Genomic DNA, 101,146 nt, shown 5'->3' with positions numbered 1-101,146 from the left:
TATTTCCTAGGACATCAACAGATCCTGTCTATGTAAGTACACAGGTGTCACACCCCAGAAAAATGAAAGGATGACTTTGTACTTCGAAAAATTATGTCATGTTATTTCAGCATTAAAGCCCTATTCCTCTACACACAACAAATTTAGGAAGCATTTGTTTTATCTTCATTGACTTAAAACTCATCTTAAATCCTATTTTACTGTCATTTCCTACAACATTCTATTGTACAATATTTTCTGTCTTTCTTGTAGCAGTGAGATAATCTACATATTTAAGTTGTTTGTGCTGGACATGTAGTTTAATCTAATACTGAGAATTTCACCACAGTTTCTACAAAGACATTATTAAAAGGCATAAGAGATGATAAATCTTTCTAATCTCTCCTGCAATGCTATTAAGTAGACAGAAATTCTACTTGGCAGTCACACTCTGCTTTTCAACCCCCAAAAGCAAAATTCATTAATGATAGTGAAGATTTTAAATTCTTTCATTGTATCCAATGCAATCTCATATTTCTGTAAAATCTATCCCAACATTCCAATCATAAAACCATGGGGATTTTGTTTGCTTTGGTTTTTTGTGGGGTTTTTTTGCTTGCTTTGGTTTGGGACCTTCTGTTTGTTTCTTTTGATTAATTGAGAATTTTTGGATCTGCTGTGGATTTTGTCTTTCTAAGATCCTTCTTCCTAGGAGGTAAATCCATAGAAGTATCAAAATTAGAAACCCTCAGACTGTCCAAAATAAGCCTTGATAAATATTACTTTATTAGTGGATTTAAAATTAGGATGCAGAACCACTTGCTTTCAGTTTTTCAAATTTCTTTGCAACACCCAAATGAACCCCATTCAGTTACACCATCGCTGACTTCAGTCACACTTTGTTCTCTCCTCAGTCACCCCAGTCAAGGACCTAATAGACTCTGCTGCTTTCTCCTGGTCCTGGTGTTCAATTGCTCTTAAGTAAAGCTTAAAGTAAATCAACATTATCTCCTGAAACAAATAGATATTTTCACAGACTCCAGGAAACAAATCTTTAACAAGAACATGCATAAAGCTGAGCAACAACAACCTTTTCTCAATGTATGAACATTTATGCCCTGGCAACAGCACTATCAATTTTTCTAAAGCTTAGCCCAGAGTTCATATAACTTAAAAGCTATATACTTTCACTGTTTAAAAGTGTTTAGAAAGCATTAACTCCTTTCTTTTACAATTTCAAATAGTTCCATATCTGTTTTTCACAGCAGCAATGTATTTACTGCTCCTAACATGCTTTGGGACCTTGATAAATTTACTTCAGTTTCTCAATTACCACATTCCTAAAGGAGAAAACAAAATTCTCACTGATCTTTTAGTCCCTTTGAAATACATCATAGTTCAACTTTGTTATTAGTCTGCCAAACATATCCACGGTTAAGGTAATTAACATTACTGCATGTGATGAAGACACTTTTTGAAATATCTCAAATCTGATTCTTTTGAAGTCATATGTGGAAAAGCTCTTATTCTCTGATCCCATGATACAAGTTCCAACAAGTAACCCCCAATCTACCCCAGGTTCTTAATATTTCCCCTCTACTGTACTTTTCATAAACTCTCCCTGACACAGCCATCTCCTTCAACCTGTATGGCTCCTTCATTTGTCTCCTATGACCCTGAGTAACTTCTTTTGGCCTATCCATAAGGGAAAAAACAGAACTTGCTGTGGCTCTTTTCATAATTAAGTGTCTGCTGATTAATCGGACATACTCTACCTCAGAAAGTATCAGAGCTGAAAAGTCTTACATGCTGGAAGAGTGTCTAGGAGAAGCATCTTTGCTGTTTCTTTTATTGCTTCTCTCTGTCCCTAGTTTTGGCTCCTGAATAAAGGCAGTGAACTAGGTGGACCTTTGGTCTACTCAAAGATGGTCATTCTCAAGTTGCTAAAGAGAAATACTTGATTTTCCCCACCTCTCCTTCACTAATTTGAATCTTTCTCTGCCATCTACCCAGAAATGATATTTATGAAACTCTTGGAGGGTGAGCTATCTTTGTGACTGCTGCCTTCTTGTCAGACATGGGTGGGATGAGATAGTGAGTTGAAGTTTCCACATGACAGGGACAGACTGACATTCTGAGTCAGCAGAATCACCAGCATGTCAGGTAGGTTTCTTTGCTAATGTAGTGAACTTTTAATATAAGTTGCTCCATAGAGGAGTTTCCAAATCAAATAGTATTTCAGACCCATCAGAAGCTACTCCCACAGCAGCTGTCTGCAAAGATATTCCTTCTGCAATTTCTGGACTTCCCAGCTGTTACTGGGCAGCAATGTTTAACCCAAACCTGTAGTGTAGGGCTCATTCAGACAAGGATGTGTGTGATGCCTGTGGTAGCAAAGAACTGCTCTGAGCTGCAGCACTGTTAGAGCTCAAAAGACCCATCTAGGCTTTCCTACTCAGCAGGAAGCAGTCACACAGCCATGCAAGTAAATTACAGGCTTATCATTCCTCATTCAAACATCAGCACACTCATTCGGCAGAATCCTCATGGCCCTTCAGCAAGACCACAGAAATATAGTGGTTAAAACTGCACTATGCATTTGTGCTTCACCTTTTTTATTGCCCCTGCTCTGTCACTTTGCTTCATGGTTATTCAACAGGTGCCCTTTGAATAAGGAGCATGTGGCACAGAGATGACAGGCAGACAAGGCAGTAGAAAAGAGCAGTTTAGGAAGCAGTTGTGCTTATTATAAAGGGCAGCTAACTGATTCATCAGTGCCCTCCCTGGAAGACCATGACATATAAATGTTATTTTGAAATTAGCCTTGTGCTATAGGGAGGATTAGTTGGCACACTTGAAGTCTGAATACCTCATGTCCTCTCCCTAAAGGAAGATAGGTTGTGGGTATTTTTGCCCTCCAACTTCATGGTGCATGGCTTCAACTCAGTTTATAATGTGTGCCCCAAGGCCATTTTTTTCAGTCAATTCTAGTTTAAAAGAATTAGCAGGATCTTCATTCTCCAGTGTTAGACTGGTAGTCTGACTCTCACCCAATGCTGGAGGAAGAAGGTAAAAAAAAAAATAGGATTGCAATCCAGCACCAGATACTGCAAAAGGAAGATATAGGAACCAGGGTTGCTTCCTTTTGTAGGTCTTGCAAGGAAAAACAGCAGATCTGCCAGGCTACAGATTGCTGTGAGCATGCAGTGAGGTTGGAAGAGCATATGGCAGGAGTGGCTGCCTGGCTGAAGTGTACCTATTGCCAGCCTTGTCATTCAGGGCTGTGGAGTCAAGATAAAGCTTTATTTTAGTGCCCTAAAGCTGACAGGAACTTGTCACATTGCAGAAGCTGCTGAATCTCAAGTCAGGGGAAGAAGGGGAAGAGAAGAGAAGAGAAATCAAAAGCCATCTCATACTTGGTGCATACTTATCTAATCTTTGGGGGACAAGAGATAGGGTGAGGTCTCATGTATTCTGTGCACACAGTACCTAGCACTAAAGGGTGGTAACAATTGAAGAAGGACACAGCAGAAAGGTGCTAGAAGAATCTGGACTGTACTTTATTTAATGTTATACCCTCTTTTCAAAAGACATTGGGAATCTCTTGTTGTTTGGTATGGGAAAAAGTACTCTGAGATTTCCCTGTAACTACTCAAAATTGAGAAGAATCTGAGCTGGCAGGATCTTCTTTGCAGTGTTCATGGTAAGTGTAGAGTTAATTTCCACAAATCCAGAAATGGGAGATGGGGAGGAAAACAGGGTTTTGGGGAAAAACCTGCAAAATCAGTAACAGTTATTGGGCTGGAAACATAAGCACTGCAGTGTTTTATTTAAAATTTTCTGCAGATTGCAGATAGTTTCTGCTAGTGCATTTAGGAAAAAAAGGGACTAAATAAAAAGAAAGTCCCATAGGATAGTTCTGCCTAGCTTTTTGAGCTCATCTTTCTCTCTATTTAGTTCTAGTCACATGATTTAGACACAGACCCTCTACAGAGTATTCCAACAACAGCTTCCACTACCTTTACTGTTTATTCCAGATAATTCATCACATAATTGGTTTTAGGCTGTGGGCACTGCTGTATCACTTTCATTCTCAGCAAACATGCAGCCAAACATGCAGCCAAACTTGTAGCCTTTTTCCTCACCAAACTTAGTGGAAATGCCTCCATTACAGTGTTCTGCATCTTATCAGATCACACCTAAGGGCTATTGGTTCTTTGAGGCAGTCCTCCTTTAGACAACACTAGATACAATGCTGGTGTGAGACAGATGTGTCAGCTCCTCTCATCTGTTAACACAATTGCAAATAAAAAGACAAATCTGACCTGGATTTCAGTGGCAGTCAGGACTAAATGCTAGATTCAGATCCAATGAGCAAGGCATTTTTGTCAGATTTATGTACCTTTCTTGGAATATAATGTCCTTAAAAACAGAATCTGGATTGACTTCTCATTGACATGCTGTGTCAATGACACATCTTAATGTGCTGTTGGTGCCTGGTTGTTCCTCATGTTTCCTCTGGCTCCACACAATAAAACACCTTTTGAAAAAGAACATGTCTCGGAAGCTGAATAAACTCAGTCTGTGCTCGAAACGTTTAAGAAGTGTAGGAAAGAAGGCAAAAGAAATCTGCCAGCATGGCTGGAAGAGAAGCTTATCTTGCCTTGGCTGGATTCACTTTGGTTTTTCTCTCCAGCTTCTTTTCATCATTTGCTGCACCAATGTATCCCTGAGGATGGTGACCCCAGAACAATATGCTGCAAAGATGATTACATCCTAAAAAGGATAAGAAAACCCTGTCACTATGGTTGTTATGGGTTTTAGCTTTTCACACTTAATCCTTTAATTGGTCTTTCTGGCAAGAAGAATTCGATACGTGGCTTTATTGCTGCATGGATGAGCCCTACTGCAAATCCCATTGGGGTAAAGTTACAGTCATTTGGCAGTAAGAAGATCCATAGCAACCTCTCAAAAGCCTACCCAGAGGATTCCTTGTTGACATCACAGTCTCTGTGTGATGTCATAAAGCCTCCTAGAAAATGAAACAAGACAAAAATGAAGCAGAACCTCTGGATATTTGATGAGATGGAGGCTAGCCCTTACTCTACTATTGTACATCTCAAGAGTTATGTCAAAGGAGAGTTTGGGTCTTGGCTTTCTGCCAGAACATTGATGAAGACAAAATGCAGAATAAGAAGGTTGAACAGGCTATATTAATAGTAAAAAACATGTTGTAAAAGGTGTTGAGTGTGCTGGACCACAGGGGCAAAGAACATTATAGTGAGCCATTTGGGCAGATCCAGATGAGGGCTAAGCCATTTGACCAACAGACTCTTTGGATGAGACAGTTTTGTCTTATGGAAATATACAAGTTACCTTGGAACCTTCCTGCTAAACATCTCAGTGAAATTTAATCTCCCGTGTCCCAGGCCAAGAGTCACAGCAGCTTCATTGCATTCCAAATGAGCAGCCCTTGAGGTATGAAAAAGTGAAACAACATCATTTACACTAAAGTAAAACATGTGAGCTATGATTCACAGTCCTATTCATTAATGACTGGTAACTTTCTTCCCCAAGAGAATGAGAAGGATTCAAATAATTGCAATTACAATCCATGACAGGAGTGTAATTTCTTCTGAGTTAAATTCCTGAGTAGAAACCTAAAGGCTTGGCCCTAACAGCCCTTTTCAAGTCAGTCAATTTCTGCTGATGCAACTAATGAGACGTCTGGACCCATCGTCATGAAAAGAGAGTAGATTAACACCTATGAATCTAAAAATAAAAGTGTCACCTCTGAGGTTGGGCCCATGGTGCTTATTACAAGGAGTGGGGTAGGACTGGCAGAGCTGTGCGTCCATCGTGGATGTCACCATGGCACACCCACGCCAACATCTCCACGGAGACACAGCACATTTCTAGCTCCTGCATCACCAACTTGTTGCCAAGGAAACAAGAGGATGCAAAAAAAAAATAAAAAATAAAAAGAAGAAAAAAAATCTCAATGACATTCAATTTTGAGACAGTCAAGAAACCCCTGAAAGGGATTCTAATGTGCCTGAGAAGGAAATGGAAATTTGGCTTCTAATTACAGATTCTCAACCAACTCCTTTTTATTCCCTGGTTATTCTGTCTGCTCACGTCACTGTCTTCTTGCCATTCTCTGTCTACAGAGGTAGGAATGCCAGACACCAGTGAAAAGAGAATCAGAAAGAGCTTTCCTGGAGTGAATGAGGGGAGGGAGGGAGAGCAGGGGAGAAGGCTACTTAGTACAAGCAATAGTAGAGATTCCACAACTCAGAGGAAGGTAGTAGACAGAATCTGCAGAAAGGAAAATGTATGGAAGAAAGAGTAGGAGAGAAGGTTTCTGTGAGAAGGGAATATGTGCAGTTGGCAGGTGTGGGTGTACACATGTATATCTACACCAAACACATGTGTATTTTTATACAGCTGAGAAGGTACATGTGTATACAAAGGTGTACCAAAATCTATACTGCATAAATAAAAACCTGAGCTGTGTACCCCCCATTAAGTTGACATATGAATCAAGTAACTAAACAAGAGTATGTCTTTTCATTTTGTTTCTTTTAATCCATTGTAGCACTACATTTACAAGCTTTTCCCGCAACCAAAAAAGCTACAAATCTGCATATCTTTTTAAATGACAGCCATAACTTTCATGCAACCACCTGACTCTAGGAGCTGTGGCTTTGCAAAAAAAGAGAAAATGTAAGAATCAGAAGAAGGTGCTGACAGGTGGCAAACCTGGCAGTGCACATAAACACAAGAGCACATAAGAGAACCAGCAAAGTGTATGAAGGGGAGGATGTGTTGGGTGTTACTGTGCAAAGACACAGCCACCAAGATAAGATGTGCAGGAGTTGTCTAAGCATAGCAGAGCCACACTCATTGACCACCGAAACCCGCATGGTCTCTAGTTAGACAGCCTTGTTCTCTTGGGGAATGATCACAGAGAGGGTTAACTGTTTGAGTAGTGTCTGCATATCATCTTACTTGAGCATGAGAGATAGGGAAAGTTTCATCATGCGATAGCACAAAGTGGCCAGATGTTCAATGGCTACCCTGCATGGCTGCAGGATGATTTCCATTTGGGTTAGTGCTGAAAACAGATGAAAGAGCTCTGTCTTCACATACTTCTCTTCAATATTCATCTCACCCTTCCTCATGCCTTGAGTCTGTCATCAAACTTGCAGCCAAAAGTGAGATTGCTATGGAGCAAGAAGGAAAACTTACAGACAGAAGTTAACCATTGCTGAATTCCAACCAGGAATTCCAACAAGAAATGTTAACAATGGTTAATATTCCCTACAGAATGACACAGAGGGATCTCATTGAATAACAAGGAGTTCATGGATTTATGGCTGTTGATAGTAAAAAGCTGCCAGCAGTAAAGTTTGGATTCCATCCCAGGGAGAAAGGAACCATTGCTGACTGAACACAAATATCCCTTTGTGGCCCCTACCACCTTCTTCCTCTCTCTTGTACAGGTCTTTGCAGGATTGAAAGGTCTCTACACACTTCAAGGCAGACTTTCTTCCCCTTGTTAGGAGAAGATGTGGAAGATGCCAAGCGCTTCTCTAAAAACCTGTGTGGTGACTGTCCTGGCAGACCAACAGCTTTTTCTAAGGTTGCCATGACATAGAAGTGATGGGCACATGAATCACAACTGTGGAGAACACCAGCCTACATGCAGATGCTGCATTCAGATTAGCAGAAGCAAGTCCTGACCACTCAGCTCTTCCCTACCTACTATGTGAGGTAGTTTGGAGATTCCAGTCCCCTTAGGGATTGTAATCAGAAGATACAGAGACCTACTATTACATGTATGCATGCAGTACAAAACCACAGCAACACAAACAGCCTAAATCACTAAAATGATGAAACCAAGGTCTGATTAAAACATTTTAAGCATTTATCAGTGGTCCACTTCAATTTTATTCCTGAGTAAGGTGAAACTAGAAAAAGTGCCTAAACTGCAGGCCACAGGAAGTGCGCTCAGCTTTGTGTGTTCCAATGCCAGAGTGCCTCACAGACTCAGCCCATGTCCATGGAAGCAGAACACAGTGTGACCACATCTACAGGAACCACGTGCCCAAGCAGAGCTGTACAGACAGAGGATGTCTGGTGCTGAGAGCTGGCCATAAGTCAGATAGAAGGAAGCAGAGGCATTGCTGTCAAGATGCAGGGAAAATGAAGTAGAAGACAGTAGAATTCCATTTCCTCTTTTCAGCACATCTTAATTCCCCATCATGTGTCTCAGCCATACTTTTTTTTCTAGCATATGCAAAATGTTACCTCTTCTCAACCAAGATAAATACACCATTCACATGACTATTTCCTGTATTTAAAAAATAATTAAAAAAAAAAAAAAAGAAAGAATACTTTTATCAGGGAGTTTAGAGTCACGAATTACTTGTAAAAAAGGATATAATGCATTCTGTTTAAAAATGCAGGTATATATCACAGCTCCCAGCTTGTGAATCACCACTACATGTTCATGTTTTCTGGAAAGAAAGATGTGTTTTTATAACTTACTCTTTTGAATGAATTTCTCATGAAATACCCAACTAGTGACATTAAAATTTGCTTTGGGCAAAATGCAAGTTTTGATAATTTTGGCTTTTACTCTTTACTCCAAATGCTGTTGATCAATGAAATGAACATTTATTCCAACTGACTTTTTTTTTCAGGCATAATTTTATAATTCATATTTCCCTAGATACAGCTTTGCCTCTTCAACAAATACTTTAATAGGCACTACCAAATTTGCTTTGAGTTAAAAAGTGTAAGATGCCCTAGGAAATTCAGAATTTGGGAAAAAATGTTTCTAAAACTCTGACAGTGGTTTCCTTTGTAAACAAAATTACAACTGAGTTACGCAGTATGACTTTCCTAAATGTTTAATGCACAGTGCAGGCTCTCTTACCCACATGCATACACACACATGCATACATTCGCTAACACACTTCATGCCTACAATGCAAATACACCATCATCTCTCCCTCTAAACACACACAGGCCTTCTCTTTAGCATGAGGACAGCTACACACACACCTGCACAATGACATCTTTCCTACACAGAGGCCCTGAAACACAATTTTATCTCTCTCTTATACACCCTGTCATTCATTTTTTTCAACACAATACAATCTCACTCTTGCTCTTTCTTTCATACACACAGACACAAAAACAGACACATACAGGGTAATCTTATCTCTCTGAGATTCAACTACAGTATCTACACTATTTTCAAAATTGCATAAACACTTTCTGCCTGACATTTCCATTTGTAGACTCCATCATTCACAACTACACAATTGATTGCAGAGATGGGAGGATGTGGAGGGAAATCCTTGATCACGTAAACGCCTGTCTCTTAGGTAAAGAGGCCTTTTCTGGCAAGATTTTATTTTACAAGCCAGGAGACATTATAAGCAATGTTTTCAATTTGGATGCAGCATTAATTACACAGTGCTCCTTGTTATATTACACCACCAACAAATAGTAAGAGACTTAAATGGCTTGATAAAAAAAAAATTGCTAGATCATAAAAAAAGATTTTTCCTGTATTGCTATCATTGTCAAACACTTCATTGATACGTTCCACAATACGTGCTGCAAGCAAATTATAATATGCAGTTACACCAATATTTCCTGTGACATATAATATGCTGTAGGCCCTGAGATTTCAAAAGAAAAAAGGAAAGATGTATAGAGGCGGTTCCACCTCCACTTAAGCTATTATTTCTACAACAAAAGTCTGTTCTTAAATCACTTGTATTAGCAGGATTGTTCTAATGGGAATATTAAAATGAATGTCTGCCTCTGCAAGCTTCTCTACACAATGGAGATTGCCAACAGTGAGAATTAGAGGATGCAACACAGAGCACTTCTCTTGCATGCCATTGATTTAGACCCAGACTAATTGGCTGGCAATTTTGGGGGGGACCTCTGCAAAATTAAATTTCATACCTTCATTTGATTTCTCCAGATTATGTCGCAAGAGAACTAAATATTAAAATGAAAATATAATGAAGGTTCTGGAGTTGATCAGTGATATTATAGAGCAGGTAAACAGGAATTTTTTCATAGGGTCTTGTTGGACTGCAAGGGTTTTAATTACCTCCATAGAGCAGGCTTGAAATAAAAACTGCAGAGGAAAGAGTTATTAAAAAAAATACCAGAAAACAAGCTTCAGAGTATTGTCACAGCTCTAAATAAGCACCTTAACTAAACACAACTAGGGTCCCTAACAGAGAGTAACTTGCTATAATTCCTGAAAAAATGTTATTTCTTCATCATGAGGGGAATTTTGCCTAAGAATTTGGACCAAAGAATCAACATGGCTTTAAGAAAATTTCCTCAGAGACAGGAGAAAGAGAATGTTTTTGTGGAGCCCAAACTCACAAAAAAACCTGATCCATTGAAGGACTGGAAAAGCAAAAGCAGCTGTCCTACCAGAGGGAACAAAAAGAAAGATTTTCCTTTAATGGCCTGTGATACTGCTTTGATTAACCATACCTTGCTTTGAGAACATTGTTTGACTGCCTGCATCAGCACAAGGTTCACACAGCTCCAAACAAAAGGACTGCTGAGCCAAGACCAACTGGGATCACAGGCAACTGGACTGGCGGGATGCAGGCAAAGAACAGGATAGACACAGGATCCCATTTGAGGAGTGTCTCAGGGGGAAGTGTGGTACCCCTGGCTATGACAGCTATAGATAGAACAGGTGTATTGTAAGCAGCACTGGCGAAGTTATAGGAAACTCCCATGCCCTGCAGTGTTTTGTCGCTTTTTAAGTTATAATCCCATTGGAAGTCTGAAGCAGTGGTAGCCTTTAGCTACCACAAAACTACCTAAACCAAAGCACATGACCACTTCTGACAATACAGAAACTGACCATAATCTACTGCAGGAGGCTCATATCACTACAGACCTTGCAAAAACCATGCAGTGAGAGTCAGTGTCCCATTCTTTCTCTCTACAGAATTGAGAGAAGGATCAGATACACTACAAACTTCTCCCACACATACCCCCATGTGCCTTTTCCCCTCTTGCCCCCTGGAACAGACACCAAATATCCACAACTCCATTTGTAACTCCATTCACATCACTGGCACGCTGTGTTGCATTAGACGCTGGAAGAACATTTCACAAGCAGGACTCAATGTCACTCTACCCCTGAGGTAGGAAAGCATCACCCAGCCCCTTTCTACAGTGAGAAATCCAGGGCAATTGCACGTAGCAACTGCAGACTGAATACAGCACATGAATTTCTTGACTCCTTTCCTGACATCTGTGATAGCTACTTGGTAATCTTCTGCATGGAAAATACTCTCTAGAAAACAGATTGGGTTACTAGTCCAGTTGCCCTCAGGAACTCCAGACTTTTTCCTCCTTCCTTACAATTTATTTTTGATATCAAATACCACGACATTAAGGATCCTGATGATTTTGAATGCTATTTAGATGTCTTTCCTTGAAAAAATTTTGTAGGCCTCACGCTGCCCCATGAGGGATGCTGACCTTAAAACCTTACTTGTTGATTGTGAAATAGATTCATTTCTTAGAATCACCTTTGATGCACTCTCCAAGAACTGTAGGAAAATGTCACCTGTGGGTTAGTCAGCTCATTTGGAAAATTGTCTTCTCAGCATCTACTTGCCATGGTGTCTTGCCATTGATTTTTTTGTTAGAAACAGACCTGGGTTTTGGTGCCTTCCTGAACAAATAGACTTCCATAGGTCACCTAGTCAGTGGTGGTTGCTGTCACAGACATCTCCACCTCAGTCACCTCCTCATCTTGTTTGTTCCTCCGAGCCTGAGCAGTGGCCCTGCTGTCAGACTTTCTAGATAAAGCTCAATGTGGACTCCTGCAGTTCTTCCATTTTTATCTCTAATGAGATTGACCATGGAGGCCACTCCATTGAGGATTCAGGAGAAAGCCACTAATCAAGCTGACTGAGATAGAACAGAAAGCTTCTTTCTCTCTATCTCTGTCTTCCACAGTTTCCTCTTCCTTTCTTACTATATAATCAACCTAGTTATCTACCCTTCTGTCACAATAGTAGCCAAGTAGCTCTTCAATATTTCAGAAATAGAAAAAAACAGCACAGTCTTTTCTTCTTTTCTTTCCCAGGCTGTAGGAGGAATTGTTCAATTTGTTTTGTAGGTGACGTGATTTGTTTGCTTGTTTATAGGCATGCATGCAAGTGGGTGTTTTGTTGATGTATGTGCAGAGCTTACTGGGGGAGGGCAAGGCTGAAGAGCCAAGCTGTGTATTTATTACTGAGAGTGGCAAGATGCACAACCTTCCACAGCTGATGTGTTATGGACCTCCACAGCACAGCCCCTGTAAGCACTCTGTCCCCTGCTTTTAGCTCAGCCACACCAGCAAACTGGGAAATGGCCTGGAAGGGAAATATTTAGTGGGGGAAGAAAGAGGGAAGAGCAGCATTATTATTTCAGTCTCAGCTACTTCAAGATTGACTCTGTCCTAGATAAACAAGATATCTCCTGCTATTGACTGAACATCTACACATGAGGCAAATGCTGTGGAGAGGGTCTTTTCTTAGGCCAGCTATTATGGACAGGTAGGAAATGATACACAAGTTTCTCTTTGGGATTGAAGTGGCAGTGGAGTGAAACACTGTGCAGATCTTTGCAGAAACTTTGACATTTCTAGTGCTACAAGACATGACAGCAGAAATTTCCTGGACAGGCTACTTCTCAAAAAAAATATTTTCACCAAATTTCTCTAAAAAATATTTGTGCCATAAAGTACAAATGCCCTAAAATATTTTGCTTTCATCGATGACAGATATTGCACTGGCTCCTAACAACCACATTTACTGGAACAGCTTTCATCCTTTTAACAGCTCTTCCTTTCTTCATGTACCATATGTTTTGTGTGGATCCTACAAACAGAGAGTTGGAGGCAATAGCAAGGGTCTCCTGCCATTTTTAAAGCTAAGTATTACTCAAGGGATAAAATAGCATCGAACATCATGTCAAGAGTTTCACAGTGAAAGGACATAACAGAAGAATGTTTTTAAGTGGAACAGTATATTTCCAGCATTGGATTCATTGGAACAGTGTTACCTCTATCCAGATTGCATGGCCATTTGGGGACTTCATGTAATGCTGGGATGACTGTTTGCAGATTTTAAAGTAAACAGTATGAAAGAAAAAAAAAAGTATCTTTGTTGAATCCAAGGCAGTCTCTGTCTAAGTTTGTCCCACTGAATATCAGTCTTTTAGAGATTTGCAAAAAATTTATCTGTTGCGTTGGTAGCAGTAGAGTAGTAGAGTCCTTGTGTGTGAGTAAAGCCCTTCCTCACACATAAGTGTACATGGAGCTGGGAGTGAGATGCTGGGTACTGGAAGAATGTTTAATTCCTGCAGTGCTTATTTTACAAAAGTCTAGAAAAAATAAGAAAGGCACTAGAATTGCTGACCTGGCTGGATTTGCATTGTAGGTGACTGTGAGACAAAAAGACTTTCTTTGAAAAACAACAGCTGATGAGGAACTGGTTGGATAATCCCACCCAGAGGATAGTAGTAAACTACTAAAACAAGCACAATGTCCAGATGGAGACCAGTGACAAGTGGTGTCTCTCAGGGGTCTGTACTGGGACCAGTACTGTATAACGTCTTCATCAATACAATCAGGGGCTCAAGCACATCCTTGGCAAGTTTGCAGATGACAGCAAGCTCAGTGGTGTGGTTGACATGCCTGAAAAATGAGATACTATCCAGAGGACCTGGACTAGCTTGAGAAGTGGGCCCAAGTGAACCTCAGGAGGTTCAACAAAGACACATACATCATCCAGCACCTGGGTCGGGGCAACCCAGTTTCAATACAGATAGGAATGAAGGGGTTAAGAACAACTCTGCCGAGAAGGAGGTAGTGATGAATCAGAGGCTGGACCTGAGCCAGCACTGTGCGCTTTCAGCCCAGACAGCCAAGAACATCCTGGGCTGCTTCAAATGTAACATGACCAGCAAATCAAGAGAGGGGATTCTACTCCCCTGGTCTGCTCTCATGAGACCCCACCTGAAGCACTGTATCCAGCTATGGGGTCCACAGCATAGGAAAAACATGGGCCTGATGGAGCAGATCCAGGGGATGATAACAAAAGCAATCCAAGGACTGAAACACTTCTCCTTTTAGGAAAGACTGAGAGAGATGGGGCTGCTCAGTCTGGAGAAGAGATGACTGAAGGAAGACTTTAATGAGGCTTTTCAGTACCTGAAGAGGACTTACAAGAAAATGGGGACAGACTTTTTAGCAGGTCCTGTTGTGACAAGACAAGATGGTAGACTAGATACAAGGAAGAAATTTTGTGGTGAAATAGTGGAACAGGTTGCCCAGAAAGGTGGTAGATGCCTTATCCCTGGAAATATCCAAGGTTCAGGGTAAGTTCAGGGTGAACTCATATTCAAGTTCAGGGTGAACTGGGTTCTGAATAGACTGACCTAGTTGAAGATTTTCCTACTCATTGGACTAGATGACCTTTAAAGGTTCCTTTCAACATAAACTATTCTATCATTCTATGATTTTATAATTGAGAGAGTCCTGAATTCAAAAAGAAGAAGGGAAGAAAACAGGCACTTCATCTGCAGTACAGTTACAATGAACCATCCTGAACAGTCATTATAGTAGCTCAGACTTGGGATGTCAATAGAATGTCATTGTACCTCTGTGTCAGATTGGTTTAAAACACATGCCATTCAAAAAAACCACAAAAAAACACACACACACACACACACAAAACAATAATGAAACAAAAACCCAAAAAACCCCACATATAGAAGAATCCATATAGATTCTTTTTATTTTCTCTCTAGGTTTTGAATCCTCAGATTTCTTCTGATCCAATTTTTCAGTATTGTTTGCAACTGCGAAGATAAAAAACACACATTTACAAAAATAAGATCTTTTACTATCATGCATTTACATGAATCCAGTGTCTGGGGATTTTAAGAAACACCTGAATACAGAGTGGTGACCCTGCTGTTACCAGCACAGGTATGTTATGGGCTTTGTGTTAACATGTCAGTACACTTCCCTTTCTATATGCCATGACCTTTCCTTAAAGTTATGGATTTGTGGAACTGCTGAGCTACTGCTCTGCAATGTGTATGCAATACTTGATCTGAAATCATGAAAAGTTTTCTTCTACAAAGTAGACTAGAAGTGACACAATACTTATTTCAAATACAGACATTTATGCCAGCATTGAAGGAATATATCCTAAATTTTGCATGCCAGAGGGTCTCTACTAGCCTTTTCCAAGGAAAGTAGCACTCCCTTGGGGAGCAGCCTCTCTCCCTCACTTTCTCTTTCTCCCTTTGTTCTGCTTCACCAAGAAAACAGGCTGCATCTTTCACCAGACAGACTCAAGCCTGCAAATCCCTTGGCAGACAGCAGACAAATTTCTGTTAGCTGATTCTTATGTGACCAATTCACGTAGTACAAACAAATGATGATGCAAACGCTAAAGATGGCAAGATATTACAGTGTAAACAAAGGCTCTTACAGGATCCTGACAGCTTCACTACTTAGATCACTGCACACTGAAAGGAGTGAGATCAGAGTGACTCTGCCCCATCATACTTGGACTCATAGTTAAGGTGGTTCATGCATACATGAAAGCATCTCTTCCCAGTACCCAGTGCTTGCACAGAGACCAAAATGCTAAGAAAACTTAAGGCTCTGCAGTTCTGACAGCATTACCAATAGTCACATGGAAATTCGAGAATCATGCAGCAGAAGCACACATTACACCATGAGGCAGTGGGTGTCTTGAAGAGCATGTCTGACCAGCCCCCTGCACATTCTCTAGGGCAGGCAGAAAATCAGAAGCCAGACTATCACCGGCTCGCTGGAGTAGTGCACACACCCCCCCACTCCCCTTCTCCTCCCCAGGCAGCAAGCAAAGGAGGGTGTGTGCTAGGAAGAAGGCAGGCTGGCTCCCCGATGTGAGAAGCCTGCTCATAAAACTCAATTAAGTGGATTACAGATGAGCTCATTCCCAGCGGTGGGTCACATTCCATTAGAGGCAGGCTCGATGCCAGGCGGACTCAGCGCTGCTCGGATGGCAGCAAGATTCACCCCACCACTTACCATCTCTACCTCTGACCTCACCATACCTTGCAGGATTTCTTGCCCTGTGCCCCATGCTGCATGGCAGGCTCATTGCTCATCCCTGCTCATCCTCTCAGTGAGGTAATCAGGGCCAGTGTTAGGTCATGGAGAGGTAAGAGGATGGCCAAGCTCTCTGAAACACCGTGGTCTACAGTAGCAACGTGGAAAAGGAAAAGCATAGGGAGAAAGAGGAAAAGTGGAGTAGGAGGAAGACTAGCAGAAAACAATGGCAGAGTTCAGGAAAGGATGGAAACATTCAGCCCCATAAACTGGATTAGGGGTATTTGACATGAAAGTGAGAACAATCAGAGCTCTCAGCTCGCTAATCCCAAAGGTTTTTTCACAGCATAGGTATAAGATTACAGCATCGTCTGCTACACACCACCTACAGTTACACACCACCTACAGTCACTGCATTCAGCACTCAAAAATGTATGTGTGCTTGTATGTGGGGAACAAAGAGTGTGTCTAGGGTATATTTGTGTGGGGGAATGACTGTGTTTGGAAGAGAAAATAGGGGGAGGAAGAGAAGGTGAATGAATCTGTAAAGGGTGAGTGTGTGTGGGCGTGAGGTCAGGAAAAAGCTGGATGAATGACTGTGTGGGTGGGTAATACATGGGCTAGAGTAAGTCAAATGTTATAAGCACCTGCAGGCATTTTGCCAGATCTGAGACATATTTTGACTTGCTTTGTACATCCCACTTTGCTTTTCACTGTTTGCAAACGTTCTTGGCAGCTCAGCTTAATTTGTACAAATAGCAACCGACCAAGAGTGAGCCAAATCTGTTGTGAAATAGGTTGAAGAAGACACAGGGTTTTGTGCAGATTCAAGCAGCAGGGGCTTTTTACCATCTGGAACCTGTGTACTGAGTCCCAGGGAAAGGCCTACAAGGGAGATCAATCTAGTTACCTCCCCACCATTTGCCATTCCACGTGAGGAAGGAATACCTCAGCCCAGTTGCAAAGTGAGACACGCTGTCTGGACAATGATCCTCACAGGGCATGGGAGCCACACAGCGCAGGCATCTGCCATGCTGGCATAGGACACCTCAGTATCTACAGCCTCGGAGAGAGCTTTCTCCTTTAGCTCAGACGGACTGAGAGGAAGACAGCAGCCTTGTGTTTTGTTCCCTTGTGTGTGACAAGTGAACTCAGTTTGGCAGTATGAGGCAGTAGGTTTCCTATTTGTTTTACCACCAGTTTACCAGGCAATTTTGGACAACTTCACTTGCCTTCTCCACCTATCTGCTTCCTAAGACAAAAATCTATCAGTAATGATAAAGGTATGAGATCTCTTGTTGGAAAGCACTATCTAAGACTCACATGATATTATTCTCCTGTACTAGCTGAGGGTAGTTGTCAAATTTCCTTTGCATTCATTGGCAGCAGTACTCAAACCATAAGCCCTGAAGAAATCCAAGCCTTCACTGCAGGAGCTCCTACTCCAGTCTCTCCAGTTCTGCTGCTCCTTTCAGCAAATCATGACCCAGGTTCTGGCTGTCTGTCTCAGGACCTCCAGCATAAAATACAGAGAGCCCATCCTGAGTGGCAAGGGATCTCACAGTCCCTTTGGCCCAACCCAGATTGTTCTTGCTGATCTGTCCTGGGTAATTGCACTACCTGCTGGTATATTCAGTGTGTTAAGAGTCCAGAATAGCTAGGATGCAAAAGTACTGTGGCCACAACATTTCTTTCTCCATAATGGTGTTAAAAGAATTTAGGATCATGAATAACAACCAACCAACCTGATCCCCTGTCTTTTATGATGCTTTTCCTTTCTCCTCTGATTGGCTTTTCTTTATCAGCATTTCTCTTTCTGCTACCCTGCCCCAGAGCTTTGCCCTGGCAAGTGCTGCATGCACTGTGCCAAGCTGTTTCACCCTGCTTTACTGATGGTCCCTGGAATGGCTCACAGTACACTGCTATATCCTCCTGTCTGTGTGTGAATTAGCAAGCCTTTTGCCTTTCACCTTCAGCAGAAACAGAGTGACCTGTCTATGCAATTAGCCCCTACTCTTTTTAACTAGAGGGAAGACAGTATATTGCCTCTCCCAGGAACCCAAGAGAGAATGAGAGAAAAAAACAGATGATATCAGGGTGCCAAAGCACCAGGTATAAAAAACCTTTTTCACCCTAACAGTATATCAGATGCTGCCTTAAGAACTGTTATTGAACTACAGCCAGAAATAGTGTGGTCCTACCCTGTGCATTTTCCCCCGCTTCTGATACTCTGCTTCTTGAGAGTATTTCATTCAATGAAATGGTTTAAGGCCCTGCCTACAAGAAGGATCTTTTGTGAAATACCACATCTCTGCCTTCTAAACCCTCCAGCTGAATGGGAATAACTGCTGCGGTTGCCACGGCACAGGCTACACAAAAATGATGCTTGAGTTTAATTATACTGAGTGGTTGAGGCCGCTGCCTCACTGCTCTGGGATACATTCCTCTGAAAAGCAGCCAGGTAATTCTGCTGCAGCTGCCTTTCCCTCAGTGTCCCGGGAAGGGGAAGGGAGGAAGGGTGACAGGGAGCAGAGTTTTCAACCAGGTTTAGCTACAGCAAACATACCTGAGCTGAGTGGTCTCAAAGGATGTGGCTACACCAAGCACAGATCCCCCAAGGCAGTGCCAGAGGTGGCTGGTGGATTCTGAGGAGTGCAGGCAAAATTAGATTTTGATGTAGAGATTTCTGCCGCATATTTCCTGTGTAAGAGGAGGAGAAAAAATAAAAGGGATTGGGAAAGGAAATGAGGCAGAAAGGATGTGGAATTGTATCTCTCAAGACTCCAAAGGTAAGAAAATAGAAGCAATAAGGATGTTTCTGAGAGGCCATTAGCCTCCCTCTCTAAGGGGTGTTGCCAACCCAGCTTTGGTAGAGCTGACAGCAGGGTTGGTGGTGCTTCAGTACCTCATGCAGCTACTGCCTACTTTTCCTGGAGTTGGTCATGGGCTGTTGCTTCCCAAATAACTAGAGCTGGAAACAATATAGCCACATGTGCTTGGAGACCCAGCGAATTCTGCTCAGAAATGGGGGAGATTAACCTCAGTGCCACCCTATGCTAATATGGCTAATTTCCTTCTGGGGATCATGCCTCTGCCTGGATATGCACATATAGCCCAGCTCATTTGGGGCACACTCAAGTGCTTACAGCACTGCCTTACCCAGCTGGACACTCCGTGAGGAGCTCACACAGGAGTGGTGTTTTTGGTGTCTTTCACCTCCCTAATGGGCATTTTCTTCTGAAGTGCAAGCAGTTCTTGGACTCAAAAGTCCCTCTCTTCTGCAACAAAATTCTCCCCAAATGCTTCAGGAATCTGCCAATACTTCTATCACCCAAACTTTATTCTCATGATCCTAAGAAGAAGGATGAATACACTTCTTTCCTTCTTTCCTTCTTTCCTTCTTTCCTTCTTTCCTTCTTTCCTTCTTTCCTTCTTTCCTTCTTTCCTTCCTTCCTTCCTTCCTTCCTTCCTTCCTTCCTTCCTTCCTTCCTTCCTTCCTTCCTTCCTTCCTTCCTTCCTTCCTTCCTTCCTTCCTTCCTCCCCCTCTTTCCCCCTCCCTCCCTCCTTCCCTCCCTTCTTCCCTCCCTCCCTAATCTCTTAGTTCATGTTTAGGAGCTACCCTCTTCTTAGAGAGACATGCAGTAACGGAGAATTTTAGCAGAGCGTCAGGGGAGTTTGCTGTTAACCTTCTTGAGAGACACCAATGATGATGGCTTTTAGAGAATTTTCTTTTTGGAATGAATATTTAGGACTTCCTGAAAAGGATCAAAGTTTGCATGGAGCAGTAACAACTTTTTATCAAATCAGCTGGGTGCAAAACATAAAAGAAAAGCAAAAAAAATAAACCAAAAACCACAAACAAAGAAATTAAAAAAAACCCCACCCCAAATCCCCAACCAACCAGTCAGTAAAAACCCCACCAAAAAAAAAAAACTAACCAAACAACCCCAAACAAACAAAAACCCAACACCAAAACAAACAAACTAAACCAACCAAACCCCCAAACAAACCAAAAAACAATCCGCAAGTTCCATTACACCAGGAAAGCTCTTGGTATGCCTGAAGATGGACAGCTAGAAGTGTTATTTGAATGTATCACAAACAAATGAAAAAAATACTAACCTCCAATCAGTAAAGTTTCATCAGATTCTTTGGCTTAAAATTCAACAGATTTATGTTAAACTGATACCTAAATATACACTGATGCACTTTTAACTACCTAAAACATAAATTTGAATATTTTGTAGTCCTGAAGGCCCTTAGCTAAAATTTGGTGAGTCCCAGCCCCAATGACACCAACACATCTTAATCTTCAGATAAAACTGAGTTTACATTCAAAGTACCAGACAGACAATAGCTTTGCCACCTCCACCCTAGTGCCCTGGTGCACTCGGGGCTACTGCTAACACTTCTTTAGGAAGACACCAGCACACATTCCTGGTGTCCTCCTTGTATGCATATAGTCACTGCGTTGGTGCCAGGCTGAGTCCAACCAATTTGCATCGTAGACATAAATACAAATTGAACAGAGATTGTGATCCCTGGCTTCAAAAGGTGAAGCCAGCTGCATTTAACCCATTGGTCTCACACAGCAAAGCCCTGGGACTGTTGCTTTCCCCGCCCAGATGCGGCATTGCTCGGTCACCATGGTGACGAGCACTTTTCAGCAGGTAACCACCACCCTGAACTGTGCAACTCTGCCGTGCGAAGCCCAGGCTGTGTACTCGCACACGGGCAGCTTCCTTTGCCTTGCAGCCCTGCTGGGCTCTGCCCACCGCTCCGATCTCCGCCACCTGCCCGCACCCTGTATTCCAACACTGGAACGTGACCACAGGCACCATCGGCGCTCGCACCAGAGCATGCGGCTGGGTTAAACTGCTACATATTTAACAGGGAGAATGGCTGGTGCCTGCCCTAAGCCTGCTGCGGGAGATCTCCGCGGAGGATGGCTGCGTGGAGCAGTCACCGGGCCAGGCGTCCATGGACGGGGCAGCCGGGCTCAGCAGTCCCCCGGCGCGCTCTTCATCCTCCCCTTCCTCCCCTGCCCACGCTGTCACTGCCCTGCATTACTGCGTCCCGCCGAGCGGGGCCAGCCGGAGCCGCCCTGCCCTGCCCGGGAAAGCCTCTGGCCCCGCAGCGAAGGGTTAAGGCCGCCGGCCCCGGCCGCCACGGCTGCCCCGCAGACTGTCCGCTCCGCCGTCTCCATGGAAACCGGCCCCGAGCAGCTGCCGGCGGCGCCCCGGCCGCCGCGGCCTCGGCGGGGAAGGCGATGGCAGCCCTTTTACTGCCTCGGTCCTGCAGCGGGGAGCAGCGGCGGGGACAAGCCCTGAAAATGCCCCGGTGGCCACCACGGCAGCGGCATCCGGGCCTGGCTCAGCAGAGCGCGGCCGGGCAGTGACTGTCCCCCCGCACTGGTGATGCCGCACCTCGGGGCCTGTGCCCGCTTCTGGCCCCTCGCCGCGGGAAGGACATTGAGGTGCTGGAGCCCCTCCAGAGAAGGGCAACGGAGCTGGGGAAGGTCTGGAGCACCAGTCCTGTGAGGAGCGGCTGAGGGAGTTTAGCCTGGAGGAAAGGAAAAGGAAAGGGGAAGGGGAAGGGGAAGGGGAAGGGGAAGGGGAAGGGGAAGGGGAAGGGGAAGGGGAAGGGGAAGGGGAAGGGGAAGGGGAAGGGGAAGGGGGAGGGGAAGGGAGGAAAAGGGAAAAGGGGAAGGAAAGGGAAAAGGGGAAGGAAAGGGAAGGAAAAGGAAAAGAGGAAAGGTGACCTTATCACTCTCCACAGCTTCTTGAAAGGAGGCTCTATCCACGTGGGGGTTGACTTTTTCTCCCAGGCAACCAGTGATAGATAAGGAAATGGCCTCAAGTCACACTAGAGGCGGTCTAGATTGGATATTAGGAAAAAAATTGACTGAAAAGATGGACAAACACTGGAAGAGTGAACTGTGAACAGTGGAACGCTGAGGGAAGTGGCTGAGTGACCATTCCTGGAAGTGTTCAAAAAATGTTTGGATGTGTTTCTTGGGAATACGGATTAGTGTGAACCATGGTGGTGCTGAGTTAATGGTCAAACTTGAAGGTCTTTTCCAGCCCATGATTTTAATAATTCTAAGATTTTAAAATAGAGGTGTAGGTGAGTCATCTGCTCACTCTGAAGTGGGCTATGGAGCTCCTCTCTGTTCTCCTCCAAGAAGATTTTCAGACTAAAAACTCACCAGAAATGTTACACATTACTACCATAGCCTCTGAAACAAACACTTGGCAATATCTGCCAACCTTTGTGGCTCCCTGGCTCTCCTTCCCAGGTTTATGTTCTGGTGAGGACTTCCCTTCTCTGGAAAGATGAACCAGACTTGTCCTCAGGTGATAAAATTGTCCTTCATCCACTAAAAAAAAGGAAAATGTCTTACACATACTTGTTGTTTAGGTTTTCTTTTTTTTTTTTTTTAAATGAGATGTCATTGACCTACCCTGAGATACAGACCTAAATATGGAAGTTGCTTCACTTGAGGTTGTAACACATCCTCTCTGTGGCAAAAGTTGTCACTAGCCCACCAAGCCTCTTTGCACTGAAGATCCTTTTGCACTGTTCCCATGTGTGCCCACACAGACAAATTTGTTCACAGCTCCCTGGGGAAGAGTTGCACTGTGCAGCATGAGTAGGGAAAGGTTCCAGAAGCCCTTGTAAAATGCACAGGTGACAGCAGATCCTGTGGGAACAGTTCAGGCTTTGCTTTTGTCTGTGTGCCAGCCTGGAGAGTTGGCCTGGTGCTGGAAACATATGCCAAAGGATGTCCTAAAAGTAGGTTGAAAACAGGAAATTCAGCTGTGTTCACTAATTGTCCATAGTGAAACATGTTCTTTTTTTTACTGTCCTTATCTCAACTGCACTGTCTTGGCTAGCAGAAAATTATCTCCAGTTTCAGCTCTGAAAGACTACACCTATTCTGCCTATAAGGTCAAAGTAGGGCCCCAGTTTTGAATTTGACTCTCTTTTCTAACTCTCTTTTCTTCTAGCTCCAAAACTATCTTCTGCCTTCATCTTCAACCTTCCCAAATCTAATCCTGATCTGATGTCCCCTTATTATATGGCTGCTGAAATCCTTCTGCCCAAGTATTTCTATGTAATAGTTCAGTGTGTCCTTAACCAGCAATTATATATCAGAGATCAAAAGGAGCCTTTCTCCATACCAATAAGATGCTTCTGAGACTAAAATTTTACCTGTGTACATAAAGGCTACTTTATTGTCTGTGCTCTTCTAAATCAAACTGATGCCCATTGCCCTCCAGCTTTCCTTCCTCATGTTTTTCCTCTAATGATCTCTGCCTCTTACCCCTTCTCCTTCATAGTCTGAACAATTTGCAGTGTAGGATCTCCTTCTTTGATATTGTCCTCCTAAACCCTCACACTGATGGGTCATTCCCTGATACGCAACAGCACAGACACTGTAGCTGCTGTTTGGCTTCACCCAGGGAACGTCTCTCCCCAACTGCTGCTGGCTAATTAGAAGATCTCATGTGGTCTAATAGCTTGGCTGTTAAATGCAAATCCCCTCAGCTGCAAAATGCTGTGTTGATTTGCTGGCAGCTCTCAATTTTCTGCTCTTCTTCTATTTTCCTATTACACTAAGTAAATATGACCCTTTCTTCTTTCCTAGAACAACCTCTTTATCAGACATTCAAATATGTAAGTAGTGAAGGTGATAGAAATATACACTAATGGAGAACTGAGGCTATAATTTGAGTACACACAGAGCCTAAGCTATTCAATCTTTGTTATGGAAGGGTAGGTGAGTTCTCCAGCTCTATAGTGCAGAGAAAAGGTATGGATCAAGGGGAGATGAGTGCTAAGAGTTACATCATATTCTTAAGTCTGCCAGGCATAAAGATTGCAACTGAGGTATAGGTAGCTATCATTTGATTTTGTGTTATCACATGACTGCAACTTTTTCTTTAGAATGAGCTCTTGGACAAGACATCCATGTTTTTATGATTCTTGCACCTGACCACAGTTTTGAAATTGCTGTGGCCAGAAGGAGCTCCAGCTGACTGATAGTGGAGCAGGCACTGAGAAGCCACCAGGCTGTGTAGCAGTGAGGTATGGAACTAGCTATGCCAATGTCTGCCTCAAGACATGAGAGCTCAGGTCTCAAAATCGCCAGAACCTGTGATGGAACTTCATTACTCAGCTGATCAACAGGTGGAAGAGAGAAAAATAGCATGAAAAGGAGGGTGAAGAATTGGTTTTCTAGAAGGTATATGTGTGATAAAGCCTGATCCTGTCTGAAGTTCAAAAACCATACTGGAAGAGAAAAAAGCCATCCAATTTCACATTTGGAATAAGAAAATGTGAATGTAAGTAGGTCTTTTCTCCAGCATGTGCAAGACCATCCAGACCATCTTAGTTCCTGACACACCTAAATTCTTAAATTTATACTTCTCAATTCTTAAATTTAATTCTTAAATTTATACTTCTCAGTGCCTCTAACTGGCTCTGTTAATTCCAAATTCAGAGAAAACAGGGCTCAAATGGCTACTAGTACACAGACACAGCTGTCATCTCCCTTCCCTGCCACAAGATTGGATCAGACACCAAGAAATGACCACTATTATTTCCTTCATTGCAAATTTAGTGAAGGAGTGGGATACTAATCAAGCCATATTATAGTCAGGACGATAGGACCAACAGCTAAGAGAAGTTTTGAACATGCAATGATCTTCAAGGGCTTGTAGCACTGCCTATTTTCAGTCTTAGTTTACCTTCAACATAATGTGGGAAAATAAGCAAAAGGGAAGGTTTTAGCTCTCGGTTTCCTCTTCAAAGAGCTTAGCTGTGTTAGCCTGTCACTTGTGGCTCTTTCTTCTTTGTACACAAAGATTGGATTTGCCATAAAACAAAAGTCAATTTTTGCTTTGTACAGACTTCACCTGAAGAAATAAGGTCAGAAAAAGCAACACATAAATGAAGCCACTTGCAATAATGTTTGCCTACATATATCTATCCTAAATGGGAGGAAAATATGACAGCCTCCTTCTATTGCTACTCTTGGTGGGGTAACCAGGGAGGACAGGCGTGGGACCTTTCAGAGGCATGAAGATGACTTCTTGGCATGGTTCAGAAGCAGCAGGAACAAAAGTCAGCTTAACCATCTTTAATAAAAGCTGTGCATAGCAAGCACAGTCTCAACCATAAGCAGCTTTACTCTGCAATCATAACACAGAGAGACCAGAAACAGCACATACTACAGAGACCAAGTCTCACTTTCAGTACTGATTCACAGGGGCAAATGAGGACAAAATTAATGTAAGTAGGGGAGAAAAACTGACATTGCTGTGGAAACCATTTAACTTCATGGCATTTTAAGTCTAAACTAAATTCCCAGCAATGAATCAATGCAGTTTTGTGTTATTCTACTATTGCAGCCAGCCCAGAGTGGGCCATGGTGACAAATACATTCCAGGCTATCTCCATGAAGCAGAAGCCCCTACTGTTTCAGCCAAAATGCCTGTAGTGACAGTATATGCTTTATGTGGTTCAGCTAGCACTGGGAAACCTGATCTCATAAACTTTGTCAGCATGAATTATGTCTTTATTATATTAAATGGCATCTTGGCGTTTGCCCATCTACCACATCACAGCTCAGCAAACACATATACAGGCCCCTCTGCCAGAGCATGCAGGCATGGGGGCAAAGCTGTGGCTGTTGTGAGGCCTCCCATCTCTGTGCCTGTCCAATTTGGTCATGATTGACATCTCAGCTGAGATGTTTCATCAGTGTAACTTCTCCCTTCCTGCCTCATTCTTAAGCTTTCAGAAGGTAGGCACTTGGTCCTGTGTCTGTTCAGAGGAAGCACCGTGACCTACACATCCGCCCCTGACCTTTAGCCTGATCAATAAAATTACAAATTGGTCTTTTCTTATCCTCGACACTTTAGTCATAAAATCCCTATTGAGATGGAATGAAACACTGAACTTTATGTCTAGGCATCATGAACATGTTTCGTAGCAGGGGAGAGACTGGCAGTATTTCAGCCATCATATACAACCCTCTTTCACTCTCTGTGCAGCAATCCCGTGTGTGATATTTGAAACCTGTAGAATGTAATTTTTGGTTCTATATTCACACAATTTCCCAACTATTCCATAACAGCTAGAACCCTAGTTTGCTTTAACAACACTTTTTTACTACCATGCGGGCTTTCCCCCTTTGGTGATGTTCAGGAGGAAGAAGGGAAGAGGCCTCATTTCTCTCAGACAGGAACAGAGATGGTTTTGGGAGAGAGTCAACAAAGCCAAGTAAGAGTGTAATGCTAGATGGGTGCACAGTTTTGGCTGGTATTTCTGTTGCCTGATGTTTTGTCCCTGCAGGGGACTGCCTGTAGTGGCAAGGAGCATGAGAGGACATGGGAGGGCACACACCAAGACTCTCATCTTCTTAAGACTGGCATGGTGTTGGCAGACCTAAGCTTGCATTTGCCCTTTGCAATATGCAATACTTGGGTCTGAAAAAGCATGTAATGGGTGGGGGTTTTATACCAACAGCCTTTATCATGAAATCAGAACATAGCTCTAAATGTGCTTGTTGTGTTACTTTACACCTCTTGCAGAGCAATTCGGAGGGAAGAAGGAGGTTGTACTGCACAGTTTTGTGCACAGCTTGAAAAATCTATTCCATCGTTACCATGAAATAGCTGTTGGAGCCACATGCTTTCTTCATGCTGGCAAGAGTGTTGTGTATTTAGCATGCTCAGCTGCTAGTGGGGTTGTAAACCATACTTTTTACTCAGCTGCAGTCCTGTGGGATGGCCTTGAATAACCTCCTGTGTCACATCAGGGCTTTTCACTGGTGAAATGAAACATGACTGTGAATCAGAGGAAAGAAGAAAATCCTAACAGACTCTTCTAATTCCTTTTGGATAGCCAGGCAATTTCTTTTGCCAGGAAGGCTTGCCATCATGCACATCCATCCACAAAACCCAGAAAGCCAGATCCAGTCAATAAGGTGGACCAGAAGATCAGGAGTCTTTGGGTTCTTGAAAGCCCAAAAGGAGTGGTATGAAAATAACAGCATCTCCTATGTGGCTCTTTGATGCTGCTGTGTGCTACCTAACACTGCTGAGTCTGCAAACAATTTTCTCTGCCTCAGCTTGCAGGAGAGCCCAGAAACACTGTGTTGGAATCACACAGCACATGTTCAAAGCAGGCAGGTGGCAGGTTCAAAGTGGAGCGAAGAAACAGCTCCTTTATGTAATGCACAGTTAAGCTCTGGAGTACCTTTTCTCAGGATTTAATGGGTGCTGGAACTTCATGTGAGTTTCAGAATTAATCCAGTACAATCCTGGAAGAAGCAAACATCAGAAGCTACATGATGCAGCTCTGCTGCTTGTATTGTACAGGAAGTTCTTAAGCCAAAACTCTCTGGAGACTGGAAGAATATACAGGGCAGAAGTTGCTATATGATAGTCCTGTTCTCTGCTCTTACCAAGGTACCACTGCTGGCCACTGTCAGTGAGGACTTGACTACACAGAATGGATGCCTCTGCTGTTGCTGGTTTTACATAATCTTACATAATGCAGGATGTAACTACATGTCTTCTAGGTTTACGTGCTTCCACACAGACAAACCCCACCTTCAGGAAATAGAGGCTTTTCCTAAAGAGACTTTTAGTGAAATCAGCTTTTAATGACACTGGATCCCTATATCTCATTCCAGAGATGGGACTTCCATCTTGACCCATTTATCCTTTATACAATTTGCTGGATGATCTTTGTGTCATACCAGAGATCAGGTCTTTATTATAATGCATGCTGCAGTACCTTATTTAAAAAGAAAAAGAGGAGTTGTTCTTCAGAAGAACTAGTTGCTGAAAAAAGAAGATAAACAGGACAAGAGACACAGCAGAACAGAGAGGGAGCACAAGTTGAGGAAAAGTTGGTCCCATTGGAATTGCTAAAAAACCAGTTCACATCTCTCAGCTCCCAAATAATGCCACACAAACCTCACATATGCCAACTGGTACAGACCCAGGCTCATTTTAAGCCCTACCTCAGAACACAATTTTTTTCTATTTTATTTTAAAATGCTTACTGATTTTATAGCTGAGTGCTCTTTCCTCTGGTGAAAAGCAGTGCTGTCTGACACAGGACAACAGCTCAGCTTTTGGTGGTGGTTATTGCTCTGCATTACTGAGACCATTTTCTTCCCTTTTGCTATGCCATTAAGGACTGAAAGGGGTGAACAGTTAGAGGATAATACACCATTAGGGACCAGCCCTAGCTGCACAATACGCTTCAAGTACACGGATATTCACCTTCCAATTTCATCTGTAGTCCATGCTCTGTAAAAGAATACCAGCACTGATACAACTGAGGCTTGCCCAGACATAAATTCTATTGGAAGGAGTGACATGAGTAGACCACCATGATTTTAGCAGAACCAGGATTTTTTTTTTTCATAGTCCAACTTCCCAATATGTTGTCTCATGTCATATTTGAGCATGGAACTTGAATAACGCCGTATGACATAAAATACTCTGCATACCAACAGATTTGTGCTGGACTTGATCTAGTCATTCTGACTTCTTTATTCATATGGTTGAGCTGTGCAAGAAATAAATATCTCTGGTACCAGATTTAGAAGGAGTGTATTTTATTGCAGACAAGAAGATATTATCTGCTCTGGTGGCAGTATGGGGGATTGATGGCAGTTTACAAAATGAAGAAACTCGGTATGTATGTGTTAATCTCTGATAGGCTTATCGCTGTACTAAACTGCTTCCATAAATCGTAGGCTTAATGCTGCTTTCAGGTACACCAACACACACCCAGTAACTCCTGGAGAATTTTAAGATAGATAAATTACAGCAAAATTTGATCCCTTGTAGTGTCAGTATTTTTTTAACGCTCATCTTTTCAATAGGTGGAACACATAAACACTCGAGATTGTCACCCAAAGTCAGCCTTGCTGGAAGGCAGCTGAAGATATCCACTGAATATAGCTAGGAGGGGCAGATTCCATAAACCCATTATATGGGTTGATTTATGTGTCATTCATTGTGCCTGGGCTTGAGGTGTATATTTGCCTTGTTTTTACAGTATATGGCTGGTCAACTCATAATGCATGTTGTACTCAAATCTGTGGATAAAATATTAAGTTCACAGAGGAAAAATAAGAACAGAATTTATACTTCATTCATTTTTTCGTGTCTGCTGTTTCTGCACTCTCAAAAATCAAAAAGCATTTATTGTATCCTAATCTACATCAAGCTGTCCTGAAGGAACATTCATTATTCTTTTATTGTCAGCAAAACACATTGAAACAAGGATATTAAACATCTGGCCAACATACATTTATGTGGCCCAAATGGCATATTCAAGTTCTAAAAATGTAAGAATTTCTTTGGAAACAAAAGTAGTTTTACCTCTGACTTGGGAGAGAAGCTAAAAAATATGAGCTGTATAAATAAAACAGTGTTCTCTACCTGAGACAATGTGTAGCATAAAATATTACCTGGGAAGTGCAAATTCCTGTCCTCTACCACTAATCTAATTTCAAGTCTAATGAGGGCACTTAGACTTAACTAATTTGCTGCTAAGCCGGGGTGATTGACAAAGAGACAAGCTTAAGACTACAGAGAAGACAAAAAATTATTATTGCCAAAAAAAACCCAAAAAAACTTAAAGAACAAAAAGAATAGAGATTTACAGAAGAAAAAAAATTTAAAAGGGCAAAAATGTGTGGCCATAAGACATGGGCTTGCTTTTACCCCAACAGAGAGGTCTCACCTATGGCTAGTAGTAGGACCAGAGAGGGAGATGTTGTTTGCAGAGGTGTCAGAGCAGACACAGCCCAGCTCCTGTGAGGCTGGTGTAAAAAAATAATGAAAATCTGGAAGGTAAGTTCCCAAACATCAGGTCACAACCCTAGTATCTCAAGGTTTTTCAGCCTCAGAGAATTTTCCTGCTGCCAGCACATTTTGGGAAAGAAAAGTGATTTTCTGCAGCAGCGGAAAAAGGCAAGAAAGGCTGAAAAGTGGGGGAGGGTGAGAAGGATCAGTGGCACTTTGGTTGTCATCAGTCTGATGCAAAGGATAGTAGATTTCAGGAGATGTGTGAACAAGAGAGGTTGGCAGTGAGATTTCAGATTTATAGGAGAAGACAGGTAATAGGCTCTGTCACCTCTCCTCCACATTTCTTACCATTTCTCCCTAATGCCCTTTACTCCTTTCTTACTCCTTGGAGTACATGGGCTCCATTGCTAATTTGCTATCTTCCCTAAACCCCACAATCCCTTCTCTCTACCTGAGCAGCCTTCTGCCTACACATAAGTCCTCCATCCCATCTATTACCCATCTGTATCCTATTCCACTCTTCAAAACAGCTCCTCCAGGTGGCAGAGATTGCTGTCATAGAAATGGAGGTACAGGGGCAGGGCTAGGAAGGTGGAAATGGTAGAGGAAGGAGAAGGGGGTACAAGTTCAGATGATGATTGCTGTTGATGTAAAGGGCAAAAAAGGCAGTGTGCAGATTGGGCCTCTCCAGCTAGGAGAGAAAAGGCACCTGGTTATCCTTCACGAAGGTTTGTCTTGTTACTGCTGCATGCCTCAGGGCAGTCTAAATCACTGTAGTATGCCAAGTCAATTGGGGATGGGCAGGGGCAGGTCTGCTCCTATCCAAAACACATGTGGGCATTGGAAGTCACATACCCTGTAGCAGCTGTGGGGGCTGCACCCTCCCTCCTGCCACAGGACCCCAAACCCTGGACAGAGCTGGCTGGCAGACATGCAGGGTGCCAGAGAGGGACACTGTGAGGAGTGCTGAACAGGGAAAGTAAGAGATGTGGATGCTGTGCCAGGTGGGGTAACTGGTTTGTCTCATGCATAACGTGCACCGGCTGGCAGGGCTGCCAAGCCCCTGCCCATCCAGGGATCAAAAAGGCACAGACAAAACACCACTCTGGAAGAAGACAAGGCTGAGAATGAGGTTAGAGTCACAACAGCCAGACATATAATTTCCATCATTCAAAACAGTTCTGCACCTTTATTCAACATGATAGTTAAGAAGCTTGGAAATAATCAGGAGGAAAAAAAATCTGTGACATTATGACAGAATTCAAACATCGATGGCTGCCTGCTAAAAAACATTGCCACTTGTTTTGTTGGGCAATGGAGGAAACCTTGTCTCTTTTCTTCTTCTGTTTTAAACTAAGATAACTACTTAATGTAATCTTTCAGATGCCTTGATAATTTGGCATTATAAGTTGATGTAAGTATGTGCCCATCTTACAAATTCAGCTGGTGTACTTTTCCATTCCAGAGTAACTAAATTATTGTAGTGTAATTATTGGAGTCCAGTTTTCAAAAGCCCTTATCAAATGGTTTAAAAACTTGCATCATACTTTCCAGAATACCTCCAGCACTTCTGACAGGAGATGTTCGTGAGTAGTGAGGGAATGGCTACTATATAAAGTAACACAAGTTTGATTTCTGTGGGACAAATTAAAAGAGGATTACAACAACAATAGCTATAATTATAGTAACAACATCATCAATAACAATGATAGGGTAGCACTCTTTTAGCTGAGCTCCCGTAACTACTGCAGTGATGCTGCTGCCCTCAGCTGCCCATCCTCCCCTGTGACAGAGCCTTGCTGTCACAGAAGCTGAGCCAGTGGAAGGGGATACGTGTCTGGGTGCTTGGCTGTCCCTACACACAAGGGACATGCAGGGCTGAGCTTTAGTACACATCTTCCAGTGCTGCTCCAGAGGTAACAGCCTCCAGCAGCGAGGTGGGCTGGACTGCAGGGCTGTCAGGGCAGTGCCCAGCACATGAAAATCGGAGCTGTTGTGAGAGGAATGAAGATGCCTGTGCCATGTTTGAATATATGTGTCCCTACCATGGGATTGCCACCCTGATGATGTCTGACAGGCTTTTCCATTGGGCAAGGCACATTTTTTGGCAAGGGGAAATAAGTATTTCCAGTGAAGCAAAATGAGTAACCTTTTGTTAACCAGTAAGAAGAACAATAGAAGCTTAAGAATTAAGTGATGCCTCCCCTGTTTCAGATCATAACCAGGTATCGGTGCAGAAATTGTTGCCCTGGGGCTGCTGTGTGTCCCCTGCTCCTGGGGTCAGCCATCACCCATGAGCTGAGGCCAAGCCCTGCCCATCCCTTTGCCTGCAAAATGTCCACAGCTCTTCCTGTCAGCTGCAAACAGCTGTTGCTAGGGAACTGCGAAAAGTCAAAAAGACAGCAAAGGATGAGGGGAGAGCAGCAGCAGAGGGATGGGCAGGCCGCAGCTGGTGAAGGGGGAGGTGAAGGGGGAAGGGAGGCAAGAGGGTCAAGAAAAAGGAAGAACTGAAGAGCCTGGGCTGGGAATTGATCCTCATCTTGCCACAGAGAAACAATTCCCTGTCCCTTAAGGACTGTGTTTTCTCATAATCACTAAATGGCTTCCCTTGATTTTGTTTGTGTTTGTGTGTGTGTGTTTGTTTTTAACCTCTCTAGGACAGAGGTAGAATATCTTTTTATTTAGTGTGCTTTTGCATTATACTGTTTTGTAATTAATTATCACCTCACCCTTCATCCCTTTTCTCTTTTAATTAAAAAATTGCCACTCTTCCTTCAATTTTCTTCACTTTTAAGGACTGTTGTTCTTTTCCACTGAAGCATTGCAATTGTAGATATACCTCATCTGGTAAAAGCAGCTGGAACTAAAACAACAGTTTTCGTATTTTGTCTTGAAATTTTCCTTCTTCCTGGAATTAATGGGGTGCTGACAGATGTTTTTTCTCTGGGAAACATCACGGTTATAAAGTTATTCACCACACAGTTACCTATGCTCCAGTCAAGATCTAAGGGCCTGTTTCAAAGCCAGCTGAACCCAGCAGCAGGTTGTCCCCGTGCAAAACTAACTTTGGATTAGGCCATATCACTACAAATCCCTGATGACTCATAGGTCATATGTAAGAAATCTTCATCTGGTGGAATTTGACTGCCCACTGAAGTGACTGAACAGGCTTAAAGCTGGTACAGGTCTCTTCATGGGACCAAACCACAGCTCAGACTCTGGCATTAAGTCCTCTCAACAGATGCCTCGACATCTCTGCCACTGCACTGTACTGAGTGGGTTGGAATGTGATTAAGTGATGGTGTTTGAATTAGGGTGGATTCTAATTGTGGGCAGTATGAAAGCTGTCTGAGCAAATACATCTAAATAAGGAACAAAATTATATAGTTCATTGCCAAACTGAAACAAGGAAACAAAATATTATTTGCAATTAAAAAAAAAATATTAGCAACATCATGTGGACAAAAAGGTTGGTAACAAGATATATATGGATAGAGTCATTAAAGAAAATAAAATAAGTTATGTGTGGAATTTCCAAACTCAACTGTGGTTGCAATACCTTCCAAAGAAAGCCATGACATATAGTAAAAAGCTGTTTTATTGGTTTCAAATACTGCAATGTATAATTGACTTATGGCAGGGGTGGGTTATGAGATAGGCAGTATTTCAGTTCCAAACATTTGGTCCAAAATCAGCCTTGGTTAGCAGTGATTGAATGTTATTAGTGTTTGATGGGTCTCTGGTGGAACCTGTGAAATGCGTCGGAGGTTTCAGCGCACTTCCTAGTGGACAGGTGCCCATACCACTAAAACCACAGCTCTTTGGAGCTCGTTACACTCACTCTCATTGGCAATCTCAGTGGAGAGGCTCACGGCTGAATGGAGCATGGAGCAGTCTCCATGCTGATATTTCTTCTCTGCCAGTCCTGTGCTGAGGCACTGTAAGGAAAATACAGGTCTCAATGGCTTGCTGTTCCTATCTATTTGTCAGAGCAAGGGAATATCTTTCTGCTTTTGGAGCAAATGTGATAAAGGAAGATTACTGAGCTTGCGAAAACCCATTCTTCCAGGAGAGGAACCAGGAAGGATTTAAACCCTACATTAGTGCTTGGTATCTTGTTCCAAATTTTTCATGCTTCAGGAAGAATAATTCTGTTTGTTGTGATCCTTATCAATCTTTTCTGAAGGACCAAAGGACCTTGACTGGGCTCTTCTGTAGCAGTTCTTTGTGACCAGTGGTACACTCATTGAGAGGCACGATTTACCTTAAGGAGGCACAGAATTAAATGGTTTGATAGGAACCATGTCATTTTCTACACTTGGAAAGCTCAGTCCATCCTCCTTATTCAGTGACTGGTGAGAGCACTGATTTCTGCAAATCAAGGCCTTGGCATATCAAGCTTGGTCTTTAGAGGCTATTCACACAGCTCCATAGCTCATGTTGCTTACTGACATTTACATTTTACATATTGCTTCCACCAAGCTGCTTCTTGGCAGGCTAATAAATCCACCTGGTTTTTGATGGCTGTTGGTCAGGCTGCTTCCCCCAGCCATTTCCAGGCCTTGTTCATTTCCCTCAGTGACCAGGCACTTTTTCTGCTTTGCTCCTGTATTCTCTGGCACTTGGCCTTGCAGTACCTGCCAGGGAGTTCAGCACCTGAATCTGTTTTTGTCCTAAGCAGACTATGGTGGGTGGCTTGTTCATTAACCTCTTAGCTGCCATAGGAGATATGAACTGCAGAAAGGCCTTGACAAAGACAGGGGATGAGACATGTTGAGAAGGTTGAGAAGGTAGAATTGCTGAGCAGCTACTGTGTAAGAAGCTTAGGAATTCCCTAATTGCTCTGAAATTCCTCAATAATTTATTCACCAGGGGCTGGATGCAACCAAAAGACACCTTCTGACTCTCAGTGGTACCTTTTAGAAAGAGAAGCATTTGCATGGAGAGGTACTGCATGCCAGACAAACTGGCCTTCTCTGTGCATTCTCCAGCCTCTTCCTGCATCATAAAGCAGCAAAATTTGTCTTTGAATCACCCCTCTGAAGGAATCTTCTCATTTTATTAATAATACAGGCCACATGGACAAATGGGTTTCCTAACCTAGGAAGCATTCATCTCATCCTAAGAGATGTCTCTAGTAGATGGAAGCAACATCATGTGTAGCCACTTGTGTCTCCCCACTGATTATGGAGAGACTCTGGACTTCACACTTACATGTCTGGATTTTAGGTTCAACAAACTTTGTGCTTGATGGTTTCAAGATGACAACAGGGGGGTTAAATGGTGGAATTTTAAGCCATTTGAAGTTACAGTTCTCTTCTTACAGTTTCAATATTTCCTGAATATAATTAATAGATCCCAGTATTATCCAGCAGGTAAATTTTGTCAGATATGATAAATGATGAACTAAAACAGAATACTACTTTTTGTGTTCAGAAGTGGTTCTCTGCAACCACAGAGACTGAGTAAGGTTTGAACTGGAAAGGAATAGAGTTAATGCTAATTGACTAGTGGTCTTTGTCCTGAGCAGGTGGAAAAGTGCAGCTGTGTTTGCTGCCAGTATGAGACAACAGCATGGTCAGTAGGGTATAAAGCAGTAAATGGCAAAAGATTTATTTGTGCTACCTAACAGACTGAATAACAGAAGGACAATGGTTTGATCAGATGTTGTAGAGGTGAGGGCTCCTGCATCAAGAACAGCAAAGCCTTAACCAAAGAAATGGCAACTGGAGAGGAATTGGACAGGCCCTCCAGAATGCCAGTGCTGACAACGCAATATTTTGTAACAGGGAGGATCGGTGAGGCAGAGCCTCAGCCAAACAATTGAGCATAATTCACTGAAAGTAACATTTTCTCAGTGGCCTTTCATGTGCAGAGACCAATATCAGAGAATATATGAAGAAATTGTAAGAAGAGCTTTGCAAATTTCAAACAGAAATGCCACTTCTTGACACCCTGAAGGAAGAATTCTGTATATCTACACAGTACTCTTCACCCCACATCAGTTTGCTTGGATTGGGTTTTTTTTAGTAAGAGAAGCATTTGCTTTTAAAGAATTCCCCTTTCACTGCATACAGATATTTTCAGCTGTAATTTCTTTTTTCTCCTGTGTTGAACGTTTCTCCCATTATCTGTACCTCCTCACCTATCCATTCAAGATGGGTTCTTCTAGCAAGCAGATTCACATCATCTAAATTTCAGTTTCCCTCCTGTGATGAGGAGATGGAAAGCTCAACATAAGCAGCATCAAAAGCAGTAGTTTTATTTCCTTTATTTCCCTGGAGAAAATTCGACTTCAGTTTTGAGGACTTCTGGCTTTTGTGGTCTCCTTTTAACTGTTCTTCATATTGCAGTATCAATTGAATGTTTTGGGAAGGAAAACCCTGGAAGTGAAGTCTGTGGGTATTTAAAATATAAATGTATTTATTTCAGACACAGTCATGAAAGGCATCTTGTTTGGTTGGTTTTTAATGCAGAACCAGAACAGGAAAATGCAGTTAGGATGCAGTGGTGTCAAATTCTGTGGTAGTGATGTGGCTTGACACATTAGCTAGTGCTGCAGTGTAATAGGAATGGAACTCTTAAGCAAAACAGCTGGCACTGACAATCTGATGTCCACATTTACATGTTTTGGGGAGTTTAAGTTGGTTTAGCTATAGTCTGGCCCCATGGGTTGAATGCCTGTTAGCAGATATATTTCCAGAACAAGAGTTTCCATTTAAATGGGAAAATAAACTAAATGGGGACAATGGGGATGTTTACTTCAGAAGTGCACCTTTGCACCAAAATAAAATGCTAATTCAGACTCACAATACCTGGCCAGAAGTGTTCCTCTACTTTTATAACACAGAAGGAGTGATGTTCATTTCCTCCAAGAAAAAGAGTGTTATTAGCCACAGTCCATTTATCTGCTCAAGTGCAATGTGCTGGCAATTGAGGATGAATGCTGCATGCTTAGAACCATTAACACTTGGAAAGCATATAGAAATGCCCTAAAAAGAAACATACCCTATGTTAACTATACTCTGTGCTTTAATGATCCACCCACGTCCAAATGTTGCCTCCCTCTTTTTTAATCCTTCTTTGGCCGTGTGCCACGTTCACTTGAAAAAAGTAGCTTTTTCCTTTGAATTATGTGTGGTTGAGAGCCCCTCACTAAATGCTGAGAACCCTCTATGCCTGCTGACTCTGGTGAAAACTGATGGCACTCAATACTCTGTAAAGAGCACAGTCTCCTGCCTGTTAGCAAAGGATGTGGAGGGCAAATGGCTGTGTGGGTGTGAGCACGTCTACAGGGAAAAGAGGAAGCAGCTGTGTGTGAGAAAAAAAGAATGACCAAGGGAAAGAGTTGTGTGTATGTGATAGGAGGAGACTAATACAGTTAAAATTGAAGTGATAAATCATACCTGAGATCTCTCTTGAGACCTGTAAATAGGAAACTGAAAAGCATTTCCTTCTATTTATTTTATAAGTGCTATAAACTTTATCAGCTTTTAGTATTGGAGACTCGTGCAATATTTATGGGTGGTTTACTTTAGAAGTTATTCAGCGGTTAGCGTCAGGAGGCTAATGAAAAAGAAAATTGGGATGGGTAAAGGAAAAAGGGCTTTTCCTACAGCCCCATAATAACAAATGCATCACATCTGAGTTGCTTTAGCCCTCTTCCCAATATCTTTTGCTCCTGTATTTCTCTAGCAAATACCTACCCTGAGCTTCACAGCTCCACAGGGGATCACAAAGAGCATCACTTATTGGTAAAACTGAGGACAAAACTTATTCAGGAATTCCTATGAGGTGAATCACAGAAGAAGGAGATTGCACAGTACGACTTGCAAAAAGGAGAGGGTTTAAGAGGTCTCAATAGATTAAAACATGTGAAAGTCCTTCAAATGGAACGGAATCCATGATCAGCCTCAAGTAGTCTTCAGTTGCAATATGGAGGAAGGCTACTGTGGGAACATCCTCTTACACTGGATAAGCTGATGGCAGTATTTTTGAACTGATTTTGCTCTAAACAAAATAAACAAGCTTCTCATCCCTCAAAGAACTTCACACCAATCCATTCCAAATGTCTGTTTCTCAATGTCTGGAAACATTATTCAATTTCCCACACTTATGCAGTTTCATAAGTGGCTTATTTATGTTGTGTTCTTTCAAATGGAGACAACAGCTGTGTTCAAAGTTTGGGGTTTCAAAAAAAGAAAAGAAATCTCTTCAAATTTATATCTGAATGAAACAGCTTTCCAGAACTTACTGCTGTGTAGAATCTCCTTTAAGAAAAAGTTGCAGATTGTTCACATAAGGAAATGGGAACATAAGAGATTGCTGGGCTTAGTTATATGACGGAATTCCCCCAAAAAAGCTGTGAACACAAGACTATATTAAACAGAGAGCATATCTTGTGGGTAAGAGAGGAGGCTCTGTCCCAGCTGGAAAAAGCACTGGCACCAAAAATGGCATGAGCAAAGCACAGGGGCTCTTTGTTGCTCAATTGTTTCTGTACACAGCCATGGGGTGAAAACTGGACTCAGAAGAGAACATGACAGAGGGCAGTTCACACATCTCAAACATGAGATGTTTGCTCAGTCTCCTCACCTTATCAAGGAGGGGACCAAGAGATGACTAACTTATTTGTAAACACATCAAGAGAATTGTCCATTGCTTATGAGGCATTAGTATGGCAGAGAAAAACAAACCAACAAATCCTAACATTAAGCTAGACACAGACAAATTCACACAAGAAATAGGACCTGGTTCTTTTTCTTTTTTTAACAAATCTAAGAATGGAGTACAAAAGTAGGCTGACCTTGGCACATTTTTGAAATCCTCAAATCAAGATCAGATGCCTTACTGGACGATGCATTATTTTAAGCACACACAAGTTATTGGACTCATTACTGAAACAGCTGGATAAATGTCTCTGACATGCGTCACATTAGATGATAGTATGTTATTCCCTTCTGTCCCTTAAATTGTAAGTTTGTGAGTGAAGAAATTACTTAATCCTGCAAATGTAAAACATTGCCTTTATTGTTTGACTGCAAAGACATGTTAAAAAATGAAACAAACAAAAACAAACAAACAAAACAAAAACCCCCAACCAAACACAAAACCAAGTGATCCTTGTATAAAGTGATGTTATAGGGAATATGGTATTTTACCTATGGCTTGACTGTATAGTACAAGTAAAATTTTGGCCAATGGGAAATATGCCTTGAACTTCAAAAGGATGAGGTTTAAAATGCCTCTGCCAGCAAATGTCCATTGTTGTCCCAGATCTGAGAAATTTCCAACTATTCTTCAAGTAAATTCAGGCATGCACTGCCTGCTTGTCTCCTAGAGTCAGATGGACTAAGAGCAAGTTTTGTGGAAATCCTTCAGAGAGCCCAGGAACAAATATTCAAGGATGGTCTTTCAGTAACCTTTTTTTACTATCTCACAGGTTTCTGCTGTTATTGACCCTAGAGAAGACTTTGACTGCATTATTTTTAAACAACCATTTTACAGATTAATTTTTATTTACTTGGATAGGATTTATCAAAAGAGCTGAGAGAAAAAATTCTGTAGAGTAAATAAACAATATGTCTCTCCTAGGATTTTATGTCTAGACCAGACAGTAGGTTATGAAATAATAAAAGAGAGAAAGAGGAGGAAAAGAAGGAGTTGTCAAAGGGGATAGAGGCAGTGTTATACCTAGAAAAGGCTAAAAGAAAAATAATGATGACCTATGGTTCACCTGTTATAAGACAAAGGTTCAGAGAGGGGAAAATGCCTGAGTTACTGGGAAAAAATTATTAAATTATTCTCCTTTTTACTGGCCTAAGGTAAACGTGAGTGAATATGCTACTCTTCAAGCCAGATTCAGGACAGTGATGAGGAACAGTCCTTTCCAGAAAACAGTTTTAGCCACAACATAAAAAATTATCTGCTAGAAGATTAAATCAATAAAGGGCAGTTTTCATAAGTGTAGTATATTCATGTCATTTAATGAAATAAGATGAAGCAAATCTCTTGCATATTATGCCTTTTAATTGACAGGAAAGTTCTCACCTTCGATGCAGGGAGTGATATTGTTTAACTTAAGAGTTGTGTTTTACTTTTCATCAATGACTTGGTTGAAGGAGCAGATGCCTCCTCAGCAAATGCAGTGGCGACACAAAGCTGGGAGCAATGGCTGATATCTGTAAGGGCTTCAGAGCCCTTCAGAAGGACCTTGACATGGTGGAGAGATGAGCAGAGAGGAACCTCCTGAAATTCAGCAAATGCATGGTCCTGCACATGTGGAAGAAAAACCCCCTGCACCAGCACAGGCTGAGGGCTGAGCTGCTGGAAAGAGCTCTGTGGAGAAGGACCTGGGAGTCCTCATGGACAACAAGCTGTCTGTGAGCCAGCAGTGCCCTGGGGGACAGGAAGGCCAATGGGATCCTGGGCTGCATCAGGAAGAGAGTTGCCAGCAGGTCCAGGGAGGTGATCCTGCCCCTCTGCCCAGCCCTGGTGAGGCACATCTGCAGTGCTGTGTCCAGTTCTGGGCTCCTCAGGACAGGAGGGATATGGAGCTCCTGGAGCCGGTGCAGCACAGAGTGCACAGATGATTAAGGGACTGGAGCAGCCCTCTTAGGAAAGGCTGAGGGAGATGGGCCTGTTCAGCCTCTGTTGCAGATGATAGATAAATATGATTGTTCATAAATGATACATCGAGATGAGAACAGTTCTCCCAGCTAGCCGGATGACACCCCTGCCTTTGGATGGGTCCTGGGGTGAAATGGACTGTTCCATTCCACCCCCCAAAATATGTATGGTTCACCCCACACCTCTGTACCCTTCCCTAAAACATCAGTGTCTGTAACCCCATTGGATATGCCTTATCCCAACCCACCTAGGAGCCCCTGATAAGGGGGCTCCGAGGGGCCATGCGGCCTCTTGGAACCTCTTCCCCTCTCTTGGAACCTCTTTCCCCCTCTTGGAACCTCCTCCCCTCCTGGGGTTTCCCCTCTCCTAAACCCTTCTTTTGTCTCTCGCCTCCCCCAACCTCTGAGGCCTGGCCACGTGCTGCGTCTGGGAGCACGAGGCAGGACCTTCTGCACCCCCAATAAACCTCTTTCCCCAAGAGCAAACTTCAGAGATCTCTGCCTCCATTCATCCACACTGTGCTGGAGCGTGGTATTTTTCTTCAAGCCTCCAGAAGAGATGACAGAGGGGACCTCGCCAATGTCTGTCAGTATCTGAAGGGAGGCTGTCAGGGGGATGGAGCCAGGCTCTGCTCAGTGGTGCTGAGCTGTGGGAATCCAGGGCTTCCCTTTGGCTGCCCTGGAAGGCCTGGGACCCTGGCAGGGGGTCAGGAACCCCCCTGGACAGAGCCCCCAGAGACACTGTCTCTGATCTCTGTCCATGGAAAAGTGTTTTCAATCTTACAGGATGAATTACAAGCTCTGAATGTTTGATATAAGTAATAATTAAGCGTGGCACAGGTGCAAAAGTAAAATTTTAGGATTCTAGATTAGGGGTTCAGAGGGCACAAGATGGAGGAAATTGGGTGTGTCTTGTCCTTTTTCTCCTTCTTCATGCCCTCCATGTTTCACTGTAGTGTTGGCATTTTTCTATTGGTTTAGGCTGGGGACACACTGTTCAACGTAGGTGACAGATATTGGCACATTATTGTAAATACAGCACAGGTAGTTTCTGGTATTTAATGTTTGTAACATCCCACTGAGGGCAGAGCCCCACACGCTGCCCTGCAGGACAGAGCTGCGGCAGGGCAGCAGAACATGTTAGAGATAAGCAAGAATAAACAACCTTTAAAACAGCACAGACCAATTATGACTTCTTCTTTGGCAATGGGGCAGAAAGACAGAGACTTTTTACAATCTCAGAATCATCAGTACCTCAGACTCCGACACTGAACAATGGGACAAGAGACAATGTGCAGACACTGATGCTCAGAAATTCCACCTGAACATGAGGAACAACTTTACTGTGCAGGTGACAGAGCACTGGAACAGATTGCCCAGAGATGTTGTGGTGTCTCCCTCACTGGAGCTATTCCAGACCATCTGGACACACTCCTGTGCCATGTGCTCTGGGATGACCCTGATTAAGTTGTGAGGTTGGAGCAGATGACCCACTGTGGTTCCCTGCAACCCACCCAGTCTGTGATTTTGTGATGTTAAGGAGTAAAGATTTTTTTATTTCAGTTCCCATATGATGTAGTAAGACCTGTGCACATCCAGACTCAGGAGCTGTTCTTCCTGTTTGTTTTCATACTGAAAAATAAACAATCAGAAGAAAACATACAGGAGTTGTACTTTGTTTAGATGCCAACACCATACCAGAGAAGTCCAGCTGGCAGTCTGAAGACCAGAAACAGCTTTCCTTCAAGCCCACTGTGTATCCTCCGAGGAGGTAGGAAACAGCTGCCTGGGAAGCACAGTTGAACCTAAAAATCAAACATCTCCCCCCATGACTGTGAAAAATTTGATGGTTAGAGCTGAACATGCAAGAGGGGATGGTACTGGCATCAAGCCTTCTTCTTTGTTCATAGACTTCTACCAGCAACCTAGGAGTTTCTCTGAGAGACCGTGGAAGATTTCTGTGATCTCACCCTACCAGCTGTGGAAGTAGGTGGTCCGTTCTGCTAAGGGGTTTTATAATATTGAGGAAAACCTTGAAGTACAAGCCAAGATCCTTCCTCCCCAACAAAAAAAAAAAAAAATCTAACTACAAGAAAACAAACAAATAAAAACAAGTTAACAAACAAAAAATAGCATGAACTACACCAAAGACAACTGAGTAAAGACTAATTATTTGCCTTTTCACTGACAGGTAGTGTGGTAGATTTTATCTTAAAAAAACCCTTGTGAGTGTGTGCCTGACCATGACATTTTACAAAGGAATGTGTAGCTGTTTGTCAATGCAGCCATGTACCTTCAGAGAAAAATAACTATTGCTTTGTAGTAAAGCAAATAGCACCATAAACTCTTCTACTACTGAGGCACAGGTTCCTAGCCATCTTAATCCTGTATCTCATGGAAACTAAGAAGTATTTTTCACACCTTGGATACCTTTAGGGGGTCTCTCTAGTGTAGAGTTTCTGATGGCTAATAAGGGTTGAGCTCCCATTGTTGTCCTTTCCTTTTTGAGACACTGAGATGATCTTTGAGTGAACAAAGTGAACAAAGCTTGTCTTTGAGACCTGCCATCCTCATAAAAGAGCCAGTGGGACCAAGAGCTATCTGAAAAAAAAAAAAAAGGCAAAGACAGGAGCAAGAAAAACTAAGAGTAAGTCACTGGAGACCAGGGTGTGTTTGGATGCTTTACAACAGGCTGCAGGGTGTAAACTGCAGACTGCCCATGACACAGGTTCTTCAAGTGTCCCTAGAAGAGTGCGGGTGCAGTTCACAGACAGCAAAGCTGTAGAGGTCCACTCTGCTGCTGTCTTGAAGTAATCTTTGCCAGTTCAATGGGCAGGTAAATCCATCCAGGAAAGGCTTATCCATGAAAAAGAAGATGAAAATTACTTTGAAGAGCTAGAATGGGACCTGCTGTGATGGGAGAAGTGTCAGTAGAGGTGACAATGGCTTTCTCACCAGGTGACAAGACCATAAATGTCAATGGACATTTCATTAGAGTGAAGGAAGAAAAGTACAGACACATAATAAAAGGCACAATGCTGACAACAGCTTCTCCTTAGCAAACATTTCTGGCCCACTCCTCTGTCATACACACAAAATTTATTGCCACTCTGCAATGCATTAACCCTTACTATATTAGCTAGGGCCCAGGGAATAGCCATTTCCATGCAAGCTATGTCCAGCCATAGGAAGAAGACTTGGCTGCAGAGAGAAGGCTAATCATATCCTGCCCATTCTGCCTGAAATCCCTCTTTGTCTGCTTACCCAGCATGATCCAATTGCTCCTCCCCACACCTGCTGTTATATTCTACAAGCCTAGAACACACTCTGTACACAGAAAATGTGTTTCTGGTCCTCACAGCCAGTCTCTCATTGCATGTGTTGATAACATGCTGGCTTCCTCAACTTCCAGCTCTACTTTTCACCTCTGCCTGATACTAGATCAGGGTGGGCCTTGAGCAATTTCTCAGGAACTGTACTGCAAAGAAGGATACCAAGTGAGGGAATTTGCTTGTAGCCCACAGCAGACCTCATAGCCTAAAGGCAACCATGCTGTAAGCAGGCAAAGATCCACAGACTTGGGGACTCTTGATATTTGGAACAAAGAAAATCTTTCCCCACCAGCTTTTCTTTGGATTAATTGCAACCACTCCTATTTTTTTCTTGATGCCCTCCTGGAAGATCTTCAGGTGTGCAGTACCTTCTTTAGAAAGTCTATTCCAGTTTGTGTTCATTGCTTCTTTTTTTCAGCTTCCCCCTCCTCTCCGGGGACTTCTCATCTCCCCCTCTCCTGCTGCTCTGGGGAAATGCTAAAGCTAGCTGCTAATTAAAGTGGTTGCAATTCCCCACTGGCACAGTGGCACCAGGGTCTGAAACCATCCTGTGTCTGTGTCCCCTAGACACAGCCTGGCCATGCTCACTCCTCCTGTCACAGACTTTCCCATACTGGCTCCAGCAGGTTTCTTCTGTGTTTTCTCATTGGTGCTAATCTCTTTCCAGTGCTGCAGGCAGGGGGTTGGAAGGTCACTCCACAGATAAAGTGAAGATCTCCCCGCCCTGGAAACAATGAAAGGAAAAAAGCTGTGGGAGACAAGATGAAGGACTAAAGCAAAGATACAACTCTGTCTTGTGCTGTGTCCACAACAACAGCATTTTCATTTGATTTTTTCTGTTGTCCTTTGTGGAGGTCCAACACACAGAATAGTGCCTGCCACCCAAACAACACAAACATGTAACCCTCTTACTGCCCAGATCAGCGAATTGCAGGAGCCATGTCAGCATGCACACAATGTATGGCTGGCCCCACAAAGCAACAAAAGTTAAAAACTGGCCCATGTTTCTCCCCACACATGTTCTGCCCGCCACATCCACATCCACAGCTGTGGCCCTCACTAGTGCAGCATAGAAGCATGAGAGCATCTTTTGTGCAGCACTGAAATGCTGTCACTGAGCTGCAGCATCACTTGTCATTCACAGCCACCAAACAGAGCTCACGTTGTGTGACTGCACACACCACTTCTGCAGCCACTGCTCACCATGATAGTGTTGTCTTAAGTTTTAGCTTTCATATTTTTCAGATTCTGTGCTGCCTAGGTGTGTAGTTCTGAGCTTCATATTAAGTATTGGTAAGCTCTTTTCACAGAGGAGGTAGACAAAACAATTCCTTGTCTAACTTGGGACCAAGGACAATTGTTACAAATTTCAGGCCCAAGAGCATAAACAATGGTGTACTGAAGAGAGAAAACAAGAAGGATGGGACATCATGATCTGAATTGGACAATTAACCCAAAAATGCAAATAGACCAAAACTTATAAAAGTGTGAGACCTCATGACCACTTGCCCATTTTGTGGCCATTTTAGGTTCATCCTGGGTGTAGCCCTGGCCAGGCTCTTGTACTGCCCAAGGTGTATCCATTGAGGCCTTTTAATAAATGCCTACTTTAACTTTGTCTAGCCTCTGTTCTAGGCCAGCCTTCTCAAGGCATGAACAGTACTATTACTCTGGCTAGAAATGTCCACCTCAAGCATCTCTTGGAACAGGGAGACTCTTTATGTTCATCTGGAGAAGACTTTGTAGCTGCATCATATACCAGCATCATCTTTATTAGAACTAGCCCAGGCAATGCAGCAGAGGCACTGCAGTGTTTAACCACAGTGGACATCTCTTCACCTGGCATGTGATACCTTACAGTCCCTGTCAGGAACTGGAGGTGCTCCTCTGTTAGGTGGGAGCAGGCAACACAGGCTTCAAGACCCAGAGCTGCACCTCAGTTCTCTGAACTAAGCAAAACTCAGCTACAGAATCACACAATTTGCTTAGAAAAAACCTCTGAGATCCTCAAGTCCAGTCTATCTCTGAACATCAGCATGTCAACAGGACCACAGCACTGAGTCCCATGTCCAGCCTTTTCTTAAACACCTCCAGGGATGGTGACTCCACCACTTCCTTGGGCAGTCCATTCCAATGTCTATTCACCCCTTTCTGTGAAGAAATTCTTCCTAATGTCCAGCCTGAACCTCCCCCTGACTATGTCCTCCCATCCTGTCACTAGTAGCTTGGTAGAAAAGGGACACCCCTACCTGGTCTCAACCTCTTTTCAGGTAGTTGCAGAGAGCGATAATGTCACTCCTGAGCCTCCTCTCCTTTGTCTACATAGAGATGTCTATCCATAAACTTCAGAATATATACCCAGCATCTGTGTTTCAAACCTTCTATGTAAACCATCATCAGACTCAATTAAATAAGCACAGACTTGTTCAAAATCATGCTCATACACAAATATATGTGTACAAGATATATCTCTCTCATCAGTCACACACACAATACACAAATGTACACATGGATCCAACTGGAAAAAAGTGCAGAATCAAATAACTGTTTTCTGAAGGTACCAAGGATATACCTGACAACCATTCAAATGACTTATGTGGAGATACAAAAAATGCAGTGGTAGGAATATTTCATGCAGTAATGTTTTCCAAAGAACATGAGAGACTGAAGAACATGATCGTCATTTATAATATAAGGCAGAACATCTTGCATAGCCAGTTCAAAGCCCTTTGTTGATGCAAATGAAGTTCAACTTTGCCACCTTATGGAGAAGTAGCATGGACGGGCTCTCTCTGCCTGGGGATGGCAAGCAGAGGGCAAAAGGAAAGCTGGGAGAGCTCCACCCTCAGGGTGATGCCAGGGGAGCAAGAGGAAGATGGGCAGCAGCCACTGCTCCAAGGGAGACAACGCACACCCAGTCACAGCCACTGGCTCACCCACATCAACCTGCATGCGTGGCAGCACCTGTCTCAGTGGCTCTGACACAGAAAAGAAGGCAGAGGAGCAGTGACTGTTCTGCTGCCACCAGCAGCCTGCTGCCCTGGGCAACTGCCTGTGTAAGCTGCGCTTAAAGCTGGCACTAATCATGCTGGCCTTGATAAAGTTTAGGCTGAGGGGACTTGGCTGCTTTGGACATTGTTACCCTGTATTTTTCTTTCAGCTATGACAGACAGTCAGGCAAGGAAACAAATAAAAACATTATCACTGAAGTTGCCCAGAAGCTTCCATTCAATATGCAAGAAATTGATATGGGAAAGTTAAAACAGCTGCTTGGAGATTCAGTTTTAACAACATCAGAAATTTACTGTCAGGTGTTTGAATTGAAAATCTCAATGAAAAGAAAGAAATTGAAGAATAACATAGTCAAAAGTTTAAATGAAAAGGTTTGATTTTTGATTATTGCAAACCAAACCATTTTATGCCAAAATACTCTAATTGACAATAAAATAATATTTTTGAGTTTGAAGAGCCATTTTTTTTTGAACTTGAAGTAGTTTATGGGAAATGCCTTATGCTCCTATTTCATGTTACCTCATGGGATCTTCAGGAAGATTTCCTATCCCATGTCAATCCGAGAGATTCCATTGCCATCACAGCTGTGTGCCACAGTCACCATGAGTAATGGTGGTTGACAGGGGTGCTTGGCTCTTCAGGGAAATGAGACAGCATCCTGCTTCCAAACAAAAAAGAAAAGCAAGTAGAAAAGAGGTGCAGAGACACACTGATAGCAAGAGGCATGGAAAGATCCTCAAGAGGATCTCGGGCTCAAGACTTACACACAGTTCCACTGAAGAGTGAGTTTGCAGACAAATACTGACTCTGCTAAACTGGGACCATCAACAAGTCTATGAAAAGAGCACTGTGCTAACTAAAAGCCTGAATAATAGCTTATGAACTCAGTAATTAAAGATTAAACAACACGACTATCAACAAACTTTACTAGCCAGGGGTACTTAAGGAACAATTAGTTGTTATTTCACCAATGAAAAATCATCAGAACTGACAGGGTTAGGTGGAAGTAGCTGTTTCATGTAGTGTTTAAATACATTTATATCTCCTTAGAATCAGTTGTTTGGGTAAAAACTAGAAATGCATTCAGAAAGGATTCTGATAGTTTCACTGCTGGTAACAATGCAACTTTATTGCTTATCTGTGACTTTTAAATTTCCTTATTTGCTAATGTTTGCGACTTTGGAAGGTGGCTAGAAAAGATTGCTCACTGCTTGCTTACTGCTTTTAACTGGCCATGCTAAAACCATAAAAATGGACAAGGCAATCTTACCAGTGCCAAGGTGTCAGCTTTTAGGTTATGTCCTACCACCAGCACTCAACCACATGGGCTGTCTTACACCAGAGTGAAAATGTCATCCAACATCAGCTCAGCCAAATATATCCAACTGCTGTTAAGACATGCAGGGATGTTCCCAATAATGTCTGTCTCAACTGTCATCAAGCAGTAACTATCATTTCTCCCCAGATCAAAACATAGTCTGTTCAACAGGGAGCTAATAAAAAAAAAAAAAAACCAACTAATTCTGAGGGGAAGAATGACAGGAAAATTTTTAGGCACATAAATTATTAATATAAAAAAGATGATGTTGTTGTTCAAAAATAGCCCAAGCTGCTAATAGATAATTTGGAGTTACTCTTTGGGCAACAGTTGAAGCAGCCTGTCTAGGAAGGGATTCTAAATTCATACTTTCATTAAGGTCATGAGTAAGAAAGACTTATTCCAGAGATTGCAGCAGATTTGTTACCTTTTTCTGACTGAAGCTGTGCAAATAAGAAAAGAAATATCCACTTAGATACTGAATAAGTAGTCAAGCTAGAACCAGATTTCTTCTGAAAAAATAGTTCTCTTCCTGTGAAGAGAATCCCTCCTCTCAACAACCTACAGTCAGAAAAGAAGATAGATTACATCAAGCATGCTAAAATATCTCCAAATAAGCAATTTCCACTGTTAGGCTCCTCAAAAAAATCACACAGATATTTTGCTGGCGGCTGCCCATTATTGGAGCCACTTCAATTTGCAGACGGCCAAAGCAAAAAAGTCTAAAGCAAACAAACTGACATTACCAAGCTGATGCCGCTGTCTCAAGTTTCTGTTAAGTCTCATGCAGGAAACTACATACAGTAAGAGGATTAAATTTTCAATCCCTGTATCAAAGCATATGGGACTAAATAATCCCAAAACTCCTTTTCCCACATTCCCATGCTGAGGGTCATGATCAGACTATTAAGAGAGGACAGAAAGGAGCTGTCATGATTCAAGGACTAATTCTACCGTACTTTCCTTGTGAAAGCACAACCCTGAGCAGTAAATTCACCACTGGTTTGCTTTTTTTTCCAGCAGTATTGACCAAATCAGGCAGTGCTGCAGCACCTTTTGAATGCAAATCCCTAGGAAGCTGCAGAGTCTGTTTCTATTTCACAGCTCATCAAAGGGACTCAGACACCATGGTGCTGTGCTTGCAGACTGAAATGGGTACCAACACCCCAGATTTTCTCAGTTTGCTGAGATCTGGTTTGGCCTTAGACAGCCCATCTTAATCTATTGCCATGGAAACAATCTCATTCCTGGGCACAAGGCCACCTTTTCCTGGGACACTCTGGGTTTTTTCCAGCAGAAGGAGAAGTAATTATTGTGGCAATAAAAAAAAAAAAAAAAAAAAGAAAAAAAAACAAAAAGCAGGTGTTAGTGGTGAAATACTGGAACAGGTTGCCCAGAGGTGTGGCAGATGCCCTGTTTCTGGAAACATTTAAGGTCTGGTTTGACAGGGCTCCGAGCAACCTGATCTGATTTAAGAGATCCCTGCTCATTGCAAGAGGGTTGGACTGGGTGACCTTTAAAGGTCCCTTTCCACCTAAACTATTCTTGACTCTGAATATTCTAAGTAACAACACAGGGACTATAAACAGATTCCTCTCTCCTGTGTTTCAAGGAAGCCTTCTGATATTTATTGGCTGTTGCCAAGACAAAAAAAAAGGAAAAAAAAAAAAAGAAGAAAAAAAAGTGGGCTTGCTGAGACATTGATGGCTTGTGGGATATTGACCTTACTGTTTCTCACCAGATGTGAGACAAGAGGGATATTGAAGATGATAACTTCTAATAGTCACTACAGAGAAACATACAACAAGATAAAGAATTCACTGTACAGTAAAATGCTCCACAGCCATTCTGTCATCAAGGCTGATTTTGTCAACATAACAACTGCCTTGCTCACACAGAGATGTGCCATATGTTTTTTACAACCAATTATCTTCTTCACAGCTAGAACACGTTCCCCTACTAAGCCAAATCCTGCAACTTCTGGTCCCTATCAAGGTCCCTGAATGTGCAGCCCTGCTACAATTTTCTTCCCAGGGCTAAAGATCTTTGCCCAAGAGACTTGAAAACCCCAAACAGCACCTATGAAAACCCCAAATCAAACACACCTGAAAGAAGGGAAAGGGAGAAAGAACTACCATCTCCTCAGAAAGAACCACTAACTAGAAAAGGAAAGCAAGGAACCACTTTGCCTTCCTGCAGCTTCTAAAGACAGCATGTCATGAGTGCCATGACAAGGAGCAGCCACCCACAGGAAGGAGTGGGCTCAGGGTCATGCTCTGCATTCTCTGATATTCCCATGCCATCAAGACACACTAGTCTCACTGAGCTAGTGGCCAGCTATCTTCTTCACTCTGTGAAGAAATAGCCAGAAGGCTCCTTTTGCTTCTCAGTTTGGAATCAAGTCTAATTTTAAATTTCAGCAAATCTGCTGAAAAATTGAGCTATTGCTTTCAAGACAGCCACTATGAGGGCTGTAGGCATGGCACAGAAGTAACCATGTAACTCTTAATTTTCGAATGGGATTGTGAATTCATTTGTTTCTTCACTGAAAGAAGGAGAAACATAAACACACATATGCACACCAAAGCTGAAACACAGAGTGAGGAGTCCTTTTCCCTCTATTCTCTATGCCTAGTCCTTGAGAGTTAGTAACAAGCACCCTTGGGATGCAGTAATGGTGAGAGGGAATGTTTTCAAGTGACACTGTAACACAAGTGTGCTGAAGGGGGCATTGGTGGCTCGCAGAAGGTGAATGCAGAGTGCCCAGTAAGGCACACCAGGGCTGATGTGCCACCCAGCATGCCACAGAGCAAAGCCCTACCCAAAATACCCAACATAATAACGTGCTCCAATTTATTGCATGTCTTAAAAAGGCCAAAACTTTTGTCACTGAAGTCACCAGGAACGGGAGCAGCTCTAGGGAGACAGCAGTGAAATCCTATTGTCACAGGGTCACCACAGAGGGATGTCAGCCATAAACCTTGTGTGTGTGTGTCTGCTATCTTCTGACTTGCTCTTCTGTAGGTGCTCATGGGAAAGCAGTTTACTCCAAAGGGTAAGCAGGGCTGGAGATAAAAAAAGATAGATACAACTGCTAATGCAAACTAACCTGAAAGGCCAAGGGTTTATGTTTGATTTGTATTGTCTCTACTGCTCTGTGACCCACTCTGACCTCTCCCTCTGACCCCTCACCTCTGGCAGTCAGTGGAAAATTAGTCACTCCAAGTAAGGACACAGACCCTGGGTCTGTGGTCCGTGTTGCTTTCCTTAAGATCAGGGTACTGTAGGACCAGGGCACTGTAATCCCCTGCAGCACATGCTGCAGCTCGTGGTGCTCCTGCCATGGACCACCCATCTTCCATGGTTCCTCAGCAGAAAGGCAGTTTGCTGAAGGGTGCTCCTGAAGGTGCACCCACCTAGGAGGGTGGGTGGGTAGGTAGGTAAGTTGTCCAAAACTGGCTGCCTGCTTTTGCATCATTATTCCTAATGGGCAACTCAGCTTTGCAAGTTTGCTTCTCCAGTGCTGCCAGAAGTGTGAGTCACTGTCCCTGAGTCGTATGCAGAGCTCCAGAAATTTTCTTCTGTCTTGTGACTGAGCCTTGGCTGGCCCAAACACAGCTGGGACCATATGACTGGTTTCTTGCTAAACCAGAAGTTAACCTCATCAGAAGGCTCAATCAACAAATGCTGACTGCATTTCCTCAGGATCTGCCCTGGTCTCATGGGAGGGACAACAGGGACATAGAATTGAAATGGATAGCTTGCTCCCACTGTAGCATCTCCAGATTTGCAATTCAATTCAATAGAAGATGGAGCAGGCTTCTGAGCTGCCTTTGCAAGGGTCAGGGTGTTCAGAAGCAGCAGGAAAGGAATGGAGGCAGGGTACAAGCAGCAGAAGAGTCAAGAATTATTCTTCTTCATTCAGTAAATGCTTCATTAAATGCAAATGCTCTGCTCCTGGGGCAGAAGACAGAGCCCACCTCTTATTGAATTACCAGCAGGACGAGAAGAATATGGAAATGCTGGATGGCTGACACCCATACAATTTAGCAGGTATACATGTGGCTCAAACTGGTGGTAACACCAGCTTACAGTCAGAAAGCCTTTGCCCCAGGGATACTGAAAGCAACTTTTCTTTCACTTGTGTTCACACCTCTGTTCTACCATCCTCTAAGCACCCAAAGCTTTCCATGTTCCAGATAAAGACAAAACAAGTATGTTATATCAAAGCATGAGGGACTGTGGATTTCTGTATGAATTGCAAAGGGCTGGAGAGACCTACAAAGAGACAGAAATATACACTGAAGTGTAGGAGACCATGGTGACTTCCTCTTTGCCTCTAATCCCTCGAGAGAATGAAGTGTTGCTGCAGGCAGCACTGCCTAATTGCTTGCATGAATTACATTATGATGAGAGCAATCCAGTCAGACAGAAGAGCGACTGAAAAATTTGTGGATTAAACACCCTGATTTAACCATCAAAATGTACAAAATTTTTAGTCAGCAAGATCTCCTCCTGCAGTTTTGATTTATCCTTGTCACTGAAGTTCAGATGGCACTAGTCCCAAGAAGTCACAGCAATCTAATGCAGTCTGTCACATGAGCTCATACAGTCCTGTTCCATATCCATGGTGACAAAGCCATGGCTGTAGGTATTCAGCTCCAAGCCTGTGCTAAACTAAATGATGAGGACTTTCAAAATCCTTCCTTTGTGTTCAGATATGTGTCTCTGGATTATGCAGGGCAGTTGGTGGATGTGGCTCCATGGCTGATGTTGGAATGGACTTCAGGCAAGATGATACAGATGGATCTTTCTGTTCTTCAGAGCTGTATGTTCCCCTGGTCCATTTCTCCATTTCTTTCTCACTCCTAGATCATGTATAAACACAAAAGGATTTTAGGAAAGGAGGAAAAGGAATCACAGGACTTATCTTTCTCCGGCTGTTTGTTCTTATAATTTCCCCAAACAGCAGCAGTCTTGCACCCAAACACATGCCTGTTTTACTCAATTCCTCTAGCAAAACTGGTGCAGTTTTTCTGCTTTTATCTTCAGAGCTTAGCAATGCTAAGGCTTGATTTCTTTACCACTCCTTAGTGTGAGCCTCCTTCATACAGCACATTGTAAAGTGTTGCTTAGACTTCTACCAAAATAACAGTTCCTGAGTAACCTAATTCCATGGAGCTAGACCTCTCCTAGCCCCAACACACTTCTGCTTAAAGGCCAAAAAGGCAAAATGCTATTTCTCTTCTAGTATGCACTAGTGCATTGCATGGCAGGCTCTACCCAAATATTTAGTGGGTAAGTTTCATCTGTATTGGAAAGACATTTAGGAAAGACAGATACCTTCACCAAAAATAAAGGGTAAAACCAGGGTCTCCTTCATTCTTTTTTATTCATCAGGATTTAACTCTCATCTTTTTAGAGCATTCTGACTCAGGCAGCTTCAGCAGAGTGCAAATTCCAGCTGCTCTGATCTCATGGATTTAAAACTCAACTATTTCCATTTTCATGGCTATATGTTTCCTGTACTTTGAACTTGCTTTGAACTTTGGATTTGGACAAACTTAGGATCTTCCAGTCATAATCAGAGAGATTTCATGTAGGCAAAAAAAAGGAAAAAATGAAATAATAAAGATGTTCTCTATGGATCAGACAGAAAATCAGCCTTGGGTTCAGGCAGAAAGGTCAGATGAACTTCCTAATGAGCTCTACCTGAGTTTTAGGCTTCTACCGACAGCTGAAACAAGTCAAATTTCACTCCATTTCAGGTTTCATTTCAGATGTTTTATGCACTTCTAGACCTCACAATTTTCAACATATAATTTGGTTTTTACTCCTGATTTGGAGAGTAGATATAAATTAAATCTGAAGAGAAGAAGGTGACCAGACCAATAAATCTCTCCTCTGTTACTAAACTTTGACAAGGCCATTTTTTTCTGCAGTGTGCTGAGGTTGTTTCAGTTGGATGTAAAGTCACAGATGTCCACATGGTAAATGTGTTTCAGCCACCCTGAATGGAGGGCCCATGGCTTCAAGGAGGTTGCTGTAGGTGTCCACAAGAGCTGGGGCCACTAGTAGGGCAAGACCTTGTCCTTGCTGTTTTCTGACCCATGCAGAAAATGTGCTGCCTTTTGGGCAGCAGCACATCCACCGCCTGAGAGCAAGTGGAGCTACAGAGCTCTGCCTTAATGGGTGGTATGAGAGTCTGACCTCATTTTCCTGTGACCACCTGAATGGGAGACAGCACTAGACTTGTAGTCACACTGTGAGAGGCCCGTGGCTGTCTGATGCCAGCAGCATTCCAAGCACCCTGGGTGCTGTCCTGCCTGGCCTACAGAAAGTAACAAAAGCCCCAAAGCTGCTTTCCCTCACTGTTTCTACCTTACCTTACACCACCCTGACAGAATCAGTGAGGGTATTTCTTTATCTCCCTTCTTTCTGAAGAGCATTGTATGGGATCATGTGAGCTGCATATGTTTAGTTTAAACCTGAGTGACACTTACAAAATACAGAGAGGTTGAAATCAGTAATGCTTCTGTGATAGATGGATGGAGAAAGCATGAGCATGTCACAACAAAAGGAAGGCCAAGGCTCAGCCCAGTGCAGCTCCATGACCAGTGTCCCATCCATGGAAGTGTTTATGGCAAGGTTGGATAGGGTTTTGAGCACCCTGGTCTAGTGTCCCAGGGAAGGTGTCCCTGCCCATGGCAGTGGGGTCAGAACTAGATGGTCTTTAAGGATTCTTCCCACCCAAGCCATTCTATGATTCAGTCCTCCTGTCCAGACCCAATGTGAAAACCAGGCTGGGGTCCACTGTGTCCCTACACGCTGCTGCAGGTGCCCAGAGATGTGGTGTGATCTCTGACCATGGACATACTGACAGCTTGCCTGGGTGAGGTGCTGAGCATCCTGCTCTGCCCAGCCCTGCCCTGCTGAGGAGTAGGGTCTAGAGACCTTCAGAGATCAATTACCACATCCTTTATTCCCCCATTCAGTGATCTTTCAAGTTGTTTCACCAATACATTTTTCAGCAGAAAAATAGAAGTAGAGCACAAATTATTCATTATAAACATATAAATATATATACATGTATTAAAAATAGATGGTTTCTCACATATAACAACTCTAGCCCTTATTAGAGAAGAGACTGTGAACTCTATTTTAGCTGGTGGTGTTGCATCCCCTTTCCACTTATACAAATCAGGTAAAATATTCAGCAATGTCTCACGTCTACCTTTTTTCTTTCTAATACTTTTTAGCGACTTCAAAACAACTCGGATATACTGTGGGTCTAAAGTTCAGCTCCAACTCAGATATTATTATAGGATCATCTACTACCTAAGAGGTCTGGTTCACAAAAACTGAAGGAATTGGAAAGAAGAAAATTCCAATTAAAAATAGGAAGCGTGGAGTACAAAGAGAGGTTGTGAAATGGTGGCAAGCGAGTATAAGAAAGACAAGCAGAGACTGTCAAATAAGCAGCAGGAATGCAAGGAGATGGAGATTTTAATAAAAAAAAACATGATAGCTAAAGCTAGTCAGAAGCAATTGTATTTTTCTCTGGAAACATTTTTACAACAATATGAACTGCTAGGGTTTGGGTTTGGCTTCTTTTCCCTAGAGGCTTGCTATAAAAAAAAAGCTTTCATCAAACACAAAAGTGTTTTCAGTACAAATAGGAAAAATATCTTTTGAGATTTTTTTTCTTTTAAGAAAGTACAAGGTAAAATATTCATTCTATAATTGTAACTACATCTTCCATTGAATTTTCCACGGAAAAAGCTTTTAGACACCTCAAGGAGTAGTATGCAAGGTGATGGCAGCCTGGGACAGCTTGGCTGCTGTCAAACCAGTATCTTTCACTGGTATTTCACATTTGATTGTAAGAATTTTACACATGCCTCATAATATTTGGGAGAAAAACAACATCACAAGCAAATTATTCAAGAGAAATAATTTCATCTCTTAAATGGTAATTGCAGAGATCTCCAAAATTGCAATTGAGAGATTACCATTCTTCCTTCTGTTCTTTTTTCCAGTCCAGACTTCCCAGCTTTCACTTCTGTCTTCTGCAGTCATTAATGAAATCTTTCTCTCTACTAAACCCCCAAATGAGTTCTTCTACACACAGCAGATAAGGCAAATAATCCATCAGCTTGCCCATCTGCAACTCTTGATATCATGAGCACCGGGCAGTTTTACAATACAAAATGCTCTCTTTTAAATTTTTCCTAATGTAAGGCTACAGATACATGTAATGATCTAAATATTGAATCAGTTCCTCTGCACTGTTTGCAAAAGAGCTATTCTGTGAAATGGAAAATCTTGGGAAAACCCAGGTCCTAGAACATCAGTTTATCAAAAGCCCCAACTAGCAATGGTTATTGGTCAAGCAAAAGTGTTATCTGGAATAGGAGGGAATACATGAAATCAGGATCTAGCTTGAGCCAGTGTTTCCTGCCTTCAGTCCCTATTCCCTACTCTACTTCTAACATTAGCTTGATTTAAGATTCTGCTATTAAAACACAGGAGCCTAAGGGAATGCCCAGAGCAAACATACAGATTCTTCTCACAGTTTTGCAGTATCATACACCAAAGATGTGCTTCCCATCTTTGCCTATTCCATCCTTTATGGAAACAATTGCTGGAATTGTTCCTGTTTTTTGGGGGTTTTTTTTTGGTTTTTTTCGTTGTTGTTTGTTTGTTTGGGTTTTTTATTTTGTTTTTGTGTGTGTGGTTTTTTTGTTTTGTTTTGTTTTTTGTTTTTTTTTTCCTGGGGGTTTGTCCTTTCCTTGTGGACCAAGTCAGCTGGAGAAGCTGGCATCAGGCAGCCCGAAGGGCATGTGGAGGGACTAGAAGCAATGTCTCTGGGGAGAAGAAGGGAGAGCAGTGGCTTTGCTCCTGCGCTTTGTTTCCACACACCTCAACCCTACTCTCTCCAGCTGAAGCACCATCACTGTGCCACATCCCTGGTCTGCATGGTCAGAACTGTCCTATCATGCAATCACACCCTCCCTTACCCAGTCATTTGGTACTCTGTGCTTCTGCATCTCATTTCCAGCAGGCTTGTGCAGGGAACTATTGTTGCTCTTTGGCAGATAAGCATGAAAAAAGAAAAAAGACAAAATGTTGTAGTAGTCCTGATCTCAGCCAAAATCCAAATGCTTGGGGGACTTTCCTTGCCAAATCAATGAACAAACAAATAAACAAACTCTTTTTCCCCCCCCTTATTTTGGCTCCAAAAAAACATATCATTCAATTCAAAAGGAATGCTCCCTTTCCATTTTCAGTAAGTTTAACAGAAACAAACAATGTGAATAAAAGACTGAACGCAGACATTTTTTATTCAGCAGCACATTGTTAAAAAACACAAAGCACAAAGGGGCAGCTTTCTCATCTGATGGGACTGTGAAATATTCATGTTTCCCCATTTTAGGTCTACCTCCTCTGCTATAGGAGGGTCACATGTAATTTAAGGTACATACATTTCTCTGCCCAAACCTAATCACTTAGTTCCTAATGATGACTCTATCCCTACCATATTCCCAGTCTGTTTATCTCAAGTTTTTTCATTATGCATAGAAGAGTTATTAGTCAAAATGATACTGACATTGATAAATGTGGGTTAACTGATACTCTAAAACTCAAATGAAAATCTCAGCCTCAGGGAAAGGGAAGAGCAAAAAATAATCACCTTGGGAGCCTTCAACAACATTAAGACTGGCATCCTGAGGCACTGAAGATGGCTGGGGAGCCAAGCACTGGCAAGATCAGCATCTCAACCACAGCTCACCAACACCAAGAGGCTAAACTTCAGAAGGAAACCAAACACTGCTCAGTGTAGCAAGACTGCAAGGCTATTACATGAGAACTACTTTGTGAGTAGACTGACTCCAAGTCAGTCACCACAGACCCTGGTGAATCTAAATGTTCTCCAGTTACCCTTCCTGTACCAGAAAAAAAAAAAAAAAAAAAAGCAAAAAAAAAAAAAAAAGCTGTGTGGGAGCTGCCCAGGCAGTGCCAACTATCTCAGAAGGCAATTTAGCAGCAACAGTGTGCTCCCCCATCCCTGGCACAGATCATCCTCTGCCCTTGCACATCTAGAGAGGTACATGCTGTGTGACCATTCTTTGCATTGGACTTCAAAAAGCAGTGAAATCCATTGCAGTTGTGCTTGTAACTGTTTCATTTCCACATTGTCCCTATTTCCTGGGATTCTGAACTTTCTCACTGCACTTTGTTCTTTAATGACTTCTTTCTGGATCTTAAAATAGCAGTAATTACAAGAAAGGTTCTGTTAGGCTATTCTAAATAAATGAAGAACCTTTAAAAAGAGCTGTTGTGAAAATGAAATAAAAGTATCATCTGCCTTGCTGTCCAAACCCCATGCTTTCGAAAGGTGTTTTAGCCTACCTTCAGCATTAACTTTCTGTACAAAAGAGACTTTAACATGACCAAATCTGGCCATGTCAAATTGTGTAATCTACAAGATTTGGTTTCTTGACTCTGCATCCTCAGATCCCTAGGAGTGGGGCAGGAAGGATGTGTGTAATGAACTTTAGTGTAAAGTCAAATGCTCTTTTTTGCTTTCCCTGTGTGAGTTAAACTAAAAGTCATTAAGTGTGGGAATCCAGGGCTTCCCTCTGGCTGCCCTGAAGGATCTGGGACCCTGGTGGGGGGTCAGGAACCCCCCTGTACAGAGCCCTGAGAGACACTGTCTCTGATCTCTGTCCATGGAAAAGAGTTTTCAATCTTACAGGATGAACTACAAGCTCTGAGTGTTTGATATAAGTAATAATTAAGTGTGGCATGGGTGCAAAAGTGAAATTTTAGGATTCTAGATTAGGGGTTCAAAGGGGACAAGATGGAGGAAATTGTGTGTGTCTTGTCCTTTTTCTCCTTCTTCATGCCCTCCATGTTTCACTGTAGTGTTGGCATTTTTCTATTGGTTTAGGCTGGGGACACACTGTTCAACATAGGTGACAGATATTGGCACATTATTGTAAATACAGTACAGGTAGTTTCTGGTATTTAATGTTTGTAACATCCCACTGAGGGCAGAGCCCCACACGCTGCCCTGCAGGACAGAGCTGCGGCAGGGCAGCAGAACATGTTAGAGATAAGCAAGAATAAACAACCTTGAAAACAGAAGAATTATGGCTTCTTCTTTGGCAATGGGGCAGAAATACAGAGACTTTTTACAATCTCGGAATCATCAATACCATGGATTCCAACAGTTAAGCAGTGTTTCAGCATGCACACTAATACAGCAGGATGCTGAGCTACATTGCCAGTGCTCTATGCAATGGTTGTGTGGGGAGTAGTTGAATCAATGAAACCTGTTTGCAGTGCCTGGCCAGAACGTGTAAGGACACTGCCTGAGTTTTGAGAGTGAAAGGTGAATGACTGGGAATTCCTGTCCTGCCACCCGCATAGGTGGAGCAGAGTGAGCCTTTAGCTGTGCGAGGATCAGTGCTTCCCAAATCTAATTTAAAGCAGAGAATTCCTTCAAAAGGAAAAGAGAATTTCATTTTGCAGGACTCAAGTAGTCCCTGAGCCCTCCCCTGATACTGGCTAGCAGGCTGAAATACCACCAGTAGAATTTTAGCTTGGTTTCTAAGGAAACAAGGCCTTTGTAAGCACACAGGAGTGTGTGCCTGTGTGTGTATGTATGTGAGCTTCTCGGATGCCCTTCGCCTCCAAAACCTTTGGAGCTCATTGGCTGATTTCAAACCAACTTTGCTGAAGCTATTGAAGGAACAGTATTCTTACAAGAGTCCTGAAAATAGGTGATCACATAAAGGCTGTGCTGTTCATTCTGCCACTGACAGAATGGCTAACAGAACCATTCTCTCCAGACTTCAAGAAATCCAGGATACTGGATACTGGACTTCATTATTTCATTATTTCCACAGATCATGAATCTGGTTGTTGTCCCTTGAAGCATTACCCAACAAACACCGGATTAAGCCCCATCAAAAGCCCCTTCTAAGAGCCACTGAACACTGGCCCACACTGGATGCAAACTGATGCTGGCAAAGGGACTACAAGCATAAACTTGATAAAGCATTGTTAGTGCATTATTAGTGCATTATGTTTTGCAAGCAGCACAGGGGCTGAGCAAGCACTGAGTCTCAGCTGATATGGCTTCATGCTGTTGTACGTGTGGAATATTTGACCAAAGCACCTAAAGTTCCCCAACTTGGTTGCTTTTACCGTTGCTTTTCCTCTTTATGCTGACTCTGCTCTCTAAATGTAACCAGAGAGTGTCTCTAGGAGAGAGGGAATGGAGGGCGCCAATGAAGCGGAGATGTACTTAATGCAGACACCATTAATAAATCACTGATAGTTAAGATATAGATTGGGTGATGGGTGGCAGATGGGAAGGAGGAATGTCAAATTGCTTTTCTCATATAGATTATTGGATTAACAAGGAAGCAGCGGGCATGTGGCAAACCAGTGTAACAAATTACTATCATAAAAAAAAAAGATAGAGCTCATGGCAGGCTGGTAATAATGCCATGTCGGCCATTAGCTCTCTGGAGAGGTACTTAGAGCACAACATCCGTCTTCTGGAAAAGAGACGGCCACTGCAACACCAGAGTGAAGGAGGCCCCCATTTGCTTCTCCTTCCCCCTCCCCCTGCCTCTGACACTAGAGCCCGTGCTGTTGAAGCAGGGTGGCCTACAGCAGCTGTAATGAATAATCACCATAGCTTTTAATAAGCGCCGCTAATTATTCCCCCCCGCCCATGACCAGGCATTTGCATTCCCCTGCACCAACACAGGCAATATTGGCATGACACCAGTAGGCAAGCAACAAACTGGCAAGTTGACTCTGCTCTTGGGTCCCAATCCTGCTTGTCTGAAGTCAATTACTAAAATCCCATTTTCTTGCAACAAAAACAGATGAAGTCTTAGTTTTCCTGCTGCTCCAGCCACCAAGCATGTGTGCCTACCTACACTGAAAGAATTATATCTTATTGAGCTGCAAATAATAGTTCCTGATACTCATTGGAATGAAACTCAGGTTGGCTTTAGTGCCATCTGCAAGAGTCCTCATTGCCTCCTACAAGCAACTAGGAATTCCTGTGTGGACAGAGCAAGTGCAGCAGGGCTGCAGGCTACAGGTGTTATGCCATTAGCAAGTGTATCTTCTAAAATTAATAAATTAGCAGTGGTGCGGCTGTGAGAGTCCTCTGCTGAGAAAATAAAGAATGAGTAGCATTCTTTATTTAGTATTAAATAGTATGGCATAGCATAGCTCAGACAATCTATTTTGGTCACTAGTAAGTTATTTATGGGTTCAGTCACTTGGTATCACAGACTTTCATTTCAGCTTAGGCTGGATAAAATCATGCTTTTCTTCCCTACCCAGGCATGTTTCCATATTCTGGTTTTGGACATCCTGCTTTGATATGTAGGAGGCTGCAACCCGCTCCCTTTAACACCCCCTTCAGCTGCCCCAGCCCAGCAGAGATTCTGATCCCCCAGCTGCTCACACAGTCTCCCCCCCTTCAAGGGGTGCAGCCAATGTGAATTAAGAAGACAGAAATTGATTTCCAGACTTGGAGTGTTTTTCTTAGCCTTGAAACATGCTAGAGCAATAGGGCTGACACAATAAAGCCTTCCTCTCACTCAAGTGCCTTTTTCATGTGAGCAGGGAATGCTGCTGCTGCAGCAGAATCCAGCTGCTGGCAGTCCTGGGTGTTCACCACCAGTGAAGCCTGCACGCCTTTCAGAGCACAGGCAGCAAGGTGTGTGTGGCAGGCTGCAAGGCAGAGCCCACCTTGTCCATAAAATCATAGGTAAACACCTAACCACACATGATATTTTAGCAGGTATGTGCTGGAGAGCCCAGCGAAGGCTGCCCAGCTAATAACTGGCTTGCAGCGGGTTTTCTCTGGACCCTGTGCTCCCCTGACTCGTGTGTGTGATGAACCACGGTTAGAGCAGAGTAAGGAGCAGATCCCCTTCTGTGGCACCTCTCTGGTGCCTCAGACCCAATGCCAAGCTCCAGCATGAACCCTTCCTGTGCCATCCTGCATTTCCATCCTCACTCCTTCCTGTTGGCTAGGCCTCAGCCTCCCCTTTCTTTCCTCTCCTCTGCCAGCTCCCAGTTCCCTGTGAGGTCAACCATCCCTTGATCTCTCCTCTGCTCCTTCAAACTAGGCCTTTTCCCAGGCAGCTGGACTCTCTAAAAGCCTCATAATTTCATTTAGCTGCTGACCCTTTGGCTCCAGGCTGATTTTGGCTCGAAGCCTTGGAGACAAGGACACAGAAAGGCAAGAAACCCCAGGAAGTTTGAAGAGGGTGGTTTTCTAGTTTCAGTGGTCAACCTCCACATCACAAAAAACCATGGGTGCTGTTGGTCCTCAAAGGTCATTTCCTCGAGACCGAGACATCACAAATGCCTTGTTGGTGCCACCCAAATTCCATACCAGATCTGTGATCAATCAGCTTCTGTTTCCAGGGTGGTGATCTGGTGCTTCCCACACGCACAAAATTAAAACCCCATTAGAGGCAAAGTGTGAGCGTTTCTCCATGTGCACATTCATGCATACACTTCATGTCTCAGGACGGGTGGCACCGGGCTGGGACTGTCATTACAGACATGCCACAACCCACCACAGGCGCCAAGGGCTACAGCTCTCCATGGAAACTCTAATCCCTGTGAAATGGGATCTTAGTTTGGTTTTGTTTCAAGAAACCCACAAAAAATAGCTGCAAGATCGCAGAGCTAGATAGAAAGCTTTAAGAAGGCAAGAACCCAAACACCTTATCACACAGACTGCCTCTAGCCCTATCCCCCAGACAGTCAAGCTGGCTTTTAGGGTTTGTTTCTGAAGACACAAGTTATTTATGATTTCCACCCACCTCTCAATATGCACTTCATCTGTTGTCTCTCCTTTGTCAATTAAAAAATCCAAAACAGATAAAAATGGAGGGCAATTTCATCACCTACACATTTTTTCCTATATAATTTATCCTGGACAGATGAATAGAAATTATGGAAGTGGTACAGTGGAGAAGCTGTTTGTCCAATATATGCTTAAGGTAAAAAAATAGCAACACCACCCACTGATTATACAAGTCAGTATTATGGCTTTACATATGCTTCTGTGTGGAATGAATTCTGGAATGACAGTATCATTGTATACCAGTTGAGGATTCATTTTCTGGCTAATCTATAGCTCAGATCATTACTCACAAAGCACAGCACTGGCCTGGGTTTCTCACTGAGCTATAATAACAAAGTTTGAGAGTGCTAAATTTCCACACAGCATTTCACTGCCTTCATTGTGGCATTGGTGCCACAATTTCAGGGAGGGATGGAGTAACAAACGCTCAATTTCCAATTTCCTGTCCAGTGCATCAGGGTAGAGCTTCATGTCCAGACTGTCCGAACAGCTGCACATCTGCAAAGCACTGGGCATTTTCGTCCCTGTCCTGGGAGCCAGACTTGCCCCACAGGTGTTGCCACCTCCTGTTAGCCAGCACAGTGAGGACATCACAGGACTAGGAGCTCTCAACAACCAGCATCAGGCTGTGGCATGGGCTGGTAAAGTGCTGAAGTGCTCAACTAGGCCTGATTTAAAAGAAATAAAAAAGCCCAAACCCTGAAAGACCCAGAAAATGCTCCAATTCGGTTCTCTATAGGAAACATGGGTATTTTTAAATGAGGAAATGCTCCTGCTTTGAGTGTCTTTATGGTGTATTGTTGCCGTTTGAGACCAGCTCCGGGCGGGGGCCGGTGGGACACAGCGAGAAGAGGGAGAGGTGGCACCGCTTTTCCCCTTCGGCTCTGCGAGGCTCAGTTCTAGAGCGGGAGCAGATGAAAGGGCGACACGGGGCTCGGGTGCAGACACGTGTTTATAGTGGGAGCGTGTTCCCGAGACCACGGGCACCGACCCGGGCGTCGGTTATACCCCGTGCCGGGGGCAGGGGGAACCTGAGCTGCGGCCAATGGGACAGGAGGCAGGGGACAGGGGCAGGGAAACCCTGGAAACAGTGATGGGAAAGGCCGGGGGCAGGGACAGACCGCGTGGCAAGGGGGAGTGATAAGGAAATGGTGGAATGCGCGGGAAGGGGGGAAGGGGAATGGAGAGGGGGGGAAGAAGAGAAAATTACAAACCCCGCAGTGTATGGCCTCCTGAGTTACAGGCCAGTGCAACGTGGCCCATGTTTAACACAGAGCAGCAGACTTCCTATGGGAAACAGCAAGGGCCACTATAAACATTTGATTTATGAGATTAAATAAAATGTGTTTATCAAGCCAGTGAGGTTCATATAAAGATAAGAAATTCTGCCAAGTGTAAAAGAAGTTCATCTTCTAACACCCTGGTGGGTTTCAAATAAAGATTTCAGCAGCAACATTTGGCAAAAGAAAAAGAACTCCAGTTTCTCCAGGCATCTTTTGAAGGCTGTTTGTCAATCTATGGACCATGGGCTGTCCTTGCCCTCTCAGGCCACTGGGACAGGTAGTTCCAGGTATTCTTTGTATCTGTTAAAATGCCAGGTGCACCTGCAGTATTTAAAGCATGTAGGTTTTTTTGCAGGAAGCTAATCTCTTGAATTTTATCCATTAATTAACTGGATGCCAACTGGAGACTACAGATGTTTGGCAGTTTCATGAGACACACACCACAGAGGCAGCAGCTGCTCTTGTATTACCTGAAAGTGCCAAATATTCCTCACTTATAGCCCAGCACAGAGGACTGCACTGGAGGTCACCCGAATGCTGTGACTGTGCTGCAATGAGATTTTGGTCAGCTTTAGCTGTAGAGGAGGCTCAAGTCTCAGACTGATGAGTCCCAGCAGATCTAACCATTGGATTTAGGATGTTGTGGTCCGAGCTGTGTTTCTGCCCAAGGTCTGACATGACAGCAGGGATGCTCCATGGTACTTATGCCAGTGTCTCTGCTCCTGTGGTGCTGGTAAACCCATGGGAAAGCAGTCAAGAAAGCAGCATGAATGGCAGTGTGTGGCAGCATCAAAGGTCACACCTCCTAGCTGCACCAGTCCCAAAATCAGGGGTGCATCACACGGGTCATATGGTGGTGAGGGAAAGGAGCTGGAGGATCACTCATACTCCACAAACTAACACAAAGGTCTGAAAGATGACAAAGCATCCCCATATCTCATCCCCAAGCCTGTCAGGGCTATACATTTGAAGCAGGTCTTGGCAGCCCACGGAAGTGGGATGGCTGGGAATGGATTTAAATGCCACAGTCCTTGCAGCTTCATCTCCAGAAAGTGAGCAGCCAGGACTAGCTTCAGGTGAAAAAAAAAATAAATAAAAAAAATAAAAAAATCCAAGTTCTAATACAAATAGCCTCCCTTCAGAGAGGCCCCTTCTCCCTTTCCCCTCTTTGTCTTGCCTTGGTTTAATGGTGGAGGTTCTGGCCTGCAGGTGGGAAGTAGCTGCTGGGTACTCCAAACTGGAAGCAGTTCAGGATCTGTCCCCAGTCCCATGTCCCAGGCCACCATCCATGTCCTAGTCAGAGTTTCAAGAGGAAAGAGTTTGAAGGTGGTATAACAGGGATAATTGGAGGTGCCCATTGCCCTGCCATGAGCACAGGACAGCGATGGCCGCAGCTGAGGGGAGGCAGCGGCGAGACCCTGAGAGGATATTCAGTGAGCATCCAGGCTTGATTTTTCAAGGGGTGCTTAAGATTACAATGCATCCAGTTCCCATAAACCTCCTCTGAAAACCCACACCTCCTGCAGGGATGAGATCTAGCATGCACCCACTGAGTCTGTCTGCAAGAGCTGCAGTGTGCCTGACACAGACACAGGGATGACAGAACAGCAGGGTTCCCTGGGGAGGCCACCAGAGCTGTGAAGAGACAGAAAGGTCTCCCCCCCACACCACCCCCCAGCTGATTATCATGCTCCAGGAAGGTTTTGCATGTGCAAGATATCTGTAAGGCCTGCTGCCAACTTTTTGTCAAAGCACTGATTTCTCGAGATGTGAGTTACTGCTTTCTTTTAGTAATTATTGATAATGCTCTTGGAAGAATTACAGACATTTAAAAATGAATTAGACTGTATGTGTGTCTGTCTCTCCCATCCCCTTTCTGTTTCCCCACCACAGAATCTATGGCTTTGAAATGTTGATACATATTCATTACAGCTTCTAAGACTTGAAAGGCATAGCTAAAGGGAGAGCACAGATCAACAAGAATGTGTAAGCAGCAATGAAAGCAGGATCCTAGCTGTAAGCACAGTGAGTAAGCAGCATTTGAGCAGTCAGCACAGGGGGCAAGGTACCAGGTCTGAACCCTGGTCCTGGTTCTGCTATTACCTTTGATGGCTGCAGACAGGACCTTGTGTCCTGGCTCCTTGGCTGCAGCACTGATGTGGTGCTTACCAGGCCTCTGAAGCATCATGCACCATAAATGCAATCTCAAGTGACAAATGTATCCAGCCATCACCTTTCCTGCCGTTTCCACTTGTCAAAGCGGTAAATCCAATGAGAAATGCTTTTGGGAAAAAAAAAAAAGAGGCCCGAGCATGTACCGAAACCACAGGTGAGAGCATCATGTGCTCGTGGTGTTGAGAGCAGAATCCCAGTGGCAGATGGTGCACACACACTTTTGTACAGGCAGGCACACACTGGCACACGTGCTCCATGCTTCCACAGAGATATTCTTTGTTCTGTCTTGTTTTGAAGAGTTCCCAACACAGAAGTTCAAACAACTTTGGATGTCTCTTCCATACCTGTTCCTATAGTCTGGGATACAGTGAGAAAAGGCACATGAAGGATGGTTGCACTGGGGCTGTTGCAGTGATGCAAGTGTGAAGAGAAGAAAACCCTCTTAGTACGAGTGGGGTGGCATGGTGTCAACACTTTCATCTTATTCTTTTTTCTCCTTTTCCACTGCAGCTCCCTGGGTGAATTTCTTTGATGTGAAGGTATGTCTATCACCAGAAGGCATTTGGCTGGTGGCCTCCATTCAGGGCAAGACAGAAAATCATATCTGGTAGGAATTCAATCATTAATCTGGAAGAAAACTCTCCCAACTGAATTTTAACTATAGAGAAGTATTGGACTTTAGCAACCTGGCCTTTTTTTCCAATAAAATCAATGCAGTTGGAGAATTCCCAAGCAGGCGTGGCTGTGACCTCTGAGCTGTTCTGCCTTTCCCTGGCACAGCTTCAGAATGCAAAATTGTTGCATTTGGGACATCTTCAAGCTTTTGTGTGGAGGCATAGTCACCTGTTAAAACTCTGTCTAGATTACTCATTTAGTGCCTTTATAGTCAAGGCACCACCTGCAAATTTTTTTTATTTCTTCCTGAGAATCGCTTTATGCTTGTGTTAAATGCCAGGCTGGTGAAAAGTTTCATATTAACAGCATAAGGCCTCAACACAGAGCAGGCTAAGTACTAGCACTGCTTGAATAAGCTTTTTCCTTACAGATTCTGATGCTAATGTGTGTCCAATATTATCCCCAGAGATGAGAGACTTGCTTTCACTTCCTAGCCTCTCTGCCAGGTTTGCCAGTGAAAGAGGGAGACAGTTTCCAGCAGTGATGGTATTTCTGACATGCACTGATCAAGTAGGAACTGGTCTGGGACTAAGTTCATTTCCTATGGGCTGACAGCCAGTCAGCACGTGATAGAAATGTGCAGTCCCTGCTGGTGTGGGGGCTGGATTCATATTGGCAAACTCCACATGAAAAGGCTGTCTAACCCATTACTAAACTGTTGATGCCAAGACATTTCTTTGTCTCCTGTGAGGATTCATTTTATAGTCTTTCTGATGACTAGCCCTTGATATAAAATAGTTGGGGATAAAAAGGTACAAAATAGAAAAAAGCATATACAGGAAGAAAGCGTAGCTCTCTGTTTCTTGATGCACAAAGATCTATCTATGAACTCTGGAAATATGCAGGCTGGATAAGGGATGCCATTAGATTTACAAAGGAGACCTTTTTTTGTCCCTTACACAAAGGTCACATCTGGAACATAGGCTCAAACCATCACGTGAGAAGAGGGATGCAAAGCAGGTTTCCAGGAACCCTGACCAGCTGCAGTCACCAGGGATGCTCTGTGAGGATGAGTTGGGACTTATTGTAGTCAAAGCGAGATCTCCTCCTCTCCCTGGTGCACCCAGAAGGCAGCTGACATTAGGAAACAATCCTCAGATAAACAAACACAAGTCTTACACAAGAGTGCCTGGACTCAGCACTTTGCCATCCATGGCAAAGCACAGGGTATGAATTAATACTCTGACTCACCTTATCGTAAGTGCATTGTAGGAAACTCAGTAAACCCAACACACAGCAGAAATCATGCGTCAGCCCCAAACTCTGCTTTCTCTTGGGTTTCTTTTGGGATTTTTCCTCTGCCACTGCCATACAACTCCCTATTCCCAAGGTAGAGATTGCAAGATCCACTTGCTAACATGGATCAGGCAGAAGGCACAGGCCAGGCACTTGACAGCCTAAGCCAACTTAGTACCATGGATCCAATGTCTCTGTCCCAGTTTTACACTGGGAGAGAGCATACCAAGTGTGGTGTTAGGTAAGCTATGAAATGTGTTGCTTAGTTTACACACACTTGACACTGTGGAGGGCACTGAAGGGCTGTTCCTTAAGCAGTTCAAGAAGCAGCAGCTGGAGTGAAGGACCAGTAATTTGGGGAGTCAGCCCAGCTACCCAATTGATGGGATGCCTTAGGGCAACACCACCTCCGGTGAGGCACAGAACATATATTTTCCCTTTACTGGAAGGGATGAGCCATGGCCCAAGTGGTACTAGAAACTCTCCTTTCTGTCATGCAATGCAGCTGATGTACGCTCATAAACCACCACAAGTACATCAGCCTTTGGCTTTGGCTTTCAGCGATGGTTCTGTTTGATGGCCAGGACTGCTCTGTTTGATGACTGACGACTTTAATTTGGCCTTCATCAGCATCTTTCTCCCAAGATAAAGAGAGTGTCAGAAAGGTATCAGCAGTGGTTTAGGGGTAGCTGGATGCTGCTGTTCTGAATTGAATAGCAGGAAAGCCTCCATTCACATGACCTGGTGTGAGGCTGCACAAGGATTGCAGTTCTCATGACACCAGTGTATGGTCTCCTTATAAGTAAACCTATCATGTCCATCAAGTTACTTTCTAAGTGTAGATAAGTCTCCAGGTGGGTGCATATTGCCCTCTGGTAACAGGCCACCTGGTCTCATGCTGTCTCTGCCTATCACCTCCCTCAGCCACTCAGGATACAAACCACAACTGAAAGCTTGGAGAGTAGAAAGACACAATGCTGTGAGTTGTTTCAACCAACAAGCCAAGACCTTTCTTAAGGTCTGCAGTTTGAGAAAATCTGTGTCTCTAAATAGGCAATAAAAGGTTTCTGTGGACTCAGCCAGGGGATCCCAGCTTAATGGCATGCCAAGCTGTGGAGCTGCAGTGGACTGTCACAGACCCAACAGACCAAGGCTGGTATAGACCAAGGCAGATGCAGACCCACACAGAGTGCAGTGCAGGATACCAAAAGACTTGATTCAGTCTTAAAACCACAGCTTCTTGCTGATGTTGGAAAGGTGATGGGCACATTAAGGATGGGGGAGAAAACTCCAGGTCATCAATAACAAGTCTAGTAATTGCAGGCTGTGTATTAAAGGAGCTAGATGTTATGGACACTGTGGTATTATATCAGTGTGGGCAAAGAGAGGTATCTTGTGGAGGAGTAAAATAAATCCATATTAAAGGAGTTCATTGCCCATGCCACAGTGTATGCATATGTCAGAGCCTGGATCTATGCTGCTGGCTGCCTTCCCAAACCAATGCACAACACAGCAAGAGGGAAATGACAAAATCTGCTTCCTTGAGAGTCTGGAAAGGGAAACAAATTTTTCCTCAGAAGGAAAAGTCCAGCACATTTTTTCTACCTGTTCAGTAAGCCACAGAACCAGCAAAGACAGCAGTCTTCTCCCTTGGACAGAGTCTCTTCCTCCTTTCACTGCCAATGCCTGCCTCTGGCAGGCTGAGGTTTAGAGCCTCATCTGAGCTGAGGGACCAACTGCTCCACTGCTTCTTCTTGATAGCACCTCATTTCATCTGTGCAAGAGAGAAACAGGAGGTATGTGAGCTGGAGCTGCCTTCAGCCACAGAAGTTGAGTGGTGTCTCACACTCTGTGCATACACAGGTAGGCACACCAACACGCTGTCACCACCCTCAGCCTCAGAAGGCCACAAGCTCGTCCCTCCTGGCAAGGGCTGTGCTCTCAGTGTGTGTCAGAGGATGCCAATCTTCTGCATGTGTCTCCTGCCATTCCACACCCGGCACATGGCAAATTGCTTTACTAGCCAGGAGGTACTCTGTAGGAATAGCTATGGTTGCAAGCCTTCTTCATCAATTAATGCCTCAAGTTCGTGTGAGTGCAGCTACTTGAGGCACATGAGTGGCTCTTTCAGATTTCAGTGAGATGCATGAAGGAGCTTTTCAGCTATGCCCACAGCTCTCCTTCTTCATAATCCAAGACAGGTCTCCTTTCTTCTTTGGGGTGGATTAGAAAGCTGATCTGTTGATTTATCCTTATATGTTCTTGAATTCATCTATACATGTAACAGCTGTATCTTGGAATTGCTAACACAAGATCAATTCTTATTATACCAAAGGAAAAGTGTAGGGCTCCATTCCTGTTCTCACTTCTAAAATCAGACAAAGAATTCTTACAATGATTGGCTTTGGGCAAGAAAGTCATCAGCAAAGAGCAGAGGAGTATGACTATCATCTATCTATCCATCTATCTATCTATCTATCTATCTATCTATCTATCTATCTATCCATATATCTATCTATCTATCATGTGTGTGTGTAGTGTCTCTGAAAAACAAACCCTTCTGTATGTTAATTTTTCCCTTTGAGTTTCCAAGACAACAGTGGTTTCACTCAGTGGTGTCCCCATATAACTCCCTGGATTTCCCGCTCCAGAGATGACTGCATGGCTTGTAAGGACACTATTTTTTTTCCTCCATTTCTGTATTTTTTCCATGTATTTCTAATCATCCATGCTGGGAAGCATCTCAGTAACAGTGGCTGTGCCCACTGCATGTAGTAGGATTTAGCTACATTTTTCCTAGGCTGGCAGCCACTCAATAGATGTAATTTTTGCATAGGCAGGTAGCAGAAGTCGTGTCAATTCATTTTGCCACTCCCACTGCCTACGCTCCACAGTTTGGAGCTTCCTGGTAATGCAGCTATGCAAGGGAGACCTGCAAAAGTAATGCAGCAGTGCCTATATATTTCCCCATTTTCCACTGGATACAGGTCCTTCTAGAGTCTGAAATTGTCATTCACTGTGAAACACACCTGAAGGCTTGTCTTGCTATTCCTTTCATGAGAAGATTGTTCTTCGGCCCTGGGATCTCACCTGTGTGAACAGTTTCCTAATTTTCAAACTGTACTCTTCCCTATTGTACATTTCCACTGAGAGCATCAGTCCAGCTCCTCTCCTCCTTGGCTGAAAACTCAGGTCATTTACCAGTTGCATTACTGCCTTCTCCCATATATCTCTATTTCTGTCTCATAGCAAACATTGCCATGAAAAACCTTGAATAGTAGAGTTTAGGAAACTGCAGTGGGGTAGCACAGATTTCTAAATACTGCTAAGAGGTAGTGGCTCAGACTGTGATTTGAAGGAGGCTTCTTCTCCACTCTTGCTACAAGTTCTCATTCCTTATCAGTCCAGAAGACCAAACTTGCTCTCTTCCTAATAGGACTTGAATGCTGGTGGGATATAAGCAAGTGCTTATGAAAACAGTGTGGTTCCTGTGGTGGTACAGAGAAGCACAAGAAGATAACTGAATAGCTGCATAATCTGGGAAGAAGCTGTGAATTAGATCTTCCTATCTTTTTTCATTTTTCTGCTTTTTAAAATAAAAAGAAGCAGTAAGACAGATCCCAGGCCTGGTTTAGAGCACTATGTACTTGGTGCATTCAGAAACTTAGGCAAGTTTGATAGGGACATGTGCAGCTCTGAGAAATACCCTGGAAAATGGATTCTCCCCTCCAGAAAGTTGGAGAAAATGTTCATATTTATTGTCGAGGTAAAGTGAACACAAATATAAATGTTCCTTGACATTGTGTAAAGTTTATGTATCGCTGTGGAGATGGAAGGGTGCTATGAAGCACTGCTGGTCTGCTGGTCTGCCCATTGACTCATTGTAGGATATAGGACAAAGTGTGTTTCAGAGCTCCACCCCTGAAATGAACATGACAAGGCACATGAAACCCGGAAGATATCACTTGTATTTTTAAAATCTGTTGCAATCTTCTGCAGAAATATTTAAAAATGGACAAAACTTTTTTAAATGTAAGTCCTATTGCTCCAGGCAACTAGAAATAGTGAGAGGATGAAGAGAACAGAACTGTTGGGACATTCAGATTTCATTCTGATCTTGAACTTGGTACACATATCGTTGATTTTTAAAGTCATTGACTTGTGAATGTGAGAACTATTTTGGGAGCCTGTGTTGCCTTTAACAAGGTCCAAGGAGAGCAAGATTTTGGACAACACATACAGATAAATGCAGATGCCCCTTTCAGTCGAACACTTCAATTATGGGAAGAGAACTTTATGTGTTCTGCTCAAAGAAAAAAAAACAAATCCTAAAGGTAGCTAGTGTCACATCACAAACAAAGGAGCTCGGTAATCAGGTGTCCTTAGCAATACTGTGGCCTTGGCCACTACAGAAAATCACTCTGGCAGCCTCCATCACCCTAAGAGATCCTTGATCTTCTAGCACAATAAGCAGGTTATTACAGCTCTCCACTGTTCCTGCAGAATAGCAAACAATCAGATCAGCTAAGAAGCAGCCTTTTTTCCTCCTGTTCCCAGAAGTGCTCTAGGCAAGATAAACAGCAAAATGCCTTTGTCTATGGGAGCATGCCTTGGGATCACACCTCAAAAACATGTGCTCTAACCTAACTTTGATTATATGCATTTATAAAGTACAGGGGATCAAATACAAAGGAGAGAGGCAAATAATAGCAAATAGAAATTAAATAAATAATTTTTTAAAATTGAGCAGTAGACAAAGAAATACCTCAATCAGTCTGCAGCATTATTGCAAAGCATGGGCCTAACTGTTGAAAAACTGCTAATGGAAGCAGTCATTCTTGACTTGTCCAGGAAAAGCTGAGGAGATCACAAAGGTGACAGCTTGATTCTCAGCTTGTGACAAACAACATAGCACTAGCTATTTATCTAAGGTAAAAAAACTGTGTGTGAAAAGCCCCTTCCCAAAGAGGGCAAATCCCAATCTGCAGACAGTTCCTCTTATGAAGACAAGTCATACCTGCTTCCTACAGTACACAATTTTGTGTGGAGCATGAGGGTTTACAGAGCATTTCCCTTAAGTGGTATCAAAGTCAGTTTTCATATGTTGGGCTCAAATTTTAAGAGACCTAGAGATTTTTACACAGCTGTTTAAGGCACTTTAATTTAGAGTTCAAAAGCAGATCAAGATGCCCTACAGATATGAAAAATTCTTTGTTTTGGCTGCATTTTTTCTAATCACACTTCAGAGGAGGGTCAGGCACAACCCAAGTCCTCTGTCAGTTCTGTTCACACCTGACTATCACTAGCAAGTGCAAAGGTCTTTAACAACACCATCAGGCAAGGGAGGAAGCAGTGCAGAATGCAAAATGGCTCACAGTGAGTCACTTGCAGCTCCACGTACAACTGGCAGCCCCAAGAAGGAAGCATGTGCTTGTTGAGTGATCCTGAATTTATTACTATGGATTAATGTATTTTTCCCCCTACTCTTGCAATAGCTCACTGTGGGATTTACAATGTCATGTGAAGGCCCCTTTTATAAACTGCTGCCTGCAATAGCTGAAACAGTGGAAATCACCAAAGATAGGTGAGTTCTGGCTCAGAATGTTAATGCATTTTACAGGTGGGATTTTATATTTGAAGCAGATTTTTGTAGTCCATATTCAGAAATCACAGTTGAAGCTTTCACCCAGATAAATGTGACAGTGCCAAAAATATGATGAAGTTGCCGTAAGAACTTAGGTTCAGCTAGCCTTGGTTACATCAGAGGTCCATCTAGCCAGGACCCTTTAGTCCACCACTGAAGGGAAGAAATTACTTGGAAAGTGCTTGTTCTTAAGAAACCAAATATAAAATGTATACCTGAATATCCAGAAAAACTTGAAAATTCCCTCCAACAAACTGCAACCAGATTTTCACAAACCATTGTTGATATGTCTGTAACCCTCTGTGGGCTTCCCTTCTCTCAACCTGAGTCCAGAGCCCTCTGAAGCCTACATTAAGCAAGCATATAGCACCTACCACATCTGCAGCAAAGATTTTCACACATGAACCACATATTCAAAGAACCACATCCTTTTCATGGCTCTGTTTCAGCTGTAAGTTTAATTCAGTGCCCCTGCTTCTCCCACCAGTTAGCAACAATTCTCCATGCCATTAGTAAGAGCACGGAAAGTGTCCTGGATCACCACTGGGCACAGTTCTTCAGTAGGTAAAAAAAGCACTAAAGCATCCACATGCATCCCAAAAATAGGATGTGGATTAAATTCTATGATTCACTTAAATTCTGAGTCACATCCAAGTCCGAGAGGTGTGAACATGATGGAAGGTAGAGTCAGGATATCTGGGTCCTGACTGCTGGTTAAGCTCATGGCAATTCTTGACCATCCTTATGGACTGACACTGCTTATTTAACCCCCTTTGATACCCTGCCCAGCCCTGGCAGGGACCCAGTGCCCCAGGGCCCAAGGCCATTACAACAAGAATTGTGCCAGCCACTGTCTTTGATGTACACCATGAGGTTACAAATGTACCTTAAATCCATTGTATGCTTCAAAATCAAAGGCCCCAAAGATATTTGCCTTGTCCCCTGCATCCTTTCAGCTCCAACATGCTCTTTGAGCTGAAGGATGTTCACTCAGAGCCTGGTGGGAGGATGTGCCAGGCAGGTGTGTCACTGGAAAACAAAATGGAAGCAGGACACATCTCATGTTAGGAAATAATGAGAAGGGTGGTGCAAATGCTTCAGTTGGCTCCAAGGCTGAGTAAGCTGAGCTGAGGGCTGAGCAGTGAACACCTCTCTTTCCCCATCTCTATTCATAGATCAGCACAACAGGATCCAGCACCTACAGTTTTGGAATAATTCTAAGCCTAATTTCAGGTGTGGTGTAGGAAGGAGTTCTGATGAAGTGAAATAAACCTTAACCTATGAAACTCATCTCATTCTCCCTGATACCACTTCTGCCCCTAAGGGTAAATTAAAGTCAGGGTAAGGCAATTGTTTGTTGGAAAAGGGGAAAAGATAACATTCTCTCACACAAACATCAGCTTGCACCCACACAAATTCACAAACACACAGAGCATTTATGTAAAAGGAGGGAGCACTGTGAAAAGGTCAGCAATCTGTACCCATTTTCTGCCCTCAGGACCATACAGAAAAAAAGCTCACTGAGTGCTCCCCGCGCCCCCAGAGCAGGGTCAGTGCTTGTATAAACTTTCCCTAATGATTGTCTGACTATTCTGAAAACTCTCTGGTGCTGGCAGTTCCTGTGGTATTCCTGGGCCATATATTCCTGACCTCACAGACATTTTTGTCAGCTTAAAAACTTGTCCTAGTGTTTAGCCTAAGTCTCCTTTACTGCAATTGAATTCCACATTCCTTTTTATACCCTCAGTGGAAAAGAAGACTATTTAATTTCCTTTGTCTTAGTAGCAATTTCCTATATATTTAAAGACTTGTTTTCCTACTGCTTCCCTCTAGAGCCAGTTTTCTTCAGCCCAAACAACCACAAATCGTTGTGTCTTCCCTCACAGGTTGTGTTTTCTAGACTTTAGATCATTTTTATTCCTCTCCTCTGCTGTTCCCACCAAATAGCCTGTGTCTTTCCACTCTGGCATTCCAGTGCTTCAGCAAGGCTGTATGCCCACAGAGCAGCCCATGGCCTCCCATGTTACAAGTCTCTTTTTTATAGCCTGAAATGATGCCTGATGTCTGCCCTTTTTTTTTTTTTTTTTTTTTTTGGCAGTATGGCATTTACAGAATACACATAAAGATCTTCAGATCTTACTGGATAGGATAAATAGTTCATATTTTGAGAGGAAGAGTTGACAAAGTAGGAAGAAAACGACCAAGTAGGAAGAAAAGCTGAGCTTGGAGATTTATTTCTTGATCTCAGGAAATAATTATCTCCTTGTACAATTTTCTCGCATAAATAGAAAACATTGTGTAGTGTTTTGAACACTGCATTTTATTTTGGATGCTGAAAACCAGGCAGAGATTGACAACATTAGGGAGAAGCTCATTGATGAACAATAAAAATGGTTAAGAAGAGAGAGAGAAATTAAAAAGAAAGTCATTCCCTATAATTTAATCAAGTGATAATTTCAGGAGAGGATTAAAGGCTTACACAAGCCCTAAAGATGGAAACACGAGCAATGCAATGATTTAGAGTATTAAAGGACAGCAAGCAGATGGTCATAAGAGAATGCACTGACATGAAATTAATGAAAATACCACTTCAGAGTAACCTGTGAGAGCAGGATTCTCTAGGCAGTGGAACTATGTCCAGAAAAGGTAACACAAATGTCACCATTCACAGCATTTAATGCCAGACTGGACAAAAGAAAGAGTCAGTGGACAGGAAAGGAAAGGTCACTGGGGCTATTAGGACTGGATCATTATCTCTTGGGTCTACCATTCCTGTTTAAAAAAAAAAAAAAAAATTACCGAATATTTCAACAGTGTATTTCAAGAGAAAGACCTCCCTACTGTGTCTTCATTCATGCAGTAGATTTTGGGGGTGTCATGGTAAGGAAGGAGACTAATCTGTAGCCCCAAGATGTGAGCAAGAATTCCTCTTCTGATTTTGGTGGAATTAGGGAAAACCCAAAGAAAATTGTCTCATGAGACAGATAAACTCCTAAGGTAGATGGCAGCTTTTGTGTTATGTCTAACCTTGTCACAGACAAGAAGAATTTGCTACTGATGCATCAGGAGCTGAGCAGAGCAAATGTGACAGGAAGAAGACAGGTGAATTTTTTTCTCTGTTTTTGCTGAATCATTTCTTTTCTGTGATCCACATTTTCTGGGATGCCAAAATGATCAGCAAATTCAAGCTGAACTTGCTGACTAATTTCACGTGAAATAAGACTGAGGAGAAAGAGGCCATGTCAGTAGGGGGAAGAGTGGTACACTTCCAGTTTTTACTGGTAAGCTCATCTCGTAAACAGGATGGTAAGGGAAGCCTGGAGGCACTGAAGTGCTACAGCAGGAGCAGCCAGCCACCCTCCTTCCCCAACAGCATCCCTTTGGCACCTACTGATCAGCCTCGGGTTTGAGCTCACATTGCTTCCACTCCCAAAGCTTCTGAGCTTAGTCACCAGACTGAGCTACCCTGAACTAGGCTACTGCTTGTCTTTCTGGCTGAGGCTGTCCCACTTTGCACCGACATGCATAGGAGGAGAGAAATAAACTTTTTTGTCACTTGGCCCTCATGTGACAGAGTTCTCAGCAGCAATGAGAACATTAAGTATTCTTGCGTTCTCACAGCTGGCTCTTGCCACTTGCACCATCACACTGTGAACCAGGGCAGGGAAGCAAAGACATGGCTTAAAAATAACCTGCCAGAAGATAAGCTGTGCTTTAAAAACCCCATAGAATTTTCAGTGTGCTTCTTAACCCAGCTGCCCAGAGACCTGTGCCATCACAAGCAGGAATGGGGGAAAAAAGATGACAGAAGATAAAGATAAGACTCTACCAAAGATATGGGGGAAGAGGTATTGCTGTTTCGCCACTCAGAAAAAGAAGTTTAACCATGGCAATTATAAAGCAAAGTTATAGGAACCCAGGAAACGTGATGACAGGAAAGTGTATGAGACGGGTGTAAAAAGAGAAGACATTGTCTCCTTACACCAAGAGCCCTGATTGTGGGCTGGTGCTGGAAAAGAATGATAAACATAACAAGCAATTAGGTATTACACATTTATATTCCTCTTACAGCTGAGCAAATTGCCGCGCTCCCGCCCCAGATCCCTGCTCCACAGCAAATGGTCTAGTCTCCTTTCAGCTTCTGCAGCTTCTACCAAAATTCAGTGTGAGCCCCCCAGTGCAAGTAAAGTGTTTTTTAGGAAGAGTGAAAAAGAAAATTAGTATTTCCTGAGGAAAAGCCCAATCTCTTCTGCTTTGTGTTATATTTTTATATATGCAGGCTCACGTGCATAGTCCTCATCTCCTGACCTGCAGTAAAGACTGAATTAAAAGTCATGGCTGGCAGTCAGAGGTGGCAGCCCTTCAGAGACAGACCAAGCCAAACTGTATTAAACCAAAGCACAGAGCACCCTGAGCCTGACCTGTCAAGTGTTATCACACTCATCTTCCTGCAGAAAGGCCGGGCTTCATAACTCACATCAGGTGCTGGCTCTCAGGTCCTGTACATCTATGCCCTGAGCAAGTGAGCTGGTTTCGTTTTTGTCACAGGTCTTTTGTTTTTTTGGCAAGAACTGCTGGAGTTAAATGCTGTTAGCACATCAGCAGGCTTGTCACTCCCTCCCTGTCACATCAATCAGAGTCTCTGTGGACCCAGGCTGCCTTGCCATGCATCACAAGAACAGCAAACTCCTTCCCCTTTCATGGCTCATCCCCGTTGTGAATGAGTTGTTCTCCTACAACTGCAGGAAGGCAGGGGACAGGAGCCCACACCATGCACAGGAGCAGCTCGAGGTGTTGCAGGACAAGGGGGTTAGTGAAGACACATCATTCATTATGTCTGGCTTTACAATCAAGGCTGATTCCAGACAGTATAGTTAATCCATGCTCCCTGAATCTCAGCTGGAAGAAAATGGATTAGCTTTACTCACTTGACTGAAGCCATGGCAATTTACCCTTGCTGAGCATCTGACTCTTATCCTGGCCATCAGTTACATCATGTGTTTATGTGTTTCAGCATATAGCACAAAAGCATCATTTTTCAAGCTGACCAGGCATCAAACATGGCTCTTTGGATGGAGGGAGGCAGAGACATGAATCCAGGAAGTAGCATTTCAACGTGCTGTGAGAAAAAGGGGGAAAAGAAAACCCTGTGTAACCTCATGTGTAAAACATCCCCCATCTCCCACCCCAGCACCAGCAGCTGAGGCACCTTTCCAACCAGCACAGCAGGCAGCTCCCTCAGTGAGGGCAAGCCAGCATAGATCCTGGCTGTGGCAGAGAGATGATAAACAGTACTGCAGGGCACACTGCAGGGAACGTGGGAGGCTGTAAATTAAGGTCTTCCTAATTAGAAAGCAGTCAGAAGCACACAAGCACACACAGATTGCTGGTCTGGGGTAAGCTGCTCTTCTACAGGTTACAGTAATGCTAAAAGGCAAAGCATCACAAAGGAGACGGCAAAGGACAGAGCGGTGGATGAAGCAGCAGGTGCTTGCATAGCACTGCCAGCTGCAGAAAGCCATGAGTAAGGGCCAAGGAAGAGGCCAGAGTCCGAAAAAGACAGAAATATACAATCAAACGTTCTTGAAATTACAACAGCAATTATGAACTGTGACAAAGATTATTAGGAAATGAGGGAAGATGTCAGGATATGAGTGAAGTGTTAGCATATTGTGCCTAGAAAGTCCACATGTCTGGGACTCTGTGAAAAATAAATGTGCAATTGTCAGGTAAGAAAGAAGAAAGTTTTCAGTGTGGTAAATCCCTCCAGCAAAAGAACAAAGGAGTGGAATTATGGAGATCCTGTGGTTCCTAGCTGGAGGTGCAGTGCTAAACCAAACTCAACACCCTAGCAAGGCCAGGGAGGAGGGATGCACACACCTTTTTGGTATTAAAAAAAAAAAAGGCAACTTTAGCTGCAAAGGTGAAAATGTTTTCTATGATGTGCAGGTACTAAATGTCCTAGTGGAGAAAGAAGAGCGTCCTCCCCAGACACCCTTCTTGGGAATGCTGTGAATGGCTGTGATGCTGCGCCCTCTCCACATTACACCTCACATTCAGCCCTTGTGAGGACTCAGATGCAAAGTGAAGAGAGTAAAGCAAAATCTCTCAGGGGAAATGGCAGGGATCCTGTGACAAAAAATTGGCTTGGATAAAGTATTCAAAAGTGCTTGATAGAAAAAGACCAAATAGGACCTAATATTCTCCTAATGAGGCAATTTAACTGCCTCTTATTCTATGTCCTCTGCATTGTGCTCTCCCAGCATAGAAGTTCAAAGGGTTGTCACAACAGGCCCTCAAAGGATGGGTTTTTTAATGAGTGGGATTTCTTAGGGACTCCGTATGGGGCAGATTATGCTGAGGAGAAGAGGAGAAAGGAAAACGTAGGATACACTGAAAAATTGGTCATCAAGCTGGGTAATTGACCGAGCTGTATTGCTGCCTACTATAAAGCAGCACTAAAATCAGTGACGTTCTCCCATAGGCCATGGTCAGTTCTGGTTTAAGAGCAGATGCGATCCAAATTTAGTTTGACATCTTCAGCAAAGGGACTTTGGAGGCTTTAATCTGTTCTGCTCCCCCATGAGCAAATGTTTCCTCACCATGAAAGTGCAATAAGGCTTTTCCAGCGTAACTTGAAGGGAAGACCTGAATTCAATTAACTGACAGAGAAAATGTTCTCTCTCTCCCCCGCTCCCTCTCTCTCCTATTTCCTTAAGACAGTGTCTGTCCTTACTGTTGAAGGTCACCTGCAGAATGAGAGTCAGGGGGAAGGTACAGAGCAAGGGAGGCTCACGCTGTGGTGCTGCCACCTTGGCAACCTCCACAAACATCAATTGTGCAGAGAACAGGACCTGTTTTAAATGGGTTAAAAAATAAAGCCTGGTTATTTAATTTAGCAGACATGATAGGCGGGTCAATATCTATCACTCTGTCCTCATCTTTCTTCCCCACCCCTCAGGTCTCTAAGGGCAGAGGTTTAAGTCCCAGCTGAGAAAACAGGGTTGCTTCATTTAGTAGCACTGCAGCAGGGCTGCCGGGTGTTGGAGACGATAGATAAATATAATTATTCACAAATAATATAGCCAGGAAGAGAACAGTCCTCTCTGCTAGCCGGACAATGCCCCTGCCTACGGATGGGTCCAGGGGTCAAGTGGACTGTTCCATCTCACCCCCTAAAATGTATGGTTCACCCGCACCTGTACCCCTCCCCTAAAACATCAAGTGCCTGTAACCCCATGGTCCAAGCCTTGTCCCAGCCCACCTTGAAACCCCCTGATAAGGGGGCTGTGAGGGGCCACATGTCCTTTTGGAACTTCCTCCCCTCTCTTGGATCTTCCCCTCCTCTTGGAACTCCTCCTCTCCTAGAGCATCCTTTTGTCTCTCGCCTTCCCACATCCTCTCAAGCTTCGCCACGTGCTGCGTCTGGCAGCTCGAGGCAGGACCTTTCTGCATCCCCAATAAACCTTATACCCCAAGAGCAGCCTTCAGAGATCTCTCGTCTCCATTCATCCAAACTGTCCAGGAGCAGCTGAGGTCTCCACAGCCGGGGAAGTCATGATTCTCATGAGACATTAAATCAAGGTAAGCACCAATCTTATGGACAGCAGTGTTTAAGAAGCACAGGAAGAAGAAAAAAATCACAAAATGTTCATGGCTTTTGTGCTTTGACCCTCACTAAAGTGTGTTTCAAAATGAATGTGGGATGGGAGGCATCAAGTTTTCCAACTGCCTACTTATGCTTCTTTTTTCATCATTTGTTCTAGGGAGATTTATTGTGTAGACAGGAGTTCTGTTAAACAAAATCTCCATCAACAAGAGCAACTAGATATCATCCCGAAACCCTATTAAGCATCCAAGCCACCAGACCACCCTCTTTTGTTCTTTTTAGCCCTCACTCCCTTCCTCCTTGCCTTACAAACCCCTCTTTCCTCCTGCTGCCCCAGCATGTGGGACTCCCCAGTACCATGCCTCAGCCATCAGCAGCCATTTGTCCTAGGTGGTGATTTCAAATCCTACCAGAAAGTCTGCAGCTCAGGTCAGGCTGAACCTGCACATCTGAGCAACAACTTACTGCTTTTAGGAGCAAGAAACAACAAAGACAGCTGCAGTATTTTAGCCTTTCCTGCTTTCTTTCCCTACCACCCCCAAACCATCTCCCTGTACAGGCAGGATTTTCTCTTTGAAACAATCTTGATGCACCTGGTAATTGCTGGATCCTGAGACTAATGGCTCAACAATATTTGCCTTGTTTTCCCATGCTTTACACTAATTCTTGTTTATTAAAATTGCTGCTCTGTGAGAGAGACTGAGCTATCCCAAAGACATACAAGGAAGGCAAGTATTTACTGCCACCAATGTTCTTAAAAAGGACATAACTTTCATCACTTTCTTTTAGGTGTGCGCAAAGAGAGCAGAGGCTAGCAGGTTAGATCCTGTCTGGATAAATACACAACAAATTACTTTGATTGTCCTCTCCAGCTTCCCTTGTTTTCTGTAAAAAACACCCAACCAACCACATAAACAAACAAAACTCTGAGCAATAATTCAGCCCTATTTTTATGTTTTACTACAGGGTCCAGGCAAATCATATCTAGGAAATTCTGTAATTTATCATGCCAAAAATAGAGATGAAAATATTATAATATTTAGTCCTATCCTTCATTTAGTCTTAGATCCAGGTGACTCTTTCAACAGCCTTTGCTGTCCCTGGTGTGGTCCTCCTCCCACTTTGATTCCAGCAGGTGTCACAGTCAAAATGTGCTACCCAGACATGGTCACTGGAATGAGCACCAGTTGCACTGGGAAGGAGGGACCTCCCTTGGGGATGGCTGCAAGACAGAGGCAAGCGACCACACAGTGTCCCAACTCTGAGCCAGGTACGTGTGCAGTGGCAGGGCAGAGGTACTGCTCTGGCCATCACATGTGACAAAGATGTCACACACAGATGTGTGACAGTGCAGGCACAGCTGTGGCCTCTGGAAAGCACCACCCCAATGATGGGCACTTTCTTCTAGGGAGGCAGTCTGCCTCCACCCTGAGGAATAAACAGACACAGCTAAAGCCAGAGCTGCTGAGTCCATCAGACTTAATCCAGGGTCTCTCTGCATGTCAAGAAAGTCACTGTACATATTTAAAAGTTCCCTTTGACTAAGTGCCTTCGCAACTCCCCATCTCCCTAAACTCCTTGGATGGGCCATATTAACCTATGAAGAGCCTTAGACTTGTTCCTGGAGCCCTTCCATCTGGCTTTTAGCACTTTCCAGCCTCACAAACTGCTCATGCAGAAGCCCTGCAATTGCTATTTACAGAGTCCCAAGACTTCACTTCCTGAAACCTTGCAGATATCACAGGTACATCCACTTCCTGAGAGACTCTCTGCTGGAGCCCTCACAGCTCTCACCTTAATTCAGCTCTTTTATTCCCTTTTAACTTAACCTGCAGGTCACCTTCATGTGTACAGTTCACAGACCTTGAGATCTCTTCCTCCATTCTGGACCTCTCCAAATTTTTCATTCTTACATTTGTGTGTCCATCCCTCCCCCCCTCCCCCCCCCCACTCCATTTCTTTAAGGTTGGTTTATATTCATCAGGCTCCACGCCAAAATTTTCTCTATAACTTGTGTTACTAACTTACCCATGTTAATAAAGCTTCTGTCCTCACCTCATCTAAGCCAGGAACACAGGAGTCTCCCTGGACACTTCCATTGCAGAACGTGGCCAATTTCTTTAGCAATATCCTTTATCTTTCACATCTGCCACTTTTAAGTCCTTCCCAGATCGACTGTTACTTACAGTGGATAATTTTACTACAGTAAAATTATCTCACATCTTCATGGTGAACTTGTAAGTTTTCCTTCCTTCAGTCATCCCAGTTCCTCTGAAGGTCTGCTCCAAGACATACAAATGTGTCCTAGCAGTGCAAAATGGTGTCCAGAAGAACCAGAATTATCAGGCAGGAGAGAATCCAGTGGGATTCTCTGAAAAGTTGGGAAAAACACAGGGAAAGTTTATTAAACCCGTGAGAAGTCTTGGGAACTTTAAGCATCTCTCCAGTGACTCCTCCTGCCTGACTGAGCAGTCAGATATTTGACTCAGGAAAAGCAGGGACCGATTCCCTTGGGATCCATGCCCAGGTATCTCAGTACAGGGGTCTGGCTCTGTAGCTACAAGGGTACACATATGTGTAATTCACATGCCTCTTCATTCCCACCTGCCCCTGCCAGAAAAGGACCCCATGAAACAACTTTGGCTGGATTATATAGTGCTGCAGAAGTCTCTTCTCCAATGTTTGCTGTCAGAATCTGTGGTATTGATGATTCCGAGATTGTAAAAAGTCTCTGTCTTTCTGCCCTGTTGCCAAAGAAGAAGCCATAATTCATCTGTGCTGGTTTTCAAGTTTGTTTATTCTTGCTTATCTCTAACATGTTCTGCTGCCCTGCCGCAGCTCTGTCCTGCAGGGCAGCGTGTGGGGCTCTGCCCTCAGTGGGATGTTATAAACATTATATACCAGAAACTACCTGTGCTGTATTTACAATAATGTGCCAATATCTGTCACCTACGTTGAACAGTGTGTCCCCAGCCTAAACCAATAGAAAAATGCCAACACTACAGTGAAACATGGAGGGCATGAAGAAGGAGAAAAAGGACAAGACACACCCAATTTCCTCCATCTTGTCCCCTTTGGACCCCTAATCTAGAATCCTAAAATTTCACTTTTGCACCCATGCCACACTTAATTATTACTTATATCAAACACTCGGAGCTTGTAGTTCATCCTGTAAGATTGAAAACTCTTTTCCATGGACAGAGATCAGAGACAGTGTCTCTCAGGGCTCTGTACAGGGAGGTTCCTGACCCCCTGTCAGGGTCCCAGGCCTTCCAGGGCAGCCAGAGGGAAGCCCTGGATTCCCACATGGCTAGATTATTTAGTGCTGCAGAAGTCTCTTCTCCAAGGTTTGCAACAGCAAACTCAATATACACTCCCCCTTCCCTACATTTATCCGCCCCTTTGGGACGCCGGTCTCTCTGAGGCATTCCGCGTGTCAGTGGCTGACTTTGCACAGATGACAGGACCGAATGTGAGCGAGTGCCTTTACGCACCTCTGCGTGACGTGAGCCCGTTTGCCCGTGCCCGTGCGGGCTCTCGGAAACAAAAGCCGGGGCAGCCGAGCGTGCCCCTCTCATCCTAGAGCGGTCACACCCACGCTCCGCTCCGCGGCTCCTCTACCATTCACATTCGTAGCCATGCCCACGGACACGCTCCCTGCACACTGATCCGCTCCTCTCCTCACGGGCACACCCATTCCCTCACACGCGCTCTGCCTTTGTCTTGCCTTTCACAGCCACAGACGCTCTTCATCTCAGAACTACCACACCCCACTCCACTGCCCCCCCTCCCATAGATCGTCAGCTCCCGAGATGAAAGGAGCATTTCCTACCTAAGAAGAGAGGTTACTGCTCCTTTATAAAAATTATTTTTTTTTAAATCTTTTCTGGTGAGCCACAGAGGGGCAGAGGCTCGGCTCGCTTTTTGGTGCTGACGCTGTGCCCTTGCTGAGGCACCCCAGAGCACTTTTACCCAGCAGAATAGCAGCAGATCCTTTGGTGAAGGATCAGGATCGCCGTTCATTAGGGGAATAATAAAACAGCCCCAAAGCGTCGTCACTGCACTGCAGCAAGGAGTGAGCAAAATGGGGATTCGGAGCCCTTTTCCGCTACGAGAGAAAAAATGTGCCGGTATTGCCTCCCAAGGGCTGCGGATGCGGTTGCCGCAGCAACGCTACATCTGAGTCAGAACCACCAAGGATCACCATGGCAACGAGTGTCTCAGTTGCCATTTCCAGAGCTCTGACTGGGTTTGGACTGGAACCATCACACCACAGGAAAGGGGCAGGGTGGGAACCATCGCCCGGCGGGTCCTGGCCGGGGGTAACAGCTCTGAGCCCTGCGAGCCGCAATCGCTCCCGGGCACCTCCTCCCGCATCCCGAGTCCCCTGCCCCGCCATCGCCAGGTTCCGTGGAGCCACAGCGTTGGTGCAATTGGAACCTGCTGGTGTCGTGCCCAAGATGGGGCAGAGACTGGGTTCAGGGCGGGTGTGGTGAGCTGACATCTCCTGCAAAGCCTTGCGAATAAGCAGATTTTTTAACCCGTAAACTCCAGACAAAAGAGGAAACTAAGCTCCCCGCTGTCTGCCGGCTCTCACCCTCCCCTTCGCGCACGAGCTTTCATGCTCCTGTGAATATTGAGCGGAGACAGAAGCCCGGAGGGATTTGCATTTCACACTTGCCAGCAAATGAGCAACAGGAAGATCACACCGAGACCCCGGCACGGTGCTATTATCAATATGTGCACTAGTCATCCACTGACCGCAGAGCCTGAAATTGCTCCTTTCTCTCCTGCTCTGTGCAGAGGGAGCAGGCGCTGCCCCAGTGGTCACGATGCCAGCGCCGTGGGAAGGCAGGTGCCCGCGGTGGCTGGGTGGCAGAGCAGCCCTGCCGTGCGTGTGTATGTGTGAGTGTGAGTGTGTGTGAGTGTGAGTGTGTGTGTGTGTGAGTGTGTGTGTGTGTGAGTGTGCGTGCCGGGCGCTCGGGCACACCGCGAGGTGCGCAGAACGGCTCCGCGCTCCGCGCAGCCAGGGCGGGGGCACTGTGCACAGCCGGCGCTTCAGGCTCGGGCAGCCGGCACGGAGAAGTGCTCTGGAAACGCACGCAGGGCTTTTAGCCCCGCTGTATACCCCTGTGGGAAGTTAGCCGAGAGGGGCACAGCCTCCAGCTTGCAGATAAGGAAAGGAAGCATCCCCGAGACGTTCATGAGCAGTTCTCTTCCTTACTATGTCCAAAGTGGTTCTCGCCACTCTGTGACCATCGGAGATGCTGGCAGCAGAGCTGTCACAGAAAATACATGAAAATCTCATTTCTTAGTCTATGCAAGGTATTAAGCACATTTAAGTACCTGGAGTTTGCCTGCCCTGCCTTTCTTTCTCAGCACTGTCTCTGCTCTACCCTCCACACACAACACCTTTACACCAGGGAGTGCTTTTTGTAAAATGTGCTCTTTTTGGAATAGATCAACCATAGGGCAGAGAAAGCTTAGTTTTACATGACAAGGGCTGCCCAGGTGCATGGGGTCTCCTACTGGCCCATTAGGCTGGTAGGAATGCCTGCACATTCCCACATCCCCCTGGCCTCTGTTGAGGGCAGATGTCCATTGATAAGGTCTGCTGAAGACCAGTCTGCATCCTTCAGGAACCAGATGTGTCAGAGCCAGATGTGACAGTGTGTCCCTAACAACTGTGACAATACGTGGCCATCCCTCTCTCTCTTCTGAGCCAGGGAACAAGCACAGCACAGGACATTGAATGCTGTTCCTTACAGGACCAGGTTTTGTGGTCCTGGTAGCCCTGGTGTCAGATTTTCTTACACAGCTCTGGCTGATTCAATAATCTCTTCTGCTGCCAGAAAAGAGCAGCAGTACTGTTCCACTTCCTCCTCCTTGCATCATCCTACCTCTCTGAGTTTTGGTGTACCACCCTGCCAGTTGCTCTGGCATACCACTGACCCCTAACAGGCCCAGACACACCTGCTCCACTAGAAATGCACCTTTTTTTCTTTTTTCTTTGTGAAAATATTATGTTTCAGGAAACAGGAGGCAGAGTGAGGTGCTTGTTGCTCCCTGTTTGTCACAACTAAATCTGCCTTTACCTTTGAATTCTTTCAAGCCCAGATGTAAGGCAGCTCCCTGCTGGCAGCCCTCCTGCCTGCAGCTATTGCAATTTGAGTGAGCCATCTTTTGAGATATTTTCCTACTGTGGTAACTAAATTAACAGGACACTGGCAAAGCCATAACTGCTGTAGATCAAAGCACTGGTTAGAAGAATCAGTATCAAACACTCTTCTGCAACGAAGATTCCTCTTCCACTTGGGACTTTGCAAATGGTTGAGCAGGGAGCAGTTGATCTCACAGTTGGCACCTGAAATGAAGCGGATCTTTAAGGTCCTTGAACGAGTGCCACCTGCTTTCCTCAAAACAAGGTACAGGAGGAAGCAAGGTGAGGGCAGGACTAGCCAAGGCACCAGGGGATTCCCATTTTCAGCACCGTTTTTCTGCTTGTTTCTTCAGTGCTATGGGCCAGACCAAGCTGCCAGCTGCTTCTCCCTGAAATAATGGGAATTTTCTTCTGGCGAAGAAATGCCAATGTAAAGCTTGACTTGCTCTACACCTCCAAAGAGATGCTTAGCTCCTGCTTCTTCACATTTTCTGATTTTTCATTTTTCATGAACTTTATTTTGTGCTGGTGGGTGTTTCTTTTTCTCTTATGAGAAGGGAGGAAGTAGAGTCCTAATGAAAAGGCAATGTCCTGGTTTTTCCCCCAGCAGCAGCACCAGGGACTGAGCAGGGAACTGCACCATCCCTTCTGTTTCTGTAATCATCCTGGCAGGGCTCTAGGCTTGGATTAGGAATTTACAATCCTTCCCCATCCACCTTTTTCACATTAACTCATTCATTTTGTCATTAATAGATGGTGTGCACACCACTGGCAGTAGAGCTGAAGAGTTCCAGGTATGTGCAGATGGCTTTAGATCTGTTTGAAAAAATCTCTGCCTCAAAAAGCCAAGAAAAATATAGCCTTATGATGAAATTTTTCTAAGTAAATAGGTCAGGAGATTTAACAAATGGATCTGAGGCTCCTAAGTCACTTAAGGAAAATTTTATTTCATCACAAATCACTTTTCCTTCAGTAGGGCAGAGATGTTTTCAGGGTAAGAAAGATTTTTCTTCATTTAGCAGTGTGGTGAGTTGACCTTGGTTGGACACCCACCAAAGCTGCTGTGTCACACCCCTCCTCAGCTGGACAGGGGGAGAAAACTACACCAAAAGGCTTGAGGGTTAAGGATCAGGAGAAGTCACTCGCCAATTACTGTCACAGGCAAACAGGCTCATCTTGGAGAAAATGAATTTAATTTATTACCAAACAAATCAGAGTAGGGAAGCAGGTAATTAAACAACCTTAAACCACCTTAAGTTCACTCCCAATTTTTTCTCCTTCCTCCTCACAGTGGGGCAGGGGCACAGGAATGGGGTTTGCAGCTGGTTCTTCAAACATTGTCTCTGCTGCTCCTTCCTCCTTGCAGGGAGGACTCCTCACACTCTCATCCTCTGCATGTCGAGTCCCTCCCACAGGCTGAAGTTCTTCATGAGCTGCTCCAGTGTAGGTCTCCACCTGCGGGCTGCAGTCCTTCAGGAGCAGGCTGCTCCAGTGCGAGTTCCCATGGTATCCCAATTCCTGCCAGCAAATGTGCTTCACCTTGGGCTCCTCTCTGCATGAGGCTTCAGGTCCTGGCAGGAGCCTGCTCCCCTGCTCCATCATGGGCTCTCCACCAGGTCACAGCCTCCTTTGGGCATCCACCTGCTCCACTGTGGGGTCCTCCACGGGCTGTAGGTGAATGTCTGGTCCACCAGGGATGTCCAGGGGCTGCAGGGTAGTCTCTGTTCCAACACCTATAGCACCTCCTCCCCTATCTCCTTTACTCATCCTGGTGTCTCTTTCACAGTTATTTCTCTCACATATTTTCACTCCTCCTTCCTGGCTGCTGTTGCACAGCAGTTTTCCCCCTCTTAAAGATGTTATCCCAGAGGTTTTACCACCATCATTGATGGTGGTGGGTCCATCTTGGTGCTGGCTGGCGTTGGCTCCACTGGACACAGAGCGGGCTTCTACCATTCTACCATCACTGAAGCCACTCCTATAGCACTCTCCCCCTACCAAAGCCTTGCTACACAAACCCAATACAGTTACTGGATTATCATTAATCCTGAGAGTGAACACACATATTTAGTTGATCCAAGGCCATTCACTTTTTGTCTGAGATTTCATTTCAGGTAATCTTTTTCCTGATGGTTCTATGTCCGGCTGTAATACAAAAAGCTATTCACATCATTATCTACAGATCAGTGCATGTGTGCTGACATAAGAGATCTATCAAACATCATCTTCTTTCATTTTAATGCGAGAAAGAAAAGGCCAAGCTCTACTCAACATGTCAAATCACTTCCTGGGAGATTCAAGGCCAAGAGCAGGCCTCTTCCACTCTTCAGACAGAAGAGAAGAAATCAGGGTCAAACAGAATTGAGTGTAGCCCCTCTCCTTCTCCCCTGCTGCAGGTGGCTGTGACCACACAGCCCAAAAGGTGTGATGGGGCAGTGTAGCTTTGTGTAGACATTTGCAATATTGATACAGATATGTGGCAAATTATCCTCTATTAATGAGAAAATGAGGCTATTCTCACTTATGAGTCACCTGTTTTTTCATCCCCATGTTTGTTTTCTTGTATTAGAGGAATAACAGCATACCCACTGTCCAGAAAGCCAAGTGCCTCAAAATACCATTGAGATGGGTCTGGCTTGCTCAGAGCATGCTGCTCCTTCAGCTGTTCCCAGATACTTTTGATGAGCTGAAAAACACTGTGAAGCAACTAGGGGCATAACAAGCAGTACAGTTATTTCCCATCAGGTTTGATATGCGGATCCAGCCTGCAACAGCACAGGGGGCTGGGGGCACTAGATATGGCAGTTTGTCTTTCCCCCTTTCAGCTGCTTCACCCCAAAAAATGTTCGCCTCACTCAGCTCCTCAGAAGAAATTAAATACCACAGAGACCACCTGGCATTCTCCCCCTTCTCCATGGACACAGCCACCAGAGAAGCAATTTCTTTCATATTCCCACGCCAGGACTGAAGGAGGCTGCACAGAGGCTCTGTGCCATGGCTTGGCCCTCTCTGCATCTGGAAGCGCACCCTACTTTCGACTATAGTTTATCCCAGAACAATTTTACAGGGACATGGAATAGCTCTAGCATGAGCCCAAGCCATCTGTGTAGATCTGACTCTCTTCAGTCCTTGCTTAGCCCTGTGGAAAACTGACACAGGGTACTCTTGTCCTCTGTTCAGACTCCTGGGAAGCTGTTGTAGGCTCCAGGATTCCCATGTACAAGGATCCTTGCACCAGTTTCTCGGAATGGACCCTGGGACTACAATGAAGCATGACTCCTGGGTTAGTCTCAGAGTTTTTGCTATGAGGGAAGAGAAAGAGAGGGTAAAACAAAAAGTACTGATCAGTGGATATTTTTGCTGCTGTGGCTGAGTCCTTGTTAAGTATTGACTAAGGCAAGCAAGCTGGAGGATTTTCAAAGGATTTTCTATTCAAATCAGTACACAAAAGCTTTATTACTTGTCCCAATGCTGCAAAATCATGTCAGACCCTATCAAAATCATGACAGTGGCTTAAATAATGAGTTTAAAAATAGATGTGTTAGCTTATTTGTATTTGAAGTATGGTTTTTGGATCATTAGGTTAAACTGGCTTCAAGTTCTTTGTGTTCCTCCATGTCAGAAGCTCTAAAAACACTGAAAAAATATTAATAAACCCCCTGAGATCCTCAAATAGTCACATTTCTCTAGAACATTATCTTTGTGGGGGAAAAAAAGCAACATACACTATTATAAGAAGCCTGCTAAAGCCATGAGAACTGCCAGCTTCTTTCTTCTCATCAAGGGTTTAAAATCTACATTTTATCTGCTCATGTCTGACAGCAAAAAATACAATACTGTGACAAAGCAGCACAAAGGCCAGGTTAACTTCTAGAGGAAAGTAACACTTCCAATTATTTAGGTGTTGGCAGAGAGCCCAAAGATGCTTCTGGTAGCCCTGCTATCAACGAGCCTCCAAGCTACCATAATGTTTGCCCACTGCTTAGATCTCTCTTTTTATCAGACCCAAAGGATCAGAGCCTGAAGTGCCTGTAGTGATACAGGTGAACTGTGTCCAGAGCCAGCAGCAGCACAGCCTCTCATGGCAGAATCACCCAATGCCTTGGGTTGGAAGGACCTTAAAAATCATGTAGTTCCAACCTCCCTGCCATGAGCTGGGATGCTGCTATGGGCAACATTGCTCCTCTGCTGTGGCAAGGGGCACCTTCCACACTTTCCACCAGGCCAGGTTTCTCAAAGCCTCTCGCTGGCAGAGCAAATGCCCAGGGATGCTGCCTCACCAGCAGCAGCCAAGCACCCACCTTTGTGGCCTGATACAGCAACACAGCTTCAAGGCATCAGATAAGCTGTAATCACAACAAGTGGCACTTGCCTCTGCTCTCCATCACTCCTCATGGCCTTGAGCCACTCATACATGACTTTCTTACAGTCAGCCCTGGAAACCAGCCTTTCCTGTAAGACTGCACAGGAGGCCCACACAGATGCATCATAGTGGCAGGGAGGGAAGGGAAGGAGGCTGTGGCTGAGGACAGAAAGGAGCAGTAGAGACACACAGATGGTGACACCAAGTAGGGATTTTTTGAGTCTACCTGCAGCATTTTTAGCTGTAAAACGCAGAGGGCTGAATAAGACTCAGACAAGCCACCAGCTGTGTCAGCAAAGCAAAAACATTGTGACAGTGGTGAATGCCTCAAAACGAAAAAGGGAAAGCAGATTTCAGCCTACTGTGAGACATGGAGCTCTGTCTCTCATGAGACACCCATGCAGACATTTTTAAACCGTGGATACACATGCTGGCTGGCTTCTCTCTTACATCTGTAAGAGAGGGGGACTGGAGCCCTTCCACATAAATTGGGATTTCAGCTTTTGCCTCCTCTTGGGTTGTAGTTGGGTCACCCTTCCTTTGGTGATCTCCCCAGGCTGGATGGATCCCATTCAGAGTCACTCAGGAAGCAAGCCCTCTGCCACCACCCCTCCTGATAAAACAGCCCTGAGGAAGGATGGCCTGGTGTTTTCTGTCCCCAGCAGATGTCAGGCTCACACCTCAATCTTGAGGGGACATTTCAGGACTGGGGCTGAACACCCAGGCTCTCGTGCCACCCAGCTTTCCTGCAAAGTAGGAAAACACAAATGCTTCCAGATGCACCAGGCACTTGCTGTTCCTTCACATCAGCCAGCACTGATGCTCAGGTGTTTGTTCATTTTTAACATAGCTCTTTTAGTGATTGAAGATAGAGGACAGTCAGGGAGCAGGTTACCTTCCAAACATAGGTAAATCATGCACCCACTGCTGGCTACTTGGGGTTTGTGTGGGCAGAGATCAGAGACCTGCCACCAGGTTTGGCAAATGTTGGTGGAGCAGGCTGGCAAGGAGACTTCAGCGGGTGCTGACAGCTGGTGCAGCTAAAGGAAGGACCCCGGGGAGTTCAGAGACATGAGAAGGGCTGAGATGAGCTGCTAGGGGATGCAAGCACTGGAAAATAAGAAATGCTGAGAGAGCCAGCTGGGGGAGGTTAATAAAGCCTGCCTGTCAGGGGAACTATCTGACAGGCAGACAGCCAGAGGAGGGGAGAAAACAGCTCACTCGAGTCCACGGACCCATAACTGGGTTATGCAGCTATATAATCCACTTAAGCTCTAAAACTGTCCTGCCTCCCTCCCCCAGCCTCTACTCTCCTCTTCTGTGCCTCTAATATTCAGAAATGTTTCCTCGAAGCTTTGCAGGAAGTCTTGACAGTGGTTCAATTTGATTAGCGCTGGCTGGGGAGTCTTCCCAGAGGATCTTGGGAAGAACAGATACACACCCCAGAGAAACCTGCAGGGTATGGGTGAGCTGAGCTCATACTCTGTCTGCAGCCCTGGGGAGACATGCTCTGTAAGAGGGGCACACACACCAGCAGAGGCACGGGGGTGGGGTTTTTTTAACCTGCGTTAGGAAATACATGTGGACACTTAATGCAGTTTATTCAAAAGAAGCCGTCTTCTCCATTATATGTCATTCACCCTGAGAGAGATTAGAGAAGCACAAGATGCAAAAGGCCTCTTAGATCATCTAGCCCATCACCCCACAAATGAAGATTTAATCCCATTAAGGGCCACTGTTGGCTTCAGTGGCTTCAAGATTTGGTCCTAATTGCACAAACACAAAGCCATTACAAGACTGCAGTCTGACAGAGGAGCTTTCTTTTTTACAGGTTATATAATTTCTTTGATTAAAGTGGCTTATCTGCATGCTAATAATTAGAAAAATACTGTCCACTTCTATTCTTGTTTCATTCTGAGATCCTGGTGTGCTGGATATAATCAGGAGGTGAGACGTGTATGCACTGTGAGATCAGCAATGCACAGGCACATCAAAAAGACAGGTCCTTGCCCATGAGGGGATTATAATCTAATTTATTATACAGATTGCAGCAGTGCATTACAAGAAAAAAAAAAAAAAAGTTCATTTTATAGGAAGGATCAGGAATGAAGGGAGGGGTCCACACTGATTTTCACATGCTTTGCATCAGCAGCCTACAATAGCTGAATTCATTGCATGCTATATACACATTTTGTTTGCTCTCTAATTATTAATTTAGAAAGGACATTCAGTCAGGGAGGGGACTGGATGAGAAATGTCCCTGAAAGCTGTCTGGAAAAAATGAGCAAGAATGGATTTATGGAATGAGAGGGATAGAGTCCAGAAGGTTGTCTCCTGTAGCCATGGTTGTGTGGGAGAGCATAAGAGGGCTGTAAGGAAGTGCACAAGGGTGAATGCATTGACAGTGCCAAGGATGCAACTGGCAATGGACCACAGGGCAGGAAAATGTGCAAACAAGCCCCTTAAGAGAAGATCAATATGGAAGCAAAATGCAAAATTCAATGAAGGAATACATAACTGGGGAATCAAGCTGGTGCTCCTGTTTCTTCATCCTCCTGCATATTCCAGATGACAACTAAAAGCTCAAAGTCTTTGTGTATTGATTAAACTTATTATAAAACAACAGCAAGGATAGGAAAAAAATTATCAAACTCAACTTGCATTTGTAAGATTTTAGTGGATAAACACCTTGGTCATTTTTCTTAGTTAAAAAAAAAAAAAGTATGCCACCATTGATCAATGCTAATGGCTTTCAATAAAGGCTAATTAAATTATGCTCTAAGATTGGACAGGGCATAAGCCAAGTCCCAAGCATGCCCCAAAGCCAGTCTGAAGGGAAAAGAGAAAGGGAACTTACCCCTATGAAGCTACAGGGGATTATTTCACCTACTGCAATCTTTAATATCAATCAGCCAGGAGGGATGTTTATCCCTGTCTCCCAACATATCATACAGAGGCATTCACTCTCCAGACATGAACAAATTATGAATTGTTCTTTGAACCAAGATGAGGCTCAGCTATTCACCACCTCAATCAAAATGGAAAGCACCAAGCAAAAAAATATAACCCAAGGCAAGATAGGAGAGCAAAACAGATTAAATATATGTATAAATATTCATACATAATAAGAGATGGGATTGCAACAAAAGAATAAATCTTAACAGACCTAAAGGACAACCCAAGAGATGTCTTGGAGTTGCTAATGGTAAATTGTTACTGGCATCTTAACTTCTGCTGAACATTAGTGTAATGAGTAAAGCAAGGAGTGGGAGCCAAGACCTCAGAAATCAGAACTGTCTCTGCTGCCTCACACTGCTTAAACTACTGAGACATTAAAGGAGACCCTCAGCTTTCTTTAAAAAAAAAAAATTAAAAAGCATCTGTTCATGTTTGCAGATAAAAACTTAGAAACACAAAGCAATTGTACCCTAAAGGCAAGTGAAGTGATCTCAAACCTTGTTACTTCAAAATACATTATTAGCTTAAACTCTGAGGACTGATTGTCGCTGTGCGAGACAGGCTCCGGGCGGGGGCCGGTGGGACACAGCGAGAAGGGGGAGAGGTGGCACCGCTTTTCCCCTTTGGCTCTGCGAGGCTCAGTTCTAGAGCGGGAGCAGATGAAAGGGCGACACGGGGCTCGGGTGCAGACACGTGTTTATAGTGGGAGCGTGTTCCCGAGACCACGGGCACCGACCCAGCGTCGGTTATACCCCGTGCCGGGGGCAGGGGGAACCTGAGCTGCGGCCAATGGGACGGGAGGCAGGGGACAGGGGCAGGGAAACCCTGGAAACAGTGATGGGAAAGGTGGGGGGGGCAGGGACAGACCGCGTGGCGAGGGGGAAGGACAAGGCAACGCAGGAACGGGACAAAGGACCACGGGAGGGAGGGGGAACGCGCGGGAAGGGGGGAGGGGGAATGGGGGAAGAAGGGAAAATTACAAACCCTGCAGCTCAATCTTTTGCATTAACATAAAGGAAAGGGGGTTCTGAGGTAAAAACAAATTAGCAATGTTACAAAGAGACATCAGAAAGTGATACACCAATCATAGTGACAATGAATGGGGCAAAAATCTTTTCCACATTACAATTTAAGATAAAGGGTACAAAATTATCATACACACATTCTGTATCGAGGATGAAAGCAGGATTCATGACACAATGCTTGTGGTTTTCAAATTCTAGCAGAGCAGAAGCAGGCAGCGAACAGTGATGTGGTTTCTCCAATTTTATTATTTGATTGCAAAGTTGGCATAGCATTGTGAGCAGTAATTAGAGAGGATGATCTTTCCTTCTATAAGATATAACTCAATCCAAAAAGTTATTTTCAAACTATCACAAGCAATGGGGAAAACTTGTATCTAAATAACAAGGGAACTTTGGGCAAGGTACATTTAGGAGATGGGATAGGGGGTGAACCTGGGCACCACTGTTTCAGGGGAAAAAAAACAGTGAAGCTCTGGTCCAGGTTTCCAGCTCCACTCCCTTCGAAGGGGGCCCCTCCCATAGCAAAGGGGAAAGCTCTCTTACAAAGGGAGGTGCTCTAACAGAGGGGCCCCTCTGGAAATCCCTCCCATCAGAGGGGGGCCAGAAGAAGGACTGAGGGATTAATCCAACCTCACCTCCCCCCAACAGGGGCTGGCTCGCTGCAGGATGGTGCAGGGCCATTGGGGGAGGAGTGGGGCCAGCGGGAAAACTTGGGGCGGAAGAGAAGGATCAAGGCAGGAAAAGGGGATCCCTGTAGCGTGGCCAGCACCATCTTGGGAGGGGGTGCAGGGTGCACTGCACCTCGCCCAGGGAGGCACGGCCAATGCCATCCCCAAGGGAGGATAACAGTGTCCGGCAGGGTGCTTGGGGTGGCTCAGCCGCTGGCATCCCCAAGGGAGGAGGTTCGGGGAAGTCCGTGGGGAAAAGGGAAGGGGAAGCTTCGCAGAAGCCGAGGGGGAAATCTACAGGAGAGGGGCCCGATGCGGCTGGAAGCCGACAAAATGCGTGGATGTGAAGGGCCTCTCTTAGGATGTTAACAATTCTCCCATAGCTGACGTGTCGCCGTTTACAATTCTGTCCCATTGGTGTCCTTTCGACTCCCCCTGCCCCCATAGTCCAGTATAGGGAGGTGAGGGTAGAAAAGGCAGCTTTCCGAGAAAGAGAAGGAGCTTTCCAGAATGAGTTACTCCAGAAAAGACCAAGCGAGGTTGTGTCCTCCTCAGAAAAGAAAAAGCCTCCCGGCTGCCAGGGACATGCAAGGCTACAGCACCCATCTGGACATACGGTGGTTAAAACTCAGAAAAGAAAAAAGGTAGCTCAGCCGCCCGCCAGGGTCCCACCCTGCTCTGACCCAATTTACCCTCCGGGCTCCGGCGGTGAAATCTCTATCTCTCTCCTCAGTGGTGGAAAATTGTGCTGAACTGAGGACATATTCTTTCATGGTTTGGCTCTCCCAGAAACCTGGGTGTTCCCGTTAACCAGAGCTTGTCCCTGAAACTCTGGGTTCAGCCACTGTCAGCCTCTGGTCTCCATTCAGATGCCGTCCCCTGATGGACCACTTTTTGAGCTCAGTCCATTGAGCCACTGCCAAACTGTCCTCTTTGTTCCTTGGGTAAGTCTACCCGGCTCCCGGCCCCTGCAGTCCGGCTGCCCCCGCAGCGCGGCTGCTCCCGAGCAGGTTAGAGAGCACACCGTGGAGGACGGAAGAGGGTCCCGGAGCTTCAGGTTTGTTTTCCATCCGGCGCATCAACTCCTCTTAGCGTCTGCAGAGCTCTTGCGGCAGCAGAGTTCCTTTCTCTCTCCCCCTTTTTACAAATCGATGGGAATAACCATCCTCTGCTACCATTTGTTGCCGTGCGAGACCAGCTCCGGGCGGCCGCCGGTGGGACATGGCCGGAGGAGGGGAGAGGCAGCAGCCGCTTTTCCCCTTCGGCTCTGCGAGGCTCAGTTCTAGAGCGGGAGCAGACGAAAGGGCGACACGGGGCTCAGGTGCAGACACGTGTTTATTGTGGGAGCGTGTTCCCGAGACCACGGGCACCGACCTGGGCGTCGGTTATACCCCGTGCTGGGGCGGGGGGAACCTGAGCTGCGGCCAATGTGGACAGGGGCAGGGGAGAGGGGCAGGGAAACCCCGGGGACAGAGATGGAAAAGGCGGGGAGGGGGCAGGGACCGACTGCGTGGCGAGGGGAAAGGCAGGGGAACGCAGGGAACGGGACAAAGGACCGCGGGAGGGAGGGAGAACGTGCGGGAAGGGGGGAGGGGGAATGGGGGGAAGAAGGGAAAATTACAAACCCCGGAACTGATCTCTGTGGTGACAGTCATAGTCTCTTGTTTTGTGAGTGCACAGGACTGAGAAAGAGGTGGGCAGAGGTGGAGACAGGAACATTTCCTTCTGCACAGCACTTAGACCAGGTAAGGAGAAAAGGAGAAGAAAATATGGAGGTGAGAGACAGGAGAAAAAGACCTTTGTATTTAACAAGACAGGTGACTGTAACATTTCCATCATTAATATTTGTTTTGGCTCTTCTCAGTCTCTTCCACACAGCAATCTACAATCCCCTTCATAATACCCAGAATATCTGTAATAGCTTGTAGCTATCTCTTGTGTGACTTCAGATTACTCTTCAGAAGACTCTATATGCATTATATTCACTGCCGTGCCAATTCTACAATCACATTAGCAAAGATAATACCTTGACTTTGCTGATTGTGAAATCATTGAAACTTCCATTTAAAAAGTGGCATATGAAGAAGCAAAGAATAATAATTTTTAAGCAAAAACAGATTACAAATGAGGCAGCTATTGAGCTTCCTTGTGCAAGCTCTCCTACTTCAAACTGCAAAGAACAGTGGCCATTAGTGGTGCATTGCATATTACACTAGGAAAACGTGCTTGAGACTCCGACTGAGTTATTTTACTATTCAGTTCATATTTGTTACTGATTTTTTACTTTAGTGCTTACATCTTCATGTATAAATGGTCAGATCGATGGTTCAAACCCTGAAGTGACAAGCACGTATTTAAATCGCCTTTACTCAAATGTTAATTAATCTTGTTTGTTCCCTTATCCTTATGAAATGTGGTATGCAAGAGAGGTTATTAAAATGGGTGTCAGTGGAGGTGTGCACTTAGAATGAATGCAGCTCTTGGTCCACACAAATTTAATATAGGGTCATTGGAGTAACAGAAAAGATGGTCACAACAATCTAAGGCAATCAGCAAGACAAACTGCTAGGGAAAGTAATATAAATTCTTAGAATAGTTGATGCAATTAAGAAAATTACAAAGCTTTCAGGCATGCAAACACTTCTTATTGTCCTCCCTTCTCCTGCAGTATCATCCAGTCTAATATAAGTAGCTAATAATATAAATATCTATCTAATATAAAAAGATATTTCAACTCCTTACAAGCCTTGCTTCATTTACAGAGAGATGAACTTGTGATCAGATGAAAAAATGCAACAAGCAGGACTGGCCATGCGAGCAAAGCACATCCTGAATTATTGAAAGGCAACCATGTGGCTGCCACCCGAGCAAACACAGACGAGCCGTGAGAGAGGAAGCCAGAGGAGCAGCATCTATGGTTTTCTGTCTTTCAGCCCAGGTGCCTTTCATTTGTTTCCATGTTTATGAGTGGCTTAATAAAAGAGATTGTTAATGTACACAGTCTCACATGCATTGCCTCTGTGCATGAGCTCACTCCCCCTTATTTTCAGCTGTCTGTCATCTACATCTAGGGAAAACAAAACTGAGAATTGGTTAGTGTTTTTTGGCCTGTGTTTCTACCCACGCCCAGGTTAGACCTCAAGATGATGTAAACTGATGGAGACCCACTAAACTCAGGTGGGTCTGCTGAGTTATGCCAGTGAAGGATCCAACTTGTTTACTTATCAGCTGCTTATGTCTTACATGATGAATTGGTCCTGTACTGACAGCTAATAAAAGATGTATTTATGTAAATGAGAGAGACCACGCACGCTCTACAATATTAAAAAGGATTGTTTTCTCCACAAAATATATTAGTTGAAAGACAGGTGTCACATTTGTTTTGAAATACTGGGGCTTCTTGACATGAAAAACAACACAAGATTTTGTTGGGTTGTTTTTTGGTTTTTTTTTTTTTTTTTTTTTGTACAGCAAATGCAAACTTTTTATTAAAACAGAATTTTCATTTGGTGACAAGGCTGTCTTTTCAGGTTCTGCTGGAAAGCATTCAGCTTGGAGAAGGTCTTGGATTCCCAAAGCCTTTCTGCTGTGGGTTTTTTCCCTTCAAACATGCCAGCTCATCTAATAAAAGAGACTTTCCCACCTAAAAACCTCACCTCACTTACACCTTGAGAAATTCATACCGCCTCTCTAACAGCTTATATCAGTTATTCACTAATGATGGCTTATTAGCAGCAAGTGGGGTCTAATATTCACCATCTTCAGATATGTGAGAATTGTGTGTGTGTGTGGCAAATACCTGAGAACATTCAAGCTTGTGTTCCTCCCCAAAAGGGAAATTATGAATCAGTCACAATTCACAGCTGCAACATAACAATAACTGTTGTCCTTTCATTTTCTGTGACAACTGGAACACTGACAGTGAACAGCAGGACAATGGAGTTGTGTCAACATGCAGGAGGATTTCAGAGTGCTTACAGATATGAGTCATCCTGGTTGGTTATGGAACACTAAACCTTTGGCATTACAAGACTTTCTCAGTGGTTTGATTCTCTTTATTTTTGTCTTGTTTCACCCCATCATTTCAGATGGTGTGAAAGGAATGCATTCAATGCTCAGAGGAAAAAAAAAGGGGCTCTCTCAGGA

The 101,146-nt window shown here is 44.0% G+C and overlaps 1 long non-coding RNA gene across 1 annotated transcript; it reads left to right on the top strand.

Moving 5' to 3' along the window:
- Positions 1-28,809: 28,809 nt before the first annotated feature.
- LOC116183910 (uncharacterized) lies at positions 28,810-99,990 on the top strand. The gene is made up of 3 exons (XR_004148622.2): positions 28,810-28,872; positions 98,681-98,745; positions 99,763-99,990. It is a non-coding gene; the product is annotated as an uncharacterized LOC116183910 (long non-coding RNA).
- Positions 99,991-101,146: the final 1,156 nt, after the last annotated feature.

This window comes from Lonchura striata, chromosome 2, assembly GCF_046129695.1.
Source record: "Lonchura striata isolate bLonStr1 chromosome 2, bLonStr1.mat, whole genome shotgun sequence".
Taxonomy (NCBI): Eukaryota; Metazoa; Chordata; class Aves; order Passeriformes; family Estrildidae; genus Lonchura; species Lonchura striata.
Note: the sequence above shows the minus strand (reverse complement) of the source record. Positions and strands in the feature narration are given on the sequence as shown.